General features: G+C 40.1%; 3 protein-coding genes across 3 annotated transcripts; 1 reads left to right on the forward strand and 2 right to left on the reverse strand.

The window, feature by feature from the left end:
- Nucleotides 1–45,481: 45,481 nt before the first annotated feature.
- LOC124255014 (transportin-1-like) lies at nt 45,482–87,227 on the reverse strand. The gene is given in 23 exon segments (XM_046688852.1): nt 45,482–47,802; nt 48,359–48,482; nt 48,969–49,143; nt 49,943–50,018; nt 52,549–52,644; nt 53,375–53,473; nt 54,023–54,110; nt 54,549–54,704; nt 55,983–56,090; nt 56,279–56,365; nt 57,897–57,971; nt 59,498–59,647; nt 60,173–60,498; nt 61,209–61,269; nt 61,945–62,049; nt 62,571–62,627; nt 62,629–62,751; nt 63,580–63,702; nt 67,937–68,018; nt 68,992–69,125; nt 84,377–84,633; nt 85,500–85,575; nt 86,810–87,227. Coding segments are annotated over 22 exon segments (2,661 nt in total). The 5' UTR covers nt 86,909–87,227; the 3' UTR covers nt 45,482–47,802; nt 48,359–48,374.
- Nucleotides 87,228–87,471: 244 nt separating this feature from the next.
- Nucleotides 87,472–103,465, forward strand: LOC124255027 (F-box/WD repeat-containing protein 9-like). Its single transcript, XM_046688863.1, has 8 exons — nt 87,472–87,652; nt 88,932–89,189; nt 90,397–90,536; nt 90,887–91,049; nt 98,138–98,292; nt 98,828–98,941; nt 100,700–100,858; nt 102,685–103,465. The coding sequence occupies exons 1-8, from the start codon at nt 87,628–87,630 to the stop codon at nt 102,760–102,762; spliced, it is 1,092 nt and encodes a 363-aa protein (XP_046544819.1). The 5' UTR covers nt 87,472–87,627; the 3' UTR covers nt 102,763–103,465.
- A 9,885-nt stretch (nt 103,466–113,350) lies between these two features.
- On the reverse strand, nt 113,351–131,590 carry LOC124255028 (fukutin-like). Its single transcript, XM_046688864.1, has 8 exons — nt 131,539–131,590; nt 125,959–126,089; nt 119,787–119,963; nt 118,552–118,811; nt 117,462–117,712; nt 116,758–116,891; nt 114,889–115,013; nt 113,351–113,971 (listed from the first exon to the last, which is right to left on the reverse strand). Exons 1-8 carry the CDS (start codon nt 131,588–131,590, stop codon nt 113,761–113,763), a joined length of 1,341 nt encoding a protein of 446 aa, XP_046544820.1. The 3' UTR covers nt 113,351–113,760.
- Between the last annotated feature and the right edge of the window lie 12,589 nt (nt 131,591–144,179).

Raw genomic sequence — 144,179 nt, forward strand, 5'->3', positions numbered from 1 at the left:
CTAATATAGAACAATTCTAATGAACCAGGAAATCGTTCATCATATTTTCGGAGAGTGATAATATACTTTAAAACTGGCGAATGGGCGGTAATTAACTTTTAAATATAAATTTACAGCGAGTGAATATGGTGTTAAACCACCTTAAGCAATATTCTAGAAATATTCACTGGGAAAGGTCAAGGTATATCTGGAGAGCAGGAGAATGGTCTGTTGAACATTATTTTATATTGGTTATTGTCAGTCGATCTTAGATACATTGTGATCACATCGTGATATATTAACTTTCTGCAGAAACAGACTTAGATATGGGTATAGATAATCCATGTAATGTAAAAGCCTGTAACTTAATTTATGCAGCTTTTCTGCATAAAATAAACTTTCTTCAGATTTAAAAAATAAGATAATAACATGATAATATATTTAATTAATATATATAAACTACCAATGATGTTTTATAGATGTTTATATCACACCTTTAACATGGTTCTTCATACTGGTGCTTTTCCAGAAAAATGGTAGGGTACCGGTGTTACCAAACGAATGTTTACAAACAAAGGGAAACTATTTAACTGACAGAGTATGGTTTTACGCCGGTTTTTTGCAATATTCCAGCAATATCCCGGCGGGGGACACCAGAAATGGGCTTCACAAATTGTACCCATGTGGGCCTTCGGCGTGAGGAGCGAACGCTTTAACCACTAGGCTACCTCACCGCCCCTTGGAACTATTTAAAGCAATGAAACATGAGATAGTTTGTGCGTTTTCAGAAAGCATTTGGCACACTTTGTCGATCAGAAAGGGCTTTCACACATGAATAACTGGAGGTTTAGGATTAATATAATTGAAACTAAAATATTTACATTTGGATGATCAAATCACGATCGTAAGTGTAAGTTCAAAATTTGTCTTGATGTTTGAAAAATGTTGATTCCAGTGCAATGAGCTCTTTGGCTTTACATTTAATATAATTAATTTACAATAGCACAGCAAAAGATATAAACAACGAAAGATTTGCCTTTTGCCATGGACGGAGAGAGAATGTCAGTCGCGGCTTTTCGACAATATAGCTATACCAGATTTTTTCTTGGGATGAGTGAGTGAGTGACTTTAGTGTTATCGGGTTTAACGTCATACTTAGGAATATTTCGCTCATATGAAGACGTGCATGCGTGTCTGCTTGTACTAGCCCAGACTTAAGCTGGTTTTATAGTGCTAGCTCACTGAGATACCATGCCGCAGTGAAGCATGAATACCCCACTCAGACACATTATACTGACTCCGAGCCGACCAGTCCTTGTTGTACCCATTAATGCCGAGCGCCAGGCAGGGACCAACAAGTACCATATTTTAACGGGTATGTTCTCATTTCGCCTACATCCCAATTCGCCTACAGTCTTAAAACAACATGTCATGGTCTGTTGACTGTTGATTACGCAATGGTGAACTAGTGGCACCCCCATGATCTAAAAGTGGACTCTTCTAGTTGAAGTAGTCGAAGGACAAAAAGAATTTATTTATTTCTGTTACTTGTCATTTTCTGATCACAGTGAAATGATAATTTATTTATCACATCATCTTCTAGTTGAAGTAGTTGAAGGACAAAAAGAAAGTTTTTTTAAAGAATTTATTTCTGTTATTTGTCTGTTACTTATTTATTCTATTATTTGTCATTTTCCGATCACAATCGGGACATTGTCCATTCTCACTTGAACTTGATAAGGTGACCAGCTGCGTCGAGGAATTGAAGGGGTGATCTTCTCCCAGAAGCAAGTTGCTCTTTTATTTTAACCCTGTTTTAACTTCTCAGTGGATGCACTAATCCTGTTTACTCACTACATATCCTTATAACAACAGTCAATCAAGACTCAGTGAGTCAGGTTCATTATAAGAGTAGGGGTGCATTCTCTAATCCCAATTCGCCTACATTGTTTTTGTAGGCGAATTAAGATGTAGGCGAATAGAGACTAAACCATTTTAACGTCTTTTGGTATGACGCGGTCGGGGATAGAACACCCGCGGCCTTCCGCTTTCCGGGCGGACGCTCTAACCACAAACAGGTAATTATAAATGGATACATTACTAAGGATTGGTAAATTCAATAGAAATGTCAACATTGAAGTCCCTTTTGAAAATTCCTGGATCCGCATATGGACTATATTTAGATCCATCGGCAATTCAGACCAATCTATTCATCTATTATTTGGTTACAGTGACAACAAATACGCAGTGCATTGGCAGAATGTTTGCGATAACTTATCACTTTCATGACATAGTACAGTATCATACACGAGATAAGTACCGCGTATGAATGCCAATCAACACGACAGTTTGTAAAATACTTTTAGACCCATAAGTTGAAACGGATATTTAAAATTATAAAAAATAAACAAGAATAAATCATAAAATGTATTTGAAATATATGTGCTTTTATAAAAAAACCGCTTTCTTTAAAATGTGCCGTGGCCGTTGCACAACGTATTCAGGAAAGAAACATTGAAAACATCTGTATCACCGTCTCTTATACCGCAGTAATACGAAGCGCCAAGAGAGCCGGTTTGGTTTGGTTTGGTTTGGTTTGGTTAGGCCTCAGCAGTAGGCCTATTCTAATCAAGCTATAGATGGCTGTAGATATTCGAGTCCGGACCACACAATTCAGTGATCAACAGCATGAGCGTCGATCTACGCAGTTATAGGATACGATGACATGTGTCAACAATAAATTCGGCGAGCCTGACCACCCGATCCGATAGTCGCCTCTTACGACAAGCATGGATTGCTGAACCCGTATCTTCACGGGTGTGTCCAAGTGTTGGTAAACATCACATTGGAAATTCATGACCTTGTTATTCACTTTGCGTTTTTATATTCTCGAGGTCGTTTTAAATGCCTGCTCAGGTTCAGAAAACAAACGTCCTTTACTGCAGGTTTCGCTCCTACTCCTTTGCGTCGTACAGTACGATATGAGAGACGGGGCCCAGCTTACACAGGGCCGGCATGTGCCGGTGCCAGTTCACTAAAAAACGTTGTGATCTCGCGAGGGCGTCTCCATGGAGACTGTTTACAAACGACGCCATTGTTGTTTAGCATCAGCTTTGCAAAATTCAAGTCTCTGCTACAAGTTTGCGATTTGATCCACACTTGGTTGACCACTTTACACCATGTTTACGAGCGTTGCAAGTGTTTACCACCAAGGTACATTATTTAGGTCTTTAAAGCTCAATTTGGTGTTTATATACAGCATACATTCCATAATATGTATAACTGCCTATGGCGGACGATCAACAATCTTGATGAAATTTGGATGCAAATCATATAAAATACATAAGTGTCATTTGACAGAATACCGGATACCTACCAGCCATAATGTTTAGTGTCACGTGCACTTCCATTATAGGGAAACACGAGCTATAAACTTCGAAAAAATAAAGGAGCATCAAAATAAAAATTATCCATTAAAATCGGAAATCGTTTTCTGTAGTCTTTCTTTGAAATCCTTTACATGAGATAACACTTAGCAGCAACACGGAGGCATGAATTTGTGAGTTGTATATAGAACCTAACTTCAATGGGCTGTTGAAAATATAGTTGACTCATATTTTATTTGAAGTTAGATCTGTTTCACGATCTCACATCAGTTCTTCATAAATACGTTTTACATTGGTTTGTTCACCATTTCCCTCGGCAGCTCGGGAAGAGTTGAGAAAGTCTCAGCGACCTACCATTGCTGCCTCCCTCTCCGACCATCCTGTCCCTCTCCCAGTATGTCGTTTAGGGAGTTTGATTTACTTTTTACCTTGATTTAAAACCGTTGGTTGTGACTGATATGAAGTTGTCTGACTCTATTTTAGATGTTGAACTATTCATTAAATTAACTTAGAAAATAAAGAAATAACACACATAACTAGTCAAGATTACTGATGAGAAGCAGTAGACTTTGACATGTACTTTCAAGAAAATCATTACATTAGCCACATTTCACACATCTTCTGTCCCTGTTGTACACTGCCTTTCTTTCCTCTCTAAGCTGTCAACTCCTGAAGTTGATTCCCCACCCATCACCCAGACCCCTCTCCCTAACCCTGCCCCTCGGTCACTGTGTGGTTCCCCTAAAAACTTGGCGCAGGACATCCCTGAGATAGACTTGGGAGATCCCACAACAGCATATGCAGTTCTTTCCTCCATGAACCTGGAGCAGGACATCCCTGAGATAGACTTGGGAGATCCCACAGAACCATTTGCAGTACAGCCTGTAAAAACAGAATCCTATATCCTGATTGATGTGAGCAATCTGCAAGAACCAAGTCAGCCACAGTCATTTGAGACAACATGCTGCTGCAGTGTGTTCAGCGTCATCAAGAGACTGTTCAGTCTGTACTAGAGGACATGTGATGTGGCTTGAACAATTTGAACATTTACATAATTGTGAAAATCTAAAGAACATTATGTGCCTATTTTGGACTATTTCAAGACTTGAACTTTGAAGCAAAATGAAATTAAATAATAAAAGTAAATATTTCCATGAATCTGATTTTGTTGTTTAATTAACATTAGTGTGTGTCTGTGTGTGTGTGTTGCAATTGGACATAAACGTTGATGGGGAAAAAGGTTATACAATAATGGCTTACAATAAACTTGTAGAATAAATTGAACAAGGCAGACCTACAATGATGTAGGTGATGCTTTTAACTATTACTTAAGAAAAACTTAATGTTTTCTTATAATGTATAAACTTAATGCTTAATATAACATAACAAATTTACATTGTTAGTTGCGACATACCACCGGCAACCAAGTGCATTGGCCAGGCTCCCTATCTCTCTTGAAGGCAAGTTAAGATTGTTGAAGGAAGAATTAAGCATCCCCAATTACATCTGCAACATTATCCGAAGCTCTATTCAAGAACCGATTTAAAATAAGTATCAGATGATCAGGATTGGTTCGCTTGATCCATAATTAATTGCTCACGGAACACTGACACAAAGCTTTCATACTACAAACGTATTGGAGAATTGTTAAGTCAGTGTGTTTTGCAACAAAATTTCACAAATGATGTCGTAAGGTATTGTGACGTGTATATAAAGTTTGTAGTACTGATTTCGAAAGGTAGACCATCCTTCATTGATGTACATATGTAGTATTTCTTTAGCAGCAGTTCATTTCATGAATAGTTTACAGTTTCGATCTTGAATTCAATTTCGAAACAATTTATTATATAGATTTCAAAACATACTCCACCTTTTTGTTATTGTAACTAAATACAAATTGTGAAGCCCGTTTAATTATTTAAAAGTATAAAATGTACGTTTTGTACATGTCTGTTACATAAAAGGTAGCATATAAATGACTCAAAATACAGCGTTTTAAATATTTCTCTATAGTATTTTGAAAGAGACCTGTTATTGCTGTTATGGGGTATTGTCTCTTCAAATACAGAAGACCGTCAGTCGGTCCACAACACTTTATTCAGCGTACAAATATACAATTACAAGATAGTGCAGCATCTCAGAAGCGATCGTCAGTCCACCTGCCCAGCCATTGTCCGAAGGTCAGTCTTACAAGAATTCAAAGCATATACTGACTGCCAGGCAGCCCTGTATCGTATTAAAAGTCAGCCAGCAGTATCCAGCACCTCACCGTGGCCAACCGGCAATACTCTTGCACACCAAAAAGTTACACCTCTTCAGGGACGAATAGATTCAATTTAATATCTTCTTTTCATAAAGGCATATAATAATACACAACACAACGTCCACGAATGAATGACGTCACTGATCTCTGTGCGTTATCAAGGCCTTAATGATGATGCAAACTAGTTAAGAGAAATACATATTGTTTAAACACTCCAAATCGACGATGTCGCAACGTAGATGTGGATGATCTTACATCTGGAGAGCGTAACATATTGCTGGAATATTGCTAAAACCGGCGTAAAACCATACTGACTCACTCGATCTGTCAGCCTTGCAGAGGCCGCCTTTCCGTTGCGATGGAAGCGGGTAGCAGCGACGAATTCCTTTTAAGGTGAGTTGAGGTGAAATTGGGTTTTACGTTGTGCTTGAGAATATTTCGCTCATATGACGACGTGCATGCGTGTGTATGTGTATGTGTGGCTGCTTGTACTAGCCCCGACTTAAGCTGGGTTTATAGTGCTAGCCCACTGAGATACCATGCCGCAGGAATAGCCCCACTCAGACACATTATACTGACTCCGAGCCGACCAGTCCTTGTTGTACCCATTAATGCCGAGCGCCAGGCAGGGACCAACAAGTACCATATTTTAACGTCTTTTGGTATGACGCGGTCGGGGATCGAACCCGCGACCTTCCGCTCTCCGGACGGACGCTCTAACCACACCACGGAGGCGGTCCCTTTTAAGGTAATAAAGTAATGTCTGTCTGTGTATTAAGTGCTATTAGAGTCCATAGATACACCTACGTAACGAGACTGAAAAAACCCCGGCTTAATGACGTGCTATTTATCACCACTTAAAGAAAACAATGAAAAGGGTAAAAATATCAAAAAGTGTCCTACAAGTCGGACTTCGTTCATTAGATTATTTGTACAAAACGTAGACATATGTACAAGAGATTTGGCATCTTGTTCAAAACACTGCAATTTTATTGTCATCTGTATTTGCGCTCACTGGGTATCAATTCACTTCTGATGTCAGGCTAGATATAGGTGGTCCTGTCGGTGACAAATGTTTCAAAAAGAAAGTGTGGTTTCGAGTCTTTAGTGATGAAATAGTGAGTGATTTTTAGTTTTACGCCGCTTTTAGCAATATTCCAGCAATATCACGACGGGGGACACCGGGAATGGGCTTCACACATTGTACCCATATGGGGAATCGAACCCGGGTCTTCGGCGTGACGAGCCACCCCACCGCCCCTAGTGGTGAAATAACTGTTGGCGGTTTATCGCAGACCTTGTTTTGCATGATGTTCACAGAATAATGCCAGTCGAAGAGCCATGCGACTCACCAAAGCGAAACATAAGTCTCATTAACCTATTCAGACAATGACCTACTTTTCAGCCAATCCGAATTTTCTCGTGTGAAAGTGAAAATAGACATCACAAACGACTATGGTTACACTAAATTCCAATTCCTTGTTTCATAAGAAAATGGTATTTACAAATGAATTTTAATTTTAGACTTTAATAACATCGTGTTTCTATATTTTATGGCGAGGTGTAGGCAGCATGACCTTAACTAAGACGTCACAGACTGCCCCAGTTTGATGAGGTCGTAAAATGGTTCAAAATGCAAAAGGCTCGCTGGTTACACCTGTTATGTGTCTTTTGCGCTTATTCAGTGTAGTTCTGTAACGCACAATGTGATTGATATATCAAGTCCGTACCAGACTGCCAAACGTTTCTAGCGGCAGAGCCTCGTTTTGAGATTTCCAGGTTTCTGTTAAGAGCACGCTGCACAACATGTTTGCAAGGATTATAAGGAGCGTGGTGTTGCAATATACAAGTGCTTAGATGTATCAAATAATACTGATTAATATTTATGTATCCAGTTTTTAAATGAATTGTTCTAATAGGACGGAACCCAGTCAACAGGAAACGAGACTGTTGTGTAATCGATGTTTGACTTGCAGGTATGGTGCTGGTGAACCACACATGGGCCCCTCGTGCCCCTGAATTCCCGGGACGCTCTTCCCCAACTTTGGACCTCTCCTTACCCATAATCCTTTAAGACCGCTGGGGTATTAAATATTGATAAACCTAGAATCAGCGTTGACTAGTATTATCCTTTAACTAACCATCATCCATGTATTGCAGCAGGGTAATGGAGATAATAACTACAAACGTAAATGTTGAACCTAAGAACCATCATTAATCGATTCGCTCGACCAACGGTGAGTCCAGTGTGAACAGAAGATAGTATTACCAGTGGGTTTTACTACCGTTAATTTCATTCTTATGTTGAACATCATATTATTATCATCACTTGGGCTTTGGGTACCTACTAAGCTCCCTTACTGTCCTAATGCTGGTCCAGGATAGCAATGTTATCACACCTGTTAATGGTTTGCTGACCCTGAACTGATACTTCCGGTGCCAGTCCAAGTCCTGCGGTACCAAGACCAGTTTTTCTCAGGTAGGCACAGTAAAGAGCAGAGTACACAAACCCAGTGAATACTTACGTCCTTTGGTGCACGACCATGTTTTACGGAGATCTATCCAGGAGTTTTCTTGGTTCCGTGGGGAGTTATCGGCCGGAGTATGTCCCAGCAACAATTTCTCAAGGAGGCATTGCTACGGCAATTGTAGTTGCAAGGAACCGGTGGTTTGCAAATTTTCTTTAGTCTTCTTCACCATGGAGTAGCGAGCAGGCCTAAAATTTGAATTCTCGACAATCCGCCCATGAAATAATTATGATGGGTTAGGTTTCCAGAAAATGGAAATGAGCCGCCTGGTATGCTGGTAGATACATGCAGACGAGTACATATTGAAATTTGTAATAATATAAGTGTGTATCGTGACACATTAGTATGGTCTGGAAGGCCAATGGCAGTGTTTGTGGATATCACACCAAATGTATCACCAATATAGTTCATTGGATAAAGCTTACTTCAAAGTATGTTCGAAACATGTTATTTGAGACGAGGGACAGTGACAGTAATTGTACAAAATGCATACAGCAATCATGATTAACAAATCTGGCTGACAGACAACAGGCATGTTACAATATGAACTATCATACATGATTGGCGTGTCATGAAATACAGATCATGGTAATGGGTCATTACAGTACCGATGTTCAGTACATAGCCGTTATAGGAAGGCTACCCATCTTGACCAACACGTATTATACACCTGGAACAAGGTTAACACCCCTAAAGACGTTGATTGCCAACAGAACCATGTTCACGTTCAACTTCTGTGTGATGATACGTGTTCATTCATGTCCAGAAGCAAACCCACGAATTTTCACAAGTGCAGTTTTCATATTTCGGCGTTCGATCTGCATGTGTTGCAATGTTCAATCATGTTTCTGAAAGTATGGCACGAACAAGATTATCAGATAGCCAGAGATGTCAAAGTATTGGTATGTGTAGTGGCTGCCAGGGCAGAGTTCCTCACATGCACAGACGAGAGACACATCTTGACAGTCCCATACTTTTTTCGTTACTCCCCATAAAAAGGCCATGCCGCTTCCGGTCACCCAGATAATACTAGTTGCACAACTTATCACCAATACACTAGATTCCCTCTTTTCCATAAGATTAAAATAATTTACTAATCCTATACATTAAAATGAGACTGACAAATACGTTTTTTTACTACATATATGGCTATAACAATATATATAAAACATCACAGTAAGTACTCCTAGTGTTGCTTCGCCTTTCCACATCTTCTGGAGAGTCACAGAGAATAATATTCAGTTCAAATACAGTTCACTCATTCACTCTCCTTTTTAAACACACACACACACACACACACACACACACACACACCAACGTCCTTGTTATTTAAAACAGTAAAAACACTGGTCAGTCAGTTGGTTGACTAATTCTGGACACTTCAGACTGTTTCAGTACATGATGTAGATGCAAATACTTGGCACTGATTACTTCACTACTACACTCATTACATAATCTCTGTATTTTGCTGGTTGACTCCTATGCCTCACTGGTCTGCCACAAAACACAAAATATAAACTGCAGACAATGCGTATCTGATTACGGGTCACTAATATAGAACAATCTTAATGAACCAGGAAATCGTTCATCATATTTCCGGAGAGTGATAATATACTTTGAAACTGGCGAATGAGCGGTAATTAAACTTTTAAATATAAATTTACAGCCAGTGAATATGGTGTTAAGCCACCTTAAGCAATATTCTAGAAATATTCACTGGGAAAGGTCAAGGTATATCTGGAGAGCAGGAGAATGGTCTATTGAACATCTTTTTATATTGGTTATTGTCAGTCGATCTTAGATACATGGTGATCACATCGTGATATATAAACTTTCTGCAGAAACAGACTTAGATATGGGTATATGATAATCTATGTAATGTAAAAGCCTGTAACTTAATGCAGCTTTCCTGCATAAAATAAACTTTCTTCAGATTTAAAAAATAAGATAATAACATGATAATATATTTAATTAATATATATAAACTACCAATGATGTTTTATAGATGTTTATATCACACCTTTAACATGGTTCTTCATACTGGTGCTTTTCCAGAAAAATGGTTAGGTACCGGTGTTACCAAACGTATGTTTACAAACAGGGGAACTATTTAACTGACTTAGTATGGTCTTACGCCGGTTTTAGCAATATTCCAGCAATATCCCGGCGGGGGACACCAGAAATGGGCTTCACAAATTGTACCCATGTGGGGAATCGAACCCGGGCCTTCGGCGTGAGGAGCGAACGCTTTAACCACTAAGCTACCTTACCGCCCCTAGGAACTGTTTAAAGCAATGAAACATGAGATAGTTTGTGCGTTTGCAGAAAGCATTTGGCACACTTTGTCAATCAGAAAGGGCTTTCACAACATGAATAATTGGAGGTTTAGGATTAATATCATTGAAACTAAAATATTTACATTTGGAGGATCAAAACACGATCGTAAGTGTAAGTTCAAAATTTTCTTGATGTTTGAAAAATGTTGATTCCAGTGCAATGAGCTCTTTGGCTTTACATTTAATAAAATTAATTTACAATAGCACAGCAAAAGATATAAACAACGAAAGATTTGCCTTTTGCCATGGACGGAGAGAGAATGTCAGTCGCGGCTTTTCGACAATTTAGTTAAACAAGATTTAACTAAAGGGATGAGTGAGTGAGTGACTTTAGTGTTATCGGGTTTAACGTCGTACTTAGGAATATTTCGCTCATATGAAGACGTGCATGCGTGTGTATGTGTGGCTGCTTGTACTAGCCCAGACTTAAGCTGGTTTTATAGTGTTAGCTCACTGAGATACCATGCCGCAGTGAGGCATGAATACCCCACTCAGACACATTATACTGACTCCGAGCCGACCAGTCTTTGTTGTACCCATTAATACCGAGCGCCAGGCAGGGACGAACAAGTACCATATTTTAACGTCTTTTGGTATGACGCGGTCGGGGATCGAACACGCCACCTTCCGCTTTCCGGGCGGACGCTCTAACCACAAACAGGTAATTCTAAATGGATATATTACAAAGGATTGGTAAATTCAATAGAAATGTCAACATTGAAGTCCCTTTTGAAAATTCCTGGATCCGCCTATGGACTATATTTAGATCCATCGGCAATTCAGACCAATTTATTCATCTTTTATTTGGTTACAGTGACAACAAATACGCAGTGCATTGGCAGAATGTTTGCGATAACTTATCACTTTCATGACACAGTACAGTATCATACACGAGGTGGAGTCTACTAATGCCTACAGTGAATAATGCCTACAGTGTTAAATAAACAATTTTACGCACCAGTGCTGCTGATTGCACCTGCCTTCAACCTTTCAATAAAGTGGCATGGTCCTATTTCAAAGTGCACTAATGCCTACAGTATATAGAAAACAGTAACTTTCTATGTTGAGAGACATTTTATTTGGTCATTCATATACATATGTACATTCATATACATATCTTTCACATTGTTGTCATATTTTTCTTAATTTTCTTAAACTTTATTCATATCTTTCACATAGTAGTTTGTTTTGAGATAAATAAATTTACATAAATAAACATAATCATTTATTTGGATTAAAATGTAATTAAAACTTAATTTGATTCATGATTATATATACATATATACATCTTTCACACAGTCAACTACCACATTCATTAATAAAGTCATTGTGGTAACCAAAAGTAATTTACATGTATACACACAGTTTCACACATTCATCAACATAGTCATTTGATAGCTTGATCAAATATCCTGCAGCAGTCAGGAATTCCAGGGGTGTCTTGATACCAGATGTCAGCTGGGCCTTCAGACGAGTGAGTCTCTGGTCAATTTCTGTGTACGTCCTCTTGCGGGGTGGGGGGACGGGCGCCATGAGCCATCTGCACCAGCTTATTTCTCTCCGCTTTCTCCAGCTTCTGCAGAACCTTCACAAGAGCGAAAATGTTCGGGTGGGCTCTCTGGACGGTCTTGTTGAGATGCGAATGCCAACCCTCGAGATGATTGTTCGTCCTTGGGCCGCTGGTGTCGTGGTGATTCCATAGTCCGGCTCGGAACCGTGCATGGTCGTCTACCCAGGTGCTGGTGATGTAGTCCTGGAACTCATCCTTCTGTCCAATGGCAGGGGCGTCGTCCATGACCTCTATCCAGGCATTTTGTACCATGGCCACTGGGAGGAGGGTGCTGCTGCTCGTCGGACCCATCTGTGGACCTCAGGATCCTGCTGGTAGGCTTCGCTGAAGCCGAGGTTCTGTACTTTCCTCCAGAGAGCCTGGCTGTAGTGGAAATAGCATCCACGGACGTCGCAGTTGGGGAAGACGGTCTCAACAGCGTTGATGGCAGCGATTTCGAAATCCGTCTGGATGACATCAGGCTGAAGGGGCGATCCCGTTGTCTGCTGGATCTTGTCGTTCAGGAGACGTAGCAGGCGTTCATAGGTGCGGCGTTGACGATTCGGCAGTAGACAGAAGACCAACTGGGTCATCTTCCCTCCGACTAGGCCATGGATGACGTACAGCTGATCCCAGAGAGGAGGACAGGCGGTCACTTGTGGCGAAGCAGAGAATCTTGTCATCATCACCGTCATCAATGCAGAGGAAGGGCAGTCCATCTGTAGTCTCCTTGAAGAAGTCGGGTAGATTCACCTCGCTGAGCGTCTGGGGAAGTGGCGGCATCATCTTCCGTCTCTGCTTGTAGAGTCTACTCTTCATAGAATGGAACGACTTGACTGTTGCTGCTTCACCTCGGTCAAGTCGGGAAATCTCCTCATCGTAGATCACCTGAACTGGCGTCGTCTCAGTCTGTACCCGCTGCCTCAGGGAACTGGCAATCTTCAGGGCTACCTGGTCTTCTTGTGGGTGGTTGTGTGGGGTCTGATTCCGAACAAACTGTCCGACTGTCGTACACTTGCCAAAGCAGCCACCTTGAACACACTTCCAGTGTACACACGTCTGTCGCCTGTTGTTGAGTCTGTAGCGGTATCCCTCCAAGAGTACCTGCTGTCCTCCTTTCTGTGATGTGAAGTATTCGACTTTCTTGGGATTTGCCATGATTTGCAATGAAGATTTGTATCACAAGCATTTTAAAGCAATACATTTCCTTCTCCCTTAAATAATCTCTCTATTAATTACTTTACTCTTCAATTTCCTTCTCGTGTGAGAACTAAATGCGTATGGAATTATCAAAACATAAGCTAGCTAACGATTTAATACTCTTGATCTTACTCTTTACTCTCCTTGCTGGCCTCCCCTAATCCCTTTGTAGGCAATAGTGCACACTAAGTGGAACAATCTACTTGTGTGCAGGTAAGCGTATCGCTGTCACTGCAAACGTTGTAGCTATTATTCCCTGTAGGCATTATTCCCTGTAGGCATTAGTAGACCTAACCATACACGAGATAAGTACCGCGTATGAATGCCAATCAACACGACAGTTTGTAAAATACTTTTAGACCCATAAGTTGAAACGGATATTTAAAATTATAAAAAATAAACAAGAATAACTCATAAAATGTATTTGAAATATATGTGCTTTCATAAACAAAACCGCTTTTTTTCAAATGCGCCGTGGCCGTTGCACGACGTATTCAGGAAAGAAACATTGAAAACATCCGTATCACCGTCTCTTATACGGCAGTAATACGACGCGCCAAAAGAGCCGGTTTGGTTTGGTTTGGCCTCAGCAGTAGGCCTATTCTAAACCATATAGATGGCTGCTGTCTGTAGATATTCGAGTCCGGACCACACAATTCAGTGATCAACAGCATGAGCGTCGATCTACGCAGTTATAGGATACGATGACGATGTGTCAACAACAAATTCGGCGAGCCTGACCACCCGATCCGATAGTCGCCTCTTACGACAAGCATGGGTTGCTGAACCCGTATCTTCACGGGTGTGTCCAAGTGTTGGTAAACATCACATTGGAAATTCATGACCTTGTTATTCACTTTGCGTTTTTATATTCTCGAGGTCGTTTTAAATGCCTGCTCAGGTTCAGAAAACAAACGTCCTTTACTGCATGTTTCGCTCCTACTCAAAGTTCTCCCGTCCGATTCTCTTTGCGTCGTACAGTACGATATGAGAGACGGGGCCCAGCTTACACAGGGCCGGCATGTGCCGGTGCCAGTTCACTAAAAAACGTTGTGATCTCGCGAGGGCGTCTCCATGGAGACTGTTTACAAACGACGCCATTGTTGTTTAGCATCAGCTTTGCAAAATTCAAGTCTCTGCTACAAGTTTGCGATTTGATCCACACTTGGTTGACCACTTTACACCATGTTTACGAGCGTTGCAAGTGTTTACCACCAAGGTACATTATTTAGGTCTTTAAAGCTCAATTTGGTGTTTATATACAGCATACATTCCATAATATGTATAACTGCCTATGGCGGACGATCAACAATCTTGATGAAATTTGGATGCAAATCATATAAAATACATAAGTGTCATTTGACAGAATACCGGATACCTACCAGCCATAATGTTTAGTGTCACGTGCACTTCCATTATAGGGAAACACGAGCTATAAACTTCGAAAAAATAAAGGAGCATCAAAATAAAAATTATCCATTAAAATCGGAAATCGTTTTCTCAAAGACGTATATACGTCTTTGGTTTTCTGTAGTCTTTCTTTGAAATCCTTTACATGAGATAACACTTAGCAGCAACACGGAGGCATGAATTTGTGAGTTGTATATAGAACCTAACTTCAATGGGCTGTTGAAAATATAGTTGACTCATATTTTATTTGAAGTTAGATCTGTTTCACGATCTCACATCAGTTCTTCATAAATACGTTTTACATTGGTTTGTTCACCATTTCCCTCGGCAGCTCGGGAAGAGTTGAGAAAGTCTCAGCGACCTACCATTGCTGCCTCCCTCTCCGACCATCCTGTCCCTCTCCCAGTATGTCGTTTAGGGAGTTTGATTTACTTTTTACCTTGATTTAAAACCGTTGGTTGTGACTGATATGAAGTTGTCTGACTCTATTTTAGATGTTGAACTATTCATTAAATTAACTTAGAAAATAAAGAAATAACACACATAACTAGTCAAGATTACTGATGAGAAGCAGTAGACTTTGACATGTACTTTCAAGAAAATCATTACATTAGCCACATTTCACACATCTTCTGTCCCTGTTGTACACTGCCTTTCTTTCCTCTCTAAGCTGTCAACTCCTGAAGTTGATTCCCCACCCATCACCCAGACCCCTCTCCCTAACCCTGCCCCTCGGTCACTGTGTGGTTCCCCTAAAAACTTGGCGCAGGACATCCCTGAGATAGACTTGGGAGATCCCACAACAGCATATGCAGTTCTTTCCTCCATGAACCTGGAGCAGGACATCCCTGAGATAGACTTGGGAGATCCCACAGAACCATTTGCAGTACAGCCTGTAAAAACAGAATCCTATATCCTGATTGATGTGAGCAATCTGCAAGAACCAAGTCAGCCACAGTCATTTGAGACAACATGCTGCTGCAGTGTGTTCAGCGTCATCAAGAGACTGTTCAGTCTGTACTAGAGGACATGTGATGTGGCTTGAACAATTTGAACATTTACATAATTGTGAAAATCTAAAGAACATTATGTGCCTATTTTGGACTATTTCAAGACTTGAACTTTGAAGCAAAATGAAATTAACTAATAACAGTAAATATTTCCATGAATCTGATTTCGTTGTTTAATTAACATTAGTGTGTGTCTGTGTGTGTGTTGCAAGTGGACATAAACGTTGATGGGGAAAAAGGTTATACAATAATGGCTTACAATAAACTTGTAGAATAAATTGAACAAGGCAGACCTACAATGATGTAGGTGATGCTTTTAACTATTACTTAAGAAAAACTTAATGTTTTCTTATAATGTATAAACTTAATGCTTAATATAACATAACAAATTTACATTGTTAGTTGCGTTATACCACAGGCAGCCAGGTGCATTGGCCAGGCTCCCTATCTCCCTTGAAGGAAGAATTAAGCATCCCCAATTACATCTGCAACATTATCCGAAGCTCTATTCAAGAACCAATTAAAATAAGTATCAGGTGATCAGGATTGGTTCGCTTGATCCATAATTAATTGCTCACGGAACACTGACACAAAGCTTTCATACTACAAACGTATTGGAGAATTGTTAAGCCAGTGTGTTTTGCAACAAAATTTCACAAATGATGTCGTAAGGTATTGTGACGTGTATATAAAGTTTGTAGTGCTGATTTCGAAAGGTAGACCATCCTTCATTGATGTACATATGTAGTATTTCTTTAGCAGCAGTTCATTTCATGAATAGTTTACAGTTTCGATCTTGAATTCAATTTAAAAACAATTTATTATATAGATTTCAAAACATACTCCACCTTTTTGTTATTGTAACTAAATACAAATTGTGAAGCCCGTTTAATTATTTAAAAGTATAAAATGTACATTTTGTACATGTCTGTTACTTAAAAGGTAGCATATAAATGACTCAAAATACAGCGTTTTAAATATTTCTCTATAGTATTTTGAAAGAGACCTGTTATTGCTGTTATAGTTGGGGTATTGTCTCTTCAAATACAGAAGACCGTCAGTCCGTCCACAACTCTTTATTCAGCGTACAAATATACAATTACAAGATCTCAGAAGCGATCGTCAGTCCACCTGCCCAGCCATTGTCCGAGGGTCAGTCTTACAAGAATTCAAAGCATATACTGACTGCCAGGCAGCCCTGTATCGTATTAAAAGTCAGCCAGCAGTATCCAGCACCTCACCTTGGCCAACCGGCACTACTCTTGCACACCAAAAAAGTCACACCTCTTCAGGGACGAATAGATTCAATTTAATATCTTCTTATCGTAAATATAATACACAACACAACGTCCACGAATGAATGACGTCACTGATCTCTGTGCGTTATCAAGGCCTTAATGATGATGCAAACTAGTTAAGAGAAATACATATTGATTAAACACTCCAAATCGACGATGTCGCAACGTAGATGTGGATGATTTTACTTCTGGAGAGCGTAAAATATTGCTGGAATATTGCTAAAACCGGCGTAAAACCATACTGACACTCGATCCGTCAGCCTTATCCGTCAGCCTTGCAGAGGCCGCCTTTCCGTTGCCATGGAAGCGGGTAGCAGCGACGAATTCCTTTTAAGGTAATAAAGTATTGTCTGTCTGTCTATTCAGTGCTATTAGAGTCCATAGGTACACCTACGTAACGAGACGTAAAAAACCCTGCTTAATGACGTGCTATTTATCACCGCTTACAGAAAACAATGAAAAGGGTAAAAATATCAAAAAGCGTCCTACAAGTCGGACTTCGTTCATTAGATTATTTGTACAAAACGTAGACATATGTACAAGAGATTTGTCATCTTGTTCAAAACACTGCAATTTTATTGTCATCTGTATTTGCACTCACTGGGTATCAATTCACTTCTGATGTAAGGCTAGATATAGATGGTCCTGTCGGTGACAAATGTTTAAAAAATAAAGTGTGGTTTCGATTATACGAGTCTTTAGTGATGAAATAGTGAGTGATTTTTAGTTTTACGCCGCTTTTAGCAATATTCAAGCAATATCACGACGGGGGACACCAGAAATGGGCATCACAAATTGTACCCATGTGGGGAATCGAACCCGTGCCTTTGGCGTGAGGAGCGAACGCTTTAACCACTAGGCTATCCCACCTTCCCTGGGAACTATTTAAAACAATGAAACATGAGATAGTTTGTGCGTTTTCAGAAAGCATTTGGCACACTTTGTCAATCAGAAAGGGCTTTCACAACATGAATAATTGGAGGTTTAGGATTAATATCATTGAACCTAAAATATTTACATTTGGAGGATCAAAACACGATCGTAAGTGTAAGTTCAAAATTTGTCTTGATGTTTGAAAAATATTGATTCCAGTGCAATGACCTCTTTGGCTTTACATTTAATTTTTTTTTATTTACAATAGCACAGCAAAAGATATAAACAACGAAAGATTTGCCTTTTGCCATGGAGTGAGAGAGAATGTCAGTTGCGGCTTTTCGACAATATAGTTATACCAGATTTTTTCTTGGGATGAGTGAGTGAGTGACTTTAGTGTTATCGGGTTTAACGTCATACTTAGGAATATTTCGCTCATATGAAGACGTGCATGCGTGTGTATGTGTGGCTGCTTGTACTAGCCTAGACTTAAGCTGGTTTTATAGTGCTAGCTCACTGAGATACCATGCCGCAGTGAAGCATGAATACCCCACTCAGACACATCATACTGACTTCCAGCCGACCAGTCCTTTCCGGGCGGACGCTCTAGCCACAAACAGGTAATTATAAATGGATATATTACTAACGATTGGTAAATTCAATAGAAATGTCAACATTGAAGTCCCTTTTGAAAATTCCTGGATCCGCCTATGGACTATATTTAGATCCATCGGCAATTCAGACCAATTTATTCATTTATTATTTGGTTACAGTGACAACAAAAACGCAGTGCATTGGCAGAATGTTTGCGATAACTTATCAGTCATGACACAGTATAGTATCATACACGAGATAAGTACCGCGTATGAATGCCAATCAACACGACAGTTTGTAAAATACTTTTAGACCCATAAGTTGAAACGGATATTTGGAAATTATAAAAAATAAACAAGAATAACTCATAAAATGTATTTGAAATATATGTGCTTTCATAAACACAAAACCGCTTTCTTTAAAATGCGCCGTGGCCGTTGCACAACGTATTCAGGAAAGAAACATTGAAAACATACGTATCACCGTCTCTTATATATACAGTGTATAGGGGCGGTGGGGTAGCCTAGTGGTTAAAGCGTTGGCTCGTCACGCCAAAGACCCGGGTTCGAATCCCCACATGGGTACAATGTGTGAAGCCCATTTCTGGTGTCCCCCGCCGTGATGTTGCTGGAATATTGCTAAAAGCGGCGTAAAACCAAACTCAGTCAGTCTTATATACGGCAGTAATACGACGCGCCAAAAGAGCCGGTTTGGTTTTGTTTGGTTTGGCCTCAGCAGTAGGCTTATTCTAATCCAGCAATAGATGGCTGTAGATATTCGAGTCCGGACCACACAATTCAGTGATCAACAGCATGAGCGTCGATCTACGCAGTTATAGGATACGATGACATGTGTCAACAACAAATTCGGCGAGCCTGACCACCCGATCCGATAGTCGCCTCTTACGACAAGCATGGGTTGTTGAACCCGTATCTTCACGGGTGTGTCCTGTACTGATATGCACATCTATGAGAGTTATCTCCCTTGTATTGTAATGAGGGTTAAATGAGTAAAGCAACATGTCCGACCTGTACCCACGACGTCTCTGTGTTTATTCAAATCTCGAGATACACAGAACGCTACATGGTGTCAGAAGTGGTTAGAAAAGTCTACAAGAATCTTTTCTACAGATATACTGGAGTTTGCAGTCGACAAATTACCAGGTGTGAGGCAAAATTCGAATTTACGCCTCATCGGTCGCGCACGTGGTTTGCAAAGTCCCCCAGTTTTCGAGCAGGGATGTCAATGTAAGTCAAATCTTGTACACTGACTTTTCAAAGAACTCTTCATATGAAAAGTATCTATGAAGTGTACTCTACCTCGTTAGAACGAATTATGATAATTCTCTCTATAAACTGCAAAATCCATCACAGTTACGTTTGACTTGAAAATCTAATGTAGACTTGCTGAGGCTTCACATTTTCTGCGGAGATTGTTACTACATTCTTATCATGGCTGAGGGTCAAGAAAATGCTGCAAAGGTGGTATATATGCCTTCTGCAATTCCTCTACCGCCAAAATTGGATCTGAAAGGCAATTTAGCCTCAAACTGGAAAAGATTTAAACGTGGATGGGACAATTATGAAATTGCTCAGAGACTTGTTTCAGAAGAAATGAGATTTAGAACGGCAACTCTTCTTACAGCTGTTGGATCTGATGCTCTGGAAGTCTTTGATGGGTTTCAATTTGCAAATGAAGATGATAAGTCTAACATAAACATTGTTTTGGAAAAATTTGAGACATTTTGTGTTGGTTCGACAAGTGAAACATATGAGCGTTACATTTTCAATAAACGTGAACAGGAAAGCGGTGAATCTATTGATACTTATGTAGCGGCTCTGCGATCTCTTGCCAAATCCTGCAATTACGGCACACTAACAGATTCATTGATCAAAGACAGAATTGTTGTAGGAATTCTTGACAATAGCACAAGAAAGAAACTGTTACAAACTGCAGACTTGACACTAGAGAAGTGTATCACTGTGTGCAGAGCATGTGAAACAACAGATCATCAACTCAAATCTATGAGAACTGATCAGGTGTCCTTTGTGAGTGGAAACAGAAATGGAAAGAAAAGTGGTCAAAGCAAAAGTGGAAGATCAGAGAGGGAACAAACTAAACCAAAATATGTGTCCTACATTGAAGAGTGCAGATTCTGTGGCAGATCTCATGCAAGAGATAGAGACCAGTGTCCAGCATTTGGAAAGAAATGTACATATTGTCATGGCATGAACCATTTTGATATCAAGTGTAAACGTAAGAAAGTGAAAAGCAGACAGAAAGGAAACAGGCGACAGTGAGTTAGTGCTGTTGAAGATCTCTCCGCTTCTGAATCAGAGAGTGAGTTAGGAGATGATGCCTTGAGTCTTGAAGAATCCATCCTGTCTGTGAATGATAACCCTCCTAAGAAACTGTTTGCTCAGATGAAAGTCAACAAACAGAATGTGAAGTTTCAACTTGATTGTGGTGCAACCGTGAATGCTATGCCAGTCTCTTTGTTCAGGACAATATTCCATGGAAAGGAAGAGAGGTTTGATCCTTACAACACTCCACTGATACTCTACAACAATACAAAAATGAAACACTATTGAAAAAACCCAGATTTCTGTAGTGAATCCAAGGAATTGTGAAACCCACATACTTGAATTCATCATAGTTCAGGATGAAGTTAGACCTGTTCTTGGCGCACAGGCAGTCCAAGAGATGAACCTGATTACAGTCAACTTCGACAACATAATGTCGATTTCCAAAGACAATGTAATCGAAGAGTTTTCTGATGTCTTCAATGGGGAAGGAAAGTTAGAAGGGACCCTCAAACTTGAGATAGATCCAAAAGTCTCTGCAGTGAAGACTCCGTTGAGGAAAACTCCAATAGCTATTAAGCCTAAGCTCAAGGCTGAACTGAACAGATTGGAAAAGCTCGGAGTGATACAGAAGGTTGATGTACCAACTGAGTGGATTTCGTCAATGGTAGTGGTCATGAAAAGTAATGGACGTCTACGTGTCTGTTTAGACCCACAACCTCTCAACAAAGCTTTAAAGAGAAATGATTACTCAATGTCAACAATTGATGATGTTTTGCCTGAACTGTCAAATGCAAAACTGTTTACAGTGGTTGATGTCAAAAATGGATTTTGGCATGTGTGCTTGGATGAAAACAGCAGTTATCTAACCACATTTGATACCCCATGGGGAAAATTTCGGTGGAAAAGAATGCCCTTTGGTATCTCACCTGCCCCAGAGGAATTCCAGAGACGACTCGATGATGCATTGGAAGGTCTTCATGGAGCTAAAGCTATTCATGATGACATCATCATATATGGATCAGGCAGCAACATGGATGAAGCAACACAAGATCATGATGCAAATCTCAAAGCTCTCCTCCAAAGATGTCGGATGAAAGGCATCAAACTGAATTTCCAGAAACTGAAATTGAGACGAACTGAAGTTACCTATCTAGGTCATGTGATATCATCAGAAGGTCTAAAAGTTGATCCTTCAAAAGTTGAGGCAATCTTGAAAATGCCACCTCCAACTGATAAACAAGGGATACAACGTCTGTTGGGACTTACCAATTTTGTGCAGAGGTTTGCTCCACAGCTGTCGGAAGCAACTGCACCTTTCAGAGATTTGCTCAAATCAGGTGTTGTATTTTGCTGGAATGATGATATTCACACCAAAGCCTTTGATGAAGTGAAGAAGATCTTGTCTGCTAAACCAGTTCTGAAGTATTTCAATCCAGAGGCTGAAACCGTGTTGCAATGTGATGCATCGGAAAAGGTTTAGGGGCTTGCCTTATGCAGAATGATCATCCAATCATGTATGCATCGCGAGCACTCACTGAGACTGAAACAAATTATGCTCAGATAGAGAAGGAGCTACTCGCCATTGTGTTTGGCATGGAGAAGTTTGACAGATATGTGTATGGGCGACATGTGAAGATAGAATCTGATCACAAGCCTCTAGAGACTATCTTGATGAAGAGTCTCCACAATGCTCCGAAGCGCTTGCAGAGAATGATGCTACGCTTACAACGTTATGACTTTGAAGTGGTTTACAAGAAGGGTTCTTTGATGGTCATGGCTGATACCCTCAGTCGTGCCTTTCTACCACAAATGTCAAACCAGTGGAATCAAGATGCTCACTGTATCATGATGGAAGACAGTCGATGGTCTCCAGCTGAAATAGATGTCAAAATCAATCGATATGGTGAGCATAGAGGGATGTTCCAATATCATCACAAACATTCGAAACTCAAACTTAATTTACTGAAATCTCAAACTCATCTGAAAAGATGGATATTTAACTCAAGCAATAGCTGCAGTCATCATCAGAGGGATGGTTTGAGACAATCAGTTCATCGTAAAAAACTCGAACTTAAGTCAAAACTCAGACTTAAGTTCGTTTCGAGAAATCGGGGCCTGATCTCTCAACTGTGGTTCAGCAATACTTCAACTATAGAGACGAACTGTCATTCCAGAATGGTGTAGTCTTTAAAGGTGAACGTGTGGTAGTGCCTAAAGCTGAACGACACAACATCATGGTCAAACTACACTCTAGTCACTGTGGAATTCAGAATTCTCTTAGAAGAGCAAGAGAAGCTGTGTTTTGGCCCAATATGAATAGAGATGTGAAGGAATTCATAAACAAGTGGTAAATCTGTGCCTGTTACAATGATGAGCAGCAGAAAGAACCTTTAAAAAGTCACAGTCTGCCAAGCCGTCCCTGGGAGAAAGTAGGAGTCGATTTGTTCGACTTTGAGAGGAAAGACTTTCTCATAACGACCGACTATTACTCAGACTTCTTCGAAGTAGATAGACTACATGATAAGACATCAAAAACGGTCATCAGGAAGCTGAAACAGCAGTTTGCCAGACATGGTATTCTGGTTCATGTCATGTCAGACAACGGACCACCATTTGGCTCCAAAGCTTTTGCAACGTTTGCCACAACTTTTGAATTTAAACATTGTACAAGCTCTCCTCGCTATCCACAGTCCAACGGGAAAGTTGAGAACTCAGTGAAAGTGGCCAAGAGAATAATGATAAAGTCAAAGAAAGCAGGCACGGATCCCTATTTGGCACTCCTCGATTGGCGGAACACACCTACAGAACACATGGAAAGCTCCCCAGTTCAGCGACTCTACAGCAGAAGAACATGCACTTTGCTGAGTTTATCAGCCAAACAACTGTCACCTAAGGCAGTTAATTCAGTCCCAAAGAAGCTTTGGAATAGAAAGGCAAAACAGAAGAAATATTATGACAGAAATGAGTTAAACCCAGGTGAGACAGTCGTGATGAAGCCGTGTGGAGGAGAAAAGGAATGGAAAAGTGCTAAGGTGAAAGACAAAGTGGGAATAAGTTCTTACTGTGTCGAAACTGAGGAAGGGATGCAGTATAGGAGAAATCGCAGACATCTCCGAGGTCCGAAACAGGTCAGGTTTCAACCTAACATCTCGGATCCAGTCGACAATACAGTCCCAGCAAAGAAACAGAACATAACAGAACCTGAGATCAAACCGGGCCCAGAACAGTCAACAACCAGTAGCACACAGAGCTGTCCTACCCAGACACGAAGTTGCAGACAGATCAAGCCACTCCAGTATCTTAAGGACTATGTGACTGGCTAAATCAACACTATTGTACTTGACAAGTCACATTGTAGGAACTGATGAAAAAATGTGCAGGTTGTGTCAAAAGACTAAATTATAAATTTAAACACTTTGGTTTCAGAAAAAAGAATTCCAGGACTATTAACAAAACATATTTGACATTGTTTCTCCAGTGGCTTTATCTCTGTAAAATGCAATCATTTTCAGTATACCTAAAGATGCTTCATTGTACATCTTAAAGAGGGGAGATGTACTGATATGCACATCTATGAGAGTTATCTCCCTTGTATTGTAATGCGGGTTAATGAGTAAAGCAACATGTCCGACCTGTACCCACGACGTCTCTGTGTTTATTCAAATCTCAAGATACACAGAACGCTACATGTCCAAGTGTTGGTAAACATCACATTGGAAATTCATGACCTTGTTATTCACTTTGCGTTTTTATATTCTCGAGGTCGTTTTAAATGCCTGCTCAGGTTCAGAAAACAAACGTCCTTTACTGCATGTTTCGCTCCTACTCAAGAGTTCTCTGGTCCGATTCTATTTGCGTCGTACAGTACGATATGAGAGACGGGGCCCAGCTTACACAGGGCCGGCATGTGCCGGTGCCAGTTCACTAAAAAACGTTGTGATCTCGCGAGGGCGTCTCCATGGAGACTGTTTACAAACGACGCCATTGTTGTTTAGCATCAGCTTTGCAAAATTCAAGTCTCTGCTACAAGTTTGCGATTTGATTCACACTTCGTTGACCACTTTACACCATGTTTACGAGCGTTGCAAGTGTTTACCACCAAGGTACATTATTAGGTGTTTAAAGCTCAATTTGGTGTTTATATACAGCATACATTCCATAATATGTATAACTGCCTATGGCGGACGATCAACAATCTTGATGAAATTTGGATACAAATCATATAAAATACATAAGTGTCATTTGACAGAATACCGGATACCTACCAGCCATAATGTTTAGTGTCACGTGCACTTCCATTATAGGGAAACACGAGCTATAAACTTCGAAAAAATAAAGGAGCATCAAAATAAAAATCCATTAAAATCGGAAATCGTTTTCTGTAGTCTTTCCTTGAAATCCTTTACATGAAATAACACTTAGCAGCAACGCGGAGGCATGAATTTGTGAGTTGTATATAGAATCTAACTTCAACGGGCTGTTGAAAATATAGTTGACTCATATTTTATTTGAAGTTAGATCTGTTTCACGATCTCACATCAGTTCTTCTTCAATACGTTTTACATTGGTTTGTGCACCATTTCCCTCGGCAGCTCGGGAAGAGTTGAGAAAGTCTCGGCGACCTACCATTGATGCCTCCCTCTCCGACCATCCTGTCCCTCTCCCAGTATGTCGTTTAGGGAGTTTGATTTACTTTTTACCTTGATTTAAAACCGTTGGTTGTGACTGATATGAAGTTGTCTGACTCTATTTTAGATGTTGAACTATTCATTAAATTAACTTAGAAAATAAAGAAATAACACAAATAACTAGTCATGATTACTGATGAGAAGCAGTACACAACTTTGACATGTACTTTCAAGAAAATCATTACATTAGCCACATTTCACACATCTTCTGCCCCTGTTGTACACTGCCTTTCTTTCCTCTCTAAGCTGCCAACTCCTGAAGTTGATTCCCCACCCATCACCCAGACCCCTCTCCCTAACCCTGCCCCTCGGTCACTGTGTGGTTCCCCTAAAAACTTGGCGCAGGACATTCCTGAGATAGACTTGGGAGATCCCACAAAAGCATATGCAGTTCTTTCCTCCATGAACCTGGAGCAGGACATCCCTGAGATAGACTTGGGAGATCCCACAGAACCATTTGCAGTACAGCCTGTAAAAACAGAATCCTATATCCTGATTGATGTGAGCAATCTGCAAGAACCAAGTCAGCCACAGTCATTTGAGACAACATGCTGCTGCAGTGTGCTCAGCTTCATCAAGGGACTGTTCAGTCTGTACTAGAGGACATGTGATGTGGCTTGAACAATTTGAACATTTACATAATTGCGAAAATCTAAAGAACATTATGTGCCTATTTTGGACTATTTCAAGACTTGAACTTTGAAGCAAAATGAAATTAACTAATAACAGTAAATATTTCCATGAATCTGATTTTGTTTATTTAACATTAGTGTGTGTCTGTGTGTGTGTTGCAATTGGACATAAACGTTGATGGGGAAAAAGGTTATACAATAATGGCTTACAATTAACTTGTAGAATAAATTGAACAAGGCAGACCTACAATGATGTAGGTGATGCTTTTAGCTATTACTTAAGAAAAACTTAATGTTTTCTTATAATGTTTAAACTTAATGCTTAATATAACATAACAAATTTACATTGTTAGTCGCTACATACCACAGGCAACCAAGTGCATTGGCCAGGCTCCCTATCTTGAAGGAAGAATTAAGCATCCCCAATTACATCTGCAACTTTATGCGAAGCTCTATTCAAGAACCAATTAAAATAAGTATCAGATGATCAGGATTCGTTCGCTTGATCCATAATTAATTGCTCACGGAACACTGACACAAAGCTTTCATACTACAAACGTATTGGAGAATTGTTAAGCCAGTGTGTTTTGCAACAAAATTTCACAAATGATGTCGTAAGGTATTATGACGTGTATATAAAGTTTGTAGTGCTGATTTCGAAAGGTAGACCATCCTTCATTGATGTACATATGTAGTATTTCTTTAGCAGCAGTTCATTTCATGAAAAGTGTGGTTTCGATTATACGAGTCTTTAGTGATGAAATAGTGAGTGATTTTTAGTTTTACGCCGCTTTTAGCAATATTCCAGCAATATCACGACGAGAGACACCAGGAATGGGCTTCACACATTGTACCCATATGGGAATCGAACCCGGGTCTTCGGCGTGACGAGAGACCCCACCGCCCCAAATGATGAAATAACTGCTGGCTGTTAATCGCAGACCTTGTTTTGCATGATGTTCACATAATAATGCCAGCCGAAGCGCCATGCGACTCGCACAGGTATGGTGCTGGTGAACCACACATGGGCCCCTCGTGCCCCTGAATTACTGGGACGCTCTTCCCCAGCTTTGGACCCCTGCTTACCCATAATCCTTTAAGACCGCTGGGGTAATTAGATATTGACAAACCTAGAATCAGCGTTGACTAGTATTATCCTTTAACTAACCATCATCCATGTATTGCAGCAGGGTAATGGAGATAATAACTACAAACGTAAATATTGAACCTAAGAACCATCATTAATCGATTCGCTCGACCAACGGTGAGTCCAGTGTCAACATAAAACAGTATTAGGAGTGGGTTTTACTACCGTTAATTTCATTCTTATGTTGAACATTTGTGGCATGTCGAATCATTACTTGGGCTTTGGGGAGACACTCAGCTCCCTTACTATCCTAATGCTGGTCCAAGATAGCAATGTTATCAGACCTGTTAATGGCTTGCCGAGCGTGAACTGATACTTCAAGTGCCAGTCAAAGTCCTGCGGTACCATGCAAGATCATTTCTTTTCTCAGGTATAGGTAGGCCTTCTGTAAAGAGCAGAGCATACAAACCCAGTGAATACTTACGTCCTTTGATGAACGACCATATTTTACAAAGATCAGTAACTCAATCTTGGAGTTTTCTTGGTACCGTGGGGAATTATATATAGGCCGGAGTATGTCTCAGCTTGAGGCATTGCTAGGGCAGTTGTAGTTGCAAGGAACCGGTGGTTTGCAAATTTTCTTTAGACTTCTTCACCATGGAGTAGTGAGCAGTCCTAAAATTTGAATTCTCCACACAATCCCCCATGAAATAATTATTATGATGGATAGGTTTCAGAAAATGAAAATCATACTGGATTGGCGTGTCATTGTAATGAGTCAATACCAGTACCGATGTTCAGTACATAGCCGTTATAGGAAGGCTATCCATCTTGACCAAAACGTATTATACACCTGGAACAAGGTTAACACCCCTAAATACGTTGATTGCCAACAGAACCATGTTCACGTTAACTTGTGTGTGATGATACGTACGATAACAATGTTCATTTAAGAAATTATTGGTGGAAATGTCTCCGAAACACACCCTGTGGTGCATGTCCAGAAGCAAACCCACGAATTTTCACAAGTGCAGTTTCCATATTTCGGCGTTCGATCTGCATGCGTTGCAATGTTCAATCATGTTTCTGAAAGTATGGCACGAACAAGATTATCAGATGGCCAGAGATGTGAAAGTATTGGTATGTATAACCTTGGCATGTCCTTTAAAGCAATTGTCGGGAAATGAATGTCCCCTACAGTTGTTAGTCGTGTGGTCAGAAAACAGGCAAAAATCAATGATGTTAAGGATCGCCTACGTTCCGGACGACCCAGGGTGACGTCAGATCGTGAAGACGGGGCACTGTTGAGGCTCACTCTCGACGCAAACCGTCCGCCACAAGAACTCTTCTGAAGCACCACTGGTTATACTATTTCACCGGGTCATACGAGAACAGTCCGGTATCGCCTAGGGAGAGCCGGGTACAACTTTAAGCGATCTTCACCAACAAGCACATTTGACCTGGTGTTTACCACGGCAATGATGGAATCCCAGGACTTGGCGAAAAAAACTTGGTCTGGTGAAAGCCGATTCCTTCGTCATGTAAATTATGGACGCTCAATTGAGCGTTTGCAGGCAACGAAATAAGTCATTTGCTGCAAAACCATTCACCCAACTGTCTTTGGTGGAGGTTCTTCATGGTGTGGTTATGTGACTCAAATGACTGTAAACGACTTGGTAACAATACGTGGGAATTTGACGGATAATGACAGTATATCCAGGAAGTTCTGGATCCAGTTGTCCACCACATTGATACACATCCTGTTCCTGAATTTATGGATGACAACGCTAGGCCACACCGTTCTCGAGGGAGCAGCTTTCATTCAGAATAATGCCGTGACTCGCCTTCCGTGGCCCGCCATTAGTTTAGTCGCAAACCCCCAGGAGCAAACTTTGTGACTTCATCGGTGATGGATACAAGCACATGTACCACCTGTTGAAAATCTGCGATTCGGAAGCAGATTTGCACAAAGAAAGACGACATCTTTATCTGCAGCGGATGCGACGACTGACAGGCAGTTATCCAAGCAGGTTGAGTGAACAAGAAGTAGTAGACAGGATGACAGTCCTGGATCAGGGTAATCTAAAGCTTCATTTAATAGATAAAGCCTTATTTGGACCCTTCCCATTACCCTCTACTACAGAGCTTTATTTCATAAAATAAGCAAAATGTCCCAATTCCCAAAGAAATGTATTCCCCAAGGGGAATTGTGTCTCTCATATCACACGAAACGGTGGGATACGAACTCCACCGGGTATCTTACCTCTATGTCGTGTTGACGGGAGGTAATACTGTACCGTACGGTACGATCAATAATTCTTCTTTTACAAACCCTCTGCCGGGGCCATCCATTAAATAGTACAAGTTAGGTTCGTCGACTTTTATATCCACTTTATTTATGTTGTAAGTTTTGACTGACCATATAGGATCGGTGGCACGCTTACGACTATCACCCTCATGTTCTCCCGGTTGGTATAGATACCTCAGGAGAGCTTCGGTCGGGTATCTGTTTCTCCTTCCCATGCAATGGAGCAGACGGTTCAGCCATCACTGTTTTTAATTTGATAGCGTCTGCCGGTTTCTTGCCAGTGAGTCGTGTTATTTCATGGTTTATTGCCGACACCACCTTAGAGAGCCGCGCGACCCATTCGGTGTTGGGTTTATTTAGACTTATTTCCTGAGCGTACTGATATCCAAATAAACGCTCAGCCAAAGTCCTATTGAATCTCTCAACTATAGCTTGGCTGCGATGGGCTCCAACCGTGCCACGTCTCACTCGTACTTTGTGCTTAGTCAGCAACTGTGATACAACACCCATGAACTCCCGACCAGGGTCAACTTGGAGCTCTGTTGGCTACGTTAGTGGACTGCGTTTGTATATACGCTCAATAGCTTGAGCTACCTGGGCAGAATCTTTCGCGGTCAATGGTTCAGCTTCCTTATACCGGCTGGCTATATCCACGATAGTCAGGGCATACTTGTAGGTTTTATCGTGAGGTAGAAATAGTAGGTCTGCTTGGTGAACGTTATTAGGTATATTAATACCGAACTTCCTTCTAGGCACGTAGCGTGGTGGTGGTAAATATATCTGCCAAAGTGCTTGTTTTTCAAGCCACGCTTTGGTCTCCTCCGGGGATACTCGAGTTATTTTAGCCAGCTTATCTACAGCGCTAGCTCCTTTCCAATACCCACGTGGACTATAGTAAATAGCCTCAAACTTTTTCTGGTTCCGTGACATGTCACTATTTATTTATACCTATGTTCTTGGTTCAATTTTCTCATGCCCGTACGCGTACGTGTTTATCCCATCAATGGCTATCCAACGTTTAGTGTCCATAGGTGATAATGATGTTTTATTTATAGTCAACCCGTATATCCTATGCCCATCACTTCTAAGTGTGTTCATTTTATGTCTAAAGGTACGGGTCTTGAACAGAGCTTCCTTGAATCTGGCGTGTTTGATGTGTTGTTTCACCACGTATTTTTTTACACCCTTAGCTTTCCGGATCTCACCATTGTCGGTCTTCAGTATGGAGTACATCTTAGGCCTCAACCCTATGTACTCGGCTATGGGCGTGCCAGCACACTCGTCCTTCATCTTACCTAGGACCTTTTTATTCACCGTGCTGTGTATGGCATGGTCCTTGGGGTAATCGCTGGTGTCGTACAAATCGAGGTGTTTTTCATGTCCTCATTACCGTCCTCGGTTCGAATCTCCATCAGCAAAGGAATCCGTGTCAGTATATATTACTTCACACCTGTCATCGTACTGTTTCTTCAGCTCGTTGTAGTAAAAGTCGTACATCAGGTGTTTGGATAAATCGAGGATGCTCATCCCAACGTAAACAGGCGGTTTAATATTATGTGACTTTTCTTCATGTGTATGGCAGCCAGGTGGTTATCGAATATCTTACTACGGTTGAATGCAGGGTTAGCGATCAGCTTCCTGAGTTTTTCCTCCTCATTCGACCTAACCAGCTTCCGTCCGCAGCGTTTCCTCAGGTTCTCCATCGTCTTACCGAATACCGAGTTGTTCATGAGCTTATACAAGTTTTTCTCAAAGTCACTGGTGGCCAGCTTTCGGAGGTCCGTGTTCATTCTGATGTAAGGCTCCATCCAGGGGCTCTGATCGAACACGAGCACTCTGTGTATTTTGGTCAGTTTCATACCCAACGACAGGTACAGCTGTAGGTTGCGATAGTGAACGATGTACTTGGTCTTATTCATTAAGTTAGGCACGAGTTTTTCAACGCCCGTCACCCGCCTATCTAACAAGTTATGTTGGTATTCAGACATCCAGTCTGGATTAACCCTCATACGTTCGGGAGCTAGTGGATAGCTGTTGTGTGATTCGTGTAATGCTTTGGGATACTCCAAGTCAACCTCGAGGATATAACCTTTGTTCGAATCCGGCGCGATGCTCATAATATCGAAATCGGATGATATCCATTTGAATCCCCCTGTTGGTAGATACTGACTCATAGCCCATCCGTACAGGTTATTTGCGTCGAGATAGAGAATGTGATTGGTTGGTTTGCTAGGGTCGTAGCCATTCACGTATTGATTATTTGCTTTCGCGTATCGCTTGGTTGCCATGGAGATCCCACCTCGCAAGCCTTTCTCAACGAACAGGTGCATGTCATAATCAGTAAGCAATTCCAACTTAACTCCGGTCTTTTTAAGCAAGGCATCCCACGACAGACCTGGGCTGGTGTAATACCATGCTGGATCTAGTTTATACTGCTTGATACATGTCCTCCTAAATGTCTCAAATACGTCGGCTAATAATAGTACATCCATCTTCAAGTACAGATCATGATAGTCACCCAGGTTTTTACAACCAAGTTTATTCCATACATTAATAGCGTACGAGTAATCGTCTTCGGATATTTCCGAGTCTGTCAGATTGCTGTAAAATTCTTTGATTGGAGGTAGTCTGGTCTCGGCGAACTTAGTCCAACTATCCATGTACTCATAGGGATACACACCTTTCCTCATAAGCAGAGATCTAGTCTCGGCGTCTGTGTATCGATCGGTGATAGGGAAGGTATCGTTGGCTTTAATCAGGCTGGCTAATGGCGACAATAGAAATTGGCGCGAGTCAATGAACCTAAGTCCGTCTAAGCTGAAAGAGATATTTCTCCATGTTGTTGGGGATGCACGTTATATTACCATCGATTTTTCGCGATGGCCTGCATGATTAAGTGAGAGTCGTACCCTCTCAAGTTGTGAAAGACAACGGGAATGTTTATTGTCTTAGGGTTGATTCTAAGCTTGAGGTTACATTCGTTATGAGCGGCCTCTATACTTACGGTTATGTGACAGTGATCTCTCACCGAATCACCGTTCAGTGGTGAGTCACACACGTGACAGTTAATGCTACAGGCGTGAGCTAGCCTGTCGGCTCGAGTCATACGCATGGGAGCGATTCTATGCAACTTTTCCCTAATAATTTCTTCTTCCTCCTTCAAACACTTTAGAAACCTTTCAACCGCGTCAGGACCCCTGTACACCACGGGAGCTTTCGTTTCCCCATCACAACGGACGACTATGTATCCAAATCCACATGCTTCATGCTCTTGTGTTTTGAGTGTGGTTGGGGTACCCCCAATATCAACAGGTTTGACCAAGGCTTCAAAGTCGGCGTATATAATATAAGGCACGGACATTTGGTGCTTGTGGTTGTAGAATTTTAGGATATTGTCACCTTCCTCGGGCATGTCGATGCGTATAGCCGTCTGTCCCACACCTTGGCAATACTCCTGGTGGGATTCTAATAAATCAGCTCGGCTGAAACCGTGCAGACATCGCATACAAAAGTGTTTTTTTCCCATCGTGTTTCGACTGATCGTGCAACAACCGACTGAAATGTTTTATCCACGTGTAGTGATACTTTTCACCTCGTTGGATCATGAATATATTGATAACACGTTTCCCCACCAACGAGCTGAGCCTGTGTATTATTGTTGTGTCGTCTTCGTGTCCAAAGACATTTATAGCTAGATTATTCTGTTTTTCTACTTTAGTGATCTGAGATATGGTGGTTGGTTCATCTATACCATCCCAGTTGAGTCCATCGTCTTGGGGATAACTAGAAGGCCTGTTCGAATTAGTGTCAGCTGGAAACAAGGCTGATCTGATAGCTAATCTCAAGCAATCGTTTCCTCTATTCTTAACGTTTACTATGGCCTTTTTTTTCTTATAGTATGGAGGCAAGTCTAGGTATGACCCGCCTTTGAATGGCACGTAGTTAGCTATGTCTAGATAGACAATATCGATTTTATCTACAGCCCACCCCGGATCCCAAGTGTGTGTAGCGTTCTAGGTATTCCTGTATCTGCTGAAAACTAGTATCGATCGATGTGTGTTTATAGTCTCTATCTGGGTCACGACCTCTTGTTTACCTCGGAGTAAGGCTGAACGTACTTTCGGTAACATCCCCCCGTTCTTTTCGAGTGTCATTTTAATTGTGATTTGAAATTTGATACTTCCAAGACTGGCTAGTTCCTGTTTTATTTTATCATCTATCAGGGGCTTAATATCTGAGACATCTATATTCCTATCAGCAGCGCATCGCCAGCCTCTTAAATACTTACCTACAGCAGCTCAGCGTACGAATTGTATAGTATTCATAATTGCGTACACACCTAAGGAATTAATGTCTAATTGGGCCGCCGTAAATGTAAAAAATCATATATCCTCTCCGTTACCCCAATGAACTATTTTTAGATGGGCTGTTTCGATCCAGTGCTCACACTGTTTGATATAGTATTTCTTGAAGTTTAGCAGGTATTCCGATATACTTGTAAAACAATCTATCTGGTGTTGAGTCGTGATGTTCCCCACACATACGAAGGGACGAGTATACTTAACACCATCTTTAATCCATACCATTTTCAATATTACCTGAAATCTGAAGTTTAGTTTATCTTTGAGTATGTTTTTTACCTGAGATTCTATGTCTTCACTGGGATCAAGTTCCACAAACATATCTATACGTAAGTGTGTAATAATCTCTAATTGGGGTCTATCTTGAGAAATCGCCTACGTTCTTTTATGTAGGCCTTTTTATTCTCGTAGATGAGGTGATGTCTGACTACGTTAAGCCCGTGAGCTTTACATAAACAATAGTGTCCTTTGACTCCTATACCACACACAGAACACGAGTAGTTGGGACTTCCCATGTGGAAATAACAGTACCCATGAGTACCGCATACCCTACCACAGGTCTCGGTCTTCCCCATAAGTATGTATTAGCATCTATACATGTTTAGCATACTTATATGTGTATTAGTCTAATTGCTTCACAACCAAAGCAGTCGCCGCTATACCCAGCTATGAAGGTCAGTTCACGGTCCATTTGTCCCTTGGATGGTGTGTAGTACTGGCGAGTGTTGGCTTCTGTAGTGGCTCCAATCGTTTACCAGTTAATAAGTAGTATTGTCTCGCTGCGTCGTCGACATCGTGGAATGTTTGAGCGGCATGGTTTTCGCGCCTGAGTTGTTCGTTAATGTAATCGATCCGCTGGAGGCGTTGTTTTAGCGTACTTTCGGCCTGTGCTATTTGTAAGTTCTCAATAGCGAGATCGTGCGCTTCCTCTCCGCCTGTATTTCAGCCTCGTGTGACTCTCGTAGTTTCGAAAAGAGGAAATTACTCCCGGAAAATGCCAGGGCATTCACTAACGCACCACCGACCATCATAGCAATCGTAGCCATCCTTATATTTATTTCATAATATCTTCAGGAATTATTCCTTGTTTTACTAGGATGTCCTTGGTGGCCATCGCCATACCAAGGTTCATTATTAACATACCCATATCCTGCAGGTTGAAATCTAGCTTGATAGTTGGTTGTTTAAGCACCATTTTGGTTAACCGAGCGTATCCTACGGCTAGACTGGCGACCACGGTGGCGTGGTATGCGTCGTTGACGAACGTTTTCCCCTCAGACATTATGTATATGATATAAATATATTAAATTATAACATGATATGCGGGTTGACCTCTAATTGTGGGGGTGTAGGGAGACCCTCACTTCGTGTATATAACCACGAGATAGCCACGGCAGCAGTTGCGCATACAACCAACAAGAGTCGCTCCGGGTGAGTCACCCTGATAATTTTATGTTGGTTACACCACCGTTTTTTACCGGCAGCTACTCTCTTAGGATTCTTCTGCCTGGTGACTGTGGGAGGGTTCACAGTCACCTGTGAGGGGGTCTCCTCCAGTTGGGGTGGGGTCTCCTCCCTTGGTGTCTCCTCCTTGGGGGTCTCCTGTGCAGCATCCATCTATACTATTATTATTATTTTTCCTCTCAAATTGACAATGCTTTGCCGTGATAATCGCCGCCGTAACCGGGGCTAACAACATACCGTATTTGTGATACAGCTCGCAGCTAATAGAGCTCAAGGCGTGTTCGATAAAAGGGTCTTTCTCTAGGTCTTCCCACAAGTAAAGTCGGCGCTCCGGGGGGATGGGAAGTAAGTATGACGCAATACCAGTGTATATCTGGGTCATAGCCGATCCTATTGTTTTTGTCATTTCTGAACCTAATCTAGTCTCGTATTTAGCGTACAGTTTATCGATTTCTTCGGCTGACATTTTGTGAATTTTATCCGGAGTGTACTCCCCAAAGTAATGTTTGGCTTTGCCACCAACAGCCAACGCCACCAGTTTCTCTCGCTTATCATCATCCACCTGTATTTGGGGTACCAACAGTTGCTCTAGCAACTCCTCACACTCCATCCTATAATATGATAAGTAAGTTTTAGTTTTAACAATATAATATACGATATAAGCGAAACACAGAGAAATAAAGGTTAAGTTGAACACGACGAGCACTTCAAATGCCATAGCTATAACTAAATGCTAAGTATTTATACTAAGTATTGCTAAGCTTTGCTAAGCTTTGCTAAGCATTTGCTAAGCATTGCTAAGCATTGCTAAGCTAAAACACACTATAATCCACGGGTTGGTCGGTCTTGAGCACGAGCTTAGCGTGTTTAGTTTCAGCTAGCTGTTTCTTCACCCGTTCCCGTTCTAATTTGCTCATCACATCGTTCTCTCTCAAACACTCTTCGAACGAATCCCTGTCCTTGCAGTGAAATAAGGCAACCCATCGCGTCTGCTCCCTGAGGTCTTTCAACACCGAGTTGAACTTCTGCGTTAGCACCCAGACGCTGTGCTTTGCGTGTCGGCCTGAAAATGCCAGGTACGATAGCATATCTCTCTTTTTTGTTATCTCGCGATTAGAGCTGCAGTCGTCCAGTATGAACAACGTCGACTCCCCTTTAAATTTCATATGGTAAGCTTTCAACCAGTCCTGTAGGCGTGGCCCGGATCGACTCTGTGTGCGTCAGGGTCCGTCATAACCCAAGGTCTTTCGTTAATGCGTTTTATTCATGCTCAGAGTAGGACACATGATAGCGATGTGGTCGAACACATCCCTGTAGTACCCTCCAACATATCCAACAGCGGTCTTCCCACAGCCAGTCTGCCCGCACACTATGGCGCAGTGTGTGGTCGTGAGGGCAAATCAGTAGATGGCTTGCCGCCAGGCAAATCAGTAAATGGAAGCGCACGAATCTCCCATTGTCTATATTAAGTGCGCGTCCATAATAGCGTACAGATATAATTTCAACTTGCCAGCGGGTTGAGCCTTCTTGGTAATCTGGATAGTAATTCCTTCGCTACCATTGTCTATTCTACGGCCGCTACCGTGCAGTTTATCGTCATCCGTGGATCGCATGTCCAACCACAGCGTACTTGTTAGTTAAGTATTCGCCGATTTGCGCGGAGGATAGGTCCAGGTCTTTGGCTATATATGGATGTTTGCTCGGCAGCTTTTTATCTCATCCCACTGCTGAGTGCATGCATACGCATACCATGACTAAACAGCTGGTTGGGCGCGCCCTCGATGGTCACTTCCACCTTTTCGATCTCTGGGTTGAAAAACTTCTCGCTGTCCCTCGGAGCGGCTCGTAATCCTCCACAGGAACTACCAGGATGCCTTTCATCGATCGGCGCCCGACGCGTTCAGGTTGATATTCCACACAGTGTGGCTCTTATCCCCGCACGATAGATCTATGCCTCAGTATACGATCGTACAGGATGGCTACATTACCCGAGTACTGGTTTTGAACCTGCCTTGCCAGCTCGGGTTAGTGACCATGTCGAACTCGAGAGAGATGTTGTCTATGGTATAACTGGCCTCATCACCGTAAATGCACGCACTACTTTGCTGTAGTCGTTAAGCGTGAGCTTCGTATTCAAGCCTATCACCCAGCGGCTTGGTAAAGCGGCGTGTTCGTGAGCAACTTCGAAGTCGGCGGCGCGCCAGAACCGGTTCCCGATGCGGCTTGGCGATGGCCTTTTCACCGTCCGATAGCTTGTCTAACTGGTCTGCCGTGAAGGCATACCCAATCGCGCGATCTGGTCGATTTACTGATACCTTGGTACGCGTCATTGACAGCGTTCTCCTCGCTTTTCCAGAGGTCCTTGTAGCAGTGAAAGGCGTCGCTATCGTCGATACTCAGCACCTCGTTACCCGGTGATCTTGATGGTGGTTTTCTTGATAATGGCTCGACCTACGTTCCGCACTAGCTCGCGTTTGTCGTTGTCGGAGGTCAGCGTGATGTTGAGCGCCAGTCGAACAGTGCCTGGTACAATGAGGTCATTAGCCAAGGTTTGGAAATCTAACCAGCAGCGTTTGATTCTGGTCTATCTTGCTGGGATTGTTGGTGATGGTCACCGACTGGCCTTACGGCTTTGACACCTAGTGGCTCTCTCGATCTTCTGAAAGGATCTAGTTTTCTACCGTACATTGTTATATAAATGAAATATATAAGTTTTAATACTAAATAATGGCCGAGTATATCCCTATGGAGGATATGTGGGATAATAGTGCCCTGGATGATGTTTCATCCTCATTAAGTGGTGAACTTCGTACAGCCAACTGTCAGCGATTATTACAACGCAGTTGAAAATAGAAGACATCAAACCGTTGGGGAGGGACTATTCCAAGTTTACAGTCGATAATAAGAGACGCGTTGCGATTGAAGGCTTACCGGAGATCGATCTCATGAATAAGCGCGACGAGGGCAGCTTGCCTTATCAACACTCACCAGTCGTCATGGTAGTAACTTTATCCGTGATGAACTAGGCCGTAGATGCGGTAGCGACCTAAACTTCCTCCTAAGACCGTCCAAGATCTGCAAGCAGCCAGAGTCAATACTAGGGCAGCTAAAGAAACGTCAGACAGTATCGAAAAAATATTGGCTACGTATCATGATAAACCCTTGCGGGTCTCGAATTTCCTCTGAGAGAACTGCGAGGCTTAGAGCGAAGCAAGAAACATATGCGTGGAGAACTTCGTTAACAACATGGGTAAACTGAGCGAAGTCGATGAAGCGCATCGCTCGCGAGAAAATAAAACTAACGAAACTGAAGGCGATGATATGAAGCGTCGCATCGAGGAAGAATAAAAACTTGGAAGGCGAGAGGCGGACTTCGGTTGGAATCGCTTCCTCGAACCGGGAAGCCCTCGATCACAGATCAGTAGAGTCACGGGGAAACCATCGATCGAGTCCTAAATGAAGACACCACGCTAGCTGATAGGATCCGAATCCTGTTCCGTGAACAAGGCATCACCATCACCAGCATTCTGACTGCACTGGGCTTCATCATATCAACCCTGGTGGTGTCACTGAGTGGGGGTACCCCCACACCCCCAAGTGGTGGCGGTGGTGGCACAGGTGGTGTTAAAGAGTGGATTAAAAAACTAGGGGAAACTCTAGCTAAACTGGCTGGTAAGGCCGCCGAAGCCCTACCTGGCATCCTGGGTAGCATCGTCTCGTGGTTGCTGAGTGTTTTAGCTAAAACTGCTACGTGGCTCAGTCAAAACCTGTGGGCAGCCATCGTCGCGGTAGCTGGTTTGGTAATGCGTAGCGGCTAAGGAATTTTTAACCAAATGAGCCCCAAAGCCACCCCACCAACCACCATGGCTGTTTTACGATCGATGTGCTGTGAACCCACAGTGGGTGCAGACTGGGGCTGTAGGTGTGTGTGTTGAACCCTAGGTTCCGGGGATGGCGCCACTATACCCGTTTCACCCGGTCGTGGGTGGTGGGGCGTGGGGACATTGACATCGAGGTTGGCGTAACTTTTGACCGCGCCGTGGCTACAATTATTTCGTTGTTGTAGCCCACCACTTTTACTCTCAGTTGCATATCGCCGGGCCATGTACAGTCCCACGTCGAACCGTAGTCGACTTTTCGACCTGGCGTATTCCAACACGTCTTGGTAGCGTTTGATGGCACTTTCGGAGATCAACTGGAGCATTGATAGCATCCTCTACGTTGACAACGAATTGTTTCTGGCGTCGTAAGCAGTCCCTTTGCCTAGGATATTTGAGCAGCGTTTGCGTCTGCGCTTTAACAGTGCCCACTGCGTGCGTTCGAATCGAGTCATTCAAAGCGTTCGGTGCCGTACGCGAGTATACCCTTTCGATTCCAACATGAATTTTTCCAATCACCACCCTGCTCGAACCTCCAAACTTCGGTAATCCTTACTGTCGTCGAATGCCATGTATAGCGGTCATCCCACTCGTTGGTTGTGGCGTAAGCATTCGCATCACGTTTCACCACCCCATTCTTTCAACTTCGCTGGCTTCCACGAGGCATGTTGTGAACGATAGGAATACCCAATCCGTGGTTCGGTCCCGGCAAGCGCCAATCCGTTTTAGTGTCGATTCGAATTCGATTTGCAAATACGTTAAGTAGGCCCGTCTATCGTACTGGTTGTTTACTGCATTCCACGCTTTTCCTGTGAGAGCGGGCGCTGATCTCTTTGAGGATACGCCTGACCTGGTAGTACGTGAAGCGTGAACACAGACTGACTCAGCGGTCCACGCCGAGTGTCGGATACACCACACCCGTTGTGGCGCACCACACGGCGAAGTTGAGTTGATTCTGCCAGAACTGCATCGGGTTGTTGAACCAAAGCGTGCACTGTCTTAGCGTTAGTCACCGAAAACTTATACTTATCGAATACATCTATGAACTGGGTCGAAATACAATCCATCAGCGACCCACGATCTTCATGTTTTAAAACTATTATATAATGAGTTTATATAACATGTACATAACACTCCAGGAATAACGAAGCGGCGAGGCCGTTCAGCTGGCATACCGCGATCGATAACGCGTCGGGTCAACTTCGAAAGTAGCACTGTCGCGATATAACCTACCTACCACGATGGACTAACATCAGCGCTAGCAACAATAAACTGTTAAGTAGGTGGCTAGCAACAAGATAATTGATGGTTACTACAGCGTGTGCTCTCTAGCGATGAGGTATTCAAACCATTGGGGGCGAACTCAAGATGAGCGACTCAAAGCGGTACAGTGGTGTTAATCAACAACGGAAGAAACTCCTTGAGGCTCGATTCGACCACTGGCGAGGACACTTTCGGTATGCAGCCTGAAGAGATAAAACCAACGACTACCGCCACAGGCACGAAGTTACCCGACTTAGTACCGTGCCGAGAGCTGTGCATTCATCTCAACCAGGTTAGCACAACGGACAATATTCAAGGAGGCCACCCTTCCACTATACTTAGAGCCGTGCGGTTAAAGCGGAGAAATACAAGCGGCGGCAGAGGGCGAGTCGTTTTCAAGCGTGGCAATATAAGAGGTTAACCCAGGGCAACATCCCTGAGCTGATAATATCGGTGTTAGATATAAATCATAATCTCGTGAATATAGGATACCTCAGCGTAGCGCTGCACATAAAATGACCAGCGCACAAGGTCCCGGAATGAAGTTGAAAAAATGCACCAATGTGGGGATCTCGATCCGGGGACACCACAGCGGATTCGACGACCCGGGTAGATGGTAAAGTGTGCACGCCTTGCAACTTAAAACAGCATTTATAAGCGTTGAAGTTTCGGTGGTACTAGCAACCTAAGCGATATAGTAGATACCTCAAAAGATGACAGTCAACACTAAGTACACCCTTGTCACCACGGGGATGATAACTGGATGATATACCCATCACATGCGGGGGCAAACTGTTCGACTTAACCGATGTTGAGAGCACTACCGTCGCCGAAACAAACCATATCGCATTTCGTTTTCACCGATGATGACAAGTGGGTGTTATTACCGGGTAAAGTCGACTGGTTTCTCAATATTAGGCTCGGCTCCCCTACGTGTTTCACGGATAATAAAGACAACCACCTAAACAAAGTAAGTGAACAACGGAACCCTGCTCGTGGCTTACATCCCGACTCAGAGGCGTGGCGTAGTCATCAGCCCACTTTCGCCAGTATGGCAGCCCACATGCTATCGAGTAAAGCGGGGATGCAAAAGCGTGGTATTGCAGTTGGTGTCTGAATTCGAAGGTGTGGTCAGGATCCTGGAGAGTCTACCGGCGAACTCAACACTTATCATCCAAGTCTACCTAGGGAACCATCGGCGGGATAATGTAGAGATTGTGAAGGGGTCAAACTCGGTGGGGAAACAACAACAGTATCACGTTTGCAGCGTTCACGTGCGGGTGGGTGTCGACTCCAAAACCAGTCTGCAGGGTGTCACCGTGGTCGTGGAAGACACTATATCACTAACCAAGATCTTCCTACCCGACAACATACACTTCATGGGGGTGAAGTGCACCCCTGAATTATTATCAGAAAACCAGTTGGAAATTATATCGTAATAATATAGCAATGTCTTGGATTCACCCCAACACTACGATTAACGATCTAGGGGACACGGAGGGATTCGATCAGCCTGGTGAGGAAGGCGCCTTGTACATCCTGCACTTCAAAGACAAGCGTGTATAGGCGATTAATGTCGTTATCAGATTTTAAAGAGCCTGAATGGTTAATCAACTTAACCCTCACCGCACCTTATATCACCTTGAGACAAGATGGTACTGTCTCGAGATTAAGAACAACGGCATAATTATAGGGCGTTAGTTCCGCATACCGCCACAAGATATTAGCAGCAGGAGAGTTAGTTTCTGAATCTCATAATATATATATCGCACCAATACCAAACCACTCGGGCAACATGGTAACTTCCAAGGAGAGTGAAGACATCAATCAGCTTACTTAAGCACCAAGAGGTCTTTAGAAATGTAGCGGAAAACTTCACATTCATAATAGAAGTCTATCTCGGAGATGCCTCGTTTCCTGGGTATCGTAACATTATAGATGATATGTTGATCACGATGGGAAGATAGGGCTAGTAACCAACGTTGTCATTATTATTAAGGTATCGGAAACGCCCTGTACCAAGTCTTGATGGGGTTAGATCTCCTTAATGGGTAGAGCTAAGACCCCGTTTTTACACGCACGCTGATCTAAGTATTATCGGCTTTAAGTACATTAATCGAAGGTTAAATAAAACCCAATTAAAATACATTATGGGGTTGGACTATATCCCCGAACTAGTACCAGAATAGCGAAACTAGATCGTCTATTAACTGAAAACCCAATTAAAATATCTTTAGTAATATATATTATAGGATGGGACTGTACCCAGTCGTAGAGGAAGTAGCGAAGACCTTAGAAACCGTCGACGGGTTCCGCTTGAGGCAATTATGTGATGTAAGACGTGAATTAGAACAAGATCGGGATAAGCGTAAGGCATTATATAAGAAATACCATAGGGTTTTCAATGTCGTGGACGGGGTTGATACCACCCTTATGACAACCAGCATGGGACTAGGGGCGGTAGGTGTTGGGTTATTAACCACCATCGTGGCTTCACCCATAGTGCTGGGTATTGAAATAACGGCTGGGGTAACAGGGGTGTTAGGGCTGATACTTAAATACGCATCACGCAGACTACATCGTAAGGCATTGAAGCATGATGAGATCCGGGTTCTAGCCGGAGCGAAGTTAAACACGGTGAGTGAGCGTATTTCAGCGGCACTCGCTGATAGTAAGATCTCCGAGGATGAGTTTCGTTCGATCCTCTCTGAACTCACGAAATATGATAAAATGAAACAAGAGATTCGATCCAAGTCTCGTAAGTCTACTACCATTAGCGAAGCCGAGAAAAAAAAGTACATAGAACAGGGAATACAAAAAGCCCAGAAAACCTTTATTACGAACACCAAAGAGATCATAGGCGATTCACGTTAAACTGTTTCGTTGAGGTCAACATGACATAGTGTCATAGATAAGGTAGACATCAAAGACTTGTATTTCTTGATGGATGGCCCCGGCAGAGGGTTTGTAAAAGAAGAATTATTGATCGTACCGTACGGTACAGTATTACCTCCCGTCAACACGACATAGAGGTAAGATACCCGGTGGAGTTCGTATCCCACCGTTTCGTGTGATATGAGAGACACAATTCCCCTTGGGGAATACATTTCTTTGGGAATTGGGACATTTTGCTTATTTTATGAAATAAAGCTCTGTAGTAGAGGGTAATGGGAAGGGTCCAACTAAGGCTTTATCTATTAAATGAAGCTTTAGATTACCCTGATCCAGGACTGTCATCCTGTCTACTACTCAAGATATTGACAGTATATATCATTGGGAAACGTTCCCAGGTCCCAAATAAATTTTTTTGACCCGTCACTGAAACGCCATGTTGCATAATCCTCTCTCAAGTTCCAGGTATATTTTGAGCCAGAACAGATGATCTGTGTATATATCCATTAAAAAACATTGAAGGAACCTGTTCTTATATAGTGTGTTCTTGTATTCAATACATGATCATACAGAAAAACCAAGCAGCCTTAACGTATTGAGCGCGCCTACCACCGATGTTAGCCGAACATACCTCGTAAAAATTACGAGGATGTTTACCTTTTTCCCAGGTCTATATATTGGATTGTCATGGTATTAAACACCAGCATATGTTGTGGTTTGTTCAGAATGTTCACGTCTGTGAAATGGCCGTGTTCTGACATTTTTAATGAAATGTTATTGCAAATTTTGCTTCACGAAATTAAGAATATGCTTATTTGGAATGTATCGGTTTGAATAGCAGAACGGCATCACTCTATTGTGAAAGTAGTGATTATTTAATCAAGTTATACGCCACTTGAGAAATAGCTATTGAGCACTGGATTGTCTGGTCCATTTACTGCTGCCATGTAGCTGGGATACTGCCGTGTGTGGCTTTAAACTACAAACAAAACTGAGCAATATTCCAGCCATGATGAGAATCATCATACATCTGTTTTATGTGGGGAATCAAACACAGGGGCGTGGCTATTTCACTACCATTAACAGGTGAATAGTAAAGACTGAACCAATCCATGGCTAGTGTACCGACTCACATAATCATTCAGACTATGCATGGCCAGTTTGCTTCATGCATTCAGCATATTTTTTACTCCCTTATGGGGGTGGTGTGTGGGGTGGGTTAAAGAGAAAAGTGTTTTTGTAATTCTTAACAAATGATGACTGTCAAGAACACTAACAGCCATAGATCTGGGTTTGAATTGATCTTCAGCAACCTATGCTTCTCATAAGAGGCAACTAATGGGATTAGGTGGTCAGGCCCCACGGACTTTTAGTTCCATATCCCATGCAAAAGCTACAATAGCAATATATGACCTTTCATACATAGGCAAGATATCGCCAAGTACTGTTAACAGCAGAATTTGAGTATGTGATTCAAAATACAGGAATGTGAGGTAAAATAGCTACATTGGGCAATAATTCATTGTTCCGCTACATAGGAACAGAAAAGCGGACAAATGTTTGTTGCTTAATGCAAATCTGCAATATCTGAGCTAAATGAAAGCAGAATGTGAATAATCAATCTGAACCAGACAATCCAGTGATAGATGTACTGGACAACAATCTACATCACTGGAGTACCAGGACAGTCAGCAACCAAATGAGCGAGTGAGTTGGGTCTTATGCCACTTTTAGCAATATTCCAGCAATGTCATGGCAGGGGTCACCAGAAATGGGCTTCACACATTGTACCCACGTGGAGAACTGAACCCAGGCTTTCGGCGTGACGAGGCTAGGCTGGGCTACCCCACCGCCCCAGCAACCAAATGAAGTCTGACAACCACTTCCAATTTCAGGGGACTGATTCTTTGATGTCTCATGGGTGGTGTGGAAATGGGGAAGAAATATTTTCATGCATATTTCTACACAAATCAACCAAATTAAAAGTGGTATGCAAAAAAAGTGCTGTATTTTGAATTTGAGACCCTATGGTATACAATACATACACATGCATCTGGAATATTATCTCAAGGAAGGAATAGTGACCATCCTCTTCAACATATCTTTTCTGGGAACCTTCATAACTGTCTTCTGATAACAGATTCAGAAACCATAATAATTTCAACAAACAAAAGACTTGTTTCCAACGAATTTTAATGGCATTAAATTTGTAGCATGCAAGTTAAAATTAGTACACCACAGTTTATACAGATAACAATATACATCTGACATTTGGTTCCTATTCCAAAGTGTTAAAATGTTCATGAGAACACACGTAAACAGTATTATGTTGATGTCGGTCTAACCCCTAAAGGTGGTCTCAGAGGAATGCTGCAACCGCTTGTCTGTCGGGCGGTTCGTCCGTCAGTCGTTAACTATTTATGTACATACAGTATTGCCTCGAATTATAATACCTTAAAATTAATCTAGTACAGCCCAGCTGATGGCAGCATAAACACGCACAAAATAAATAAAATAAAAATCTCCATAGTCTGAAAAATAATAAAAAATAATGATAAATATAACCATATCACTCATACACCACTTACACATCAAAAATACCCCAAAAATAAATCACAGACAATAATTGTTCAGATCACACGAGAGATAAAAGCAATGGCTCTCCTGGTCGATATTGTCATCAATCATTGTGGAGAGTGTTCTTGGTGTTATCAATTTGTTTTGTCAGCTTGGCAAATGCATTTTCCTTTTTGAAACCAAAATCTTTTTTTCAGAAAAAATCCCATTTTAATATTCACAAAAAATCTACTTCTATTATAATTCTAAAGTTTCGGATTTTCTTTGTACTGGAATGCATGCAAGTGCCAAAGCTAACTCTCTCCTCATAGTCCAATCATGGCTTGGGCTAGATATGTAATACCATTTTCTGTTATGAGCATACAGAGCTCATGTCATGCAACCTTTGCACTAGCAGTACATCTGCGTGCTGACATGTTGAGATCAGGCGAGGTCCAACCCATGACAGGATCTCGTGTGTCATGCCAAGACGAGGATTGTGTGGCCCTCAGTGATGGAGGGTATCAACCCTGCTTGGTCTTTGCTGGACTCTCATTTAGCAAGCTTCTGCTACTCCTTGACCTGTTATACTTTCATGTATTTGGTCTTTGATGGAGCAGGATGTTAGCTTCTGTCTTGGTACATTGCACCTCCTTTTTCTGCATTGATCTCAGAATACTATGTCTCTTCCGTATCCATGGTAACTGTTCTGAGCCTCTGCTGAGGGATGATGGGATTGTGTCGAAGGTCTAATAGGCAACGGTTTGTTTCACATAGGATAAAGACTGGTAACTGTTTGCTTCTCACTGAAAGGCAACTTGGTCAACGAGAAATTCGTAGAAAGTACTAAAACTTCCATTTCAACAAATGAATTTCAAATATAGTGTATTCTTGATGTAGAAAAATATTTTAACAACTGAAATCCAACATTGACATCAAATTTAACTTGGTCTGTATCAAGATCTTTTGCACATCTGATTCACAATAAATCAATGAAGGTAATTTCAGCTGTGGACCAAAGTCTGATCCTCGTGATCTACAAACAATAAAAACATCGGAAATAGTCAAGAACTTCCAATAAAATTTGCTTTTTTGACACTAACAGAAACATGAATAGCAAATAGTCGCTGTTCTCGGTTCTTAAAAAAATTCCTATCCATTTTTGGGTGTGTGTTTTCATAAATAACCCCCTCTACCCAAAAAAATGTATCCCCAAAAATATGAATAATAATAAATAATCCATTAATAAAGGGGGATTTAAAGCTCTTCATTCTGAAACGATCAGACAGTTTGTCGTTTTTAAGGGATTTATCTTCTGTTGGGGTAACAAATCGTATAGGAAACTTTTCTGAAACCACCTTAACCCCTCCTAATGATGAACAAACTTCAAGTAGAATACATAACCAGACTTATGAATAAATTTCCATGCATGCATGCCATGTCTTGGCTTGGCTTGACAACTAACAACATGCAATAGATTGGATTGTGCACAAGTCACATCAACCATGTATAACATTTGGTTGGGACGTTCACCATACAGCGGGGGTGGTTACAACATTCAAGAGAATCATGCTTGTCTAGAAAAGCTGTAGTTGATTGGATTAAGCTATTCCCCTTGCTATCTTGTATCAATAATGAGTTGTTTGTCAAGTAGTACCTAGTTTACATGCAAGAAAGATGTTCTAACATTCCTGTCAAACACAGAGGACACATTGACGATGTACGATGTACGATGATCCCTCCCGTAACGCGTCCCACCCGCAGATCAGTTAGGTGCTGCACTGACAGCTCGGTTTTGTGGTCACATGACGGTCATGTGACCTTGGCGCTGCTGCATGTGCTGCAGGGCCCCCCATTGAGCTGGCCCTCCCCTTGCCAACCCCCGCGGTCCCTTGGTGCTCACCGCGATTTGTGAGCACCTTCCCGGTTTGCCCCCTTTACCTGAAAAACAAACAAAAAACATTTTTTAAAGTCTGTTCACTTGAGTAATGATAACTCAGACAAGATTTGAATAAACTGAGAAATGTATGTGTTTTCTGCAAGTTCATATTGTTAAAAGGTTATAACTGTTGTGAAATACCATATATTTTGAACAAATATAATGTCTGGCTGTAAACAAAGAGTGTGGCCAAACCTGTGATTGATATTATGAGTATCAAGTCACCTTGCTCAAAAACAGTTCCACTTAGTTGCCTCGTGAGAGCACAGGCTGCTGAGGACTTAAATCTTTTTGACCAAGATATTTTATGGATTTATGCTACAAAGAAGCATAAATCCATAAAATATCTTGGTCATCTACTACAACTTCGAAATGCTGCTAAAAGTTATTATCTTCTCAATTTTCAAATGATCTCCCATTCCTTTGCATCATGCGCGCCCTTGAACATTGTCAACATTATTTACTTATCACTGTTTAAAACTAAGCATTAGACATCTATCATATGGGGTATGGTAAAATAATGGCAGGTCCATCTGTTGTAGCGATGTTTTAACTTACTGATGATAGCAGCTGTTCAGACCCCGTAGTTGACAGCTAGGCGTTCGCGAAGAGGCTGGGGGAACTGGTCAGAGAATTTGGACCAGTTTTCTTCCCCGACTTGATTCTTGAAACCATGTAGGATCTGAAACAAAGTTTTAAGCTTCAAACCACTTATTACTTATTCCAAACTAAACACGTCAAACCATAAATTCGTCATTGTAATTGGTTTGAGGTGTGTCAGCTTTTTTGTGGGAGGGAGGCTAAGGTGATGTAGTTCTTACACCTAACAAAGAATCAGAATCATAGAGAATTTAGGATTCAAACATTTGACTGAGGTATCCTGGAAAACTGAAGTAACACAGAGGTTATTTGGGGACTGTTTGCATATTGTTTAACACTGAACTCAGGAACATTCAAGCTATATGATGACTGTCTGTAAAATTCTGGACCAGAAAATCCAGTGATTGACATCATGAGCATTGACCTATGAAATTAAAATACAATTCAGCAAATCAGACAACCTGATCCCTCTCACAACAAACATAGTTGCTTAACACCAATGCAAACCCTGATCTTGAGGGGGATTTTCACCAAGAATTCTCACTGGGGCTGAAATGTTAATTCTTACTTTGTAGAACATTTCCTTCAGGTCAGGCTTGGGGTGCACCCATGATGCCACAGCATCACAGAAGAAGATGAAGTCCTGCACAACTCCGGCCGGGTTTGCCCCGATCATCAGACAGATACCACGGAGCGCTGAGTCCTTCTCTTCGTTGTCTCGAATGTTGCGCAATGATGTGCACCTGATTAAACACACATGCTGCATAAGTAGGGGAGAGCACTCTCTGTAATTCACATGAGTTAACCAAGAAAAAAAATATACTCCTGCCCAAACTAGTTATTTAGCACGTAGACTTATTAAGGTTTGTAGAATGCACGTTGACAATATCTCATTATGAACATATGGAAACAAGACATAAATGCATTTAACACAGATACCAGTCACAAAAGCATGTTTTAATCTATATAATAAAATCAAATGCATGAGACGTGCAAGCAACAGACATTTAAGTCCATACGGTATCTGGCATACAGAATTGAAAACATTACAATGATGACATCAAACAAGTTATCTATTCACGATAGTTTCCATTTTAGCATTTGCTTCCAATCTGCAGACTTGCGTGATCAGTATATGGTTATTTATAAAGATAACATTCAACTAGGTCCCTACATGTGCAAACTAGGTTGAGAAAGAATCTCCGAAACCAGGAACTAACAGCCAAAAATAAACATGACAAATTCAAGACAGCATCAGCTCTTAAGAATTTCGAAATTTCAGAAAAAATGATAATTTCAAGACAATAAGATAATTTCATTTTATGCACCAATGTCAACAGTTAAATAGGGTAAGTTGATGAATAAGAATTCCCTCTCAAGCATGTTAGTTTGGATCAATTTTGCTTCGGATAAAAATGTTACACACTGGTGACAGATCATAAAACCTTCCACCTGGTTTCAGAGAAACACATACATGATCCTCTCCCAATTGTTAAAAATAAAATGAAAAGTGAAAAAAGAGAAATAAAGAAAGTTACACACCACTGCCTGATAAACTGTTGTAACATAGGGGCGACTTCTTGCGGACATACTAAACCAAGGCGACCAATTGTTATGGCTATGTAACCGTGGTCACAAGACGAGAAGACGGGGAGCAAATATAAAGGGAAGAAAACAGAGAAAGACAACAAATCAACAAAACGTACATTTAATAATAATAATAATGATAATCAAATCAAAACTTTGCAGTTATGTACAAAATATATGGTTGAGAATAAATGCAAAGTAAAGCTCAACAGTGAATAGTCAAAATTGATTTTGTTTAGATTTGTAAGTAGATGAGATGAAAGACGTAGCACAACACGCCACAGACAACAACGAAGGGAGGGAAAACAACACAGTAGAGGTCAACACCGTCGAACTCAGTATCAATTTGAGAGTTGGTACGTTCTCACAGCTTAAGGTATACAAGTATACACTGCAACCTTCTAGCGTAACACCTATCAAATTTAAAAAATGGTTTCAAATTCCTTCCACCAAATTCCTTTGGAACAACCTTGTTTTCACGATAACGGATACTGGGCTGTGACGAAACAGTCGGAAGGCAGAAAGTTTCTGGCCATGTTGTTTTCCCCTTAAATATCATCTAATACTTTTAAAATAATCTTTTATTTACAGTTAAAAATCACATTGTGAAAATACCAATCATGTTGAAAAATCTAAAATAACAGTAGAGATAAATAATGATATTAAAACATGTGATCCATAGCAACTTAATCAATTATTTATTCAAAAATCAATGACATAGCTCAAATACTGTCAATGAGAAATGTATTTATCAGTGCAGTAACGATAACATGATAAGACGGCACAATACTTGTGACACCACCATTGTTAGTAATAACAGCTAGCCTGTGGTTTCATTCCAGTAACACTGTACCACAACCCATGCAATGAGAGACCAGTGATTGCACAAGCTGTGGCCAAACACCATCAAATATAGGACAGTGCATCACAACATTGTCAAATGCAGAGAGGTAATGGCGGTCAAACTTTACAATCTACATTGTATGTACATGAAAATTAATATACCGATACTGCAATATTGTTACAAATAAATACTAATTACTTCTCAGGAAAAAGGAACATTTCAACACAAGCAATTGAACATACACCTGAAATATGACATGTTCTATTATAACGTCTAATTACTGCAACATAGGAACAAATTTACCAGTTATCACATGATTGAGTGCAAAATTGGATTGAAACCAAAGGCTAAACCAGACACCCGAGTTAAGCTTCTGAGGGTTCCTACAACTACTTGTTACTCAGCATAATGTATTTCTAAAAAATCCTATTCATACTTCCATGCATGTTTCCATAATGAATGGATCATATATGTCCTTGATTATGTGTTTTCCATGAAATACTGAATGAACAGGTTTGGTTCAACACTGCTTGAACAATTTTTCAGTGTTATGTCAGCTAAGAAGAAATCCAGCACTGCAGTTCTTCAAAATGCATGTTGCTGAAATCTGTGGAGTTAGACTGAGGTTTATTGCCATGTTGAACAGTATTTCAGTTATATCATGGCCTGTCGGCTTAATGTGGGAGGAGGGGGGCGTGGGGTAGCCTAGTGGTTAAAGCGTTGGCTCGTCACGCCGAAGACCCGGGTTCGAATCCCCACATGGGTACAATGTGTGAAGCCCATTTCTGGTGTCCCCCGCCGTGATGTTGCTGGAATATTGCTAAAAGCGGCGTAAAACCAAACTCAGTCAGTCAGTAATGTGGGAGGAACACGCATGGAATAATGCAGTTCTCAGACATTTACCACTTTGATAAAGTTTGAGTACTGAGGCAGTGCTGAAGAAACAAGAAGCATGATCACAGCTATTGTTTTCAAGTTTTGACCCACTATCATAGTATTCTTGCACTCATCAGGTAGGCAACTCTTGTTCCTTGTATATGTAAGAATGGTGAGACCCCAATGCATTGGCTGCTGAGGAATTTATCCAGATTCTTGCATGATTAAATTCCTTTTCTGTATTTGTTTGTAGTCTAAATGATGCTTTGTACCCACAATCCACCACTGAAGATCCATTACTTTTGTCAACATTCAAAGATACCTCATGTCACATTGTGCATGAGGAAGATGAGAGAAGTCAAAATTTGTTAATATTGTCTTGAAAATTTGGTCATAAAGATGACACCATAAGCATTTCAGGAACTGATTTTCAAATGTCAATTTGAAAAGTGTATACGCAAGATCATGTCAGTATAAAACACCTCTAGCAAAAGCCCTCATGAAAAAACACTTTCAGCAACCGCTGATATATCCAAAATGAAACATAATTTCTCAACTTTGCCCTAATGTGACATTAAGCCAAATATAATTCAGGTCTTATAATCCATACCTCCATTTTTATTAAAAATATATGGAAATCGAGTTTTAAAATGGTCAAGATTGAACAACCATGGTAAAGATTTAAGAAAATTGCAGCTAGAAGCCAAATTAGGGCAAGATCTTTCATACAGCTGTTGACTGCGTAATGAGAATGAATCTACCCAATTTCTTAGCCCGGACCCGTCAATGGTGATGACACAAGTGTAAGACAAAGCCACTGAAGCAGCCACACACTACTTACCCGTGTTCTCCAGGAGAGTTTTAGGTGTGTTAGGGCGGTTGATGATGTCCACAAGATGACCAAGGGCCAGCTGTACATAGGGCTGCATGTCGGCACCTGTATAGAGATGGCCAGTGTGAGCGACAGACAGGATTTCAGCAATATCAAATGATGAGGAGGCCGCTGTGTCTTGAATGTCGAGTCATCAAAACCACTCATCCTAACCACTAAATTCATATTAAGTAGTATCTCTAGAAAAGCAATGGAGGACTGGAGACCTATTTCACAAGCCTTGAGTGTGTCATTTTTTAGATTCACAAGGCATTTATTTTGTTGGATAACCTTTAAGCAGGAACTTTCTACAGAATATTCCCCCATACAGGACACCTTTTACAGAAAATCCCTTGTTAAATTTATATTTTGCGACTGAACATAATCTACATAACCTCCATGCTTCCTAAATGATACATGCTGAGAGCTGTAACTGAACTGTGAGAATATTGCATTTCAATATTTACCGTGCCATGGCATGCAAATTACGCACTATTACATTACTGTATGACCTGCCTGAACACCTGGGCCTATATTTTCGAAGCTCTCTTAGCGCTAAGATAGTCGTAAGTTAATGTTAATGTATGGCACTTACGACTATCTTAGCGTTAAGAGAGCTTCGAAAATCTAGGCCCAGATCTGTTTGGTTGCATATTATCACAAGCAAAGACTGCCGGCAACCCGATCTAAAACCAGGGTTCATTCCAATGTGCAGGTTCTACTTAAAAGTCATCAGTTACACTGCAGATACGTATTTACCCTACTGAGTAACTAACAGCAACAGAGTAACACATACCCATCTTTATTGAAATCTCGCCAATGGCCCACGTAGCGTTGTTACAGACAGATATGAATTCCGGGTTCAAGTTGTTTCCTAAGATTGGCATGAAGTCTCCTGAAATACAGAAGAAAGAAACGATAAACACTGGGCCAGTTTCTTATTATTTTCAAACTCTCCCGTGAGTGCAGTTTGCCCAGATCAGACAGTACGATACATATGAATCATATGTTGTCATGCGTTTAAGTGTCGTCATCATGTCTCAGCAAGCAGGCACACAACTGTATAAAATTGTCATTATATCCATGTGAAAACAGGGAAAAATTTGGACAATAGACAATTAACAAGACTAAACATGACAACACAGATGATTGAGCGATCTCACGAGTGAGTTTAGTTTTACGCCGCTTTTGGCAATATTCCAGCTGCAATATCACAGCGGGGCGCACCAGAAGTGGGCTTCACACATTTTGCCCATGTGGGGAATAAAACCCAGGTCTTCAGCGTGACGAGCGGACGCTTTAACCACTAAGCTACCCCACAGCCCCTGTGGGGATCTGAAGACTAGTCAGCTAACAAATACATACAAAACTTTAATTTTTAAGTATTTTCTTCTTCTTTTTTAAATAGACTACTGATTATTGATAAGTGACATTTATTTCTCACCTATGCATGGTCGGACATGCTGGAAACAAGCTTTGGTCAAGTCTCCAAGTAGGGCGAAAGAGCTTTGTCGAACCTCCGGCATAGGATCCTGCAATAATGTCATTGAAATAGTTGACATCGTTTGTTTCATCCTTAAACACATAAGCTTGTCAGAGGAGAAACAGTAGTTGCAAGTCACCATTACTTATACGCTCTCACGATAAAGAGATATAATGCTAAAAAACGCAAGAAACTGTTTCTCCGTTTTTGGCATCTATCAGAAAATATTCTGCATAAATCAAAACTCCCTTGCCCTAAGAAGCGTTCTCTGCTATCCATAACATAATTCAATTCAAAACTGAAGTTGTAATGAAAGTGCAATATATGCCTATACTGGTTCACTTCAAAACATTTTCTGTTGCTTTTATTTCAGTTCCAGTGTGTAGCAAAATTAGTTCCAAGTTAAAACGCTTGTAGCCAATGAAGACTATCAATACTGGGTCAATTAATTTGTCTCAGGCGTGCATAAATTGTGAAGACTGCCCACCTGCATACACTGGAAGAGAAGCTTGAGAATATTGCTGTTAGCCACCAGGCTCTCTATGTGGTGCTCCAGACCTTCAGCCAGACCACTGAGCAGGTCCAGGGCCACGATCATGAAGTCTTTGTCTGGGGGATCATAGTGATCTGGTGTGCTCATGTTCTGAAGCAAGATAGTTGTACAACAATATATATACAAATATAATCAAATATGTCACATAAAAACTGCAAAATCATACTCACACTACTATGAATAATCAAATTTGGTTCCAGGGGCTCTTTTCACGTAGCAACCTTTACTAAGGTTAACCTTAACTCCCATTCGTTAACATTGCACTAAGGTCACCTTAGTGACTTACGATCACCTTAGTGCTTTGTGAAAGGAGGCCCAGGTTGATATTACAAGCAGCACCCAAAAAAGAGTGAGTTCAGTTTTACGCCGCACTCAGCAATTTTCAAGTTATATGGCGGTGGTCTGTAAATAATCGAATCTGGACCAGACAATCCAGTGATCAACAGCATGAACATCTATCTACACAAATGAGAACCGACGACATGTGTCAACTAAGCCAGCGAGCCTGACCACCCAATCCCGTTAGTCACCTCTTACGACAAGCATGGGTTACTGAAGACCAATTCTAACCCGGATGTTCACGGGTGCATCCCAAAGAGGAAGAGGAAGGACAAGTAAAGGTAGTCAAAATTTAACACTGTTTCAGCATTATTTCCGCCACACCCTGATGAGGCCAACTTAACACATATACAGAAGTCGACCATAAATACAGTTATATTGAAAAGGAATTACTTCATACATCACATTATTATTTACAATTTAATACTCCATCACATGAATTTTAAAAACCAGGTTTTATCAATAACCGTTCAAAGTTGTTTGGGAGTTAGATAACAAGGTGAGGTGAAATTGGGTTTAACGTCGTGCATGCGTGTGTATGTGCGGCTGCTTGTACTAGCCCAGACTGAAGCTGGTTTTTTAGTGCTAGCCCACTGAGATACCATGCCGCAGTGAAGCATGAATACCCCACTCAGACACATTATACTGATGCCGAGCCGACCAGTCCTTGTAGTACCCATTAATGCCCAGCGCCAGGCAGGGACCAACAAGTACCATATTTAAACGTCTTTTGGTATGACGCGGTCGGGGTTCGAACCCGCGACCTTCCTCTCTCCGGGCGGACGCTCTAACCACTACACCACGGAGACACAGTGCTACTGCCGTTGTTGTAATCTGCCCTTGAATTCCTATGTCGTTGGCAGGGCTGTTAGTGTGGTGTGGTATGGTGTGGCATGGCAAGATCAGACAGTACGATAAATTGAATCATATTATCATATGAAAAAATGTCATCACATCTTGTCAAGTATTCATCTGTTCTCTACCTAACAGAGGAGTAGAATTACTCAAAACAGCAACATGTTGACTTACATAGTTTTGGTTGAGAGTCTGTTCGACCAGCGACACACATCTTCTGTACACAGGTTCACAGTAGGGCAAGAAACCTGACTGCAGAGCAGTAGCCACACTTGATAAGCACTGGAATACACAGAACAAACATCTAACTGCCTCCACATCTTACAACAAGGGCTACAACCACAAAATCCACAACCTAAAAATACACCCAGCTTTGTCATATAAATGCAGTAAAATTACTTTCATTCAAGCACTTTTTAACAACTTTCCAAAATATTTTCCAATTTCAAAGAATCAGATATAATACATACCTCCAGCAGGGGGAAGAGATCCTTGTCTTCATCCTTTAGCATGTTCCACTTTTGTATGAGAGGTGGCATCAACAAGTTGACATATTCCTGCAAGAAAGTTGACAGATTACTTGCGGTCCACATACAGTGCATTTGACAAGACAGAGATGGCATGACTCTTTCGGTAGAAATTATACTAGGAAAAAAAGGGTGCCAATATAAACACCATTTCACCAAGAATGTGTTATTTTGTGCTTTGAATGAAACTGTTAACATTTTTTATAGTGGTATATTTATATAGCGCACATATCCACGCAACTGGTGCATGCTCAAGGCGCTGGTATTTTTCCCTCGATCATTGGATGTCAATCTCAACGGCACATCGTATTATCAATCTCAACTCCCTGGGGAGTTATTGTGGCTTTCTCATCCTAACGAGGTACCCATTCACAGTTGGGTGGACTGGGTGGGACACATAGTCACAGTATTTTGTCCAAGTTTACTGCACGTTGCTGTACCCGCAACTAGGTGTCTGCACGTATTCATGTGGCCACCATCTGGTCATATACCAACGGATTCGTGGGTTCTTTTAAGTGCACAGGGTTGTGTACTGTACACTAGGGGTTGTGACAACACTGAAAGAGTCTGCACACAAAGTTGACTCCAAGGTTTTTACACCCGGTCACAGGTGGGCTCGATCCTGGCACCTCAACCTCGCTGGATCACTAGCCTGGCGCCTTAGCCAGCTCGCCAATCGCGCAGATGTATCATTCCCTGTTCATGTACAGACTGAGTGGACAAGATAGTGACAGCATGGCAGTGTCAGAGAACAACTGTCTTCACAGAGATCAGTAAGAGAGAGTTCATGGATATCATCATTACTGCCATTAACTCTACTGAGCAAATAACACTTCAAATCAATTTCTACCTCTGATAATTACCAGATTTAGGATATGACAATCAACATCTTCACCATACAAAGAAACGTTGTCAGTGACATTAACAAAAGACAAGGCCCAAACATAAATCCTAACTAAACACAATCATGTCCATGGCCCAATAATGGTCGACGTTTGATAGTAAGTATACAGTGAGACCCCCGGATACCCGGACCTCAGATATCAGGAAACCTCGCCTTCCAGTCAGTTTTCATAAAACCCTAATCTGTTACGTTATAACAGTGACTGTCTATAACGGATATGTGGTTTCCTTTTCCGGACAGTAAATTTTACAAACCAACCAGCTAAATCAACACAAAATCGACTCACTTATAAACATGAAACTTTGACCTTCCATGTGTCTGGACACGAGACAAGGTCTGCTAATCCGAATAATGACCAATCAGCAGGGTATTGGTGGTGATTAGTAGGCCTATCTGACACTGAGTGAATTGTAATTGGCAAATCAAAACAACTACAGTTTTGAAAGCGATTTTAAACCAGAAGTGTATGCTCGCTACCGTTTCAACACGAAAGCCTGGATGACGAAAATCCAGATATTCATTTATCTGGACAATTTACGCAAAAAACAATTGTCTTGGTATCTGGGGTCTCACTGTAATATGAAAGTCACATTACTGAATTAATAATTGTCCTTCCATAAGCACCACATGTTATAACATACATATCGGTATACTCACTGGTTTGTTTAGATGGTGTCCAACAGAGTCTGCAAGAGTTCCAATAGCATCATAGAGGATGAGGAGGTTCTTATGCTGAAAACAGAAATGATTACGTTGCAATAAAGCCAAAATATTCCTGTAAGGTCAGACAAATAGTACCAAAAGCCTACACTTTCCGCTTTCCAATATACTTTCTGGAGTAATCTAAGATTCTCAACTGTTTGCCCTAGGGTATTTTAACACTGCATTTTATTGAAATAGTGTAAAACTTTCCATACCTCCTTTCAGTTCTGTTTTCAGTGTAATGTAAGTGACCTCTACAAACCATAACATTGTTATCATTGGTTGAACTTCCTAGATGATTTGAGAAATTTGTAAACCAAGAACACTTTGCCATACCAACAGGGCTCAATGACAGACAAATATCCAAGTCACAGAGTTTGACACTTCTACCCAATTTAGCTACCTTGTCATCATGCCTTATCAAAGTGAGTGAGTTTCTTACAAGAGAGAGAAACACTTGCTGGTTGAACAGCCAGGTGTGCGAGTTGTACGTGTGAAATTGAGATTTCACTGCACACGCTTGTTGATTACCTGGCTGTTCTACCAGCAAGTGTTTCTCCCTCGTAAGAAACAGGGAAAAGTGACAACAAAATAAAGATCGTTTGTTAAACAACTTTTTTATTCGGGTGTCCAAAATTATGAGACAAATCATCAGAGTTGGTCTGTCGATTTCACGTGACTGTGCAAAGTTTGATTTTGTTGCATGTATTAGATTTTGTGTTAGTGAGCAATTCATCTGTCTCAAATGAAGTCAAACGGACTATAGTTTTACGCTGCACTCAGCAATATTCCAGCTATATGACAGCGGTCTGTAAATAATTGAGTCTGGACCAAACAATCCAGTGATCAACAACATGAGCATCGATCTGCGCAATTGGGAACAGATGACATGTGTCAACCAAGTCAGCAAAGCCTGACCACCCAATCCTGTTAGTCGCCTCTTACGACAAGCATGGGTTACTGAAGATCAATATTCAAACCCGGACCTTCACGGGTGCCTTATCAAAGTGCTGAGGTAACAAATATGTTAGCTGTTAGTCTAATGACAAAGTCTCATAAACCCTTTGGGCTTTGTAAGCTTATCTTAAACAGTCCATGTGATAAACTATACCAAAAATAATGCTCACAGCAATATTTATGTGAGAATATTCAAAAGGTCTTGCCACAGACGACAAAGACCAGTAACACTACTCCAGTAATAGCAAAGCAAGGCAACGTCTAATTCTTGACATCTACGGTTATCATTAAATATCCACTGACAACATTATGGCTAACTGAAAAGCATGTTAACATCATGGGTCAGACTGACTGACTGAGTTTGGTTTTACGCCGCTTTTAGCAATATTCCAGCAATATCACGGCGGGGGACACCAGAAATGGGCTTCATTCATTGTACCCATGTGGGAATTCGAACCTGGGTCTTCGGCGGGACGAGCCAACGTTTTAACCACTAGACTACCCCACCGCCCCTCATGGGTGAGAAGGATACATGGACTGACTGCCCTTGTGTACATGTGTACAGAACTGTCTTACAAACACATAGCAATATCTATTACCTGATATTTGGAAAAAGCGAAGACCAGTGTTTCCAGGATAAATCCAAGATAGGGAACCAGTTCCGTACATGCTTCCTCCTCGAGTGTGGCGAACGCTGAACATGCTGCCTCCTGGACTCGCTTGTTGGCATCCAACACTCGCTTCAACAGCTGCAGCAGAACACAGGGCATCATCACACACTCTTCTGCTACTTCATTTATTGCTGATTCGACGTTAAATTTTAACTTGTTCATTTCATTCTGAGCAATATTACAAATAAACCATATGGTCTGGAGGAGACAATTCAGTGCTAATATTATTGGTACCAGTTTACAATGAGATACAATAATACCTAATCACAGAATGACCACAGGAAGAGTTTGGTTGCCTCCTTTGACCATTTGTTTGCTGGGAATCTATTTTAGCCCAGAATCCTAAAAGCATGTGCAATCCTAAATGAATTATAAAGATGGTCCCTAAAAAGCAGGGATAGTGTGCTGTGTGAGGGACAGAGATCCAAAAACATTGGTTAAGTGAAAGAGTAATTCATTAAACATGTTGAAACAAGATCAAGAGACTGTAATGTGAAGTTGTTTCCTCACATGCTTCACAGTATTTCAGACAAAATCAAACAGATCTGTAACCATTATATTTAGACAACATTAAAACAATAATCCATCAAAGTTTCAACATACCTCTTCCATTAATGGCTTTAGAAAGTTTTCATGTGGCTGGCCCACAACCCAATGAGCATATCTGCTGAGCGTCCAACATGTGATGGATCTAACTAGCGCCTTCTTGTCAGACAGACACCGTATCAGGTACGGGATGAGTTCAGGCAGATGTGGAATCATGCCATTCATACAGCCCTCTGCAATAGCTCCCAGCACAAGAATGCCAGATTCCTTGATCTCCCAATCCGTGTGGAACAGAGTCTCCTTCAGAATGGGAAGAAGAACTGGAAGGATCTCTTCATGGAACACGTTTGCTAGAACATCCAGAGCAGCTGCAGAGCACTTTCCTGGAAGCATGAAATAATACAGATACATAATAGGCCAGACGTTTATTAGCAGTAGCAACAACTAACATTGATATGGACACAACTGTTGGTCCAGGAAGTCACACTGGTCGATCAGACATGTGTACACTCAAAAACCTAATCAGATGCTGGTTGTGAAAAATGGTTTCCGGTTTTATGAACCACGCTCAATATTCCAGACGGATGTTGCGGCCTGTAATCCAATGTGCTCAAGGCAAACTAGTGGTCTATAGCATGAACAAAGATTCACGAGCTGATATTGTACAGTGGCATGTGAATCAACCAAGTCGCTGACCCTGACAAGCCTCTCCACCCCTCAAGACAACAATGGACTGCTGGGTGCCAAATGTATCCCTGAAATCTAACTACTGTGAACACAAATATGTGAAGGAAGGCTGACGATTGCAACCATCCATTCAAAAACAAATGTCATAGAGTTACACTTTTACGGTTGTAAGGTCATTTCCAAGATGGACCATTGTAACATCAATTACTGAAATGTTTGGAGAACTGAACGGTGAACCATACCATTCCGAACTTATGTAACTATTGGGAAACAAAGCTGAGGTCATAATACGATTACAGAATTATGCATCATTCTGCACAATCATTAATGTGTTTCATAATCATTCCTCAAGCAAAGATTCTGTAGACATTTAGACATTTGGTGATAAAACATAATGAACACTCACGGAGATTCCAGTCTGACAAACTGTCGTCATCATCATAGCCGTCGTCTGATCCCTCTCCATCCTAAAATATAGACATGTCTCAAATTGATTCACTCAAATTCAAATGCACGAGTTGAAAATTCTCCAAAGGTTTAAAAACAAAAAACAACCAAAACAACCCCCCCCACCCCCCAAAAAAAACCCACAAAAAACCACACACACCTAACACACATTAAAAAAATTAAAAAATAAATAAAAATAATAAAAATAATAACAAAAAGAGAATGAATGAATGAATGAATGAATGAATGAATGAATGAATGAATGAATGAATGAATGAATGAATGAATGAATGAATGAATGAATGAATGAATAAATAAATAAATAAATAAATAAATAAATAAATAAATAAATAAATAAATAAATAAATAAATAAATAAATAAATGGAATGGAATGGAATGGAATGGAATGGAATGGAATGGAATGGAATGGAATGGAATGGAATGGAATGGAATGGAACAGAATAGAATAGAATAGAAATGAAATGAAATAAATACAAAATTGAACTGCATCTCATCAAATGAAATTTAGTTCATGGTTGATTGTACTACCAGTGTTGTGGCAGTTGCAGTAAATTTAACTGCATCACAAAGTGTTGAGCTCTTTGACAAATTTACACACCAAAACCATGTACCTGAACAGTGCATTATCAATGTATATTGATCTGTGTACAGGGGATTTGCTAAAGATATCTACCTCATCTCCTTCCTGATGCTTCTGACTGTGTGTCTTGGACTTGTGGAAGCGGGGCTTGATGTCGGATTCCTTGTCTGGGATCATCTCATCCTCCTCCACATCTCCCTGACAAACACATCATATCATTAGATATCTATGTTTGTTGGTTTGTTTGTTGTTTAATCCAGTAATATAACTGCCACATGATTGCAAATAGGTAAATAATTGAATGTGGACTGGATAATCCAGTCATTGACGGGGGAGATATCCCCATGGAACAGTTACATCTGATCGAGTGAACCATGCAAGCTGAAGTCAGCCATATTCCAATTAATTCAGTAGCCAGTTACAAACGGTCCTGGGAACATATTCTAACCTGGGTCAATAAAGATTTTTCATCCAAGATTATGAAAGATAATACTCTTTCATTGTTTAAAACATTCATGACAGGTTCCAATACACTGCTTGTCTAAAAACAGAAAAATCTTATGAAGTGTTTGAAAGTCAAAGTCATAACCCTAATGTTACAAGTTTAAGAAACAGGGGTTCCTGGTCCTTTGATTCAAATATTCTAGGTTTCAAACATCATCAGAGGATGAAGTGTAACCCTTCACTGTATGATCTAACTCTAAACAACAGAATATCACCTTCAGCAGTATAATATCAATCTCTGAATACTTCATCCCCTTGACGAGGACGGGGGACCAGCTTTTCGATGTGTGGCGCCAGAACATCCTTACATATCGGCTGTTCTGCCAGGGACAGCCAGAACTCACAAGCCTCCAGGGCAACTGTGTCATCATCATCTTGGGTCCGCATCATCATGTACTGCAACAGTCAACATCACTTTCCATTAGATACCTATCTGAAGTGTATCCTGCCACTGCATCAAGACCAAGCAAGACAATGTTTTCGGTCTGGTCAGTGAGTGAGAAAGTGGATTTACTCTAGCTTAGCAATAGCACAGCAAGGGACAGCAAGGGACAGCAATAGCACAGCAAGGGACAGCAGAAATGGGCTTCACACATTGTACCCATGCAGGAAATTGTCCCAGGCCTACGTTGTGACAAGCCGCTTCGGCTAACCAACATCAACTTAAAAATTCAATTCCTCAATAGTTGGGACAAGCATAGCAAAGGGTTTTGCCACAGACTGCTGAATAGTATGTCTACAATGTATGGAAAGTCTGATAGTGTCTCTTTGAAGATCAAACTAGTTAGTTGTTTAACACCTCTGTTAAACACCAATATTCAAGTTGTATGAGAGATGTCTCACAAGTTAACAGCCTCTCAATAGCAGTTCTTTGAATATGACTTACATCAATTATACATAAAATGCTATTTAACAGCTGTTAGTGTGACTCACATCACAAACAAATCTAAAACTATTCCAGTTATAGGACATTTTCACATTTTTTGCCAAACTATTTCAAGGACATATGAAAGGCAATCACTGCATGAAAATGAACATGTCTGAAAGCCTGATTTTAAACACTATCGCAAATTCATTCTTCTTTCAGACCCTTCAAAGGTTCAACAAATGTATGTAAAAAAGATAAGCAATTGACATAAATATACCTTAATTTAAGCTAATATGAAATGCCAGGTGCAAGTGCTTGAAGGCAAACTACTGCTTGTATCTTGGGAGTGTACTGACCTCAATAATGTTGTTGATGTGTGGCATGAGCCTGTCCATCCTGACCTCCACCAGCATGACGAGCGCCCGACACACATTCTTCCTGACCTCCTGATCCTCATCCGTTGCCAGAAAAAACAGGTTCTACAACAAGACATCAAAAAACATTTCACTAAAATGTGACCGATGTCCTTGGGTTACAAACTTTTTACACAAACCTAACCAGGTTACACCCTTAGCATAGTTACTGGAGTTCATGCTGTAGAATTTGAGATTGTAATTCAGCAAGTCTGGGCCAGTCAAACTGGTGCTTGATAACATGAGCAAATGCAGGGATTGGGAAAGGCAGGGGCTATGGGCCATTTTGCACATTAGAATAAAAAATGGCCCATTAAAATCTTGAAGTTTACTATTGATTCAAGGGCAGTGGCCCCATTCTAAATTCAGAAAATGGCTGATAATCCTGAAAATGGCCCATTGTCAAAGTTCTCTATCCCAGTCCCTGCAAATGTCTGCACTAAAGTGCTGAAATGCTGGTCACAAAGTATGGCTGTTCACAACTGGACATTGTATGTTACATATAACTTAAACTATGGTATGAAGTGCAGTCAAAGCTTAGAGTCTCCATTCCACTGTGTTGATATTCTTCAGACTGACCAAGTATTGAAATCCCCATACATAGAACATGCAATGCTAATAGGCATAATGGGTGTGACAATGAACTTGTTTCCAAGAAAGACCATCATCACAGGCATTACTGAAATGTCTGGGAAGCTGAATGGTGAACCATACCATTCTGAACTTCTAGAACTATTTGGGAAACAAATGGGAATGTCGTTGACTTGCAATTTTACGTTTGTAAACGCTGAACTTGTTCCCAAGAGAGACCATTGTTACTGAAATGTTTGGGGACCTGAACGGTGAACCATACTATTCCGAACTTATGTAACTATTGGGAAACAAAGCTGAGGTCATAATACGATTACAGAATTATGCATCATTCTGCACAATCATTACATAGTTTCATAATCATTCCTCATGCAAAGTTTCTGTAGACATTTGGTGATATGATGACATCAGGACAAGTCTTGGGACATCAAATGAACAAAGCCACATGGCGCCAGCCTGGACACCCCACGCGGCATATCCTCCCATATTCTTCAGGGCATAACAGATAGTCCCATGAGTGAGTGAGTTAAAATTTGGCAATATTTCAGCCATATCATAACTAAAGCAGTAAATACTTTATAATTTAAATTTATAAAAACCGTCGCAAAGGACTATAAAAGTAGTATATCACTGTTAGAGATTTATAACTAGCATGTCACTTAAAATTATATACTATTTAGGACATTACAACATAAAATGGGCTTTAGATCACCAGCAGATAGTCCCATGAACAAAGCCTAATAAATCTGTGCAAATTGTAAGAAAATCTCCACACATATTCTGCACCAGAATTCCATTTCAAATACAGATTGAGTTAAGATACTGTTTGAAATGAAATGACATAAGTAAAAGAATATTAAACTAAGATATACAGCTGCCCAAAGAAACATCCATGGATGTGACATTATTGTGTGCTTTTCAGGAATAATGATGTTTTTACATAGTGTGTTACTCCCTGTCCTTGAACAGATAGAGACGCCATGGCAGTGTCAGAGAACAACTGTCGTCACAGAGATCAGTAAGAGAGAGTTCATGGTTATCATCATTACTGCCATTAGCATGTCTCAGCTAGTTCCAATTGGGGATACAACCTTTTCTTTGCCTTGACATATGAATCACATACCAAACAGGGAACATGAATATCACCTGATGACATTCTACTGGTTGAAGCTGATCCAATGAGACCCATTCCGCTGGAGCAGTGACATACAGTCAACCATTGTGACAACACAACCAACCACTACCTACCATCCAGTCCTTGTTTCAGAATGTCATTAGGGCAAGAAATGTCAGAAACACGCACAACCCATCTTGTATTGATCTGGTGATGCAGATGCTGCACTATCAATACTACAGATGTCTATGGACAGTACATAATCATGTCTACCAGAAAGACAATCACTGATATTATCCAAGTTACTAACCCTGACTACCTGATCCAAAGTGGTCCCATGCCACCGACTGATGAGGACCAATTCTAACACACTTTCCCCACGTGGGCCTTTTGTCAGTGAAAATGCTTTAATGCCTCTTTCAGCAATTTCCAACATCACAGTAGGGACACCTGACACATTAGAACACTTTAACCACAAGGCTACAACAGCGCTCACAAGGCTACAACAGCGCTAACAAGGCTACAACAGCTCTAACAAGGCTACAAACAGCGCTAACAGGGCTACAACAGCGCTAACAGGGCTAAAACAGCGCTCACAAGGCTACAACAGCACTGACAAGGCTACAAACAGCTCTAACAACGCTACAACAGCTCTAACAACGCTACAACAGCTCTAACAAGGCTACCAACAGCTCCAACAAGGCTACAAACAGCGCTAACAGGGCTACAACAGCGCTCACAAGGCTACAACAGCGCTAACAGGGCTACAACAGCGCTCACAAGGCTACAACAGCACTGACAAGGCTACAAACAGCTCTAACAACGCTACAACAGCTCTAACAAGGCTACCAACAGCTCCAACAAGGCTACCAACAGCTCTGACAGGGACTTTTAGGGATGATACCGTGACAAACAGATGGAAACATAAAACTAAATAAATCATAGAAAACAAAATACATCATAAGTGATTTTAACATGCAGGGTAAATGTATACTAAGGTGTTTACTCTGAAGATTTAAACAAATTTGTTTGAAATTAAGTGTTGGGAATTCAGTCAATATGAAAGTAAGAGGAACATGGTAATAGTACCATAGCAGAAAATCAATTGTCATTTCACCTAATCATCAATATAGATGGTATTGTGTTGCGTGTTTAGCATCCTATAAGTGCTGGCATTGTCAGAACTGCATCAATATCTGGGCCAACCACAACTGTTCCATATCTCCTTCCTAATGGGAATATCTTGTCCTCAGATCATGAATATTCAATGAAATCAATTTACAGTTACCAACAATTTCTCTCGTCCAATATCCCTTAGTTCATAACTAATAGAGGAAAATCAATTCCATGATTCAGATAGATTTTGTTTAACACGTTCATCGTTCAAGGGTACAAGGTTAAAGGCAAGGAGACTTGTAGCATCAGTTGACAGATGGACAAGATAGATGTTTGTACTGATGTTTTGAGTGAATCAATGTTTGCATGCTGAAGGTCACGATTTTATATATTGTATCCTGACCACCTACTGACTTCCAAGACTGGGCCAGACAAACCAATGGTTGAGAGCATGAGTAACACTTCATGCAGGTGATACAACTCAATGTCCATTTTCTCTCAGCAATATTCAAGCTTTATAATAAGGGCCTATAAATAATTGAATCTGATCCAGACAATCCATTCAAACATGGGCAGTGATCCATACCGCCTGACCAATTGATTCACTGGGTTGCTCTGACAACCAGCATGGGTTGCTTAGAACCTAGTCTAAACCAAACTCCCAAGGGTGTTCAAGACAGTGACACCCAATCAATCAGGTCACTGAATGTATCGCGGCTATGCTGAATTGGTCCCCAGTAACCTTTGACTGACTGACAGTTTGGTTTTAGGCCGCTTTTAGCAATATTCCAGCTACATCACGGCGGGGGAACACCAGAAATGGGCTTCACACATTGCACCCATGTGGGGATTCGAACCCGGGTCTTCGGCGTGACGAGCTAACGCTTTAACCACTAGGCTACCCCACCGCCCCCAGTAACCTTTGAAACAGTTCAGGTTATCTGGCTAATTGACATGCCTGACAGTGGAGGCCATTTCTCATGCTTGGTTTGGCTACTCCAGACTTGCTCAATACAAGCTGCCATGCACATTGCTGTCTTAACCTTTCAAATTCACTTGCTCACTATGACTAATATTAGTTACAAGAATATACATAACAAATCATCGATCACATGAATCAATACTCAACTATAATCAAACAAAGTCTCATGATACAAATCATTACTGAAGCAATTGATTTCTGCTCTTCTGGTCTATTGTCATCTGCTCAGTTGACTAAGACGTTCATCAATTCACAACACAGTCAACACTGTAGTAAAAACAAGTTGATTATGACAGTTCTTAATTTTTTAAGTTTCCTGAAAGAACACATAGCTTATCATTTCCATTAAGATCTTACAACTCTTAACCTCAAAGTCAGACTGCCAAACTACAAAATCATGTGGCCGCAAATTATGAACACGTCACATTTCTTCCAGTTTGCGTGACTCCCTACAACTGTGAAGGTTAGAAATGTTTTTAGTTAAGTTAATTCCTTACCTCAATAAAGGTGTCAATATGAATCATCAGAGCTTGTGTCCGGCCAATGATGAACTGGTTCACACAAGCTATGGCATGTGACCTGGAAAAATGAACTGCAATATGTCACTCACATATGTCAACTTACCCGCATCTGACATATTGATTTACCTGATGAACTCACTTCATGGAGTACTGGTGATTGTATTTCAGCAGATCAATACAACACAAAAATATATGGGTTTCAATAAAACTGGCTACAATGGATGTTAATCTGAAGGCAGAAGACTTGGTGTGGGCTACCTATATTTTCATTAATAACATTTTATTAACATACACTGCTATTTGTGTGCTTTCTACTTACTGAAAATACATTAAATACTTTGTATCAAATTTGTTCATCAATGTTAACCAAAAAGCTTTTGAAAATACATCACAGGCATCATATCGGGACATCTTCAGTAATGTTGACACTTCCATAAAACATCAATGAGTTTGTAGGCCAAAGTGCTTACACAATTATGGTAGAAGGGCCCCTCCTAATCAACAAGCCCTGTTAAAACATGTAGCATGCAGAGAGCCAACCTTCCCCAATTAATAAACAGGTTTCCCAATTTAGCCCCCTTTAATGACAAGCAATGGGGTGGACGCTGAGGACATATTCTACCCTGTAACCCAGAGTGAGTGAGTGTGTTTAGTTTTTACGCCACTGTCAGCACTATTGCAGCGGGGGAAACCAGAAATAAGCTTCAAACATTGTGCCCATGTGGGGAATCGAACCCAGGTCTTTGGCATGACGGGCAAATGCCTTAACCACTAGGCTACCCCACCGCCCCTGTAACCCGGAAGTAAGTCGGTGTTTGCAACGGGTGACAATACATGTTTATGAACCATTTTGAGTCATTTCAAACCTCTTCAAATTATCCTAATAAGTGGTCCTGTTGGATTTTAATCAGATTACTGCCAAGGGCTCTGAAAACATTGAATACAGTATATGCTCATCTGCATCAAGCAGAACTTGCTATTTGAGATCAACATCCTTGATTAATGCTACTGAGATAATTAACAGTACAAACCTGATCTTAGGGCTCTGGTGGCGGAAGAACTGCAGGAACTTGGGAATAAGGACATTGAGTGGCCTGCTGACCACATCACTGTCCAGTGATTCTGCTGAGTCCTCACAAATCTTCTGCAACGCACCAAATGCTCCCTGTAACATACAACAGATCACGGAATTGACACAATGTACATGCAAGTTCAACAGTCTGATACTGTACAGAAGACAATACTCTTTTGCAGAGTCAGCAATCTTCTTGAAAGGATTTTTGTTTCACCATCCAAACAATGATTGAAATAATTCATAACCTATTTTGTCTGCAAGTGGTCGTTTATCTACACACATTATCATAGTCCAATGATAAAATCATTTTCCCAAAAAAATATTCTCGTTGACTTACGCAGACCTTATTTCGCAGTTTTCAGAGTTAGGAGCTTGTCCAGTCAGACATATTTGTAGTAATATCAAAGTATAGAAAACTACACAGAATGATACCACTGAAACATGCATCAAATACCATCAGTCATTAAGAACCATCAAAAGATTTTCTATTTCGTCTTCAGTACAACATAATACTGGATACCAGTGCTTGGATAGCTGTGATGAATAATTGATTGATTAAAAGAAATCTGTTGAAACCCGAAGCTTCTAAGGTTTGATGATCCGCCAAATGGGACACTTAAGGCTACTTCATACCAGAGGAATACACAAGAACTCATTATTTTCCTCAAATCTGTCAGTTCAATACCAGTCACCTGTACCACTACAATGCTGCAACACAAGGTGACAAGGACATGAATTGGGAAATTTGCAATTCTGACACAGGATGTTTTAGACTTTTCCCATGGTCTTGGATCTGACTATTGATCCATTTAGTAAAATTTTACACAGCCTCGTTATACACATACATTTTAGATTCAAGTGAGGTAAAAAACTTTCCAATGACATGGACTGAATTCTTCTCAGATGGAACATAATCCATGAGCAAATGTAGCTGTTACATAGACTTAATACAAAAACCTTATGGCTTGCAAACAAGGTGTACCCTCAATCTTTTGAGGCCAAATTAATAAATCGCCCAATATGATTGGGAAACCTCCAGATTATTCAAGAATGACACTATGGGACCATTAATAAATTATGGCTAGAGGGGGTGGTGATGAATTTATGTGTGTGTGTGTGTGTGTGTGTGTGTGTGTGTGTGTGTGTGTGTGTGAGTGAGTGAGTGAGTGAGTGAGTGAGTGAGTGAGTGAGTGAGTGAGTGAGTGAGTGAGTGAGAGAGAGAGAAAGAGAGACCAATTTTGTTCTGGGGAGGTGGTGGTTGAGGGGGTGAATGAAAGAAGAAAGGGAGGGAAAGAGGCATCAATCTTGTACATATGCACTATGGGGGTTGTCACTGATTTTGTACATGACATGCAGGGGGTCACTTACTTTGTACATAAATTGTATGTAAAGCAGTCATTCACATTATACATGCTTCTCCATAAAAATCATCACCGTCCCTAGCCATAAATTATGACTGGTCCCTAATAACACTTGGGATTTTACAAGTTGTTCAAATCACACTTGCTGGGGTTGTACTTGAATTAATTCATGTCCAGTAGTGATGTGGAACACATACATCTGGGATAATAGTGTGTTTCTGTAATTTTCTACTGAATAAACAAAACAAGGAGAGAAATGAAAGAAGAATCACCCATTTTCCCTTTCAACTGACATGGAAATTATATATTCATACAGCTCACCTAGCTTGTGAGTTGTTATAGTTTTGTTTTTGAGTTAATCATTTCACATCCTAAACCACGTTCTGCATAGAAATATGGCCGAACAAGCAATAAATGGTGCTCTCAATCTGTTCAGCTATGAGACTTTCTAAGCTCTCAAACAGAAACAGCACAATTTGATTTAAGCAGAGCAATACAGCTGCTGACATTCGAGCATATTCTTTGGCAAAATACCTCAAATCAAATTACTTGGCAAGACATTTGAAACAAGATAGGATATATTTCTTCTAAATCTAGCAAGTTGATCAATTATTCAAGCCTGTAAGTGGGTTGACTCCAGAGAAACGGCTTGCATCAAGGAAATCAATACCAAAACACTTTACTCCTTCCGAATCTTGCAGATAGTCTGACACCAACAACCACTGAGGCGATTTCATCATTGCCCGTTACCGTTTCAAAACTCAATTCAACAGAAAAACATCTCCATGTCATTTTTTCCACAGATGTAGGCATTTTCACGTTTTTTCAGGGAGATACAATGTAAAATAAATAATGATGATGTATCAGATGTAGCTACTTGTCATGTGGACACAGTACCTTCATTAATCATGCATCCCGTACAATAAGGCCTGAATGCACCTAACAGTTGCTCCTTGTATCATATATCATTTTATTTTCAACAGCATGTTCATGAATTATTTTGGATCAACCTGTACCAGCTGTAGACAGCAAAATATGCATAACATATCCTTATTTGATATTTCAAAACACAAACCAAAACTAAGTTTGGAACTCAAGTTGGTCCTTGTCATGACGCTGGTGTTGAAAATCAATGACAAAAGACAAGGAACTCCTTTGTCTTGAGCCTGAAACCTTTCTGGATCAGTCGATCCATTGACTTAACCAAACAAATAACATTAATAATGAACACACAGATATCGAGGACAGTTACAGATGGACTCTTGAACAGTCAAAATAACTGCATGAATAAACATTAAGCCAATTACCCTTGACTGTAGATGTAGTCATAAGAAATAGGTTCATTGTAATATTTTTTTCTTTATAGGAATTTTATTTCTATCATAACCTCATCATAGTAACACATTGTTAAAATTAAACATGGAAGGCAAGGCTTACAACTAACTGTATCAAAGTGCAAAAATCAAGGACTGCAGGAATTTCTTTGATTTCAGACACTGTCAATGAAGAAAAAATAATACAAATTTATAAACAGTAAACACTGACTGACTTTTAATTATTTAACTACTTTATGGTACAACATTTCCTCATTTGTTTTGCTAACAACCAGACATAGCTAGACTGTCAGCTCATGCAGAAATCCAACACTTCGGCCAGGAAAGCCACAAACAGTAATTGCTTCAAACTTAGACAATGTGGAGCTGCCACAAAGGGTATTGGACGTAACATTGCAGCTTTCGTTTCCACAATAACTCTGTTTGCATTGATCACCTTGCTCCGTGTCAACCCAGTTTATATTGATCTTGTGTTTTCCCACCAATACAGTTGTTACAATCACTGGTTGCAAGGAATGTGGATATTGTGCAACAGCTCTATAGCCCGAGGAGCCAGCTATTTGCATGGACAAACGCAACACTAACAAAGTACAAGCCACTTTGAAGACCTCTCTTAAACATGTTTAAGGAAGAAACCAAGTACCATGCTTTGTCAGCAAATTTAGTTTCATCAACAGGTTATCTGGTTTGGTCAGTAAGATTACAGCATCATCAACAGGTTATTTAGCTCGGTCAGTAACATCACAGGATCAACAACAGGTTATGTACCTTGGTCAGTAATGTTACATCAACAGGTTATCTAGCTTGGACAATAAATTTACAGCATCAACAGGTTATCTACCTCAGTCAGTAAATTTACATCAGCAACAGGTTATCTAGCTTGGACAGTTAATTTGCAGCATCAACAGGTTATCTACCTTGGTCAGTAAATTTACAGCATCATTAACAGGTTTTCTAGCTCAGTCAGTAAAATACAGCCTCTTCAACAGGTTTTCAAGCTTTACCATTAAAATTATAGCCTCAAAACCAAGTAATACTATAAATTATAGCTTCACTTTCAGCAGTTCAGAATCATCAGTAAATTTACAGCTTCATCAATGGTGGCCACAGTATGTAGAATTTAGGATCTCATGAACAGTCAGTGTCAAACACCTCAGCTCCCAATATATTGCAATACCCACTAATGAAAATTAAAACCGACCGGGAAGACACATGGACAGTTGATGTCATAGTTTAATTGTCACACACTAACATATATTGAAGTAAATACATGTTGCAATATATTCCAGTACTATTTGTAAATACACACCAGTTCCAATTACCATGGTTACAAATTACAATGCCAAGACATTTTTCAAAACCCAATTCACCAACTGTTTTTGTCATCTCTCAGTGTCTAGCACTGTGTTTCTTATTAGCCTCATACCAAAGACTTTACTTTATTTGTTTTGGTCGGCTGTAATTTTTATGAAAAAGGGATAATTATATTGATGAATGTTAACACCAACTTGCAATGAGAACCACTTATTCATAATGGCTACATCATCACGTGTTTGGGTATACCATCAATTCGGTGAATCGGTCATTAAGTGAGTGCCTCTTTCCTATTGGGAGTTGGTCTATCATCAAGTGTAGGCATAAGTGTATCTGAAAGTGCTCACACAGCAAATATCGGGTCAAAATCAGCATATTTTTCCAATTCAGATTGTTACTGTAAAAACTAGTGATAATTGCATGGAACAGAAAAGAGGACAAACCTCATTGATATCCTCTGAAATATTCAACACTTGTTGTGAATAGATATACATTGAAGGACTTGTAACACAGTTCCATGGCAAACTAAAAAAACCCAATCCATCTCAACCCTTCCAAACTCTCAACAGGCACCAGTTCACCACTAGACCCATGAATGTGCACTGATTAAATTCATCATTAATGAAGTATTAACGAATGAATATTGCTTAAAATCTACTCTAGCAATGAGCACTCCTAGCTTCAGCTTAAATCAAAAGTTGTTGCCATGGACACACACATTTTCAAAACTCTCTAATTATGAGAAGGCACTAGTTCACCACACAACCTATCTGTTTACCAAGTTTAGTGAAATATCATCAATACTTCAGAAACAACATCTTACATGTTCTGATGGACAGAGGCAAAGAAAGAAGGATTCATGGTGTCTTCTTTAATATCCCAGCAACACAAGGGATTAAAACAGGTTCCTCAGATTGGTAACCATGATATACCTGTGGTCCACATGGGTCTTACATCGATATAGTGGATTTATCCTGTTATTCTTTTAGAGTTCATCTTTGAAACTATGCCAACAATTCGAAAGTAAAATCCTTTCAAAATATAACCTCCAAAACGTCCTTAGGTAGGACCCCATGTTGGCATAGTCTGTAATGGCCAAGAAAGCATTAACAGGGATTTACAGGACGCAAATTCCTGCATCCTATACGCATAAAAATTGACAATGGACGCAAGGAAATTTATTAGAGCATCCAGAGGGACGCAGAAAAAGTCCAAATACTTTTTGTATTAAATTCCAATCAAGTAACAATAAGTTATCACTGAGTTTACAACAAGCTGGGTTATAGTATCATTTGCAATTTAATTACTGTAACAATGTGATGATTATGATACACAATACAATAACAGTAATAATAATAATAATATTGAAGTGTCTGGGACCCCCCATTTGGTAGTCCAGGACCCCTGAATATTAAGAATATGAGTTCCAGGGACTCTCAAATACAGGACTGTTATTATTAATCCCTGCATTAATATCCTAAGTACTGGATACAGGGTTTTACATGACGCGCAATTCCTTTGACGCAACAATTTGTAAACAACTCTCAAAATATTATCATACAAGTCAAGCTTGACGCAAGTTTTCTGAGCGGCCCTCACAATTCAGTTCAATAAAATCGATTTGATAAGCAAAAAATGATATTGTTCGATGATAGTTTGACTTTTACAGAGCTGTGAGATTGTTCCAGAGAACGCAGAGGAGACAGTAATCCTGGCTGTTTGAATTGAACAATACTGTAGTTGCATTTGGTGGTGTGACATACACAGTTACATACTGAGAATGATTAACACAAAGAAATACTAAATTTTCAGGACTCCCAAATTATTGAAAATGACTCCCAAAAAATAAATATTGTGAGTCACCATGACTCCCATTTTTAAAAGTCTGTGTAAAACCCTGTGGCTATAGTGATTTTCTGAGCATGGCAAGAAATGAATGGCATTTAGACATCTTGATGATGATATCTACTTTCTACAGGATATTCTTTTATCATTGACAAATTACTCTTAGGACATGTTAAACAATAAACATGACCAAGATAATGAACTGATCTGAAAACCTGATATCAATGGTACTTGATGCTTTAGGCTACAAGAGTGGAAAATGAGACAGGACTATGAATAATCAATACATTTGTCAGTGTCAGACAGGATGAGGAACAGATTAGCATCTCACCACCAACCAGAGATAAACATCAGTCCCAAATTCTATCAGCATCCGCAGTCTGTTGAGCTACTGAACCCAAGGCCTAAAGCAAGACAGCTAATGAAGCAAGCTTATCCGAGGTTCAGGTGTTCATTAACTCTTTGTCATACCAGTAAAACCCTCTTGCGTTGCTTGGTAACAAATGGACTAAACCCTTCCTTTGGAAAATCCAAGCCGGCACATGTCAACTGACTACACAAAAAGACTGAAGAAAAAACCTGATAACTCCTTTTTTCCACTTTATCTAATGAGGGTTTCATTTCTTTGAGTAAGAACTAGAGCTGGTTATCGTTACATGTTGTCAGATCGATAATCGCTAGTGTCAGATCGATAATCGATCGATTATAATCGTTTGGACGGTCATTTCATAGTCAAATACCTATGTCAGCGAACTAACTTCCGCGTATTTGTCAACCCGTGTCAATTGTTAACGCTAGCAAGTTACTTACACTTGCACAGTCTTTGGATGATAAAGTATCCTATCATCTTACGTTTCCGAACGAAAATAGGCGAGAAATCCATGAAAGCATCCCGAATGACAAGGCGATCCCCTCTATTGGTCTGACATCAATATGCTACGAATCAAGTTTCCATGCGTAGGCAACAGCATAAAAAACCCACAAAAGTACACAGCTTCCGTTTTGGAAGTAAACAAGCAATGGCGACCAGATTGTTCGTTAAAAGAAAACATGACAAGGTGGTATAAAACGTTTTACTGTATGTGCATCCAAATAATGATTATTTCCGATTATCGACCTGCAGTTTATTTGTAATCGACAATCATTTATTTTGACTTAGATCAAACGATTAACCGATCCTACGGTTAATTGCTCCAGCACTAGTAAGAACCTTCACAAATTCTTTCTTAAGAAGGTAACACTTTCTCTTTTCCATCTTGAATTATCAAGTGCATTAAATTATCTGTTCCATTTTTGGGTAAACCCTGGACCCATAACACACCTGAAACAGTCTTTCTTGACAGTAAAATACTGAAGAGCCCCGCACTTCAAAATCTGAATGAATGTTAGCATAAGCAGGTCATTATTTAAGAAATGTGATATCATTTGCACCAGGTGCAAGCTGACATGAAAGCTCCAAACAAACCAGGTTGCCCCTTTGACAATTTTTTTTTTACCAAAGCTGAAATGCAGGCTAGTCTGTTGTCAAAGCTAGTAGGAATATGTGCACACACCCTTGAACTAGTTGAAGTACCCACAGTTTGATGACGTCATACCTGAGAAAGCATGACAAATTATGAATACAACAAGGATTAGTGATGTGGCATGGTAAATAAAAATTTGAGGTACTGAGTTCGCTGATAAATTTTCTATTGAGAAGCAAAGTCAGCATGACTCAAATCTTAAATCTATTTACATGGATTTGGTGTGTGTAGACATGAATATTGGTTTCAATTTTTCAATAACAGTTCAAACTTACATGTCTATCCACATTTTACATAGCTAAATCAAGCACTGATGAGGACTTTTCCAACATACCTTCCCAACTATGTCTTTTTCGGTTGCAAACCATATTTGCTGTTCATACATTAATGGGTTTGTAAGTAACACTGGTAACCTATTCAAAAGTTGGTTTGATTGAAAACTTGATCTAATGACAGAAATATTAAAGTCCCAAAACAATGCACTGTTCAACCTGTCGGATTAATAAAATAAGCATTTAGCATCTCCGCTTAATTTGTCAAAATTAGTATTAGAACACATGAATTAATGACATCACTGTTGCAGTCTGTTCCGACATTTAAATAGATGAATCCAATTCAAGCCTGAGAATAACTAAGGGTTCAACGATACACCGGTACACCGCGATCTATGGCACACGATATGATACGCGATACATTTTTGCCTGTGAATCGATACGCTACAACCGGTGGAAATAACCCATTGCCCGACGTCCGAGTCAAGTGTTTTTTTCTGTCGGGCAAGCAAATTTGTATATATCACGCTGTACCGGTGTCCAGTTGACTTTCAAATGTTAATAATGTTATTTATTTAAAAAATCAACAAGAAAACAGCCGGTATAGTGGAAAAAGTATTAGGGCAAGTGATTTTACATGTGCCACTGTACCAGAGTACACTAGCAATTTTAAAGTTATTTCCACCCCTGTACGTTAAAAACTGTAAACAGTGTAATTTTTGTGTGCTGTCAATTACAATAAATGACCTTGTTCACATGATATAGTGTCCCAGTTGTTTAGATTGAATTGAATAAACGCATCTTACCTCAGAGTGTCTATATTTGTCTCTCTTGTGCAAATTAGATCGACATTTGGCACAAAACTGCTGTAATCGCTCAAATGTTTTTACTATACGTTCCGAAAATATCCAGCCTTTTCTTCAGTGACAAAACGTTTATGATCATAAATATTTTCCATCAAACGATAAAGCATACCTATCATCTGAATATACTACTTTTCATAGCAATCAATAAAGCTTGTGTTATTCATAATTTGACAAAAAATTGTTAATGATAAAATGTTCTGCATGAAAACTATGACTCGAAACACTTAACACAAACACGCCTTTCCAGGAAAATGAAAGTACACAGCCATGCTGTTTGCTCATTGGTGGCCAGTAAAATGAATGACCAATCAGATCGCGTTACTGCAAATTTCAAGCTCAAGTTCACTGTCAGATGCCATGTGCTTTTTGAGCTGTCAAAACAATGGCTGAAGACGGACTGGTAAGCAGCGAAATCAAATGTGAAGTCAAAAAAATATTGATAATGGACAATCAAAATGTTCAAAACCATTCAACATTTCTGACGATAAGAAACGCCCATCGTTGGCAAGTCAACTTAGACTTAGTGAGGCTTTCAAGACCAAACTGTCGTCTCGTTCGACATTGGCGCAAGCAATAACAAATGGAATTGGTACATTCATTGCGATGGCCATGCGACCTTATTCAGTTGTAGAGAACATCGGTTTCAAGTACCTCATCCACACACTTGAAATGAGATATGAAATCCCATCGAGAACCCACTTCACGAATTATGTGATACCTGAAACGTACAAGAAAGTAAAATCAAGTGTGATGGAAAGTATTGCTCGTGCATCATCAATGGCTGTCACTACTGATGGTTGGACCTCATGTTCCACCGAGAGCTATGTTACCATCACGGCTCACTATGTTAAGGAAGACTGGCAACTTGAACATTACAAGAGAGCCACACTGGGGCAAACTTGGCTAATGTCCTGGAATCAGCTGTTGAAGAATGGAACTTAGGCAACTTTTCTCAGATTGCCATTATCACAGACAATGCTAGCAATATTGTAAGTGCTGGAAAGCAGTCGAGATTTGCACCTCACATAAGGTGCTTTGCGCACACAATTAACATAGCAAGCCAAAAAGCCATGCAGGTGTCGGAGATGTCCAGAATTTGGGGGTGAGTGAGAAGAATAGTTTCATTCTTTCACAGAAGCTGACATGCTGCATCTGTTCTCAGGTCAAAACAGTTACTTCTTGAATTGCCCGATCACAAACTGATCCAAGATGTTTCTACGAGATGGAATTCTAGCTACGACATGCTTCAGCGATATCTCGAGCAGCAAGCTCCAATCTTTGCCACTCTTACAGTGAAGAATATCAGGAAAAATGCAGACACCCTTGTTACTCTGTCAGAGGAAGATGTCAGCGCAGTAGAAGATGCGGTAAATGTTCTTCGACCATTGAAGACAATAACAACAATCCTCTGTTCAGAGAAAGTGCCCCCAGTTTCCTTGATTCTACCATTAAAGGAGCTTATTCTGAAATCCATGGCTGTCACTGAAAGTCATTCTGGCCTTGTCAAGTCTGTGAAGTCGGCAATGGCCAAAGATCTGAAGACCAGATATACTGAGCCTGACATCAACAAATTTCTACAGGAAGCAACTGCCCTTGACCCCAGGTTTCGATCACTACCCTACCACAATGAAGCCAAGCGGCTTCTTGTATTCAGTGCCCTGACCATGAATGCGATCAAGATGGCAGAAGCAAACAAGGTAAATCAACAGTTCAACAATTGAATAATTAACATATTGTTAATTTAACTAATTAATTTATGCTTTAAAAATTTAAAACAAAAATTCCACAGAAAAAAATGTTTCAAACAAAACTTCATCTTAATTTGTTTCTGAATATTTTATTACATAAAATGATTGAAATTCAAAATGGTAAAAAAGTTTCAACAGTGTATCCATTCTCTTCCCACAGAGGTTACCGTCATATCTTCCTACGAACCTCTGTTCTAATACGGCCATATTTCCCGGTTCTCGTAAAATCCTCTAGCGGCAAAAGATAGCAAAACGAATTATCTCCCTTCTTTCCATCCAATCAGAACACATGTCACACCGACTTAGATTCAACTTGACTAACACAAGCAAATGTGGGGCCACAAATATCCCCCATCTCCTGGGGACTTGTGTTGATGTTACACACAAGACGTTTAATGGCTAGCTTGTCCGTTGTGAACGAGGGCGATGGAGACGCCACTGATCCGCCATAACATGACTGAGTTCTGTCTAGAAGAAACGTTTGGGGGAAGAGGTTTAGTTTTCTGGAAGCATACGGAAATTACCGAGGCCTTGCGAATGATCACTTTTGAAACAACATCGCTGATTGCACAACTAAATCTGATTGCCTCCCACGCTCACACCATGAAAGGACCGTATTAGAACAGAGGTTGCGTAGGAAGATATGACAGGAGTAACCTCTGTGGGAAGAGAATGCAGTGTATCATGATCAATTAATCATGCTACATTTCAAATATCACTTTAGACATTTTAGCTGTCGGTTAAACTGTTATAATTCTTCTTTCAGGATGAATTGGCTCCAGTGAGAGTGAAGGAGGAACCGAGTCATCCCACAGATGAAGCGATGGTACACTGAAACTGAGTATGTAACCGTTTGTCTGTTTGACAATGTTGTGTTAGTCTGATTTTCAGACTCCTTGAAAGTGTCAAAATTTATTTCAGAAAATCCAGATAGCTGACTGCTGTTAAAGTAACACATTTGTTTAGTGTTTACTTTTATTTATAAAACAAAAGTAATTGTTTTCAGGTACAAGAGACTTCGTACACTTTACTAACATTGATTGAAGATTTCTTCTTCAATTCAAAGGAAAGTTGTATGCTTATATTTTGCTATTCTTTTTATTTTGTGTATCGCAATTCATATCGAATCGTGGCAGCAGTATCGAGATACGTATCGTATCGTGGCCCACCTGCATAGTTGCACCCCTAAGAGTAACCTTAATCAATCAAGCTGGGTTACACACAAGCCTTAACAATAACATGCTGAGATCAAGCTCCCACCACGAAAATTGATTTCTGGGTTAGTTTATAGAAATTCTTCCCAAGGTTCAATTACCAGTGCAGACATTCAAGTATGCAATATCCCACTGGAACTGATCAGCTTCTGTGGAGGAGACATGGACAATGCTAAGCTAGTAGCCTAGAATAGCTGCACAACTAACCTGAGCCATGGAGAGGGACAACGCCGACAAATCAATATAATCCCTTCAGCCAATTCCAAACGTAATTCTCTTGGGACTCTTCATTCTTGGGATCAAGCGATGGATTTTGTCAGCTATAATTTATCATGGTTATCAGAATCAGCTTTCTTTTGCATTGATGTAGCAAAAAACAGGTGCTGGAGCTGGTGATTGGTCTGCTTACGTCCACCTAATAATTTATTACTATCAAAGATATTTTTTCGCTGTTAATTCTTCTTCATAATGCATATAGACTTCAGACTAATCTGATTTCATGAGGCAAAAGAAAATAAAGTTCAACAAATTGGCTGCTTACATTACAGAAACAATCTAAGAAAATCTAAATACCATTGATTGGGAATAATTGGCAGGTAGCCACTGAATTGAAATGACTGACTGACTGACTTTGGTTTTACGCCGCTTTTAGCAATATTCCAGCAACATCACGGCGGGGGACACCAGAAATGGGCTTCACATATTGTGCCCATGTGGGGATTCGAACCCGGGTCTTCGGTGTGACGAGCCAACGCTTTAACCATTAGGCTACCCCACCGGCCCGAATTGAAATGAAGGCAAGTATAAAGTTTAGAATAAATAACACCCAAGTCCAGTGATTGTCTGGAACTAATGCTCTCATCTCATGTTCTGGAAGCCAATTACTATTTTTCACCCTTCAGCTTCACCAAGGCTTTCAGAGCATGAGTGAGTGTCAGTGTGATTTTTACGCTGGTTTTAGCAATATTCCATCAATATCACTGTGGGGATGCCAGAAATCGGCTTCATACATTGTACCCATATGGGGAATTGAACCTGGACCTTCAGTGTGACAAGTAGTGTTGGGAATTGGTTAAAATCTCATAATTGATGATTGGTTTATTACAACCGATCAATCATCGAAAATAATTGGTTACCGTCATTTATGAAATTTGTTAATGCACAAACAAATAAGGAGAAAAAAACCCATGTAGTTCTTTGGGTTTTTTGGGCAAACTTCACATCTTTAAAGGCTGACTAGTATGTTAAGAACATAAATGTCTTGGGTGTCTTTAAGATAAATTCAATCTTGACTTGGAATGAGCTTGTAGTGCTTATGAAATGTGTCGACAGACAAAACCAACCTTGTGAAAAATACTGTTAATGAAAACAAGTATTTCAGAATTGTTTGCGTTCGATTATGAGAAAACATGATCAATTGCTTGATCGTTTAGTCATTGCGACCAATCTTCGATTATTTCAATTAGTCGGACAACCACTAGTGACAAGCAAAACCTTTAACTCCAAGGCTACACCATTGACATTTTGAAGCTTAGTGAGTAAGTGGTTGACAAAGATCCATGACAGTCACAAACACCTGTCAGAACTGAAGTATATTTTACTTTTCATGGTTGTGGCTGAACATCTTCATTTCAGAACTCTAAAGAGGACAACGAAACAAATAATAATTATCAATGTTGATTGCCATTGCAGGGCTCCAGATAATTTTTCAACTTCAGGAGTACGTACCCCTTATTTTTTCAATATAGGAGTACTGGGAAAATTGAGTACATTTAGAGTACTGAATGGAATTTAATGGAGTATAAGTAGTCTCGTGTTTCGTTTCATATATGCACCACAACATTGCTACGCTTGTGTAAACAGGTCAATAAACAATTAAACCAAACTTTTTCAGATAAATACGTCTGTAAATGATTCTAAGACCGTACACCATTGCTGTGGTGCGTATCTGCTAAGTTTTCTAAATTATTTCCTACCTTATCGTGCATATTTTATATCCGTACATACGCCGATACGGCCCTTATCTGGAGCCCTGCATTGAATACCAATATAACGATCTTAATCAGTCTCTATCCCGTGGCAAGTTTGGATGCCTATTTTGTCAATTGGCAACCATTGTTCATGTTCTGCAGTGCACCAGAGCAACACATGCTATACTGACTCAATATAATCATCACATAAGTGCAGCAGATGGGCGCAGGTTTTAAAATACAATTTCATATCAAGAAGATAACATTCACTCAGAACACAAATTTATCAACATGGCCCACTTTCCAAATTGTGTGAATTGGAAACGTGCATATTCAACTGTGCCTGTGATTACCCTCAAATCCCATTTTTCAATTCATTGTTTAAGATGCAGCATTCCACTTATATAATAACACAATGGAGATCAATATCATATTACATTCAGGTGTTTTTCCTCGTGAAAATATGCATCTGTACTGATAATGTGGATATTTAGGTACTTACAGCTGATAGGAAAAGACATCAACACCAGACTTATCACTTCAAGAAAATATACTTTAAGTAACTTATGAATTTGTACCATGCGAATAAGGCCTAAAAAAGAAGAAGCTTGTGGTTCCGATTTCCTGACCGACCCTAAATATTCCCGCTGAGCCTAACAATTTTACTCACCACATAATAAATTAAATTTATTTTCTGACACATGAGTAATGTAAAAATATTTTGCAAAAAAACCCAAACCCCTACCTACCTACCCTAGTTCTGAAATGTAGGAAATTGGAACCACAACCTTTTGATTTTTGGGGCCTAAGTGAATAAAACATAGGTTTTAAGCATAAAAGAAAAAAAGTAAGTTACTAACATACAAGGAAATATTACTGATCCTAGGTTGACAATACTGTGGAAGCCTTGCCCATGGCCGACTCATCACAAGTTATTTTAATATCTATTAGACAGGATTTAACACGCTCAACTGCACAACAGCAAACCTTATTAATGGGGCTACATTATTGATTACACATATAGACAATCAATAATCATTTCAATGTCCACAATCATTTAATTGATTATCTATTGATTGCTCCACAGCACCAACCTAATTATCATAGCCTTTCAACAAAGCTCCATCTTGTTTTTCTTGATAAATAATGATATGCTACCTGGTTCTTTCAAATTAAAAGTGAATCTTATTACATTGAAAGGAAATGAAATCATGCAGCTGACTGTCATCTTCAAACACTTCTTCAGCTGTTAGAACATGGAGAATATGGTTCTCTCGGAACACTTCATATTTCAGGTTTCATTTCATATTACAGTTACAAACAATTATACGATCATTAATGCACTGGACACTTATTAATAACAAACAATTTCAAATCACAGGCAAGAATATTTGTCAGGTTGAGGGAAGGACTGTGGTTAAACTATAGTAATGATCAAATTATTGATACATCAAGAACCTGTCCATGGTTGGGTTGAAACCCATCAACATCATAAATAATCAGTTGGCAGATAACCACACCACTAATAGACTAAGGCAATTTACCATATATTTATTCGTCAACAAATGTTCTATGCTAGAATGGTTTGAAAATAAATGTAGAATGCAAAATACTCTACATACTAACAAAACAGCAGTCACATATCTTTCACTAGTTTATGTGGGAAACTATTAGCACATTTTGCTTGTATTATTTTAGATAAACATTTGGGATTTTTCAAAGGTTTATTTATAACCATTCACAACTCTTGTGCCTTTCAACACCCATATTTAAGTCCCCTTAAAGTTAAATTATTATTAATAATTCACAATTCCAACAGCCTGGTGTAGAATCAAGGACTGAAAAAGAACACTTAATTTTATAATAATGAAAAAAAACCCAAAAAACCACTTACCTCACAAACATTATAGTCTTCAGAATCCAAGCATTGGCAAAGCGTTGGTAACAAATCCTGCCAATTGCGCAGTTCCCCCTTTGCCACAATTGTTGTGACAAGAATTCCGATGGTAGCCCTTATGAGTGGGGAAGGGTCTCCAATGCTGTTCAGACATTCTTGCTTTATGAAGGAAGTAACCTCTGGAGGAAACTTCTCAAAATGGGCACGAACATTGTTCTTTAAAATCAAACCACTCAAGGATCTGGTTGGATCATCTGAATAAAAAATAGTAAGTTTGTTAACTTCTAGAATTCAGATTCAAATTGATATTTTAACGGACATTGTGTATCGGCTCAAATGACATAAAACAGTCTATGGCAGCCATGAACATTTTCAGTAAATTCATTTTCACACGATATATCACTTTCTCTATTCAATCCACGTGATTTGGGTTAAAAACTGAGTGAGTTATCGACAGTTTTTAAACAATAACTCAGCAATTTGTGATGTGTGATCACGCATTTGACTGTATTATGGGCCAGTGGCCTTTTACTGAATAAAACTGTCTGAAAAACTGGTGAGATTATTTTGAAATGCATAAACATTGGAATGGTGCCAAAAGACAAAAGAAATGTGAGGTTAATCTTTGACTTGGAACACTCAATCATGATTGAGTGAGCGAGTTTAGTTTTATGCCTCACTCAGCAATATTCCAGATGTATGACGGCTGTCTGTAAATAATCGACATTCAATCATGAAGATTCAGGCAAGTTGATGATAGTCATTCATGGTAACCAGCCAAACACATAGTCTTTAGTGAGTTAGAAATAGCATTGCTTTGAAAAATATTAGAGTTAGATCACTCTGTGGCAGCTCAAAGTGGGAAGAAAGGACAAAGTGATGTTCGTCTCACATGTTTGCCATTTCACTGAATCATATAAGCATAAGTCATATGACTGCAAACCAAGAAACAAATTCTGGGATTTGAATCCACAATCATGCCTTTTGGGTGTGCCCTTGGGTCACTATTCTCCATAGTGGCACCCTCGACAACTGAGCCACCTGTACTCCTGAAACTACAGAGCAAAAACGTTTGGAAAGGAAGGAGACAATATTTATGATTCATGGCCACACCACTCACCTTCAGATTTCAACTTGGTGAGAACAAAAATTAGGTAATTGTTGAAGTCTGGATACCTATTAAGCTCTTCCAATTTCTGCACACTGGTTAAGGTTTCACACATTTCACTTTCAATACACCTTATATACACTGTAACTTTCTAACTGACAAGACTCAAGGTTAATTGTGCTGGAAAACTTGAATGCTAAGTGGATTTATGAAAAGATATGGTCATAGTCATGACAGAATTCAAACTTTGCCACATTATAATTCAGAATCACATTCCAGTTCCTCAGCATACATACACCAAATACATGATGCTTAGAAAGTAAATAGCAATATTATGGTGGAACAAGCAAAATCAGGACTGTCACAATCATCAGTTAGGTGGCACAATCGAGTTGACATCTAGTCAGTGTGTTACGCAACGCACAAATGAACAGAATGGAAGCAGAATAACCAAAATACTGCATCCAGAGAGATATACTAAAATACTAAGAGCGTACGCACAGTGCATCAGGAGTAGTTACCGGAGTCTGTTATTTCACCAATCAGTCATGACCAATGTCCACATGATCTCTGATTCATTCCTGGCTATGAACATACTGTACAGTACACCATTTCAATACTTCATAGGACCCTCAAGGACCCATAACATTAATTGATGGAGCCCCAATTTTGTAAGTCAAAGTAAAACCCTGTCTATTTTTTTCTATGATGATTGGTGCTTCAAATCTTTGATTGGCATATTATGCTGATCTGCAGTTATCCCCAACGTGTTCATTTCTAAGCAACTAAATAATTCAATGTACTCCAAAGAGAATTTTATGCTTTCAACAAAGAGACTAAGGGAATGCCCAATGAACAGTATCTAATGGTTTGTCAAAAATAACTCAGTATTAGAAGCTTTTCCCGTTCACATTATGATATTAGTTGGTTTTGTTGATCATTTAGTTTCAACTATTGACAAAAGAGGTGTCAGTACTGGTCTTACAGCCCTATCTGTTCATGCTGTTTCCTGATTAACCTTTCGAATTCTTTCACGAAACGAGATACTCAGGTTTATACACTTCGAAATTGTCAATACATATTACCATACCAACTATACATAGTGTGTCATATTTCTTTAACTAACATACCACCGTGAACTCGTTATTACTGTAATCAAAAGGATCGCTTGATTCCCCCGCTGTCAAAAATATAACCGGCGCAAATGACGAAACACGTGTTTTAGTAGTTAAATCTACAACATGAAACTGGAACTGAGCGTCTTACACAAAGACGGTGTAAATTATCAAGGAACATAAAAAGAAACGGGTGTTAAAGGATACTTGTTGAACGGCGCGTTGCGTGGCTGTATCTGGAGACTGCGATTCCTTCAACAGCTGTAATATTTGCCGAAGACCACTCTCCTCCGGCTGCCACGCCATCTTGGATTATCCGAACGCGGCGGAGGGATATGAAATGAGCAGGTGGATCCGTCACAGGGCAGTTACCTCCCTTTGAATGACTTTTGCAATGACCAATACCATAATGTCACGGTAATCAAACGCAACTTATTCCGGCGTGGTTACTGCGCGCACTCTCTCTCAAAAGTACATTGGCCTTTTCTACTTTGTTGAGTTGGGGCAACTCTAAGAATGTCGATACATTATATAGACGAATATATTGTCCACATAATTCCCAGTTCACAGACAAAAATGTATTCCGCGCAGCAAATTTATGCCCATATTTCTTGAAATCAGACATACAATCATTGGATAGATAATGAATTATCTCCCTTTGAATAATTTATTTGGAGGCAAATATTTCTATTGCTAAAATCGTCTTCATTTTGCCGTTGTTGTTAATAGGTGGTAAGAAATGCTTTAATAAATAAATGTCAGGTGTTTGATTTTAATTTAAATTTTTAAACAACTTGATACATTTCAGGGGCATTTCCGGTTCCTCTCAATTAACCAATGAAATGTAATCTTATATTTACTGTCGGCGAGGACGGATGTTGTCATCCATCAAAATAGCGTAAGATGACCACAAGAGTTAACAATATAACTGAGTCATGAGGCGTGTCTGTGTTTAGACTTTTTTTAAATACAACCCATATACTTAAGCTGAATGAGAAAGAACTTAAAACCCACCGTTGGAAGAAATGAATTTCAACTCATCAACAAATGGTAAGAAAAACAAGAGAATAATATGGCTTGTTGCCAAGAAATTTTAAACTTGCATTCCCTACATTTTGGCCGGTGCTTGTATTTTGGATCCATCGTATTGTTGCTCTCTGGTACTTGTTCCTCTGACTGCAAAAGATGCAAAATTGTGAAAATACTTAACTTTAATTCTGAATGATATTTTTCACCTTTGGACAATCATCATTGCCGTTTGGTTTATTATCTGGACAGAAATGCACATACATGTAAATAATTGGTATACTATTGCACATGGGACTAAAGGTTCAAGAGGCATGGGCCAGTCTTATGACGGTGCCAAGAGGCATGGATCTGTCTTATGATGGTGCCAAGAGGCATTGTCCCATGAAGGTGCCTAGAAGCATGGGCCTGTCTTATGACGGTGCCAAGAGGCATGGATCGTCTTATGATGGTGACTAGAGGCATTGTCCCATGAAGGTGCCTAGAAGCATGGGTCTGTCATATGACGGTGCCAAGAGGCATGGATCTGTCTTATGATAGTGCCAAGAGGCATTGGACTTTCTCATGAAGGTGCCTAGAGGTATGGGTCTGTCTTATGAAGGTGCCAAGAGGCACAGGGCTTTTTTTATGAAGACACTTTGGGAGCATGGGTCAATCTTATGAAGTTGCCTAGAGACATGGGTCTGTCTATGGAGGTGCCAAGAGGCATTGGTCTTTCTTATGAAGGTGCCTAAAGGCATTCGACATTCTTATAAAGGTGCCTAGAGGCATTGGTTTGTCCCATGGAGGTGCCTAGGCATGGGGCTTCCTGAATGTTTATTTAAAGGTTTAGAACTCTCATTGTCAAATTCAGAATCAAGGCCACATGCCCCTTCAAAATTAATTTTGTTCTTGATATCTCAAAAAACTATATACTGTGGTAGTATAGTTTACATCATATTCTTTATTGTTGTCAAATGAAATGGATGGTAATCATCTTAATCCCCACACCTTTGTCCTACAACAAATATTCAAGTAAGGAATTATGATAGGACATGCTGTGGCACTGGTACATATTTCCTGAGAATGCAGTGAACAAACCATTTTATTTTCCTAACAGGCCATTTAGGGGCCAGGTTGTAAATGTCCCCAGAACCCTTTTGCTTGTCACAAGCAGCAACTGAATGACTTTGTTGTTTGCATGGTACATAATCCACTACTGTTTTATCTGGACCAGACTTGATAGATTGGCCAGATGGAGATTACACAGCTGGAACATTGTTGTCCTAAAACATCCTTCACTCACGTATTTTCTTCCACACAGTGCCTATGTGTGATGTTGCTGATGAGGACACACCAATGGCAGCTATAGATGCTGATGCCGCCGACCTCAGCAGCCACAACCTGACCCTGGATCAACTTCCTCCAGAGCTGCTCATCAGGATATGTGATTTCCTGGATGTACGGGTTATTCACAAGCTGCAACATGTGTGCAGAGTCTTTGAGGAACTGTTGTCGGGAGATAACTATTTCAAAACAAGAATCAGTCGACGGTGGCCAAAGATTTACCCTGCCATTCCAGGTAGATTAAATTTTTCTCTTTATGAAAGGGTTGGGGTTAAACTAATAAGTGTTTGTTCATCATCCCGAATCCCGAAGACCCAAGTTTGATTTGATTACATTGTGTTTAGCTATACTCAGTCAATCTCGCAATGTATGTTCTGTGTGTAAGTTTGGGAAATAGTCAGTAACATTTTATATGTTCTTGTAATATGAGTAAGTTCAGCTTTTATGTAAACATTTATAATTTTTTTTTACTGAAAATGACTCTGAGAACCAGTTTTAGCTTTTGGCATGAGACTGTTGCTGATGATGTTTTGTTGTACCGGGTAGGTGTTATTGAAATAATGAAATCTGCTGTCATTAAAGTTTTGCAATTGTGAGTATAATAACTTGCTCATCTGTTGGTGTGGATGTATTGGGAACATTGCCATGGTTGCCAATGTCTGTTAACTGGTTAACAAACATCAACTTCATAATCGAATAAGACATATTACACAGATAGAATTAGGTACTGCAAATGCATGAGTGAGTGAGCGTGCATGGATTTACTCTGCTTTTAGCAAGATTTGATCGATACCTCCACAGAGGACACCAGAAATGGGCTTCACACATTGTTTACCCATCTGGGAGACTGAACCCAACCTATTAGCATGATTAGCCTGATGACATACGCTTGAAGAACTAGATGACCCCACTGCACTGGAAATGAATGATAAACAATAATGCTAACTACAGAATTCATTGAAGAAGATGAATAATGGATGATTTTGATTTGCTTACAAACTTGATTTTTAATTATCATGAAAATAGTTTGACTGACTGACTGAGTTTTGGTTTTATGCCGCTTTTAGCAATATTCAAGCAATATCACGGCCGGGGGACACCAGAAATGGGCTTCACTCATTGTACCCATGTGGGGATTCGAACCCGGGTCTTCGGCGCCACGAGCCAACGCTTTAACCACTAGACTACCCCATCGCCCCGAAAATAGTTTGAAATAGATAAAGTTTGAAAGCAGGGTAATGTTTTGTTTTTGTATTTGGTGGTGGGATAATAATTTTCTTTGTTGCTTCTGATCAATCATTATGCATAATTGCTCAACTGGACTCTTCTTCTTCCTTGATCCATGCACATGAGGCTGAAATATGTGAGAAATAACAATGAAACAATTTTGACTGCTTTTTTGACAGCCATAGATTTAGTTTGATAAATTTGCTCTCCAACAGTTGACAACTTAAACTGGCAGGAGGCATGTGAGGAAAGGGAGGTAACTCATGCTGCATGGACCAATCAGGAAGCTCACCTGGAACATTTCACCTATAATGAGTGTCTGTTTGCTGCTGTTGATACCGTCCATCTCATGAAGGTGAGCTTTCTCTTGGCTGGACACAAAATATTGCATCATATTAAAACCAATCAAGATTGTAGATTGCTTCATGCGTACAACTAATGTTTCTTGGAATGTGAGAAATTCTTTTAAAGTTAAGTTTTGTCAGTGGTTATTTGTCTTCATTGTAACATTAAAATACTCATCTCTAGATGGTATATGATTTCTAAGCATGTCCACAGATATGATGTCCATTGCTTTCAAATTGTAAGTGGCAGATGGCTAGTCTTTGTCACCTAGTTCCAAGATGACCTGTAGAATGTTTAAGAAAAACTTATGTTGATAGACAAATTGCTTAATATGATGTTTCTACTTCGTCATATTCACAGGATGGACAGATTCTGGCTGCCGGATCACGTGATCGCTACTTGACCATCCTTGACCTTGACAAGTATGACTCCATGAAGAAAGATTCCAAGAAGGACATGGAGATCTTCAGTGACAACAAGGTCCATAAGGTAACATTATGTGTAGGATATTCATGTGTGCTAGGTGTCTGATTCATGCTGGCCAAGTATTTACGTAGAAGAAGTCTTGAATCACCCTCTGGCATAGATACATTCTGTCCTCTTGAAATGTCGTACAATTAAGCCATGCAATTGAGCCTGGTAGCGATAACTGTAGGAAAGCTTTTTTAACAAGCTTCTCACAGAGGAAATATTCTGTACCATGTGGCACTGAAGGTGTTGAGCCATGTGACGGAGATTAATATAAAAACAAAATGAGTAAGGGAGATAACTCTAAGTATTTAAAGTAAGGCCATTACCAATGCTCAGTATTTTACAAGTGCCTCGATGAGTTTGCTGCTACTTTCAATCATCAGAAATGAACTGAAATTCTTGATACACGCAAATTCCGCCGGTGAAGAGTCAAGTTGTAAATGGTCAGCAGCTTCCTCAAAAATGGAAGTGTGACTATTGGTAGTCTAGATCACATGTGTTACCCTCTGACAAGTATAAACAGGCAGGGCCACCATGGCTAAAAGCTATAAAAATGCCTTTTAGAAAATGGTCAGATGTAACATGTTATTTTGGGATTACACTTTACCAAGAGAGCTGTGGTGGCTGAGTGGGTTTGATTGCAAGCTTTGTGTGTTGGCGACTGTATGCCTCACTCCTGAAATTGTGGGTTCATATCACAGATGGGATTCAACCCAATAATGTACTAGAACCTATATTTTACCAAAAAAGTGTAATCCAAAATAAATTCCCATCTAAAATAAATATAGTGTAATATCATGCAGTACATCTCACCACTTTCTAAATGGCGAAAGGTATTCATTGACTAAATGGCCCAACCCTTATTTTCCTTATCCTGACTCATGCTCTTTTGCTTGTCCCCTTCCTCTTGCGAACATAGTGGAACACTTGTATCTCCTTAATTGAAGCTCCCTTCAATGTAAAATCACTAATTGGTACTCACCCACGAGTTACCTCCCTGCCGCCGTAGCGGGAACAGGTGTCGCCACCCTCTGGCCTCATGCTTCACTCTCTCCTTCTTAGCCCAGTGAGCAGGATGTGAGGCGCCTGTGTCTCCTTACACACTATATCCTTTGGTTTTCTTAGTTAGTTACCTTTTATAGTTTACTATAAAGGTATAGCTAGTATCCTTCAGTTATTTGCGTTAATAATTAATCGTATTTCTACTGTTTATTCCGTGAGTTAAGTGATTGTTCAGCTAGTTTTACATTGATGAAAAACTGTACTATTTGTAGATTACGTTTTTCGCTGCGGATCGCATGTGGTATGCCCTAGTTGTACTACGCCTTGTGCGTTTGACTCCGTTGCAGTTACTGCATAAATTTAACCAATTCTGCCTTTGATAAATACCATCTTTGCGTCTTGAGGCGTGTTGCAGATAGGTCCGCGCAAACTAGGTGTAGACATGGCCCGATCGTCGGATTGCCCATCCAGTCAACTGCTGTCGAGTGATCCCCTCCCGTCTGGTGTTCTGCTTGAGACCCCATCGGAAGAGGGACGTGGGATGCAGTCCGTCACCTCTAAGAAGCGACCGGCCTCTCCAGACATCCAGTCATCGCAGACAAAGTCCAAGAGGGCCTCAGCGTCTTCTCAGCGCAGACCGTACCCCAGGGCAGCGTCTTCCTCCAAAGGAAATCTGAAGTCATCGAGAACTTTCTCAGGCGAGATCGTTCCAGCAGCAGAATTGGGCCTCTCGATGACCAGCCGATCATCATACCCGACATGCACACAAGAAGCGACCAGTGACAGCGACAGTGGCGTCAGCAGAGATCAACAAGCAGCCTGATGCCTCTACACTGATGTCAGGCGAGATGGCTGAGGGCCCCACCGCTAACACAGCAGAAAGGGCACCATCTACTACGTCGCAGATCATCCCAAGCGATCTTATGAAACAGATCATGATTATGATGGAAGGCCACTATAGACTGGAGAAGCAGCCATCCCAGGGTCGAGCCAGCGAAGGCTCCAGCGTGAACAGCACCCCAGGGGCACCATCTGTCAGCGTAGCAGCCGCGACAATGCAGCCAGCGAAGGAAGTCACAGACCACCTCGACGAAGGACCCAGATGTACAGCCCAGCGAAGGGCCCTTGGCGGGAAGAATCATCACCTTCTTGGCGTCATACTCAGATATGGAATCTGATCACCAGACCACCGCGCAAAAGCCGGCGAAGGTCATATCATCGTTCCCCAGGACGGACATCTGAAGAAGCGAAGGCGTTAGCGAAGGACACCTGAACCCAGATCGTCTTCATCTAAAAGATCAGCAAGGGACTACACAAGAGCCAGCGAAGCTATCAGTCCCCTCATAGATCGCCAAGAAGGTCAACCTATCGATATAGATCACCAAGGCGATCACCTGCGCCGATCACCCGCGTCGATCACCTCACAGGTCTGCACATAAGCCTACAACTAGATCTCCACAAGCGTCAAGCGATATAGAGATAGAGCCACACAGCCCTACATCAGAAGAGCAACAACCTCTTATCTATGATGATGGAATGGAAGATGATGGAGGAATTATTTTCTCAGATGCAGAGATAAGATATTGGATGGTCAATAATCTAGATCTCTCATCACCTTCAAGTGGCAATAAAGAGCAGACTTATCTGATGAAAGAAGATGGCGCGCAGATGCTATTACACTACCCCAATCGACCCGATTAGCGGTACCTCAGAACCTAGATACAGCATTTAACAAAGCCACAAAGGTTCAGGCGCCACATCTGCCAAATTTCAAGCGCCAAGAAGTTCTCCGCATAATATGGAACCCTTCTTCAAAGCGCCAAGACATCGATGAGAACTATAAGCTGATCTCCGATGCCAAGAACAAGTACTACAAGATTGATGATCGGAAGTGGTTCAGATAGAAACCATGGCCAGTATGTTCTTCGGTCTAAATAGATCTAGAACAATAAATGAGACACTTATCTCCAGATTTGAACCACGACCTCTGAAGATGACAGAATGATTTACTTTCGGCCCTACTGATGCAAAGAAGGACCAGCAGTTTTAACAGATCATCTGGCGTCTGTCTCAGCAGCACTGACCTTAGCTTCGTCGTCAAGGCCTCCTAGCTTCCTGCAACTGGGGTGAGAACTTTACAGCTCCACTATATACAGCCCGTGGTCTTCCCCATCCATATTTGCGGAGGAATAGACACAGTCTCCAAAGAAGTCACCAAGGATTCTAGAAGTCCTGATGATTAAATCGATGGACAGCTAGCCAGTGTCATTCGACAGACTTCACAAAGATACTCAGGGAGATCTAAATTCACGGGCCTACAAAGAGCTAGAGACAGGAAGATTGCCAGTTCAGGGGAAGAGATTCTTTTTAAAGTAAGCCCATATGGCAACTATAGAGGAGGGTCAGGGCGAGGCAGGACACCCAGAGGTTCCGCAACTATAAGCAGCTGAAAGACAGGTTGGAGCGACTGGAGTCTTCCACCCCAGCCGTTCCAGTACAACCGTCACAAGTGGGTGGGCGTCTTCAACTACACTGGGAAAACTGGGGAATACTTCAAGACACCTATGTCTCCAACATTCTTCAGCGGTTTAAGTATCCCACTACAGGCCAAGCCTCCACTAACAGTCAACCCTCACAAGTTCGAGGTAGAGGCACAACAACTACTAAAGTTAAAGAGGCGGTTACATTACTCCTAACCAAGCAGGCCATAGAAGTAATAGAGCAAGGAAACATCGAACCAGGTTTCTACTCCCCAGTTTTCCTAGTACCCAAGAAGAACTCCAAGGAGAAATACAGACTCATTTACAACATGAGCTTATTCAACAAGACTTACTTAAACAAACCACCCAGGTTCACTATGATACATCTACGCAGCTCTGACAGATGATTAAGCCCCATGGACTACATGGGCAGTATAGATCTACAAGATGCTTATCTGCACATCCCAATACATCCCGAATCCAGGAAATAGCCGGTTTACGCTAGGCGGGTTACATTACCAGTGGAAAGTACTCCCATTGAATAGCATCAGCCCCATGGTTATTCCACGAGGATACTTGAAACCGATTGTTATCTATCTACATCGTCAAAGGGCTCGCGCAGTCGCGTTCTTCCTCGACTGACGGGATACAAGTAGATCAAGATCCACAGCATCTCAAACTACAGTTAAACTACATCATAAAGCTACTAACACAGCTGGGATGGTTAGTAAACTTACACAAGTCGGACCTAGTACCATCGCCAAGATCTGCAATTCCTAGGAATCCGATTTATCACCAATCTCAACCGTATAGTGGTACCAGAAGACCGTTGGCTCAAGATCCAACAGATCATTCCACCAGCTCTACTGTCACGCTACCGCCGACAATGGCAGAGCTTACTAGGTCTTCTAACATCAGCCCAAGACTTGACAGTCATAGGCAGATTACAGTTTCGTCCGTTACAGGTCTTCGTCAATACACATCTCGGCGACCTACAACCATTCAGTCTACCGATACATCTCAGACCTCATCTATTATGGTGGACAAAGAAATCGAATGTCTGCGAAGGGATTTGTTTAGCAGAGCAGGAATTCAAGACCCATCTATATGTAGGCAGCGTGGCTCCAAGGTTGGGAGCTCATCTCTCAACGGACGACATCAGGGTTATGGACTCAGCTAGAAAGCAAACTCCACATAAGCATTAGAGATGAAAGCTGTAATCAGCGCCATAAGACATTGGAGCAACATTCTACAGAATCGCACCTGATGATACATACCGACAACTTCGACAGTGGCGTTTTATGTGAACAGACAAGGCTCAGCGAGATCGCCGAACCTTTTGAATTTAACCTTTCAACTGTTGAATTAATCCAAGATCTAAATCTACATGTCAAAGCATGCCACATTCCGGAGCCAGGAATATACTAGCAGGCGCTCTCTCGGGCCACATCTACCGTCGCCCGACAGAATGGATGCTCAATACAGAGATATTTGCACAGATAATCAAGCAAATAGGGGCCCGCTAGTAGATCTATTAAGCCACAAGGTTCAACAATCAACTACCGACATTCGTGTCACCAGTGCCAGACCCACAAGCATGGGCAACAGGCGGCTCTAAGCATTTCATGGGAAGGCCTCAATGCGTGCAGCGTTTCGCCCCAGCAATAATACCTCTAGTATTACAGAAAATCAACCAAGCGCAGAGCCTACAACTCACTTTGGTGCAGCCCTATTGGCCGGCCAGAGCGTGGTTTCCGCCTTAATACAAGATATCGGTCAACCCGGCACTAGAACTACCCAATGGCGCAAACCTGTTAATACATCCCACACCAAACAGGTGCACAGAAACCCAGAAGTATTCAAACTTCGCGTATGGACTGTATTAAAATGTGTTTAAACAAGAGGATATTCTACCAGCGGCAAAAGCGGTCCGCGCTTGCCTTACGATACTCAGCAGCGTGGCAATGCGATGACAAGTGGCAAAGTTTGAAAATTATGCAACAAACAAGGGTTTTACAGCGAGAGATGCTCGCATCCTCAAGTGGCGAGACTATTTGTGTTACTTACGGCCAAAACAAACATTTAAAAGGCTCGACATTGTCAACATATCTTGCGGCGCTTAGTTCTGTGATTTCTATGAGAGCGGGTGTTAAATTAACAAGAACACCAGAGTTACTGGCCTTACTCGTGCTTTCGATTGGAGGACCAAAGCGGAAATTCCCGCCCAGCTTGGGATCTGAATGTAGTTTCACGACACCTCACAAGTGAGGATTACGAACCATTGGAATCGACAGCGTTTGAATTTCTCTCACAGAAAACAGTCTTCCTGTTATAAGCTAGCCACGGCAGCCAGAATATCTGAAATTCATGCTCTAGATTATGAGAGGATACAGTTTGATGAAAATCAAAAGACAAGCACCTGGGATTAAGATGGGATTTCATGGCTAAAATCAACTACCAGGTCAACCAGACAGGTTATTTCACATCCCTGCGCTATCCTCAATTCTTGGATCTCAAGATACATTGGACTTATCTCTATGCCCAGTCACGAGCTCTCATAATCTATTTCACGTGGTTCCAAAACAAAGCGAAGATCGGCTCAGAAGATTGTTCATCCGTTATAAGCCTACAAATCAGACAGAAGTCTCTCGTACCACCATATCAATATGGATAAGAACTGTCATTTCTGGCCTATAAGGCAGCAGGACTGGACCCTCAACAGCATCAAATCCCCATGAAATCAGGGCATTGGCATCCACCCTCGCCCTTCATGGTAACTGTTCATTGAATACAATTATGGAAGGATGCTTTTGGAAATCTAACATGGTGTTTGCTAATCACTATCTCAGAGATATCACCACCGAGGGCGTCTCTGGCATTCATCATTTCGGTCCTTTGGTCCTCGCTCAGCAATTGACAGTCCCTCGTGGCGTTAATATTCACTTACGAGATTATTAGATATATGATACATATATTCACTAGCTTATAACTCCATGGAGTTCTAGGGCTATGTACATATTTAGCTTAGGTTATTCAACCTTAAGCTCATACTGAGTTATATTCAGTGTACAGCTACGTTAGAGTAGCAGTTTATATATATATATTGATATATCAGTATATTAGTAAGGTAATACCCACTTATAGTGTATATATCTATGGATTATTATAAGGAAATATCCTAAGTCTCAATGCCTTATGAAGTTCCATGAAGTTATTACAATATCACTTACTTAAATCACTAATTAATCCAAAGTATTCTGTTTACCCACCACCTCTCCGATTGGATTCTACAAACAAAAGAGCATGAGTCAGGATAAGGAAAAATATGTAATTTTCTGAGTAAAATTGATATTTTATACTTATCCTGACTCATGATATTAACTCCCTCCATCCTCCCACATAACACTTTGGATTTCCCTGTAAATTCAAGTGTTGGGCTCGCAAAATCAGGAGAGAGTGAAGCATGAGGCCAGAGGGTGGCGACACCTGTTCAGCTACGGCAGGGGAGGTAACTTCGTGGGTGAGTACCAATTAGTGATTTTACATTGAGGGAGCTTCAATTAAGGAGATACAAGTGTCCACACTATGTTAAGCAAGAGGAAGGGGACAAGCAAAAGAGCATGAGTCAGGATAAGTATAAAATATCAATTTTACTCAGAAAATTACATTTGTGGCACCATCACCAAGAAAACATATCACCGAAAACCAGTGCTGTGTGTTGCCGTCGACGACCAGTTTATCATCACAGGGAGTGAAGACAAAACAATCTGCATTTATGATCGTAGAGCTGACAAGAATTACAAGAGACTAGAGGTACAATGTCCAGTAATGTCTGAATTTGTACATGTATATCCTTATTATTTGGGATTGAAATTGGGTTTTCTGAACTGTGTCTGAAGGCTCTTTAGATGTTTAGGCAAGTCTTTGAAATTAGCATGTGCCAACAGAAAAATATTGGTCTGAAAAAATATGTTATTTGAGCCATTATTTGTGTCAGTTTAATGTGGACATGATGGTAATTGTGGTCAACTTGGTGTTATAGGTAAATCAACCATAACATCTTCCACTGACATCTGTTATGAAATTGGTTGTCAATTTGACACATTGCAGTTGACAAACAGATGAAACATTTGAGATAGGCCATGTATTGTGTGTCATGACTCTCATGACACTCTTTGTGTGCCTGTTAACATAATTGTCTCTCACTCCATTCATGGTTGTAAGCCACCTAGCACTGCGGCGAGTTGTGTCTAGTAACATGGATGGTATTAGTCAGGAATCAAGACTCTACTGTATGGAGCTTGTGCATTACTACAGGGAGACAACTCATAACTTCCTGTCCTTTTAGTTGGATACCTACCCTCTGGACATGAGCTATGGCAACAACCAACTGTGGTTCGGAGACAAGCAGGGGTTTCTGCATCTCTTGGATACCTCACATGGAGCATTTGATCTTGTTGAGGTAAACTTCCTGGACTGAAACTGAGCTCATTTATGTATTGCCTTGCTCAGTATGCACTGCGTGTTGTGACACATGATTTCAGAATTAAAATGTGCCCATTTTGTTTTTTCATTTGTATGTAAAAGTGAATAGTGGGGTTATTGTTTTCTTTTTTTAAAACCACCCCCCCACCCCCCCTCTCCTTGTTTATGTTATTCTGAGGCCATGTTTTTCATTATTTTGGCTTGAGTTGTATTTGAGCTGTGATTGTTGGTTCCAATCTTGGTTTTCCTGTTTACACCATGATATGACTGGAAAACTGTTCAAAGTGGTGTTAAGTGAGCCAGTTTGGTTGGTCAAAATGTAACCAAGTGTTTTTAATGTATCGCAATATCTGATTTGATCTGACGTGGCCATATTTTGCTGAATGGGTCTTGAAGGAAAAAATGAATTTTAATTTCAGTACTGCACATAGTGCATTGTCAGGCTAGCTAACAATAGGTGTTGATAAATTAATAGGTGTATTATGTACTGTTGAATAGCTTTCCGTTTCAACTACCTCAGCTGCTGTTCTATTTGTATTTGCTTAAAGGTCACATGCAACCCAAAAATCAAACATAATTAAAACACAATTATCACTTCTTCATGACATATAATATGCATTGCTGATTATGAAAAAACAAATAAACAAAATTATAAGCGTATAATCGCAAATCAAAAGTGCAATATTTTGTACTTGGGTTTACCGCCCTCGAAACGAAGCAGCCGGGATACCGAACCCAGTCAGAGCGGGTGGGTGTGCACTCAAGTGTAACGGCTGGATCATTGGCAGATGCCGCCTTCACGGCTCATTGTGTGTGTATATATAGAGATGTTGGGTTTTATAAATACATGCTCATTTTTTGTGTATAACATTTTGCAATCAACAGACATCATAACATGTCATGTGTTCAAGTATCACACCTGCCTGTCTGTGTAATTACATAATGTGACAGAGACCGAACTCGGGCCATAAATCAATGCGTTTTGTTTATGGTGTATAGCCTGATTGGTGTTAAGTTCAAATTGCATGTGGTCAGTGATCGCAGTTGTGTATTGAATATTGTCATTAGCAGACAGGCAGGCAGACACACAGGTGTCAATAAAACAAGACATTGAGTTTTGTCTGTGACAGCGACATATCTATATCACAGTTAGAAATTGTGTCAACGCTCAATAATGACATTGTATCGAACTGAGAAAGTGACTCGGTAAGAAGAACGTGTGGTGAAATAGACAAATGAAATTATATTAACAGTTTATTTACTGTCATAACATATAAAAAGCTCGCGCCTGTGAGATATCAACAAAACATTATGAAAATAGCTCACACCAAAGCCTTCACCGAGTATTCACCAGACAGCCCGCTTCCAAGTTGCGCGAACCTATTTCACTGCGCACGTGCTATGAGCGCAGCCCAGCTGTTGAAACTCGTATTCCCCAGAAAAGTCTGGGGAAAATTAGTGAAACGTTTGAACTCCGATTTCGCGCGGTTTTTTTCATCGCGTTATTTTTACTTTATAAGTTGAATTTGCATTTTTGACGCTTTGTTTCGGTAAGTCCATACCGAAAGGTATCAGAATCTGCAAAGTTGTGTTTTACGTTGCATGTGACCTTTAAGCTGAATGTAACATGGTCAGACTGATAGCTTAGCATTAATAGACTTCAGGGCTGACCTGTGTATGATGTAGAATGTGTTCATTTCTTGTTGAGCACTGTATTGTGTTGTGTTGGTTCCAGAAATTTGACGTAGGTCATAAGAGCAAGCTGACCGGGGTGACCCACAACCTCGGTGCTGTGTATACCTGCTCCACTGACCACACAGTTAAAGTCCTGGAACCGAGTCGAGACCCCGGAGTCATAGCAACACTCAACAGCCATCTTGATGGAGTAACAGGGGTACGACTCACTTACATATCTTTAACTAAGGTGTGGTGAGGTGAGGTGAAATTGGGTTTAACGTCGTACTCGAGAATATTTCGCTCATATGACGACGTGCATGCGTGTGTATGTGTATGTGCGGCTGCTTGTACTAGCCCAGACTGAAGCTGGTTTTATAGTGCTAGCCCACTGAGATACCATGCCGCAGTGAAGCATGAATACCCCACTCAGACACATTATACTGACTCCGAGCCGACCAGTCCTTGATGTACCCATTAATGCCGGGCGCCAGGCAGCGACCAACAAGTATCATGGGACCCTCTATTATCGCGGTAGTTAATGTTGTCGCCATCGGGATTATGAACGGCTACTGACATTTAGCATGTTATATATATTTTCAGTTGACTGATGTTTAATCTTCATTTCTGTCACAAATAATGTGACACATGGTCGCAACTCGTTTAATACCATTGCGGCAATTCCGATTGTCTCGTTTGACCCGGTAACTGAAGCAACTCTCTATTATCGCGGTATTGCGATTTTCTTACTATGGCACGCGGTACAAGCAGATGACACTGTAAAACGTTTACTAAGACAAGTAACGAATCTAAATAGTTTGATCATTAAAAATATTTAGGAATTTCATTCACATTAGTAATATCATCATGCTTTTAACCCAAACATCAGAAACTTCTATTCATTTGGATACAAGGTAACAATAGCGTTACAAAATATTGTTTTTCGGCTTAAAAGCATTACCATACAAATTAAGCTGCCGTGTGCAGAGTGAAGTTGCATATATCGTCACTTCCTGTTATATTTTTATACGGAAAATATGCAAATGACCTTAAAGTTGTCGCAGGATTGCTCTTGATGAAGTAAGATTTGATTCATGTTAGATGTAAGGGCAGTAGGGGTCATACTAGTTTCAAAATGTTCTAGAACTTACTGAAAAGATTAATGCTTTAATATTTTTCCGATTACACATAACATTCCAATGAAATAAATGACTTTTTCAAGAGCGATGAATTTATTTTACGTAATTTGCATATGTAAACAGCCGATGCAGGGCGTGGTGTTTCTGCTTTCCCGATGTTTTCGCGTGACGCGATAATAGAGAGCCCGCGATAATAGAGAGTCCCAGTATACCATATTTTAACGTCTTTTGGTATGACACGGTCGGGGATCGAACCTGCGACTTCCGCTCTCCGGCGGACGCTCTAACCACTACACCACGGAGGCGGTCCCTTTAACTAAGGTTTAGAAGAACAGGACTAAGAGACCAAATATTTTGGAGCCTGTCACTGGATATATGAAGTTATCTTTAAAGATATGGTGTGTAAGAAACATATGCCATGTGGGTCACTATGGAGTGTGGTTTCCAATTAAAAGAAACCTTTTATCATTATACTAACTTGCATTGATTGCATTATCAGAAACAGCAGCAGCAACTAGCTTGACATGCCTGTAGGTTACATTGAAAATGATTGCATTAGAATAATTTCACGAGGATTTTTATCTAGATTAGACTGCCGTCATAGTCTACTTGATAGAACATCTGCCCTGAGAATGAAAAGGCCTTTGGTTCAATACCTGACAGACTCGCATCAAAAGAGGGGTGGTTGGGTAGCCTAGTGGTTAAAGCTTTTGCTTGTCACGCCGAAGACCTGAGTTTGATTCCCCACATGGGTATAATGTGTGAAGCCCATTTCTGGTGTCGCCCACTGTGATGTTGCCGAAAACCAAATTCATTTACTCACTCATATCAAAAGACATAAAGCAATGTTACTTGCTCCTGCCTGATGCTTGGATTTCTTGGTTTAACCGAATTTCTGTCATTTCAGATTTCCTACCAGAACAGGGTTTTGGCCAGTGCCAGTTGTGACGTTTCTATTGGTATATGGAGACCAAGGCGACACTAGACAACAGGACCACCATCTTTACAGGTTCCTGAGGGGTTGAAGTCACCGCCTTTATATACATTGAAATCTTAATAACTTAAGTTTAATGGTCGAGGGAGTTAACAGATGTGAATGTTTTCATCAGCTCCCATCTTTATAGTTTTACTCCCATCTTTATAGCTTGTAATCACCACCATCATAGGTATACTAGAAGAAGTATAAGAAAATGTCAGATGAAAAACCTTCCTTAATGGGTTGATGTTGCTCTCTTAATTCTGTATACTGTTTAAAAGTGTTTATGTAATTGTACATATGTTCTCGCCATTATACTCTTTAAATTTAAGAAGTAAGGGATGACAGATCAATGTGAATGTCAGGTATTAGAAGTGAAGGATGTTTATGTCTGCGAAAAGTAAAACACATCCAATGCTTTGCATTTATTGTACACAACACCCAACACATTGGAGTAGGGTGTTTCTGATTTCGACGCTTTCAAGGTCGTGTCTTGTTCCCTTTGTTGTCAAGTTTACAAGGCTGTCTGTCAACACCTGTCAAAGTGCACCAAAGGGCCGAAGCTTGCTTTCAGTCACACAACATCCATAGAATTCCATCTACAGCAATGAACCCAGACCTGCCCCCAGTAAACATTTCTGGGACATGGGTGTGCATCGACATCATAAGCTGCTGACGGGGCGGTGGGGTAGCCTAATGGTTAAAGCGTTGGCTCGTCACATCAAAGACCCGGGTTCGAATCCCCACATGGGTACATTGTGTGAAGCCCATTTCTGGTGTCCCCCGTCATGATGTTGCTGGAATATTGCTAAAAGCGGTGTAAAACTAAACTCAGTCAGTCAGTCATAAGCTGCTGACCATGCAGGGTGAACATCGCCCTTCAGGAGTGGGGCAGACGCCTTCAAATCCAACAAACCTTTGAACGATTTACTTAGTTATAACTGCTAACCAAAAAGATACAGCTAACATTATTTTCAACTAATCCAACGCGTGTATGTGTTTCCCTTAATGTTAACTCATTGCTTTGTTTGTCTATTTGTGAAAGCCACTAAGTAACCAATTCAGGTTTGACAGATAATGTTTCTATACTCACTCATTTCATTGTTTAGCCTTATGTGGTTGAATTGTTTTGTGATTTCAACCATTTGACTGGTTATAAGACAGATGTATAAATATTTGGATTGCTTTTTACTTTGCCTCCACATGTGAAAAACTACCAAATACAGAGGAAATATGTAGTACATGTATACTCCGCTGTGTCATCGTTAAGTGTGGAAATAAGAGCACAATTATTGACAAGATAACAGTATCGTTATACAATTGATTTAATTCTGTAATCAAGGTGTTCTCAAAGTGTCAGAAGATAATATAATAACCTCAGGTGGGAGGTATCTCAAAGGAGAGGTCATTTGGGGCACAATTTGGTTAACAAATTGTTGACATATATTTTGAACTAGTAGTATTTTTTTTGGTATGAGATAACATCTTCATATTTTTATCACATGGTGTTTTGATATCAAAACATGCAATATGGCCTGATGTAAGATTATTTTCAGAAATGGAAAACTGATTCCATGTGATGAGAATAAAAGCTCTCATCATTGAACATGAGTAAGGAGACCAATGTGATAGTCTCTGTGTACAGTTTTGTTCTCAGGGTGCAATTTCGCTTTTTTTTCTTCAGTACCTGCATTGGTGCAACCTGTCTTATAGGTTTAAGCTGCACCATAAAAATAATGTCACTGCTTCTTAAAGGTATAAATGCTTGTTTTGCAATTTTCATAACAAGTACTCAGTATCAGACACGAGGGGCATCCCATGTGGTGGCGTGTGGTCCTGTGCACAGAGTGCAGGTCACGAATCAGTTGAAGTTAAGCAACAGCGAGCTCGGACAGTCCTTGGATGGGTGACTGTGTTTGACAGCTTGACTCCTGAGAGTTTCTAGGACTACCGTCCTTCCCCACAACAAAGCACATGTGATACATGTGGTCTCACCTTAGGCAAGTGAGTTTGTTCAAAATTGCCTCTGTTCACCCAGCAGAAAATGGGTACCCGGTTGGATAAAGTCATGTGACTATAACCTTCTAGCGCCTAACAGGCAGCTTGGGTTATCCGGGGTAATAATAATCAGGGTGTTAGCATTTTGAGAATGCTTTGTTGCGTGGAGATTAGCGCATTATAAGACTTCTCATTATTATTATTATTAAAAGTAGTCAGCCTCACCTAGAAGATTATACAAATGCAACTGTTTTTGTTTTATTTTTCTACATATTATCTGTCAACCTCAAGCAAATTGCTTTTGCCATGTTCCAGCCTCACGATCCCCATTTTGTTTGACTCTTTATCTTGGTACCCCCCAAAAAACGCAACATCTGCAATAAATGCAACACAAACTTCAGGAAACAAAATATGCAAGAAACATTTTGTGTGTTTTAGATAGGCAGAAGTCCTCTAGAATCAAATGTAGATATTCAAGTGCAAAAAAATGCAATTTGAAACTACAATCGCTTGTTAAGTGACTTTTTTTCCTGCCCCTCCCCTGATGGTGCTTGTTTTACTGAAAGAACCCTTTCAGATAACGTAATCATAAGGACATAATTTATTCTAATGTTTTCACTTCTTCAAACATGATGCCATGATGCCAAGGGTTCAAACTAAATACTGAATGGTCACACAAGTGTCAGCACTCAATATATTGTAGACAGGGCCAGCTTGAATAGCTGGACACAATGTTTTTGAAAGATTAAAATGGGGGTGTCCTTTAAAAACAGCCCCGTCTAAACATAAATTAAGCAATCAAAATCTTTGAATGTTGATTATGACGGGAAGTCATCCAATACTATACTAACATATTTTATATGATATTATCTGAGGGCATGCCATTATCCAAGAGGAACAAAATTAGAGATTGTTTTTCACTTTCTGCAATTTTTTAAAGAAATATTATACCCCAGTGTATTGTTGTGACTAATATCTCGTTAACCACATTACCCACATATGTGAAATTTTGGATATGGCTTTGCTAATGATTCCTTAAAAAAATAAAATGGAAGCGTTTATAACATTGGACATCGAGAATATAGTTAGGACGACTACTTTTGGTAGGCCCCTCCTACATTCAACAGATCCTAACCCCATGATGTTGAATCATGAATGATTCTGTTTCAATTTTGCATTACCTTTATCAAATCTCAATTATATGATCACTGCTACATTACTGATTTATGAGATCACAAATGTTTATGCTTGTAACAAGTCATGTGGAGAGAAACATATTACTTCCAGTCACTTACTTCCCAATTAAAACAGAGCCGGGTTCGATTCCCCACATGGGTACAATGAGTGAAGCCCATTTCTGTTGTCCCCCGCCGTGATATTGCTGGAATATTGCTAAAAGCGGTGTAAAACCAAACTCAGTCAGTCAGTCCCAATTAAAACACACAATGACAGTTATGAGATGTTGGAGGATTTATTGTTACCTCCACAGGTGCATCCTGTTACTGAAGTTACCACGCTCCAGCCATTTTTAACATGCACCAGTGCAGGTTGTAAATAGTGAAATCGCACCCTGAGCAGTCTTGAGCGAAGAGATGCAACAATGACTGAACATTTTTATCAGTCTAACATAGATGTTTGATATTAGATTTGAAGATATTTCAGGGTCTTTAAATGTGATTTGTGTCCTAATGTATATTGCAGTGGGCATTATTAATGTGTACATGTTTTGTAAGCATTTAAAATCAAATGTTCACTTGTCAGGATTTCCCAAGTGTACCTGTGATAGTCTAGACAAAACTATTTTTACACCAGTTTTTTTAAGTTGGAAAGCTGATAAATCACATCACATGATTGGTCAGATGGTCACCAACTTGTGTGTCATCTTAATATATGTTTATTATGTTTCAAGTACATGGATACAAGGCACTCAAAGCTTGTTTGAGGCTCGGTCATAGATTATAAACTCCCAGATATTCTAATATAAGTTCTCTAGTCTATCATTATGTACTGTTGGTCTTAGCTAGCTCACTCACTCACTCACTGTTTCAAATACATGAACAAGACATAAGATGTTTTGTGTAACCATGATAACTGTTTTTTCAATTGATGAAGGTGCCAGATAGATTATTCAGCAAGAATAAATGAAATACCTATCCAAAATAATTTCAGTTTAGACTAATTTACACTTGTCAGAGGGGTGAACAAAGAACATGATCTAGACAACCAGTAGCTAGTCTTCCACTCTTTGTGAGTGGGTTAGATTGCTGACTTTGTAAATCTAGGATCAAACTCAACCCCATAAGTACTAGAATATGTACTTCACTGAGAAAGTGTAATTGACCACTTTCTAAAAGGCACTATACATTCATAATCTAGGTTTAGATATAAGGCTATGCCCAGAGTTGGTTGGAATCAATATTGTTGTTTATGTGGGTTAATGTTCAAGAGAATGACCTTCACAGTGATAATAAAAACCTGACTCATTTCAAAGATCCTAGAGATGGTGTTGGTAAAGTTATACCTGACTTAATGCATCAGGTGGTCTATGTCAGGGACCAGATAGATTGTGTGTCTTCATACTCCAGTGATCATAATATCAATCACTGGATTGTGTGGTTCATACATGTTTATTTCAAACTGTCAGCACAGACTTGCCTATTCCTTACTGTGGTGTAGAAACAATATTATTTATCCTTGTGGCATGAAGGATCCCTGAGAGACCAACATTCCAGGGGGGGTTTGGGAGAAACTTATCAAATACAAACAACTGACCACCGGCACAGTTTTGGTGAAATATGTTGACCAAGTAATAATAAGTGAAGAGTCATGTCATGTCATTTTTTTTCAGGGTCCCTTTCCACAAACCAATCACAGTGCTGAAATTAGGTCGTTAGTTACAGAAGCAGATTCATTCTGTGTACATTGTCCATATTTTCGTAAACAGTCAGTCATCAGATTGCCAGATATTGAACTGCGGACTATCTGGGTCCTTTATTTAACTGGGTGCCATGATTTGTTAATGCTTCTGCATAAACTGAGTGTGTGATGCTTTAGATTTTGCTCTTCTCATTATAAGATACATGGCAAATTATTCAAGAGCTCATGATGCTTTAGTTTTCTTTTGATTGTTGATATGTTATGTCACTGTACATGGTGTCAGATTAAAAAAAGAAGTTTTCAAAACAGTTGTAATGTTTTTTCTTATGAGATGCATGTTATTGTGGAGCAATCGAGACCTTGAGATATGTATTTGATGCAGTTTATGCCAGAAGTTTCAATGGTATTTCAGCATGTTTATACTCAATAATTTTACACATGAAAACATTTACTAAACACATTATCTTATAAGTAAACATGGCAACGGTTCTCAAACTGATACAATGCTATGATACAGTTGATGGTGTCACATATTTCCCTTCCAACCAAATGGACTTAGAAGAATGTAGGGAAAACTGACAGAATTAAAGTATATTTTGTTTGCCAATATTTGCATATTTGGTTGTGAGAAAATGGTACGAATCCTTTGTCAAGAAAATTATTATACGCAGCACAGAACGTATCCACGAACCCAAGAAATTATATTGCAGCACACATGTCCATTTTACTATGAGTTGTGCTTCAACAACTGAGCTGATACTGAGACGATGTTGGGTGCAAAAAAGGACACAGAATACGAATAGTGACTTCTTACAATTTTATTGAAGAGAATCAACCCCTTTATCCCTTACAGTCATTTATTAGGTGAGAGAAAATGACTGTTTAAATCCGTCTCGTGTTTGTCATAAAAGACTCGCATACTGGTGATAAGAAAGCAGCCATTGCAGTTGTTGAATGAAAAACGGAGAGTGTCACCAAGAAATCGTTTGGTACTGAACTTAATGTAACAATGGTAAATGGCCACACAAGATTTTGTAGTTTACATAGCATGGAACATACTGTTGAAGCAAGTTTCTTAATAGATGCGATCAAATCCATTCCCCATCTGTAAAACCTATTCCACTCCGTAAGATATCTCGGCTAAAATCAGAGTGGACTTTACAATTCTGACATTATCATGAGGATGTGTTTGACGACGCATTCAGCAGTGTTACAGCTTTACGACGCGATCTGTAGACAAACCAGTCTGGACCAGTCAATCTAATTTTTGACACCGTGAGTTACCATGACAACTTGTGTTAAGGGCGCTTATTTCATATGAAGCTGGGGCGGTGGGGTAGCCTAGTGGTTAAAGCGTTGGCTCGTCACGCCGAGGACCCGGGTTCGATTCCCCACATGGGCACAACGTGTGAAGCCCATTTCTGGTGTCCCCCGCCGTGATATTGCTGGAATATTGCTAAAAGTGGCGTAAAACTACACTCAGTCAGTCATATGAAGCTGCACCTTTGAAACATGCTCATCGTAAACCCCCCAAAAATGAAAACCAGGCTTCATGTGAGTCCCACCAACAAGGTGGTTCAGGGCCCCGATCCACAAAGCGTTCGTAGCGCTACGACATTCGTAAACCTATGATAAACTATAGAGTTACGACAGGTCGTAACGCTACAAACGCCTTGTGAATCGGGCCCCAGGGGCCGTACTTATCAAACAACTTAAGTCATTAAAAAACTTAGTTGTTTGATAAATACGACCCCAGGTCCTTAAACTCCTAACACATCTGTTGTGACATGTAACGCGTTATAGATCAGTTGTGTAGAAGAGCATTCGTGAAGAAATAAGATGGTAAGCAAAACAATGTCGAGGAGAACCAACGTGTCCTATGTTATGGGAGGCAATGTAGCTTCGATGTCTTATATAATTAGTAATGGCGCTGAATTGGTCAATGTGTTTTTTCAGTAAACAAAGTGAAACTGGTTTTACGCCGCTTTCAGCAATATTACAGCAATATCACGGAGGGGGACACCAGAAATGGGCTTCACACATTGTACCCATATGGGGAATCGAACCCGGGCCTTCGGCGTGACGAACCAACGCTTAACCACAAAGCTACCCCACCGCCCCTCAGTAATCAATTATCTTGGCAGGAAGAAGCTTTTGTACATACGCTGATCACAACTAGTGACTTTCTAATCTCTGTTAGAACAAAAGTGAGTGGAGTTGGGGGGTACAAGGCAATCATTGTGTCTTGTTGATGTTCGCCAAGATACACATGCTTTATAGATGGATCATTCATCTGAGATGCCTTTTCACAAGTACATGTAGAAACGACTGGACGAAGTCTTGAAGCAACTATGACAGCCGTGATTACACAATGCGATTTAGAAAGTGGTCAAATGTAACATATGTTATATTTGGGATTACACTTTCTTAGTTAAGTACAAATTCTAGTACTTTTTGGGGTTGAGTCCCATCCGGGATTCGAACCCACACCCACAGAGTCAGGCACCAAATCGCCAGCACACAAAGTCAGCCGCCTAACCCGCCCACCGAGCGAATCCCAGGTGGGAATCAACCCCAAAAAGTACTAGAATTTGTACTTTACTAAGAAAGTGTAATCCCAAATATAACATATGTTGTATGACAACCGTGTCTAATGTTTTGATGTAAGTAGCGCCAACTTTGCATCAAGATTGTATAAATCTATAGACTCAGTCATTCTGAACTTATTACCACACTTAAGCTGATACAGATTCAACATGAGAAACAGAAACAACCCGTTTGGGGAAACATTATCACTTGTCATGGCAGTATAATATTGTAGATACAAACCACAACCTCGGAAGCCTGGATTATGTACTTGGTAGTCAATGAGTGAGTGAGTGTAGTTTTAAGCCGCTTTTAGCAATATTCCAGCAATATCACTGCGGGGGGACACCAGAAATGGGAAGTGGGAAGGTTGTAGATTGGTAACGTCATGACACAACGTTAGTATTACGTCATTTTATAACGTTATTTCACAACGTTACATACATAGAGAATACTACACGAGGTCTCATTACATACGAATTATACGAAACGAGTGTCCTTCCTATGGTATCTGACCGAGCGAAAGGTCACGAGTTTCGTATAATTCGTATGTAATGAGACCGAGTGTGGTATTTTGTTTATTACCTACGTCTTACATGCATTTAAATTGACAAAATAGCGTATTTTTGTTATGTTTTTGGTTTCAAACCGAAACCGGTTTCATAAAGAGGTTGCAGAAGAGTTTTGTACTGTAGTACAATATTTGCATGACGTCACACTAATGACGTCACTGCCATGGTAACCGACGTCACGATGCATGGCAGTTGTCATCGCCTCGTACAGCCTCCTACAGTAAACTACTCCGTAGCACCTCGTTTCTTGGTTTCCAGTTGCTTCATTCGGCTAACATCACTGGTGGAAACATTGCGTTTATGGTTTTCGACGGATATAATGTCTCAGTTCGACTCACAATTAAACAGCGACACGGCAACGTTCGCAATGTTTACATTCCCACAATGCATTTAAGTTGTAGAACGAATGAATTCACGTGTTTGTTATGAATGAAAAAATAGTTACGTCAGAATGTGACCTAATTGAGAGGTCATCGGTTATCCAATCAAATCGTTAGAATTTCAGGTCAAGTCGTTACGACACAGGTCAACGCAATACGACACTCGTGTGACGTACGAGATCAATATGCAACTACCCATACGTTGACCACGTGGGTAATAAATAGAGAATACTACACGAGGTCTCATTACATACGAATTATACGAAACGAGTGTCCTTCCTATGGTATCTGACCGAGCGAAAGCGAGGTCAGATAACATAGGAAGGTCACGAGTTTCGTATAATTCGTATGTAATGAGACCGAGTGTGGTATTTTATTTATTACCCACGTCTTACATGCATTTAAATTGACAAAATAGCGTAGTTTTGTTATGTTTTGGTTTCAAACCGAAACCGGTTTCATAAAGAGGTTGCGGAAGAGTTTTGTACTGTAGTACAATATTTGCATGACGTCACACTAATGACGTCACTGCCATGGTAACCGACGTCACGATGCATGTCAGTTGTCATCGCCTCGTACAGCCTCCTACAGTAAACTACTCCGTAGCACCTCGTTTCTTGGTTTCCAGTTGCTTCATTCGGCTAACATCACTGGTGGAAACATTGCGTTTATGGTTTTCGACGGATATAATGTCTCAGTTCGACTCACAATTAAACAGCGACACGGCAACGTTCGCAATGTTTACATTCCCACAATGCATTTAAGTTGTAGAACGAATGAATTCACGTGTTTGTTATGAATGAAAAAATAGTTACGTCAGAATGTTACCTAATTGAGAGGTCATCGGTTATCCAATCAAATCGTTAGAATTTCAGGTCAAGTCGTTACGACACAGGTCAACGCAATACGACACTCGTGTGACGTACGAGATCAATATGCAACTACCCATACGTTGACCACGTGGGTAATAAATACGTTGTCACAACGTTCTGTATCGACTATTACACGATAACTTGGTGTCACGATAGAGTTTTCTGTAAAACTTTTCACTTTGAGATTCTTTCTTCACTATTCAGCAAGAACTTCAGAAAACTAACGAACAAAACAACATGCAATTTGAAGAATAAACATTGAGGTGAATTTCTCCTTTGTGTCTTATGTACTGTGAAAACTATTCAACTATTATTGAACAGAACGTGAAGACAAGGTTAAATACGTTAGCATCAAATAACGTAAACATTGTGACGACGGGAAAATGACTTAGCACAACGTCACGTCACAATACCCAACAACGTTGTGACAACGTAAATGGGAGTCCACAGAATAACGTTGTTACAACGAAAGCATAACGTTGTGACAACGTAAATGAGAGTCCACAGAATAACGTAACAACGAAAGCATAACGTTGTGACAACGTAAATGGGAGTCCACAGAATAACGTTGTAACAACGAAAGCATAACGTTGTGACAACGTAAATGGCAGTCCACAGAATAACGTTGTAACAACGAAAGCATAACATTGTGACAACGTAAATGAGAGTCCACAGAATAACGTTGTTACAACGAAAACATAACGTTGTGACAACGTGAAATTGTTACCTGAGATATCACCTGACATGCATGCCAAATCTTAGAATTCATAATTAAAGAACATGCTCTTTTTATCATGATTTCAAAAAGGGGTCATCTGATTCTTGCATAGAAGTTGTGATTAAAGTTTTGTCACTTCTATTTACAAAAATGTGATTCATACTGCATGTAAGCAAGGCATGAAGGAATGACCTCAAATCACAATTAGTTCATAGTAGTTTAGTTGGCCAAACACATCAATGCCTCTGTCGTATCAGAATCTGGTGAAAAATATTCCGCTCCGTCTCTGCAGAAACGTCTGGAGGTCTCAGTCAACACGTCAGACATCATCACTATTTGATAATGATTCATAATCACATGCTCGTGATGCAGTCGTAATTAAGCAATAGACTTTACTTTCAGCAGATACCCGTGAAGATCCGGGTCAAAATTGGTCTTCAGCAACCCATGCTTGTCCAAAGAGTGGACTTAAAGAATCGGGTGGTCAGACTCGCTGACTTGGTTGACACACGCCATCGTATCTTATTGGCGTAGATCGATGCTCATGCTGTTGATAACTGGATTGTCTGGTCCAGACTCGATTATTTACAGACCGCCGCCATATAGCTGGAATATTGCTGAGTGGCGTTAAACAACCAACAAATACATTTAGCAGAGATTTCTTGCTGATGTTGAAAGGGTTTTATTACCTTTACTTGAACCTTAGGTGGTGTCAATTAGTCAACTCGTGACTGTTTATAAGAAAAATGGGGATAATTGAACTGCATTAATTGAGTGGGTATGGTGGGTTTGACGCTGCTTTTGGTAATATTCCAGCAACATCACGGCGAGGGACGCAAGAGAGGCTTCACACATTGAACTCATGTGGGGAATCGAACCCTGGTCTTCGACATGACGAGCGAACGCTTTAACCATTAGGATACCCCACCGCCCCGCATTGCATGAACGTCTAAATGGTTGAGTATACATAATTCAATGATGAACGCAGTTGGTATTATTTACTATTAATTATACATAAAACTGGCCCGGTCTTCTTTTGACCACACGCCGTTCTTCTTCACGTTGCTACCACTTTCTGTCCAGATCCAACTCGTTATTGAAGTGTTCCACTTTGGGCCGAAGCTGGCGATGATGTAGGGCAAAACAGGACACGGGACACGGACTCGGAGACCCATGAAGTCAGTCCAGCAAACTTTAGACTTTGGCAAAATGTATCTGAAATTGAATTTTGTACCATATGCATTGCTTTCAGTAATGGACAAAGTTCCTCACCAGACTCAGAACCACAAGGGTTCGAATCACTGTTGGGACAATAATTTATATATTATGTATCAGGATAATTTTCTAAAATCTGTATTTCTCCACCGATTTCGTTCAAACTCGAAACATATGTTAATCATAACACGCAAAAACAATACATGATTTTTATTTTTACAAATTATTGTCCAAACAGTGATTCGAACCCATGTGCTCTTAAATGACACTGCAAGTATAACATTGAAACCCCCAGCAAATGTTTGTGTAGAATGCCTTTGAGTTCAGAGACTCATTCCTCGAGCAATGGGACATCTGTCACAAGAGGTAGTGAGCATAGTTATATGTGACACTTTGTCATAAATGATGGCAAATGTCAACATACTGCACTTGGTGGTGGATGTTGGCATCCACACTGGCACTGTGCTCCCTTCCTTTCATATCAGTGTCTTTGTGATGTATCCAAAACGTGTGAGTGAATCCCAAAAAAATGTAATTAAAACATATTTATATCATTGATGTAATATCTTAATTATGTTGCATATATCCAACGCACTTTCTCTAATAAACAATACCATAATGCCATAAACAATTGAGGATTATTTTTATCAAAGCACCCGAATCATTACGCGCGTTCTGATTGGTTTGTCGTATTTTCGCATATAACAAGCCTCGAGATTGGGACGAATGTTATTTACAGACCGCTGTCATAGAGGTGGAAAGTTGCTGAGTGCGGCGTTAACCAACCAACAAACGAAAAGGTCAACAATCTTTATGAATGTGAGTTAGGACAATTTAGAAACCTTTGCAGATCCACATATTGGAGAATGTAGGTTGGTGATAAAGATGTTAACACAAATCAAACCGTGAGCACTCACTTAAATTTACGGCCAGTTCTGCTTTCGGTTCCCCCGTACCATAGATATGTCGTCTCCTCATAGAGGAAGTTCACATCAATCTTGACGCCAAAAGCTTTAAAGGCTATTTTGAAACTATCGGATACCTGCAACGAGGGAGCGGATACATGGATATGATTATGATGATAATAATAATAATAATAATAACAACAAAATCTGAAATTTGAGGTTGATTTTGTTGATGGCGATGTACTGCTGGACGGTACAGCGATGGGAGTAAACCAGGTGAAGTTATTCACCAAGTCTGCTCAGAGTCGGTCATTTGTGGTCATTTGTGGAGAAGCTTTCCGAGAAGCCATTGCATCGCACGTACATGCAATGTGTGGAACAGAATAGTAATCCCGATCGACTCCTTCGCCTGGATGAAGTCAGCTGGTCTTAACTGTGAAACAGAGGGCTTCCTTTTTGCTGCTCAGGACCAGTCACTTCCCACTCGCAATCGCCTAAATGTGATTCTTAAAGAAAACATCAACATGAAATGTCGACTGTGCAATGAATTTACAGACTGTCCAACACCTAGTCAGTGGATGCCCTTCCTTGGCACAAACATCATATCTTAAATTACATGATGGCATGGCTCGTTGTTTCTACTATCGTCTTCGCCATGCCTGTGGCTTTGACTCCGAGGTCTATGGTGCGACCCTGAACATGTCCAGGGCGTCATGGAAAATGATGCTTTTAAATTTCACTGGAATAGGCCCATATACAGCCTCAGAAGAATTGCAGCCAACAAACCTGATCTTGTCCTTTTTGATAAAGCCAGTGAATGAATTTAAGTAATAGAATTTTCTGTCCCTTTAAGAACAGGAATTGTCATCATAGAATTGCAGCCAACAAACCTGATCTTGTCCTTTTTGATAAAGCCAATGAATGAATTTAAGTAATAGAATGTTCTGTCCGTTTTGACTGCAACGTGATTGGCAAGATTCAGGAAAAGAATGCTAAATATGCAGACCTCGCCTTTGAAATGTCTAGCTTGCATCTCAAGTACACTGTCGTCAGGCTCCCCATTGTTCTCGGTGCCCTTGGTTTGGTACCTCCTGATCTCTTGGCGCAGATCAGGAGAGTGCACGGGTTCTCCACCGGGAGTACAGCCCTTCTGACACTCTGCATAATGCAGAAGACTGTGTTGGGGAGCCTTCATATTCTCCGGAAAGTTCTTGGTGGGTTCTACTAGGCAGCGTTTCCTGGAAAAAGTCCCATTCGCTGTCTGGGCTGATGACTGTGCCAGGATCACCCGACACCACTCAGTTGCATTTTTCAGAAGGTGCTCTGTGGCGATGTATACCCGTGAGAGCCATCATAGATGCAGTTATGGGTGAGGAGGAGAGTCTTGTAGCTGATGCGTTGTTTGATGGGAAGCCAGTGGAGAGACTGGAAACTGTGGAGATATGATCAAATCGTTTAGTTCTTGACACTAGTCGTGCTGGTGCATTATTAATTCTCTGTAGTTTTGACATGCATGAGGCTGGGATGTCAAGACGTGAAGTGATGACAGTTTGCATCACGCGTTTAGTTGTGGCTGTGTAGAAGATGTCCTATCTTGCTACTGTAGCGAATTTGGAAGAGAGTTGGTTAACATGCTGTTCCATAGATGACTACTCTAAAGAAAGGTTCAAAACATTTACCCTTAAGTCTTTGATTTTGATTAAACTAAATAAGAGTCCAAACATAATTTTCATTGGCTAATCAAAGAATAGTTAAAAACAAATCGAAGAAGGGGGTTAATATTGCCTACTCTAAAGAAAAGCGAAAACAAAATTTCTCCAAAGGCCTCAAATCCGACTTTCTTTCAGTTAAGTTTAAACATTCTCTTTAAAACTTCCTCACCTTCCCTACCATAGACAGGAATTTAAATCCTGCCTTCAAAAATGCTGGTATCATGCTTGTGCTGAACTCCTGGATAGGAACCTCTATGTCTATATCTTTAGTATGAGGGATGAAGTCACACTGTCGATACCAACCTGTAAAATCGAACAATTTTGAGCTGTTAGAATTGATATAGAGATTTGAACAAGGAACTTCAGCGTAGAGACAGGCCAATGCACTAGACTAAGAGAAAGGTTGTAATGAGAAATGGTTTTCGTTTGGTTTGTTGTTTTACGCCGCACTCAGCAATATTCCACCTACATGGCGGTGGTCTGTAATTAATCGAGCCTGGACCAGACAATCCAATGATCAACAGCATGAGCATCAATCCTCGCAAATGGAATACGGTGTCAACCAAATCAGAGAGCCTGATCACCCGACCCCGTTAGTCGCCTCTTACGACAAGCATGGGTTACTGAAGATCAATTCTAACCTGGACTTGAAGGAAACGGATATGAAGATGTGTATGAGAAATTGTGTGGAAGAAGACATGATTAATTTTTACGTCACATCCAGACCATGTAAATTTCAATATGAAAGGTAGTGTACTTCAGCAACAGTCAGAGTAATTCCTTTCGACTCTGGTTCAAGTGTTCAAATATGCTCTTTTTCTAGAATTTACATTTAGAAATGTTTAGAATGATTATGATGAAAAGAAATCTCACCAAGACATGTGCCGGAACTGAGGGAAAACGTGACGCCAATACTATCAAGAACCTTTTTGGCTTTCAACAGGACTCGAGTCCCACGTTGTGTCAGATTAGTTTCGACCATGGGGTTGTGTTCCAGAAATTTCTGTGCCCTCTCGTAATCGCACTCAATAAACTCCGACTCTGAGATCTGGGCAAGGAACTGCTCAACTGTATGTGGGAAATGGAGCCTCATACCGTCTACAGTCATGCCTTGGAGATTGAACCTGGTCAGAATATATATTGGACATCAGTTTCTTTGCTCGTCTGTTTGTTGTTTAACGCCGCACTCAGCAATATTCCAGCTGATATGTCGGCGGTCTGTAAATGATCGAGTCTGGACTAGACAATCCAGTGATCAACAGCATGATCATCGATTTACGCAAATGGGTTACGATGACATGTGTCAACCAAGTCAGCGAATCTGACCACCCGATCCCGTTAGTCGCCTCTTACGACAAGCATGGATTGCTGAAGATCAATTCAAACCCGGATCTTTACGTTCAAGAACTGTCGAATAACTAGTTTCCTGTAACTTATTTCCATTTTCAACTAGAAACAGTGACAGAAATGATGTCTAATGCAATAGAATATTTTGACTTTTCCACATTTCCTATGTTTTACTTTATGAACAATTTACTTGCCTTTGTGTGTGTTAATAACAGATGCCACCAGTCTGGCAGGAAACATTCGCCTTGCATCGTCACTATTGGACGGTGATTTATAAGCAACAGCTCATGATATTGTTGGAATTGTACAATTGACTCTGGTTTTAGCATACATTCTTATGAAAATTGAAAGGGATCGTATTGTCAAGTCCACTGGGGTTCAAATCACTGTTTGCAGAATAATTCTTAAAAATAGAAATCTAGACTTTTGCAATCATATATGATAGTGCAGCGGTAGAATTTTCTAAAATCGTTTTTTCTTCACCGATTTAGTTCAAATTTGAAATATATGTTAATCATAACATATAAAACAATATATGATTGCAAAAGTCTCGATTTTTGTTTGAAAAAATTAATGTCCAAACAGTGATTCGAACCCTTATGGTCAAGTAATATACCTGTCATACGCTCCAGCATTCCTTCCAAATGATAAATTCAGACCTGTGGTTTTCGATGGTTCCAGTGCACTGTGCCACAAGAAGTTGTCTGCCCTTTTGTAAAACACCACCAGGTGGATGAAAGGCCGGAAAATCCCTCCTTGGTGGATGATGTAATGTGTGGGAATAGGAACGTTTAGCCTCGTTAACAAACGAGGGTCAGGAGAGGTCATCACTTGAAGGACAATGCCATGGTCATTAAGATCTTGAAGGACAGAACCCTGAAACAAACTCGGTCTTCTGATATTTGACAGAATGAGGAATATTGGTAGTGATTCAGTCATGATCTTATATCACACAGTACGTTATCAAACACTTGCTTCAAAATTGGTATGGTATCAACTTTAGGGACCGTGCCTACTTATGGCAAGGGGGGGTGATGATGATTTTAAGGCGCGGTCACACATTTTGTACTTGAGGTAGGGGAGTCATCAATCTTGGGTGTGGGTGTGGGCGGGGAATGTTCATAAATTTTGTACATAACTTATTATGCTTTAAAATTAGGGGGCATTGATTTTGAACATGATGGGGTGTCACTTACATTTGTACATACATTGGGGAGGGATCATTAACATTATACATGCTTCTCCATAAAAATCATCATCATCCCAAACCCACACCCACCCATAATTTATGAACGGTCCCTTAACATTTGAACAAACACATCTTATGATAGACACGTGGAGATCGTACATTGTAAACCATTGGTTCACATTGTCTTGGAGTTTTGAGTGTAAAGGTGAGCAGGCCTTTTTATAAATGCCCTTCATATGGTGTACATCAGACAGTTGCCCCCTTGACGTATGGCGAAGAAATGAGTTGTTTTGATGCGTAACATTCTCAATACTCTTAGTCTCGTACGGTGTTATCTTACATTATTGCCAATAATCCCTATTATGATACCAATATGAATTCAATGGTATACGTCAATCATTTTTCAATGATTAATCACGAGTAGCATATTCTCACTTAGTTACGTAGACTGTAAAATATAACTTGACAAAGAAAAGGCTTTAAAATACGAAACCAACAGTGACACAAATCCAAGCCTTTTAAAACATACTTGCCTTGAGTTGTGTGAATAAGTTGAACAACGTGTGCAATGGCGTTTCCTGCCGAAAAGTTGTACATCTTAGAGCATCTTACAGAAGACGGAAGGCACAAATGAATTTGCCATTTTTAAGGGGTTCACCTACCCTTTTGTCCCAGTCTGCTTCCATTACCCCGAGGGAGATGACATTCCCAGCCGTGCACAGGACACAGCGAGGCGTGGACTCGTTGACGACCAACAACGACCGGAGAACGACTGGATCAATGATAAATATGGTGATGTCTCGATGAAGGCACTTACTGGTGAATGTTGAGACCAGACCCTGTGTTCAGGAAATGATTTACCTCAATTACATGTTAAGGAAACAATCTGATTTGTTTTGATTGTTGTTTAACGCGAAAATCAGCGATATTCCAGCTGTATGACGGCGTTCTGTCATTGACATCATTGGCATCGTTCTGAACAATTCGGATATGATGACATGCGTCAACCAAGTCAGCGAACCTTATCAAATGATTCCGTTAATTGCCTCTTACAACGCACACAGTTACTGAAAACCGTTTTAACCCCGATCTTAAAGGGGCGGTGGGGTAGCCTAGTGGTTGAAGCGTTGGCTCGTCACGGCAAAGACCCGGGTTCTATTCCCCACATGGGTACAATGTGTGAAGCCATTTCTGGTGTCCTCCGCCGTGATATGGCTGGAATAAAAAACTCACTCACCCGATCTTAACAGTTGAGGAAATAATTGCAAATACTGGTATACTTCTTGGGGAGCACAGCATTAGAACTATTGATTGTAACATAAAACCAATTCTGTCTCCGGCTCAAATGCCGTTGGCTGGCTTGGACTTGCTGAATATATCTGACATGGTTTCACTGAGCATTACAATTTAATAAACATTTCATACACCATTTGTTAACACTGCATAAATGAAACAATTGAATACAACAGTATGATACAAATGAATACACAAGGGAGAATTATATAAATACAACCGAAAGATGGAAATTAAACAGGAACAAACAACTGAATACATGAAGAAGTATTACGTGAATACATGGAGAAGTATTACGTGAATACATGGAGAAGTATTACGTGAATACATGGAGAAGTATTACGTGAATACATGGAGAAGTATTTCGTGAATACATGGAGAAGTATTACGTGAATACATGGAGAAGTATTACCTGAATACATGGAGAAGTATTACCTGAATACATCAAGAAGGAATAACGAAATACACCAGGAAGACACAAATCAATACATCAGGAAGACACAAATCAATACACCAGGAAGACACAAATCAATACACCAGGAAGACACAAATCAATACATCAGGAAGACACAAATCAATACATCAGGAAGACACAAATCAATACATCAGGAAGACACAAATCAATACATCAGGAAGACACAAATCAATACATCAGGAAGACACAAATCAATACATCAGGAAGACACAAATCAATACATCAGGAAGACACAAATCAATACACCAGGAAGACACAAAAATCAATACACAAATCAATACATCAGGAAGACACAAATCAATCAGGAAGACACAAATCAATCACACCAGGAAGACACAAATCAATACATCAATCAGGAAGACACAAATCAATACATCAGGAAGACACAAATCAATACAGCAGGAAGACACAAATCAATACAGCAGGAAGACACAAATCAATACAGCAGGAAGACACAAATCAATACAGCAGGAAGACACAAATCAATACATCAGGAAGACACAAATCAATACATCAGGAAGACACAAATCAATACATCAGGAAGACACAAATCAATACATCAGGAAGACAGGACAGCAGGAAGACACAAATCAATACAGCAGGAAGACACAAATCAATACAGCAGGAAGACACAAATCAATACAGCAGGAAGACACAAATCAATACATCAGGAAGACACAAATCAATACATCAGGAAGACACAAATCAATACATCAGGAAGGAAGACACAGGAAACCAATACATCAGGAAGACACAAATCAATACAGCAGGAAGACACAAATCAATACAGCAGGAAGACACAAATCAATACAGCAGGAAGACACAAATCAATACACCAGGAAGACACAAATCAATACATCATACAAATCAATACAGCAGGAAGACACAAATCAATACATCAGGAAGACAGGAACAAATCAATACACAGGAAGACACAAATCAATACACACAAATCAATACAGCAGGAAGACACAAATCAATACATCAGGAAGACACAAATCAATACATCAGGAAGACACAAATCAATACAGCAGGAAGACACAAATCAATACATCAGGAAGAACAAATCACAAAGACACAAAATACACCAGGAAGACACAAATCAATACATCAGGAAGACACAAATCAATACATCAGGAAGACACAAATCAATCACATACAGGAAGACACAAATCAATATCATCAGGAAGACACAAATCACATACATCAGGAAGACACAAATCAATACATCAGGAAGACACAAATCAATACATCAGGAAGACACAAAATCAATACATCAGGAAGACACAAATCAATACATCAGGAAGACACAAATCAATACATCAGGAAGACACAAAAATACATCAGGAAGACAATACATACAGGAAGACAAATCAATACACAGCAGGAAGACACACAAAATCAATACATCAGGAAGACACAAATCAATACAGCAGGAAGACACAAATCAATACATCAGGAAGACACAAATCAATACATCAGGAAGACACAAATCAATACAGCAGGAAGACACAAATCAATACATCAGGAAGACACAAATCAATACATCAGGAAGACACAAATCAATACAGCAGGAAGACACAAATCAATACATCAGGAAGACACAAATCAATACACCAGGAAGACACAAATCAATACAGCAGGAAGACACAAATCAATACATCAGGAAGACACAAATCAATACACCAGGAAGACACAAATCAATACAGCAGGAAGACACAAATCAATACATCAGGAAGACACAAATCAATACAGCAGGAAGACACAAATCAATACACCAGGAAGACACAAATCAATACAGCAGGAAGACACAAATCAATACAGCAGGAAGACACAAATCAATACATCAGGAAGACACAAATCAATACAGCAGGAAGACACAAATCAATACATCAGGAAGACACAAATCAATACATCAGGACAGAATCAGGAAGACACAAATCAATACATCAGGAAGACACAAATCAAATACACATCAGGAAGACACAAACAATCAGGAAGACACAAATCAATACATCAGGAAGACACAAATCAATCAATACATCAGGAAGACACAAAACATCAAGAAGACACAAATCAATACATCAGGAAGACACAAATCAATACATCAGGAAGACAATCAAATCAGGAAGACACAAATCATCAGGAAGACACAAATCAATACATCAGGAAGACACAAATCAATACACCAGGAAGACACAAATCAATACATCAGGAAGACACAAATCAATACATCAGACACAAATCAATACATCAGGAAGACACAAATCAATACAGACACAAATCAATACATCAGGAAGACACAAACAAATCAAATCAACATCAGGAAGACACAAATCAATACAGCAGGAAGACACAAATCAATACATCAGGAAGACACAAATCAATACATCAGGAAGACACAAATCAATACATCAGGAAGACACAAATCAATACACCAGGAAGACACAAATCAATACATACATCAGGAAGACACAAATCAATCATACAGCAGGAAGACACAAATCAATACACCAGGAAGACACAAATCAATACAGCAGGAAGACACAAATCAATACACACCAAGGAAGACACACAAATCAATACATCAGGAAGACACAAATCAATCATACATCAGGGAAGACACAAATCAATACATCAGGAAGACACAAATCAATACACCAGGAAGACACAAATCAGGAAGACACAAATCAATACATCAGGAAGACACAAATCAATACATCAGGAAGACACAAATCAATACATCAGGAAGACACAAATCAATACATCAGGAAGACACAAAATACAAGGAAGACACAAAAATCATCAGGGAAGACACAAATCAATACATCAGGAAGACACAAATCAATACATCAGGAAGACACAAATCAATACATCAGGAAGACACACAAATCAATACATCAGGAAGACAAACAAAATCAATACATCAGGAAGACACAAATCAAATCGGAAGAAGACACAAATCCAGGAAGACACAAATCAATACATCAGGAAGACACAAATCAATACATCAGGAAGACACAATCAATACATCAGGAAGACACAAATCAATACATCAGGAAGACATCAAATCATCACATCAGGAATCAATACATCAGGAAGACACAAATCAATACACCAGGAAGACACAAATCAATACATCAGGAAGACACAAATCAATACATACAAATCAGGAAGACACAAATCAATACACCAGGAAGACACAAATCAATACATCAGGAAGACACAAATCAATACATCACAGGAAGACACAAATCAATACATCAAATCAATACATCAGGAAGACACAAATCAATACATCAGGAAGACACAAATCAAACACCATCAATACACCAGGAGACACAAATCAATACATCAGGAAGACACAAATCAATACACCAGGAAGACACAAATCAATACACAGACACAAATCAATACAGGAAGACACAAATCAATACATCAGGAAGACACAAAAATACACAGGAAGACACAAATCAATACACCAGGAAGACACAAATCAATACATCAGGAAGACACAAATCAATACACCAGGAAGACACACAAAATCAATACACCAGGAAGACACAAATCAATACATCAGGAAGACACAAATCAATACATCAGGAAGACACAAATCAATACAGCAGGAAGACACAAATCAATACACCAGGAAGACACAAATCAATACATCAGGAAGACACAAATCAATACATCAGGAAGACACAAAATCAGGAAGACACAAAATACATCAGGAAGACACAAATCAATACATCAGGAAGACACAAATCAATACATCAGGAAGACACAAATCAATACAGCAGGAAGACACAAATCAATACACCAGGAAGACACAAATCAATACATCAGGAAGACACAAATCAATACACCAGGAAGACACAAATCAATACACCAGGAAGACACAAATCAATACACCAGGAAGACACAAATCAATACAGCAGGAAGACACAAATCAATACACCAGGAAGACACAAATCAATACATCAGGAAGACACAAATCAATACAGGAAGACACAAATCAATACATCAGGAAGACACAAATCAGCAGGAAGACACAAATCAATACAGCAGGAAGACACAAATCAATACATCAGGAAGACACAAACAAATCAATACATCAGGAAGACACAAATCAATACACAGGAAATCAATACACCAGGAAGACACAAATCAATACATCAGGAAGACACAAATCAATACATCAGGAAGACACAAATCAATACAGCAGGAAGACACAAATCAATACATCAGGAAGACACAAATCAATACATCAGGAAGACACAAATCAATACATCAGGAAGACACAAATCAATACACCAGGAAGACACAAATCAATACATCAGGAAGAAATAACTGAATAGGAGTGGGTGAGATCGTTGCAATGCAGCCTTGGGACAGAACACTGAAGAAATGCTGCTGCCGGCGACATTGACACGTCTTCATTACGCGTGTTATAGTCAGTGGAAGTGCATGTTTTCTTCAAACAAACACAAGCAAACTTTGAAAAATGAAACTTTACGCGCAAAAATTGAATCACTTATTTCTACTTCGTCTTTTGGAGTGAATAAGTGAGTAGAGTTTTACGCCGCTTTTAGCAATATTCCAGCAATATCATGACAGGGGACACCAGAAACGGGCTTCACACACTGTTTCTATGAGTGGAATCAAAATAGGGTCTCCAGCGTGATGAATATAACAGGAAGAAATAACAGAATACATCAGGACAAAATGACAGAATGCAGCAAGAAAAAAATATCCGATTACACCAGGACAAAATAACGAAATACATCAGAAAGAAATATACAGCCAGGAAGAAATATGTTGATGAGATCTGTTATTCACTGGCAATATTTATATTATCTATTGTTACTTGAAGTTATGTCACTCTTTCAGACTGCGCTTGGTTTCAGCTTCCAGGAAGAAGTGTTCTAGTGAAGGAGTGCCTGCTTGGGGAGTGGTAGACCGGTGTTCGGGAGATCTAGTAACCCAGTGGGTTTGATTGAAGATCAATTCTAATCCGGATCTCCACGGGTGGGTTCCAACCATATGACTCACCAGATATGACTTACCGGGAGGTTTTCTTTCCTCAACATGAAGTGACGAATGACAGCACACACAGCCGCAAAGACGAGACAGGAGAAGATGATGTGTAATGTCCGCTTCGATGACCGACTGTTCCAGGTAGGTATTCTCATATTTTCTGAAAATAAAACCACACAAACAAAATAAACCCTGAGGACATGTCGAGCATAGCTATGATCATACCAAACTGAGGAATATTTTGTGTTGTGACATGCAGTAAAATATACAGAAGCTGTGAGTGAGAGAGTTTAGTTTTACGCCGCACTCATTCCAACTAAACGGCGGCAGAAGCTGTAGTACTGTTAAACCATTTCAATAAGTTCCTCTAAAACTTCATTTGTTGGAAAGACTAAATTGTTTCAATATATTACAAAGTGCACCGAAATTCTTTCTCCTTTTTCGGTTAAATGCATTTGGTTTGTCCCCTCTTATAAATCCCCTTCCGGGCAGGAGCCTTAAGTCTTACTGCTATGTGAACACGTGGGCGGATTTTACGCATGTACGTATGCATAGGTCAGTGACCTTGCACCACGTGGCGTTGTGTGTTTCACAGTCCCTGAACCACATTATTTTCCGTACTGCCTAGCTCTCCCTGCAACGCTAAAACCCTGAATGAAGTAAGTCTAGATTTCCCTCCGTTTCAATTTAACTGGATTTTTTTGGTTACTACCAATATCATATATATTCAGGGACTAGGCGTTAGTCTACACATAGGGTAATATCTCTATCTGCAAAATCTGACTGACATGATCAGTCAGAGATACGGGCCCAGATCATCCACGGCGGTATTTGTCACCACTCGCCCTTTTCCGTAACCTCCAAGAAGCTATTCGGCTTGTCCCGGAATAACACGAGTTGGTCACGAATGGTCGATGTGGTGGGCAAGACCGTCGCCTTACGAACGACTACGACGACGACGATGAAGAATCGCCGTCCGGCTGCTGCATTGTAAGTAACAGAACGGGTCTCCGCACTGAGAACATTGACCCATCCGGCCCCGCTGTGCGTTCTATCATGAGTCTACCATGCACGTGTACCATTTATATCCCTTTTCACCCAACAATAAAAATGGACGCTATCGTCTTAAACTCCACAAGTGAGATTTGTCCACCATCCTGAATGACCAACCGAGCGCACCAAATCAAACGCCCCTGGGAGTGAGTGAGTTTAGTTTTACGCTGCACACAGCACTATTCCAGATATATGGCGGCGGTCTGTAAATTATCGAGTCTGGACCAGACAATCCAGTGATCAACAGCATGAGCATCGATCTACGCAATTGGGATACGTGTCAACCAAGTCAGCGAGTCTGACTATACCCGATCCCGTTAGTCGCCTCTTACGACAAGCATGGGTTATTGAAGGCCAATTTTAACCCCGATCTTCAACGGCTGGACACAAGATTATGGCAACAGAAATGAGATGGTGTCCTCACATTTTGAATACTGATGCTTTGTGAATGGGAATAGGCAAGTTTTTCTTGTTTCCTTGAAATACACACAGTTAAACACACAACTGCAACATCATTCGATAGACATAACATATTTTCTTTCCTCATAAACCTAATGCTAATGCAACCTGTGGGCGGTGGGGTAGCCTAATGGTCACTCTATATGAGAGTGATCGTAACGTATACCCTGGTATACCCTGGAGATTATCGAGGATGGTGTAAATGTAGCCACTTACTTCAGTCAACTGTTCTGAACTAGATTTTGTAAAATAACCCATACAGTTTAAAGGTACTGTTTATACATGAGCTGATGTATTGTAAAACAAATTCGTAACGTTGAAAAGTTTATTGTCATGTGTTCAATAAATGATGAAACTCGGTGAAAAATGGCGATTTTTTTTATCAAAACTTTAAACCAAAACGCAGCTGTTCACATGCACGATATTTGCATTTGCTTTTCAGCAATTTGATGCATGATCCTCGTACAATTAATCTGCATAAGGTTTGCAGATTTTCCCCCGAAGTTAGTGGAGAAATTCATCTTCGTTGTAACCATATGTACATACATACCTTATAGTGATTGATTTAAACGAGTCTAAACTTTTGATGGGTAGTATATATCAAATGAACACACATATAAATAATTTGTCAGCAGTAACATATGTCTAAAGAGTTAATGGAATAGAGAATGGTTGGCAGGTAAATTGGTCACACGTTTTCTAATAGAAACTGAAGATACTTTTTTGTTGAACATTGTGGATTGATTCCAGAATTTTCATATCTGTTTTCATATTATAGCCACGAGAATAAAAATACCAAGTTACTTCCTATCTGTATAGTCTTCTGATAAAATAGGATAAGGAGATTACGATATGATATCAGCACGTGATATCCGATATCAGTACAGTCCGGCCGTCCGATATATGTCTGTAACACATGGCAGCATTAAAAGCACAATGTTACACATTTTCGACAATATGTTGGTCTATATAACATAAATAGGGGCGTATGCACTCACGTTAGCTTCCTATTGATGCAATAAAAGACTCATTATCCCTTATGAGTTGCCTGAAATCGATAATTGGAACTTCGAGGCGAACAGCTTCCAAACAGAGAACACTTGCCACATATGGAATATAAACGATCGATTGCTCCGTACATCGAAAACTGTCGCACGCGATATTGTCGGTGTTTGCTGAACTGGTTTCAATCACAAGTTGTGTGTATGGTATTCGTAAACAGCGCTCCAAGGGAAATAACTCTATGGGGATCGCTTGAAATAATGTTCGGGCGGTAGAGGGCGCGATAGTCGATTTAATGCAACGTTGCATTAATTCAACTTTCTAATTTAATATTGTAATCTAAATACGTACATTTATTTAGAGTAAATGATATGGTAACTTCCCTGAGGGATGATACTTAGTATTATTGGGAGAAATGCATTATTTATTTTTAGAGAAGTTTGGTGTGATATAGTGCCTTTAAGGATCCCAGAACCGAGTATGTTGACACAGCTGTGTATATTTGCAACAAGAAAATTACAATTAAAAAATACCCGATACACCTGTGAATCCAAAGCACTGTTCTCAGCATCAAAGTCCGAGAATAAAATAGTCAGGATTTGGTAATCCATAGGGCGAAATGACCTTATCTCAAAGGTGGGCGAAATGACCAGCACCACATGAAGGAACAGTATTTTACATATTTGTGCATGCTGGGAAATGAAAGTATCATATGCGGTCCGTATGCCCAACGTAAGAAATGTACGTATCATTTGGCTGCCAAATGTGCACACATTCCGTTCATGAATAAAAAATAACCCAACAACATTCAAGTATCTGTGAACATATATTACAGAGGTGGGTAAATATGGTCCTAGTTTCCATGCCCTTTCTTGTAGGTGCCATAGTCGCAAGTGAATTTTATAAATGCCAAAGATTTCATTATCCTTAAAATCCAGTGTATCACGCCTCCTATTCATCTTTTCACACTCTCTTAAATGTTAGGTCTTAACAAGAAGGAAGATTACCATGTTGACAAAATTTAGCAGTAATTTCAAATGTTCGTCATAATTCCTTAATTGGTATTTAATACAAGTGCATTGTATTGCTGTCGCAGGTTAAGGCTTCGTATTGTCCGAGACAAATGTTAGGAGACGGAGTTTCCTAAAAAGCTGTCTATTACCTGGAATTAGAAACATCAGGAAATATTTGTATCTGTCTGCCGTCATACGAGGCGGACACGTGACAACAGAACGCGCAGTTCAAATTGTCATTACGTCACAGGTAGAAGCCCGTGAATTGGCTGTGGGTCAGATACGAGGAAGCAGGTACAACTTCTCATACTGAGATCGTTGCAATGCAGCCTTGGGACAGAACACAGAAGAAATACGGCTGCCGGCGACATTGGCACATGTTGAGAATCGAACCCTGGTCTTCAGCGGGACGAGCGTTCGCTTTAACCGTTAGGCTATCCCATCACCCCTCGTTTTTTAGAACAGTTCCAGATATAAATCATGCATCCTCCATCTACACGAGCCTGCAGACAAGAATTCTCAGAGCATATGGTTTCTGCAGATTTTGAGTTTGCTGAGTAAGTTTTGTTTTACACTGCNTACGCAGAGAATCTTTAGCAATATTCCAGCAATACCACGCCGGAAATGGGCTTCTGACGCATTGCCCCTATGACCGCATGTGGTGAATCGAACCTTGTTAGGGTTCGAGTCTTCGGTGCCGATGAGCGAACGCTTTAACCAAATAGACTACTTCAATTCAATTAGAGAAATCTTCAAGTCTGGCTGTTACTGATGTTTAACATGTTCGGTAATACGACTTAGTAATATTGCCAGCATTGGCTCTGGTAACAACATTTGTGGTGAGTAAATAATGAAACATGACAAGGGACAAACTTGATTAAAATAATAAAATATGAATGTAAACATTGAAATGGGGGATAGAGCGTCATTCGTCACCACTCGCTACTTTCCGTAATCTACGACTTATCCCGGAGTTGATCACCAATGATCGAATTTTTTATGCATGGGACAGATTGATCAGAAACCGTGGATGCCTCTCGAGTTCAATCTAAAGCAAAACCAAAATGGTTTCATGTATAATATCGGGCAGTTACATTTTTCCGAGAGAGATATCCCTCAATATCCACACAAACGAACAATACACTTTATTTCAAACTGTATAATGAAACATGGTCGATATTACGTGTCTTTGAAACAATGTTATACCCAAAAACATAATAAGCGTTTTAGGATATTAAACCGGTGTTCGTTTCCCAAGCGACCACGTTAGTTTCATGTGTTTCACATCGGTGTCGTGTCTCATTGGTCAGCTAGGGGCGGGGCTTATAGCCCAGTGGTTGAAGCGTTCAATCGTCACGCTGAACACCCGCGTTCGATTCCCCACATGGGTACAATGTGTGAAGCTCATTTCTGGTGTCCCCCGCTGTGATATTGTTTGAATATTGCTAAAAGCGGTGTAAACCTCACTCACTCACTCATTGGTCAGCTGGGATAGCAAATGTGGCATCTATGATGGCTATGGTGTTTGTAAATAATCCATATAGTTGGACAACAGTGAGCAATCAACAGTGTAGCGGTTAATCCTTTGAACAAGGTATCGTAGCTTTTACACCGGCGCTTAGATATGGGTGTATTCCGTCTGCTTTACCAGACCTAATACAGATGGGATGTGACTCAACCCAACACAAGTGCTAAAATCTGTACTTTACTAAGATAGTGTAATCCCAAATATAACACGTGTTACATTTGACCACTTTCTAAATGGCATTGTGTATTTCATAGCTTTCGGCCGTGGGAGCCGTGCCTATTAACACTTATCAGAGGGGTACACAACGTCCGCAGTCCAGACTACCAGTTGTCCGACTTCCATTTTTTTGTGGAAGCCGCGGTGGCTAAGCGGTCTAGGCGTCTGACTTTGTGTGCTGGCGATTAGGCGCCTGACTCTGAGGGTGTGGGTTCGAATACCGGATGGGACTCAACCCAACAAAAGTACAAAAATCTGTACTTTACTAAGAAAGTGTAATCCCAAATACAACATGCCGGGGATGATACATGCCAAATGATTTCTGACTTCTGACCGACCATCCTTCACATCCTCAGTGGCGTAGGCGAACCTTATTGAGTTATTTTGCATAGTCGAAGTAATCAGAGTGCTGGTGATTAGGTGCCTGACTCTGATGGTGTGGGTTCGAATCCCGGATGGGACTCAACCCAACAAAAGTTCTAGAATCTGTTCTTACCGAGAAAGTGAAATCCCACAAATAACAGCGTGTACATGTGACCACGTTCTAAATGGCACTGTGTATTCAGAGGTAATCCCGGTGCTGGCACTTATAAAACAATACTTGCAACAACGTCACGAACTGATCGGCGAGTGCATGCATGACGAAATAATTGCAGGGCTTTAGAAGGGAGTAATGCATTTCGTGCAGTTTGCTTGAAAGTGTAAGGGTCGTCGCTGAGTACATAAACTAAACTTAACCGTTGCAACATAAAATGCACATTGTTTTCCCCGTGCATACCCGGATCATGTCCCTAAAATGTGTGTAATGATGTGTTTTATTTGTACTCTCAAATTTTATTGCATAACTGTGATATTTTTGTGATTTTAGTGTCTCATAGGTCACATGGCCGGGTGCTATTTATGTTTAATGTATGTATTTATTGTAATATTCAATACTTTTTCTACGCGAGGCGATTCAAGGTTGTTCGGAAATTTGAAAGAAGCGCGGATCGTAATCGCAGTAGAGGTCAAAGTTCGCTGATACAAAAATGTTGCAGTTTCATAGTCTTTCGTTGCCGTTTTTACTGTTTCAGTAGCGAGGTAATATGTTTGTTTATGATCAGGTTGTCAGTGATCTCAAGTTGTGTTGTACAAGTAACAATGTTTTCTGCGAATACTATTCGGCAAATCGTAGAAAGGTATTTCTTTTGTTGTGTTTTTGTATCATACAAATTAGAAATCATCCTTTAAGCTACATGGGCAGGATAACTCCAGGTTGAACAATGGTCTTAAGTTTTATTTACTGATAAACTCTAATGGTTTTAGTGAACATCTGCTATGAGAATGCCGAAAGATTTTTGTGATAGCGTTCTAGTTTTAAATTAAGAGATGTCATAACCGGGTAGTTTACTGTCCTTCGATGACAGGAGTTTACGTTCCAAATTTATTGATTTTAATATTGATAAAAATAAATTGTTCACGATAAATAAATATCAGCGATGTGCCGCTAAATATTAACGCACTCACACGTTCTAAGAAAAGGTCAAATGAAAACAACAGTTTCACATTATGGAAACCCGCGATGTGGGGAACCCCCATATTCTTACGCATGTGATGCGGCTTCATTCCTAAGAATGTCATCTCACTACCGTTATCTTAAACTGGTATATTACGCGAGTCTACATTTTCCCTTAGAAAAATATGTTTTTCGCAACTAACTTAACTGTATAGTGTGTTTAATAGTAATACATATGTGTTTTCTGTCCTTGAATTCATGAATTTTGTAAACAGGAAGTGGAAACAATGAGAGCCAAACTAGTTTGCATCAAGAAATGTATCAAGATAGTTTTACAGTCAGAATCAGAGCTTGAATCGTGACCTGGGAGAATGCGTCGACGCTTTGGATCGACACTAAGCTGGTTCCCGGCTCCCTTTGCGCGCGCTAACGTTCGACAAAGCTATATTTCGATATGCGAGACGGGGCCCAGCTTAGATCGACACCTGCTACATGTGATTTGTCTGGCTCTTGAACCATGCCTCACATTGCGTGGGGGTTCCCCTAGTGCCTGTGGCCAGACAGAATAGATCATCAGGATTGCAAAAGTTGTTTGATCGAAGGAAGCGTATTTTTTAACACGGATCATTCGGCTGAGCCCACGCTCTGCCTGTGACAAGATGAACAACTGCGGGAGTGACACCTGTGCGGGTCTTGGACTGACGCTCACTGTACTCAAGGTACTCAGTGTCCGTGGAATCATGTTGTAGTGTGATACAGACAGACAGACATATTTATTCAGTAATGTGGGCCTAACGGCCTTTCTAAGATGCCTAGCGGTTAGAACAATCGAAAAAAAATACATTATCAGACAATAAAGGTATAGTTTCTTGATGACGTAACAATTGAATGACGTTATCACGTCACTGCGCCATTCTAGTGTGCCCCCTCGTAATCGAACCATTTTACATTACGTCACAATGCATGTCAGTTGTCATCGCCTCGTACGGCCTCCTACAGTACACTACTCCGTTGCATCCCGTTTCTTGGTTTGTAGTTGCTTCACGCAGCTAACATCACTGGTGGAAACATTACGTTTATGTTTTACGACGGTTAAAATGTGTCAATTCGACTCACAAGTTTTCAGCGTTTTTGACTACTCAGCTTCATCTGGATGTACTGATCTAAACGTTGGTAGTAGAAATGCGACGTTCATATTGCCCCATATGGTTTACGTTAATGACAGATGTAATTAAAATAATTCAGATAATATATTTAATCCAAACGTAAACATTTGGGTTTTTTCTGGTAACGTTCGTCTTAACGTAGGGGGGCAGACACATAAATAAGACAGCGCGCCAGTTAGCCCTGATCGCGGATTCTTAATTTAGGTCACCGACACCGTCGTTTGTTTTCTGCCTTAAATTAATCGTAATTATCCTTAGAAAGTATTAAATTTGGTATCTTAGAAAATAAATACAGTTCGCTCTACCACCATGTATAGTGTAATAAAGCACACTTTCGCCCTGAATGCAAGCGTCCTCGTACTTTAACTATAATAGTTCAGGGCGAAAGTGTGTATTATTGCACTATACATGGTGGTAGGGCAAACTGTATTTCTTAATTAATATAATTGAAAGATACAATATTTTACAATGCCACGTGATAATTTCATGTATGTTATCTGAAGAGATGTTTCCAAAACAGAGCGACTGATTTAATAACATTAGAATCTTTAGAGTGCAATACTTCTAACATGCTTTGTTCACATTGAGGCATGGCATTCAGCTGTGGCAAGTACTTTTGCCGAATTTCATTATATTTTGTACATTGCGTAAAAACATGGTATTCCTCTTCAATCGCTCCAAAATTACAATTTATACAGATACAACTAGTTATACCATTGTCTTAATTTTTCCTGTAAGTAACAATTCTAAAATTATGTAGGGATATTCTAAATTTACAAACTGCTCTTAGAAGAGACTTATCATTCACTTGTAAGATATAACATTCAGGGTCCAAAACTGCTTTCAGCTTACAGTAGTGCGTTAAATAATGCGAGTTACTAATAAAACCATGCCAAGTTTGTTTGTACATGTAAATCAATCTTTCTCTAAACTTCAGAATAAACACATTTACATCACGAACCTTTTGTGATATCCACACACATTAGCCTGTTCTAAACAAGATAGTTGTAATATTGGACACCCAATTACATTTTCATTTAAATTTTTAAGTTATACATACCATTGATATGGATAACGATTAACATTCATTTACAACAACTTAATGCAATACTTAATACATCGTGTTTGAGTTGATACAAGCATATCACACCCACCAGTCTCACCAAGTATAGCCGTGTTGGATGCAGACTTTCCCACCCTTAAATATCGTTTTAAAATATGAACTTGCTCTATTACATGATGATAATTACTGCCCCATATTTCACTTGCGTGTAATAAAACAAGATTAATTTTGATATCAAATATTTTGCAGGCTGTAATAAATGAGATAAATCTATTCTTACTAAGTATATGAAATACAGAGAACATTGCTTTAGATGCCTGTGCAGCAAGAGTCTTACAAGCGTTTGACCATAAAAGGGTGAGGAGAATATTTAACCCTAAGTACTTATAGTTAGTAACACATTTTAGCTGTTTATCACCAAAGTACCATTTCTCGTTTCTCAATATACCACCGTTTCTAAATACTATTATATTTGGGTGTTTTTCTGTATTCACCTCAAGACTCCATTTTTTTTACAAAAAACCCATCTAATACATTCAGTTGTCTGTGTAAACCTGCTACTGTAAATGAAAACATTGTGACATCATCTGCAAACAATAGCATCATTATATCTTCAATAGTTTGGCTTATAAATATTCCATGATCACCTTTATTATTCAAATCAATTACAAGTTCATTTATCAAAAAATGCGAATAGCACATGGCTTAAAACACAACCTTGGCGAACACCACATGAAGTTTCAAATTGTTGTGTGATGCCCTCTTTAGATTTTATACAAGCTTTAACTGATGAATACAAACTCTTCAATATTGTATACATTTTGCGATGACAACCTTTCATAACTAACATATAGAGCTTTTTTTCCCCTATTAATGTAATCAAAGGTTTTTCTAAAATCGACGAATGCCACGTAAAATATACCCCCTTTTCTACAGAGATATTTGCTGCACAACCACTGTAGGATAAAAATATTGTGTACCATAGAATAATCCGGACGGAAACCCGCTTGAGATTCCGAAATCAGATTATTAACATCCAAACAAATTCTTATTCGTGTTTCTAAAACAGACGTAAAACTTTACCAGTAACATTTAACAGCGAGATTCCTCTATAATTATTCGGATTTGATCAGCTTCCAGACTTAAACAAAGGAACAATCATTCCAATATTCCATACTTCGGGAAAGTGACCTGTATCTAATATCTTATTGAGGAAATAACCCTAGTGTGTTTGAAAATCAGAGACATGCTTTACTGAATTGATGGCGACTAAATTTCAATTGGAACACAACAATTGAAATATTTAGTCGCCATCAATTCAGTAAAGCATGTCTCTGATTTTCAAACACACTAGGGTTATCTCCATTCTACCATGACCCATTTAAAATCGAACTTCCTCGCTCTGCGGAAGACACTGCGTAATCCGGCATGGGACGAGAGGCGAATTGAACTCGTCTGTGAAGGGAACGGTAGGTGCCGTTCGTATTTTTTTAACATTACAACATAACAATATTCTGTCCAAAGAAATCAAACTACTGTTTATTCAATGCAATTATGTAATACCCGAGATCTTGGGGTTTTTTTCATCCCAACTCAACACGACTAAAACCAGCCTATTGTTATGTGTGCCGTGAAACTGTACCCCCCTGGCCACACTATAATGGAATCGTCTGACCTACTTATTTTCTTCGAAGTAGACAGTTACGCAACAGTTTGAAATGGCGGACGAGTCAGTGTTTACATTTTGCGAAAGGTTGAAATTTGAAGTGACAGTGGGCAATACTTGACTGACTGTCGAATCTGAACCCTGCAGAATCGAAGAATAGATCCTTTCCTGATCAACCTACGACCTGTAACACATCAAAGACTGCTGATTTTTGTGACCGGCCGATCATGATTTCACGTACTGCCTCCACCCCGGCATGCGACAAAAGTGTGACAGTGCTGCTGCTTAGTGTACATGCGACTAACTTGTGATTCCTTGGAACTTTGTTTTCATCGTTTGGGACTGGACTGTGTCCAAGCGTTTTTCAAAGTAGATGAACATAACAGTGACAACCTTGCGGGGAAGCTGGCAGAGAACAGAATTATTTTGTGAACGATGCAACGGGATATGATGGAGTATGACTATGAGTGGCATAAATGTGGTGTTTCGCCAGACCGTTAGATCTATCTTGCAAATTTCCCATTCTAAACGGAATTAAATATACCATTTACCAGGTAGGTAAATGTTTATTAATGTTTTGCTGCATATTTTGTATAGATAGGGATGTATTTTTACAAGGCTTTCTGATTTATATGTTAGATATTGTTTTGTTTATGTTTGGGGCTGTGTATTGTAGATCTTATTGAGTTTGAATATTTTTATAATAGAAGGTAATATGATAGTGAGGTCCCTCATAATTGTGTGGGGGAAATCATATAATTGTATTTTTCGAGTGTAAATAAATGATTTATCAGCATTTCCATCACGTCTGTTGTGTTGATATTAGTCATGTTGGTGGTCAAGCCGAAGTAGTGCGGCAGTGTTCTATACGTGCGCAGTGAAGCGCAATGAAATCAAACGCATTTTTAATCCAAAAATTTCCAATTGCCTATGTGGAAAATTCGAAAGTCAGCGTCAAAATCCATGGAGTTGTTGTTATGATCCGCCATCATTGTGGTCAAACGGAAGTAGTTCTCACAATAAGATTTGTTAATGCGCGGTGAAGCGGCCTTACAATCAGGCCCCAGGATCATGAAAAAATCTTAAGTCTTAAATTTGCTTAGCACAAAAAAATCTTAAGTCTAAATTTTTTTGCTTAGCTAAGATTTTAGATAAGACTGGATCATGAAACTGTCTCAGCCAAATCTTAGCTAAGACTAAGACTAAGACAGTTACCATGGCAATTTTAGAATGATGTAATCATGTCCGGTCACTCTTAAATAATTGAGGAGAATAGTTTAGTAGCAGGAACCTGCTGAAATGTTCCAAACACGTCAACTGACGCTTTTATCCCTGCCGCGGTGACTTTTAGTGTCTTTAAGGTTGGGATGTTTTCTAAATACACCAACACGAACGCCTAAATGCGCTTTCTGCCATATTGCATTTGATAGTGTTTTCAAAATCACGTTTCGCGAAGGTCGGTATTGAGACGCCTATTACATCACGTATATTTCCTATTCAGCTGTGACAAATACAACACTGAATTCCTCATACATTTTAGTATCAAATAAGAAATGGTCCTTGTCACTAAAACCAAGTGTCTAGGTGATATGAAACGAACGCTGTGTGCAAAAGACAGCACTTGTTGAAATGTAAACAAAGAAACATGAGACTTTACACTGTGTACTGCATTTTCTCAAATTTCAGACACCCATTCGTCTATTCGTAGCATGCATAGGCTCAATACTTTTAGAACATACATGGAAATAGTATCGTAGCAAAAAATAATAGATACAATACAGTAATGTGATATGTTTATACGAAATTGTCAAAGTTTCTGTGCAGCGTAACGCCATGACTGATGGAAAATCTCGCAGAACAACAACGGTAATGATCGGCGTATCTGGCTTCTTCTCTTACTTACAATGAAAACGATAAAACATGTAACAATACACAGATAGTCAGAATCATTCTGATTACTTACATCACACATTTATGTACAAACGATCCCCGAATCAAAGGAAAGGTCCTCGCAAAATCCTGTATAACCGAAGCTGCCATTTTGTAAGAAATCGGTCAACGGTTGTGATGTCATATACGTCAACATTGTTGTTACATATTTGGCAATTTCTTTGAGGTGAAGGTCGGTTGAATAAGAGTAAACACAATCGCCATGTTCCACCAATTACACTTTCAGTGTATATTTTGAGTATCTTTCAGATATTTTTTCATGAAACTATTCATTATCTACATTTAGCCTTGTTCTATATCATATCCTTGGATACAGGGTATACGGTTTTCATTCTTTCAAGGGTTTTGTTTGTTTGAATAATATTTACATAAGAAATTGATATACTGAGTGTAGTACACCATATTTTAAACCCTTAAACAAGTATTAAAAGAACAAACGAAGGCGAACTGCAACATGTACTTAAATAGTTCACGTATCATGTGCAATATTCGCCATTCGGACCAATATGACAGTTGCATATGAACAGGTTATGAATAGCGATTTAACTTTCATGACCCCGGGGCCAGGGGTTGTGAAATATTCTTTTTAATTTACGTCAAATTGATGCCAAACAGGTGCGTGTGTTGTTCATATTAAGAAACAAAGTCAAACCGTCTAATTATGGATCTACTCAGGACATTATTTAAATGGTAAAATCAGTCATTTTAAGTTCTGTCACAAGAGTGTTAAATTCAGACATAGAAACCGAAACCTTTTACTCAATTCATGGAAATTATGTGAGATATATACTGATCAGCATACCAGTGTCGTTTTTTTCCGACGTCGCAAAATACATAAAACAAGCAATGACGTCAACTACACTTTTGTAATCTTTTAAGTAATTTCATTATATTTGAAGATATGGCTAGTACTCAGTAAATAATGATGCAAAATCAGTCAAAATACATCTACACAAACAGGAGAATATGTGAATTTAAGAACTACTTTACATATCGGATAGGGCCATCCAAATCGCTTTTACGTGCTTTCTCATGTAGTACATTGTCATCTTTTCTTATAACTTGTGAAACTACTAAAACGTCTCCGCTCACATTGGGGAACTTTGTATTGGAATACATGTAGTTTGGTTCACGGTGAACAAAACATAAGGAAAATATAGCGTCCGTATCCACAACGAATTCTCTCCAAGTGATATGAGTTACATTGACCTAGTGTTAAGCATAGCGGAGTTATGCCCCCTTATCTTTATACGCTTATGACCTCTCTGTCGTCCTTTGACGTCATAGAAGAAAATCCATTTTTGACATTTATTGCGAGTCATTTTAATGGTGAGCGTATAACGTTATGCATAAGCAAATAAAACCATTTCATATATACTTATGTCGTTCAGATATCAGGCTGTAATTTATTCGCTCACACTTTCTGTAAAGATGCCAAATTAAAAAAATCGTAGCACAGTACTTTTACCGGTGCACGATCAAAATCGGAGAAATTTGCTGTTTTTGAATGCATAGCAAAATTTTGGACATCATTTAGCAGTGTTTATTTCTCAAACCGCTGAGGTATTTGCATTTATACTTATACCAAAGGATAGGAAATTTAATATTCCACATTTCTGTGTAATTTTATAGCTGTACGCAGATCCAGGACCACGAGAGCGCAAATCTCGCACAACGTTCACTTTTCAAACATTATGAAATTGTTCGCCTAAAAAAGAAATTGGCATCAAAAGGGACTTAAGACTGGTAGGTAGCAGTCTCAGGATTTAAGACAAAAAATGATCTCAATATTAACTTTTCAGACTAAAAAATGTACGTGATCCCCGATTTAAGACAATTTTTTGGACTTAAGATCAAAATGACAGACTTAAGCAAATTTTAGACTTAAGTCACTTTCATGACCCCGGGGCCAGATGAGCGTCAATCCACAATTGATGCCGTCTGATTTTTCTGAACAGCCAATCAGAATCTAGTATTTTCTTTATTCATGGTAGAATAAGCAATAAATGTAAGTATTTAAAAGCAGTTGTTGTGTCAGCCAACATAAGAAATTCTGCTGGAATACCATCTTCGCCCGGAGCCTTATTTCGTTTCAGCATACCAATACTTTCTTCAATTTCTTTTTCTGTGATTTGACCCGATATGAGATCATCAGTAAAGGGCAATTTGTTCCAATGATCACAGGAATGAGAATGTAAATAATCGGATACAGTTGCATCAAAGGCATCATTTTCACTTCCTGGTTCAGGACAGAGTAGTGATGTAAAATATGACAACTAGATATCTGGAGAAATACCATTTTGTACTTTCTTACCACATATAAGGGATTTCAACGTCTTCAAAAAGTTGATCTGTTTGATTGGCATTTAGAAGTTGGTGACTAATAAGAAAGGAAGATTCTTATGGATAACAACTTCTTTTATTATAAACTGACGTGCAAAAGAAAGTACACAGGTGTAATTGTTGTTGCAATCCCAAATATGCGTTCTAACTAATAAAATTATTGAAAAACAGTGATTGTATAGAACGCAACCGTCATGTTTCATTTGTGTAGCAGGGCAGAACTCGGAAATTTTATGGCCGCTACATTTGCCAAAATGCAACCAAAAACATTTGTACGTGTTTTACACGAATTTTTTGCAAAATTGTGATTATTGTCCCATGCACCAGCACTTTTCTGACAGAGAGTATAAAACCTGTTTGTCGTGAAGACTGAACAATCACTTGACAGAAATCTCACGAGGAAATGCCAAGATTGACGTCGTCGCAACGAGAACGGGCCAAAGGAATGACACAAATGGGTGCTTTCAAAAGCGATATTGCAAGGACATTGGGATGCACAAGACAAACCATAATTCGGCTATTTAATCGTATCAGTACGACAGGCCAGACATGTGATCGACCCAGAAGTGGACGTTCCAGAGTCACAACACCCCAAGAGGATCGCTATCTGCGGGTTATTCACCTACGCAACTGGATGTTGACGGTGTATAGCATGTTGGGGCTTAATTTGTAATGGTGCAGTTAAGCTGTACGATTTAAGAATAGGGGACCTAATAAAGAAAGAAAAACGGGTGTATAACGGGGGTTGGGGGTGAAGGAGACGATGAGGCAAAGGCCTTGGCAGTGGTTTGAAGGCTGTGGGTGAGCTGGCTGGGGAGGGAGGTCCAGTCTAAGTAAACTTAGTCTCAATACTATTCGTTACACTCCTCTACTGAGTCTAACAAAACCTTATGGAAGGTCGCGTCAGGTGACCTTTGAGATTGACCAATCAGAACAGAGCTTACCAGATCGCGAAAGTCGACATTCGCACAAACCCTTTGAACTTTTACCTCGAAAAGTTTGTACCCGAACGATTCCGAATGCAATTTTCCGTACGATCGCTTCCGGTTGATGCACATGGAGCGCGCCACAACCGTGAGTAAACAGTCGCGGAAAATATCGTTTTGTCATTATTCAAGGATGTCAGCTTGCGGAAATATTAGCTAACGGTAACCATCTGACCATGTCAACAGTAACCCCAAAGCGTATATACTGCAGGTCAAATATCTGTGTTTTATGCGGATTTTCGTTTGTTGAGAGGTCAGTGTCAGCGACTGGGGAAGAGAAAATCCAAAAACACTTCACGCAGAAACTCAAACTCAATTCTGAAAGGATTGAGAAGATTCATCTAGTCATTGGTGATTTTGAAAGGGAACCGTCGTGTGAAGATTCCAATGGCGTGTGTGTTAAATGCTTCAGACGGGTTGAGAACGTTTTTAAAATGAAGAAGGAAATTGAAAATCAGATTGAATCGCTAAACAAGTCAAGAAAAACTGTAGATAACACCCTCTTGACTTTGCAGTATAGTAGGGTAACGAATAATACTGAGGCTAAGTTTACTTAGACTGTTGTAAATCCATAAGATCGCGATCTTAGGCTTCGGCTACAATCGCCATCGACTTGCACAAAGCGATTGTAGGCTAAGATCGTTGTAAGTTACAATCGAAACTTACAATTGGTCCGGACCAATTGTAAGGAGCTAAGATCATTGTAGTCTGTGACAAAATGGTGTTCAAGTTTCACGCAAATAATCAGCTTTACGTTTGGAGATAGCGTGCTTTTATATTGCATAAAACTGTACTGTATGATTCGCCTCGACACTTCAACACGGAGAATGCACAACCGATTTAACGTCGGATACATTGTTATTTGCTGTAGTGAACCACAGAACTATCGAGTCGATATCACAAAGTACTATTCCCAACCGATTCAATGTTGGAATAAGTGTGAAACAACATACCTTTTTGATAATCAAGGAAGGATACTAGCAAATGGTGTCCGCGTGCGATTAACAATGGCCGTGACCTTTTCATTAACTCAAGAGCAGATAATTTTAGTTTATGGGCAAGATGGGAGTGGTTTCCCCTGGCCTATGCCGTTGCCGTAAAGACTGTCATGCCCAATCGCAGAGCTCAAGATATTTTCTTTTCGGTGATGGAGTGATTTTGTTTTAGTTAATCATTAAAGTAATCAAGTTAACGTGCAAAATCAAGATTCAATTTTAATTTCACTTTTAGAAAAATATTTATCAACGCAATAGGGTCATATCATTAATATACTGTGAATGAGTATTTAACAACTCCTCTCTCGATATATACTGGGACTCTCTATTATCGCGGGCTCTCTATTATCGCGGCACGCGAAAACATCGGGAAAGCAGATACACCACGCCCCGCATCGGCTGTTTATGTAACAAGTACAAAACAAGTGTGTAACAAATACAAGTATCTAACAAGTACAAAATATACAAATATTAAAATGTTCTGGAAAAGCAATCTATTTTAATATGTCTTGTCTTATGTTCCTGTTTGGAATCAATTAATAACACCTTAAATAATAATACAATTGTCAGTGAAAAGGTTTACATTTTCACAAGTCCATGATTTATTTATAGTCACCACTGGGTCATGGGTCAAAAGTAGTTCCTATGCAAATTAGCCAAGTCTTAATGAGGTCAGGTCTGCTGTCTTGTCCTTGGCTTTTATTGGCTGAAGATGTGCAGCATCTTGATTGGATGTTGAATTTAGTTGCATTTGGAAAGTGTGAAGTTTGTTCACTTGCTGTCTTTCTCCCAACCTGGCAAGGTGGTTTGAATGTCATGGGTGGTGGCCTGTGACTTTGGTGAATTACAGGTTAGTTACATTTGGTTTTATATAAAAGGAATAAACTACAAAAATATGTTTAATTGTTGAAAGGTTAACTCAGTATTTATTGTAACTGAATTTATGCATTTGGTGGAGGTATATTTTGACCTATGGTTAGAAATTGTTGGTGTCAATAATTTCACTTACAATTGATTCAGATTAATGTTTGAGTCCAAACAGTTTGTACGTTTACTTTGCTGGTGAGAATTAGCATTTCCATGCTAATTAAAACATACATATTTTAGGTTCTCCGTGTTTTGTTGGTGCCTCACAACATGTGGCCAGTTTGAAGCAAGTTGTCCCATAGATGGTAAGACACGTTGATGTTTCATTGTTTTGAAGATGCCAAAGGTGTTCCATAATTCCTAAGGATCTTAATATGAACCTGAACCATTAATTTTGTGATGTCAATTGGTTTTGAGTTATTTTTATATGTTCAATGGTAGAGCTGTG

Source organism: Haliotis rubra, unplaced genomic scaffold, assembly GCF_003918875.1.
Source record: "Haliotis rubra isolate DU_JTF1 unplaced genomic scaffold, ASM391887v1 Scf59, whole genome shotgun sequence".
NCBI classification, from domain to species: Eukaryota; Metazoa; Mollusca; class Gastropoda; order Lepetellida; family Haliotidae; genus Haliotis; species Haliotis rubra.

Bases quoted from the DNA above. Each gene is read 5' to 3' on its own strand.
- LOC124255028 (XM_046688864.1), bottom strand. From the start codon at position 131,590: ATGCAAAATAACTCAATAAGGTTCGCCTACGCCACTGAGGATGTGAAG. The intron at 118,812-119,786 runs GTAGGTGAACCC...AGTTTGTTTCAG, and splicing joins AAGCAGACTGGGACAAAAGG to GGTTCTGTCCTTCAAGATCT. The intron at 113,972-114,888 runs GTGAGTGCTCAC...ATTCAATTTCAG, and splicing joins AGAACTGGCCGTAAATTTAA to ATACATTTTGCCAAAGTCTA.
- LOC124255027 (XM_046688863.1), top strand. From the start codon at position 87,628: ATGAATTTCAACTCATCAACAAATG. The intron at 89,190-90,396 runs GTAGATTAAATT...GCTCTCCAACAG, and splicing joins GATTTACCCTGCCATTCCAG to TTGACAACTTAAACTGGCAG. The intron at 98,942-100,699 runs GTAAACTTCCTG...TGTTGGTTCCAG, and splicing joins GAGCATTTGATCTTGTTGAG to AAATTTGACGTAGGTCATAA.